Consider the following 144179-nt stretch of genomic DNA (forward strand, 5'->3'; position numbering starts at 1 on the left):
TGTCACAGCAGAGAGCAAAAAGATCAATGACAAGCACTCGGATCAGATGCTACTGGATTAGTTGAAATACGACATCAAAGGTGAAAATAGTTGCTTAGTTGGGGATAGTATTAAACCAGGGATTGTCAGCAGGTTTGACTTTTTGAAGTGGACTGCGTGTGGGTCGCAGGTATATTATCTAACAAAGTGGCAAAATACTTTCCAAATTGTAATGTTTCTGATTCTTTCCATCTTAACTCATCCCAGGTAATTTTTTTTTTTTAAAGAAACAACATCAAGGCTGTTCTTCATTTATCCCAGACCAGTCCTTTTTTTGCCATACAGCTGCATATGGGAATTTTGACTGTGTTATGCCAGAAGGAGTGCCAGGACAAGTCATAGCACTGATGCTGAAAGGAGGCCTAAACTTCAAGGAGAAAATGGGCTTATCACCACATGAGCCAGGGTGCCTTACTGTATGCATTAAGGAGATAAAGTGTTTATTTCCTTGTACTCCCAAGAGCAGTGGGAGAACTTAGACTTCTAGAAATCAATATTCTGGTTTTGACTGGCACATTTTTAACTGTTGCTGGTCTCCTTAGGATCATGATCTTACTGGGTGCTGGCAGCCTCTCCTGAGAAAGGACACCTTGTCCCACCTTTTGTCAGTCGCTCTGAGCTGTGCCGGAGCACGAGGGGAATTTGGTCTAAATGGTTTCCTTATGTTTGAAGTATTGCCAGGATACTCCCTCCTGTACAGTTTACTAGAGGTCCTTCTGATTTCTTGGCTTGGAGAGTTGTTTTAGTGTCTTGAGTTAAGGCTTTCTCACTGCTTGTTTCTAGAGTCCAAGTACCCTTTTCACATGGCTTTATTTCTTTCTTCTTAATGAAATTGTTCCCTTTTTTTTCCTCTTGTGTTTTAGAGTTGTGCCTTCAGTGCTATTGGAGGGCAGACTCTTGTTTTCTTACCATGCTGTGAACTGTGGCTTACAACATCCCCTGGCATCCCAAATTTTCTGTTCTGATAGATGTGTCAATTGCATTAAAGCTTTAAAGGCAGAGGGAAGAGAGGCTAAAATGGATTTATGCTTTACTTGCTTATTCATGATGTAAGGAAGTTGGGATTTTTTTGCTTCCTTTTTGCATTAAAGATTAAGGTCCCCTTTGAAAACCTGGACTATGAAATAATTTACAAGGGAAGCACCAACTGGCAAAGTTATTCTTTTTCCCACCATGTAACTGCTCTGTGTGCTGTTTAATTTTTACTGCTTGTTCACCCAAGCAGTAATGCTTATCTGAAAGCAGACATTTGTGCTGGGGAGCAGGAGGAGCGTGGCTGCCCCAGGAGGGAGCCAGCGGCTGAGGCGAGCCCAGCCTTGGCAGGGCAGTGCCCTCACAGTCAGGGCATCATCCCCCACATCCAAACAGGGCCGGGGTGGCGACAGGACCTGCAGATGGTTGTCGGAGGAGACGAGGTGGCAAGGAGCTCTGGCCCCTGGGCAGCAGGTGGGGGTCCCGGGCGAGGGTCATCAGGGCACCGCAGCCTGCCCGTGCGCTCGGAGCCCTGATGGTTTGGATGAGGGAGGTTCTTCCAGCGAGACAACACCTAATGTAATTGGTTTTGGAAGTGTACCTCCTGCATTCTTCCAAGCTGAAATTCATGCTATTTAATTGCACTGTTGTAATATAACTCGTCTGTATTTCAGTGGTGAGGCTTGGGACGTGATGGGTTAAGGAGCAAGTGCAGCTTTGTCCTGGCAGCCCAGGTTGGTACGTGCCTTTTGTCAGGTGGTGGTGCTTTTTCACACCGGCACTTCCATTTTAGCTTGTTGTGGAATGATGTATTGCCAGAGGCAGCCAAAGGAGGCAACTGTGACAAATGCATGTAAATACTCTGAAAACAATCTCCTTTCGGGAACAGATAAAGCAAACAAGACGAGGAAAGCAGAGGACTCCCTGGATCCCTGTTTGGCTGACCCAGGCCAGTGGGTGGGATGAAGTTAATTCTGCCACAGGAGGCGTTGCACAAAGTCATTAACATCTGCTGTAGGCTGAATATGTCTCCTGGGTTTTGGTAATGTTTGGAACTAATTCCAGACCTTTTCCTTCATTTAGCTTTTCCGCTCTGAAGAGCAATAAATTGCTTAAAGTTACTGGGCATCAACCTGATGAAGACTTAAGCGTGCATTCTTTTTAGTGAGTTTAAAATACCATAACCTAAAAGCGCCAACATACAATAGGATATTCCCTGTCTTCTTCCAGCACGTTCTGCCCTTCTGCACATTTTAGCAACCAGGCCCCCACCAAGGGCTGTCCTCTTCTCTAGAGAACTAGTCTTTTCTTGGGAGAAGCCTAGCAGAAAAACAATTACCTACACCTAAATAGCGCCTATTAACGATGGCTCTTGGTGTTAATAAATTTACTTACTAAGTAGGGGAATTCAGGCAATGTATGTTTAAGTGTCTGAACTCACAGTAGGTTAGCTTCCAAACTGGAAACAGGATCAGGTAGTAGTAGAGCTGTTTGTGCAAAAGTCCAAATCAATAGGTAAAAATGCTGCCTTGTGTGCCAGAGTGTCAGTCTCTCCACAGCTAAGGTTTCAGCAGTTCAGAGATTTATTTTCAACCAAATAATAAACATTATCCAACCTTCCAGTAAAAATCTGTATTTGAACTCTTTGAGTGTGACTATTTTCAGCATGAGTTTGTAACTTAGTAGCTCTAAATTTCTTTTTTTTTTTAAAGTAGGAACATGTAAGACAATGTAGGAACAGTGAAGCCAGGGACTGAGTTTATCTGAATCACCTTTGTCTCTGTGAGCTTTACCCACAGCTACCCTACTGAGGTACAGAAAAGGAGCATAACAATAACAGTTGAGCAAAGTTTATGCCATCTCACCTACCAATGAAGGCTCACAAATGTTGGATTTCATCAACAGAAAAAGTTAGTATCAGCAGTTCCGATTCACAGCTTTATACCGATTTCCCAGGGTGAACAAGGGATATTACTGAGACCCTGCTACTTCAATGAGCTGATGAATTGCTTCTTGTTCAAAGACCAAAAAAAGGAGAAGAAAGGATTGCTTTCATGTAGGGAAAACCCTTAGGGGGGCACAATTTTAAATTTTTTGTGGCAGCACACTAGGAAATAGCTGAACTCTCTGCATAGTGATGTTGGATTCTATCCCCATTTAAAGGAACTCGCAGCCTCTACTCCCCACCAATACACATGCTGATAGTTCTATATATACATTTTTAAACAAACTATATTTTTCCATTCCAAATGCTGCCTGGAATGGGATGCCTTCAAGGAAACAACGTGTGAGTCATCCTCAAGAGATGTGCAATTGAGGCGCGTCCTTTGGAACAAAGTCATATATATCCAGCTAAAATATCCAATTATAAACAGTATTATGTTACTCACATAATTGCCCAATGGCCCTAGAAGCAATGTGGGTTTTTTATGACAGTAAGAATGAATGTTGATTTGTTGATGCTAAAAGTTACAATAACATCACATGAAGATTAAAATGCTATTTCAGTGATAGTTTGTTCTGGATTATGTTAAGAAAAGAAGTATGAGCCTGTGATGATTTAAGACTCATAAAACTTTTACTCCTTATTAAACACTTGTTTGAACGTCTGAATGTAAAAGGTACTTTCTGAGGGTTAATTCTTGTGGGAACCTTAGTGTGGATGGAGAAGTCACTATGGATTTTGGTGGGTAAGATAGCAGCACTCACAAACTTGTGTGGATTGTTTTTTTCTGTGTACCTTTCTGTATTATGAAAATACTATTATAGAATAGATTTTCACAGATTTCCAGTTGTACACAGGCTTAATGCTGGCTTTGTTTCTCACCCCCTTGGCTCTAGTTTTTAGTTTTCCCACTCTGAGAGGTATGGGAGAACTAATGCAAGGAGAGAAAGGTTTGAGAAGAGGTAAGTATGTGTTAGAGCCTGCTTGTTGCAGGTGTGGGATGGAGTGTCTCACAAATTAGAAAGAGATGGTATGGTTTATTTAGGAGGAGCAAAATAATTTTATGTGGCCTGATGCATGAAATTCAGGGAGTATGGAATCCATACATCCAGCCAGCGGGCCCCCTGCTCGGCTGTAATACTTTCCTGTTACTGCTGCTGTTCCATCCTGTTACTAGAGTAGGTCCTGTTGCTCTCTTCATTCCTGGGATAGCATGCATGTGGCATATGGAACTAGCGCAAGAGTAAATGATAAGCTGAACTTCACTCACTCTGCAGAGAATTGACAGGACCTAGGGTGAATAATAAGGGCTGTAGAAGGGAACCAGAAAACACTGGTTAGTTAGCAAAGTAAAGGGACTACACAGACAAGCTGTCATTTTGGCATTTAGTTGAAGAATATAAAATACCTAGCCCCTCCAACTCTTCTCTCCCCAGTCACCCACCAGACTGAGTTTTTTGGATGGTTTTATAGCACAGAGGTGGGAGACCTTGAGAGCCTGGGAGCAGCCTGGACTCTGAACGACTACTGAAGGAGTAGTGATCCTCGGTGTTAGTAATGCATGTGCTATTGGGAGTAACTAGCTTTGAGGAATCGGCTTGGAATGACACCGATGTGTTTGTCATGTTCATTTGATTGCATATTTGTTTTGTGGGTAGGAGAAGCTGGTTTTGAAGCAATTAATGATGATTAAAGGAAGCTGTTCTGTAGTTGATTGTAACTGCTTTCTGTAGCAGATCATGAGGGTTGCTGGACTGCCATCTTTCACTGAGTCCTCCAGTGACATTCATATCTCCCTGTTTCCCTACCTGTAATATTTTATGGCTTTCCTTTTTAGTGTTCTTCCCCTTGGATCCTCTTGGAGCTCTTAACTACCCCTATTCAACAATCCTTCCTCTGTAATTTTCCCTTCCTTTATTTTGCCTGGACTTTCTCACAGATTTTAGTCACAACCTAGCAATTGTCTCAGAAGCGTGAGCCAAGGTTATGCAGCTAGGCCATACTGGATTGGATCCTTGGCACAGATAGCTGAACCCCTGGGGGGTGACAGAAGAGGTGACAAAGAGAGGTTTGAAAGCTGCACTTGGTAGGAGATTACAAGGTGCAGTAGATCTGTCTGGATTCAAGCCCAGGCAGTGCTAAGTGAGTACATGTTGTAGGGATGCTGGGAATAGCATGGCTGCTTTCAACAGCATATCATGTTATCCCTTTAGAAAATAATCTGAAATTCAAACAAATTAATAAAAGTCTTTATGAGTATGTAAAGGTCATACAGTGCCTGTTACACACTGACCTACGATACTTCTCCAGTCGTGGCAATGTATGGTTATCTCCCCAATAATACATGTGCAACTGGGATATAATAGGGGCTTTACTGGTTTCCACTGGGCAGTGAGCAGGACAAATTGCCTACGACACAATCACTGACCCACTTTTATCTGAAACAAACAACCCTTTTCTCTCCCCCCCTGCAAACAATAAGATTGTTAGATTGAAGGCTAAATTCATGTTGTTGTGAACAGCTGCAAATCCACTGACGTCAACAGAGCTGTAACCACTTAGTAAAACAGTGATTCCAGCTTGTGGTGTTTTTTTGGATGAAGTTCAGTGGAACAATTGCATTCTATCTATCTAAAATTCTCCTGAGTTTTTCTTTAGATGGATATGTTTTTCCCTGTCCTGTGTAGCACTGAAGCGTGCTGTCAAGCAGCTGCTTGTGCTATGTAAATGATTCTTGCAGCTGTCTACTTTATGAAGCAGATTGGAGTCTGGCTGGATGAACTAGCTATATCATGGAATTGTATGAGATTGTGAAAGGAGAAATAAAGCTTAGTATCTCAAGGGCCCAAAACCCACAATATCCCACAATACAGGAACTCTGAAGTATACTAGAGAGGTGCAGACCCTACATGGCCAGCAAGAAGCATGACTGTAATGTTCAAAGGGCTGCTCAAAATAGTCTTCATCTTACAACATGCAGTCCACTCTGGCTTGATCTTTCAAAGTGTCTAAAAACATTAGTCCCGTTGACATAGACCTTGAGTTACACAAATCTAAGTGAAGCAGAGAAGCAGTACTGCAGAAATTCAAGCTTAAGAACAGTCACTGCTGACTGCAAGAACTTATTCTTTTCTGTTCTCCTGAGAAGAAGGGAAACTAAATGGGAATGGAGAAAGTGCTGGGAGGGCATAATGATCTCCAGTGCCTTCAGCACCAGCTTCCAGACCAACACTGCTGTGCCTGAAGTATGGTGGAGTAAGTTGTTTGACCTTTGGCACAAGAAATTACTGCAAGAGACTATATCTACATTAGGTTAGATTGTGCTGATCCTACTCCCTAATCAGGGCAGCTGCATGGAAGTTGCACTCTGGTTCTTCCCATTGAAGTTGCATCTGTCTCGGGAGTTTGCATTCTCTGTTTTGAAATGGTAGATAAGTAAACAGTGTCTTTCAGGGGAAAGAAAAGTATTGCATCTTTTAATTTAGTCAAAATGAGTTTCTGTATGGACATTTGTATAAGTAAGAAATTCTGATAGTGTAAGAATGTTCACAGGTCTAATCTTCATTTAAGTTATACAATGAAGTATTTACAGGTTACTTAGGTGGACTTTCTAAGGCTGACATGAGCATAATACAACATCAGCAATCAGGGGCTATTGATGATGTTCTTTGTGCAGGGTCACATTTAGGCTGACCTTTGATCCAAGCAATGTGGATGACAGTGGTTTGGGATGCTTACAATGGGTAACTGACAAAAATGAGGAGATGTAGTAAAATTCTTAGCACTGAGATGCAACAATTTGATGAAAGATACATGTCTGAATTACCGAGGGAAAACACTATGTACAGGATGAATTCTAAGTGTCCCATCTTCGTGTTGCTTAGCCTGAGGCTGTGGGAAGAGCAAACAAAGAACATGTAATTGTTCCCACACAAGAACAGACAAGCCTACACTGAAAAGAATGAGTGAAACTAGCAGGATTCAGGGACATTACATGCAGTCTCCAAGGAGAAACAAACTTCAGTCTGAGACCTTGAAGATCAAAAGGAGTCAAAACACTTACAAACCCTTTGAGAGAAGACACAGGAGGGGTAGATCACCTTTCAGAAGCTCCCTGTGGAGACAAACTGACAGAGACAGAAGGAGAGAGATTGCAAAAAGAATTTAAATACATCCAGCCTTCCTAGACCAGGAGGATGGCAAGCCTAACCATTGTACGTGTGGAAATTTTCATGGTTTTAGAGATATCTTTATCTTTCACATGCAAGTAACAAATAACAGGATTTAAGCTGTCCATTCATTACTTCTGTCATTGATACTAGAGAAAACAGAAGTGCAGTTATGTATGAAGGACTAGGGGAGTCAATAGTCTGGAAAGTGCAGACAGGGCCCCAGCAGAAAGCAGAAGCATCATGATATTTCATCACACACAAAAAAAGATGATAGCTAGAGGCTTGGGATGAAGGAAAAAAACCTGCTCAGACTGACGTCAGAGGTATTTTTCAAGTATAGCAATGCTAATAAGCAACTTTCCCCCTTTTTAAAAAAAAGGGAGTATGTTCTTCCCTTCGTGTCTTCTTCCTACTCCATATGTGTGACTTTACCTTTTTCTGTCTCCTCCTTTTTGATACATCTAATCCTCCTGAGGGTAGTATTTTATGTATGGGGGTGTTAAATAGTTGCATGTACTAGTAGTTCTTGTAAGTACTATTCCAGCTATGTGGAGGATGTCTGTCAAAGAAAAAGCACTAGTGTTTTCTGAAAGTGTGATTTAACTTAATTGTTGGCTGAGTTGTTTGAAGATGCCTTTTGTAAAATCCTTTTGAAGCATCTTTTTTTCTTTTTAATAGATGTACGTTATTTATTGGGGGTGTGGTGCTTTTCTTTCAGCCATGACTAGTACCTTTCAGCACGATTCCAAGCTGCCAAGCATTGACAGCACATTTCTAGCCTGCCAACCCTAATACCTTGGACAGTAGACGGCTGCTTTTAGCAGCAGTCAACTGCTGCCAAATTACTTTGCCAATGCCCTTCTGATTTCTAGACAGCTTGAAATCCAGGACAGGCGTTCTCAGGAAGTTTGACAAAGGGCACATCAGGCTTCCTACCCATTTGTAGACCGAGCAACTGCTCAGCATGTGTCATACATGCTGCTCTTCCTTGTTGGCCTCCCAGTCACAGACATTGCTTCTTTCCAGTTTGTCCTGCATTATCTCCCATTGCTGTCAGTAGCAAGAGCTGTTTTTGCAGTTTAAATCCTCCAGTGTATCTTTGCCTGTTGCCAAGTTTAAGATCCAGGGCCTTGCCGTCAAAGCCCCCTGTGATACCCACACTAGTCTCATTTCCTCTCCTTTTGCTTTCCACCACATTTCTCTCACCACTAATGCCAATTGCAACAATTCCTTCATCTTATTCTTCTGTCCTCACCCCTCTCCATTATTCCAGTGAATTTCCTTTATGTGGAAAAATTTCCTGACGTTGTATATTGTGATTTTTCTGAAGAATTCATTAATTTCAGACCACCCACTCATCTGCAGGCACCTGTTACTGTTTTTCTTCCTGCACGAGAAGGAAAGGGGACTCCAGGAGGCAAACCACCTTCTTTTGTTAAATTAAAGCCTTTTTTGTTATTTTTTTCCGGTGAGTCTGGGGTTTTTGCGGTGTTAGGCTGCAAGTTTATTTGGCCAGGACTGGTTTTGTTTGGTTTGGTTTCATGGCAAATCTGGCCTGGCGTGTGCACTTCTTTCCCAGGAAATTCTTCTATAAACTTACTCAGAAGCAACAGCCAGAATCCACATGCACCCTCTCCATCCCAGATACAGACTGAGCCTGCAGATATTACCTGCTAGCACACAGTATTTTTCCCACATCATTATTCTCTGCTCCTCTCCATTGAAAAGGAACAGAATAGAGTGAACAAGAGGACAATAGATAGACTTGGCACATGCCATCCTTCGTGCAGGCAGTGGACCTCCTCAGGCTAGGAGGAGGCTGCCAAGGTGCAGCCATAGTCTAGCAACGATGAATGGGCTTAAAGGAAAACATGTGTACTTCCCTGCAAAATTTTATTTTGAGAAAGCATCTTGAATGGTTGGCGACTCCAGTTTCATTTGAACAAATTGCAGAAACTCATTTCCAGCAAAGGAAGTTGGATGTGATGCTTCAGAAAACATATTCATTCTCAATTCTTCTTTTCAGTTATTGTGAAGATCTATTTGCATATGCAAATATGAAGTTAAAATGTAGCAAGACTATACGCTATTTTTTCATGCAAACATATGGTATTTTTATTGTGGAAAAAATAAAAAACCTCACATGTAAAGCATTGCATATATTTTCTTTTCAGCTTATACTGTTTTGCCTAACTGATTTCTAGCATCTCGTTAGTTTTAACAAACCTGTGTTTCAGATCTGCATATCTTTGGACTGCCACAATAATACATATTCTTCTAAGGTTAATGCTTATTTTTATCTTTCAAGAGATATTTAACAAATTTATTTCCCTTTCATGTAATAATTTTAAATTATCTGTCTGGGCCATTTTTATTTACACATATTAGATGAGGTTTGAATCATTTCCTCTAATCCTTTTTTATCATGTGTCTCTTGAGGGAGTTGCAATTTAAAATATCTAGAACACTAACATTGTCGTGTTGCTTTCTACACATTTCAATACTGTAGTAGTTCTCAGTGTGTGAATTTGCACCAACTCTGATGATGTTAGAAGTGTTAACAATTGGACAGAGAAATCTGTGCTCAACCCTATCCCTTCCAGTAGATGTCATCGTGACAATGGATTATACTGCTGGGGATACTGGTGATGAGACCTGTGCCAAGGCAGGAAAAAAGCTTTGCTGTGATAGACTTTGTTTCTGTCAAAACAAGGTAGTTCTCTCAATGCTTAGCATTTATAGAGAGCTTTTAATTTCTGTAATGCTTTGAAAAACATGGTGACTTAAAACACAGTCACCAGTCACATCACACAGGGCTGTGGTCCACGGCAGTGGTGTCTATATGCTCTGAAGGTGGACATAAATATAGATATATATGGGCAGACATGGATGTGCAATACCCAGTTTATCAGCTGCTTCCCACCCCCAACTATATAGTTTCATTTGTATGACATCCCTTGCTCAAAGCCATTGCATCCTTCCTGTTATACTTCGCCCCCCACCTCACCCCCCTCATCCCTACCCCAATCCTCTTCAGAAGTAATTTCTCCAAAGGAAAACTCAAATCCTCCTACTTTAATTTTTACCAAGAATGAATCTCTCCACACCCATCAGCACCTGAGCTGCTGGGCATCCAGTCAGTTTTAAGGTTCATTGCTGCCTGAGTGAGAAATGGTTATTGAGTGGTGAGTAAGTCCACAACCCTATATTACTGCTAGGTATAATTTTAATCTTTCAGGCAGAGAACAAATCCCCAGAAAAGGTAAGAGACAAGTCAGCCACTGGCAGTTTTACATGCACAAGGGCTGCAAGGCTACAACATATGCATCTACAAAAGAATTTGAAAAACATGTTGAAAATATGTTTAGCTATTGTTAAATAGCTGATCTGAGTTTCTCAGGCAAGATCATGAGGTTCTGGCTTAGAAAAAAAAATCAGACACCTTTTCCCACCTTGGAAGTCCCAACAGTTTTGATCAAATATGTGGTACGTATCTAGTGTGTGTTGTCCCATTTTAATTTCAGCCAGTGCTACACCTGTGTTCTTCATGACAGAATGGTAATATGTAAGATGTCATCAGACAAAACAGAGCACAAGCTGAATCAGGTGAAGTAAGAAAGCTGCCGAGCTGAAATGTAACTTTCTAAAAATCAGCAGGGTACAGCTATATCAAATAAGTCGTCCGTAATTTGAATGTTCTCTTTTGTCTAGATAATAGCCCTATGAATAATAAGTTTTTCTTCTTTAAAATGTCAGGCTTTGGGGAAGTAAATAGCAAGAAAGCAGAGCACTTAATGGCTGATTAACTTAAGAGTCTGCTTCTCCTCCTTAGTCCAGTCTTTGAGACTGAAGCAAGTCTCTGCGATCAACATTATAATTTCTAGGGAAAGTGGCCAAATCATTAGACCAAATTTGTGACCTCCCACACTAAGAGGAAAGCAATTCTTATTGGCAAGATTTTCTTCATTGTTCACATACTTAAAAAAATCGTTGGCTGGAATTTTGTCCTTGACCAAGTGGAAAGGCTCTCTGCTGGCAGGAAAACAAAATATTTAATCAAAACAAAGCAACTGATGCTCTTGACAAAGCAAGAACAAACATCTGTCTGTCTGTTCTGAGTAAGCAAAACCATCTCAGACAAAATATCAGAAAAGCCCCAGAAAATTCCGTTAAAATAGATGGGGTAATGAGAGGGGTGCAAAGAATGCACTTGTTTATGAGTGGTCATCTCATTTGGGCACTGTCAAAGTAGTATAGAACCGGGGGGGGGGGGGGGAAGCATGTCTTTATCTGCAGAAAATTTAGGGTGTTTTATCATCAAAGTTATTAGTGAAAACAAACTGTAAAAAACCCACACAGTCACAACCTTTTAAGAACTGGGAAGGTATAGCTATCAACTATAAAAGCGGGAGACAAACTTAGCTATAAACTATCAGAAAAGGTAACAAATGTAACTACTTTCTTCACATTTGCTCTGGATTTTTCTTCAGATATGTGAGTTTTGTTACACGTACATTCCTATTTAAGAATATTTATGTTCCCATTAACAGTGTTCCCACACTTACTTTAAAAGCATTTCATAACACTGCAATTTAGCATTCTGAGCTTCACTTAAGTCTTAAAATATTCAGTCTGTAACTCATTACTTCGAGAGGAGAGAGTAAGCACGGCTGATAAAAGCCCAGAAGACCAGAAGATATTAATGAAGAGGTATCACTCAGTTCTCTGTATCTGTCTTAAAGCAGTGTCAAATATACCTAAACTGTTCTTAAAAAACTGAGCTGATGGTAACCGCACGTTTTCTTCCAGTGATCTGCTCCAGCTGCAGTGCTATCTGGAGAGTTAGCGCAGGGCTTCCTAATGCCCACCTTCTGCCTCCCTTGCAGCTTAGCCCTGTAATTTGTCAGCCTATCTGCTTTAAAACAAACGCTGTCCTCTCTCAGGGTTATGAAACTTAGTAATGTAGCTGGAGCCTTAGCTTTCCCCGGGGGAATTGCTTGAAATGTGGAGTCTTCAGACCGGTGCTGGTTCCTGCGCCCTGGAAGAGCTGCAGCCGGGAGCAGGACGGGGCCGCGGCAGTCGAGTCGGGTCAGACCGTTGTACAGGCGTTGCTGTACAGACACACTGATGCTGCTTTTCAGGGCTGCTTCCACCAGTTCTGTGTGGAGCCAACCACAGTACGCCTGCTGAGGGCTTACTAACACAGGCCGGGTGTCGGGGTGTCCGAGCAGGACATCGAGCTGCTTCTCTGGGCTAGCGGAAGCCACACATCCACTTCGTAGACTTGGATCTAGGGCCCTGGTTTTGGGGGCTAGTGGGATTACACCAGAGGGGAGGGCTTCCATTTTACAAAAGCGCGTGTGCCTGCTTCTAGGTCTTGTGATTCGAAGGAAAAGCTGACAAGCACGACCCAAGCGCAAGCGGCAACGAGACGTCAGCTGGTAGCTCCGAGCCCAACCGCACCCTCTTCACCAGCTAACCGCACGCCGAGGGAGGAAGCGGTGAGCGCGGCCGGGCCAGCCTCATACGCGCCCAGCACCACCGGGGGTGCTGAGCCGCTCCGCCGCGGCCCCCGCCGTGGCCCCGGGGGGACGGGGCTTCTCGCGGGGAACCCCCCCCGTCCCTCGGGTGGGACACGGGTTGGTTTGCTCGCTGGGGGACAACTCGGGACTGCAGGCACCTCCTGAAGAGAACACGCAGCGCTTGGGCCGGTCAGGGTGTCCGACAGCCCTTGTGAACCCAGCCGTTCGTTCTCCACAGCCCAACAGCAAGGCAATAAACACGCGCGCTCAAAATACTGTCAACGCGCCCAGGCACACGTGGGCTGGGAGAGGAATTTTCTGTAGGAATAACAATTAGTGAGCACCTGATGAACGACATACATGTAAAAATCCTTGGATTGCCTCGTTTTTTTCCTCATCTTTCTCCCTTTTATTTTCACAACATCCCCACCAGCCCCGTTTGATCCTCCTTGTTTATACAGTGAGGAGAAGCCCACAGCCAGGCACCACAAACAGTGAAAATCCAGCTCAGCTGTGATAATTAAAATAGCTGTGATACTTTAATTGAGCTGCTAATACCAGCGTAGGGATGTTGCATAAAAGGCCTGGTGGTTAGTAGCATTTCTTCTGGTACTTTACTGGGTAGGGAGGGCTGTAGTGCTGCAGGGGGACGTGCTGCAGGACTTGCAGGTTGTGCGGTGCGGTGGTGGATCCTTGTCACCTTCCTCCAGCTTCCCCTGCTCAAATACTGGCTTTGCTGCTCTCGTTTCTGTCACAATGCTGTTTGTTTGGTTGTTCCTCTTATGAGAGCAGTCTCCACATAGTTCATCCTCTTTCCCTCCCTTACCTTGAGGGCTTGTTTCTGGGATTCTGGACTACATGGGCTTTGACGCAATGCTTGTGCCTTTCCACTCAAACAATTAATCTTGTGAATTGCTGTGCTGACAAACCTACATATGTGCCTTTAACCTCTGCTTTTAAAGTGTGAGGAAGAAGTAGTAGTGGATTTCTTAGCTCTCATGTAGTAAGCATAGCTTATGCATTATTTATGTTTATTATGATTTGGTTGCTATTTTTTAAAAATTTTGCCTTACATTAGTGGTACTGTAAGAAAAAGCTTCTCCTGTTATCAAATCCTCATAGTAGCGTCTCCTTAAAATTTAATCAAAGTCAGGAGCTACTACATTTTATTTTCTAGTGCTGTAAGCATCATCTCTTAGTGCAAAATACTGATATGGAACATACTGTTTAGAGAACTGGCCTTCAACAGCAAGTCAAACTTGGTTTTAAGTTTAGGTGAATTTAAACTTTTGGAAGGCCTTTGAATAATATAATAAATTAACTGTTTTGTTTTTAATTCTACTGTAGTGTTTTTCTAATAGGTATTTCTTTGCAATATTGCCAAATCAAGGCATAGTAGTGTTATGCTTTTGTGTAAGTTTTGCCAAGAAAAACTAAGTAAGGAGACCTAAGGAGAACTCCAGGTTGCCAGGAGAAATCCAGGCCAGTAAAAAGCATAAGATAAAAGCTTTCTTTAATTTAGAACAAATAAAACTTATCATAAATTGTAAAGTAAAGGAAATGGGTTTTTCACAGTTCTATGCCAATGTATGATTTTTTTAAAAATCTGAAGTTCTGTTAAAAGGACTTCATTCCATTAATTGACCAACAAAACGTTTATAGAGGCCTTCTTTCTTGAACATCTTCCTTTAAAGTGTTTTGTGATAATATGAGAAATCTGAGACTGTGGGATCTTCAGTGTTTCAGAGTCAAACAGATGTTAGTGATTTTTCACTTTCCTGGAAGCTCTGGTAAAGAGCTTTCTGCTACAGCAATTTTCTGTCAAAACATGGATTTGATAAAATGTAACTTTTTGTAGGAAGATATCAGTTTCTTTTATGTTTTCAAGAAAAAGCTATCAAAATATTTTATTCGTGGTTGACACTAGGATATTAAGAGGAAAACCATAAGTCAAAACTAAACATCTGACACTGTCAAAATATTTTATTTGTCAGTTGTTTCAGAGCTCCCAAAATAAAAACTGCAGAATTTGTGTTTTTACAGAAAGTGTTCACTTCTTATTTCTATTTGAAAGGAAATTTCAGAATATCTGGGTTTTTTCCCCTAGGTCAGCATGATTTTCTTAGGGTGGTTTTTTTTTTTTGGCTGACTTTTTACATGCTATGGTTACTGAAATTGTTTTCATGGAGGATGTCAGACCAGGAGTCTCCAGAGCCCTCTGCATTTGATAAAAAGCTCTTGGAACGCTGCTGACTTGAAGAACGACTCAATGCTTCCCAATTAGTGGAGTTATCAAAGGCTCTTTAGAAAAGCAATGTGAGTTCTGAACATCTTTGAAAATGTTAGCTGAATTTCTAATCAAGACTACAGACCGCTCTTAATTCTGCAGCGAGCGGTACTCCATCCTGACCAAACCAAAAGGGCTGCTCCACAGTGGTACTGCTGTCCATCTAGCAGCGTGTGCAGTTGTTACAGTCACAACCAGCCTGGCCTAGGCTGGCACTGGGACAGAGGGCCAACAAAATGTCACTTCTGGAGTTCTGTCTTACTCCCTAAACAGTGCCCTTCTTCATGACTTAGAGGCTATGGATTTGGTATGAGATCAGATGACTGGAAATAACTGCTATTTTTTTCCCAGGGTCCAGATGTACTATCTTTTAAAAATGGACTGTGTGTGAATTGAGCTTTAAGAACGTGGTCATATGACAGAGATTACAGTTGTTAGGTTTATTTATCAAGGATTTCTATTTTTAAAGAAGCTTACGAATCCATTATAGTTTGCAACCTAAATATAAGAACTTAAGATGAAAAGGCACAGACCAAAAATAATGAAGCAGGAAGAAGCTGTATGTTCCAAAGTATGTTCCTGAGCAATGTTTTATGAAATCCAAAGGAAACTTCTTCCTGGAAATACTGTTTCTGAAACAACAATGAGCAGCCCTGACTGCTGGGGAAGTAGAACAAAAGTTCTGATTCGTTATAGCCCTCCTCTTAGAGGGCAGTTTGAAGTGGATTGCTAATAGCAACAAACCCCTGCCATAAAGCACAAGTCTAAAAGGCAGTGAGTGATGTGCATATCTATGTACAGAAATATAAACACAGTAAAAAAAAAAGGTATTGCATATGGTTTTGTGCATTTATAATATTTAAGGCTAATGCGGTAAGAATGCCTGAAACATTAAAATAATTTAGGAGTTACTCAAATCTGTGGAAGTAATATAGGGTGAACTATTTTCTTTTGATAATGTGACCTGACATTGCAGAACTGTTAATGTATGTCATATGCTGCGTGTGAAGAATTTGCTTGCCTTTTGTTTGTGCATGATTCATTACTTTTACTAATCATTAGAGTCATAACACATTAGTAAGAGTAAAATTAATAACTAATGACAGTATGATCTCAGTACTTCTCTTCGCAATTATCGGGGTCACTTAGTATGCCATCTGTGTCACAAGCCACATCAATACCCAGTCTCCCTCCTGACACTGTACTTATACTGCATCTGAGGATGGAGGCTAACAAACTCCTCCTGCACTGCTGTATCTTTGCTCCTGTCACTTGTTCTTTGGTCTGTGCTCCTCTCAGAACCACAGGACTGAGCGGTAAACCAGCTCAGGGAACAGAATGGTGTTTAAACTTGTTTTTTCTGCTTGGTTCCCTTCAAACTGAATTGATTTGGTGTTTTGTGTAACTGTTGGGTCACAAAAACCAGAAGGGTCTCAGGGGTAGGTACAGGCAGCAGGTGGGAAAGACATTGTGATGAGAGCTGCATATGTGTGCACTGTTGTTGGCAGAAATAGTCATGGAAATGTGGAGCAACTCAGATAAAGAGCTTAAAAAAAACTCCAGACCATTAAGTATTCTGGCTGTGATTCAGATGTGTATTGCTAAGGTAGAAATTTATTATCTTGCTCATAAAGTTCCATTTGGTTGTTCCTAGGATTATGGCATTTAATTGTCCTGCTTCATCTTAGTAAAATAATAAAGCCCTTTTACACCTCTGTTAGAACTAATATCATCTTTCTTTTCCTGAAAACAGACCTGTTTTTATCCAGTGGCATAGAAACTGGTGCAAGAATGAATTTAGACCATAACTCAGTGGGAATATTCTAAAGAGAAATGGCTTAGTAAGAAAGACGTTTATATTCTAAAAGGGGAGGGGGGTGTTTATGTATTTGTATTATAAAAGATCCTTGAAAATAATGCATATATTTTATTGTCAAGAAATGAAAATGATATACTAGATACCTATGGAAATGAATGCTACAATAGCACAAGTCTGGATACGGCTCAGACAGAAAGATACTGATGTACATATGCAGGATGGCCAGGATATCTCAAAGAAATGCTTGAACCTGCCACTTTGTCAGGTTCAAGGCTCCAGGGAAGTCAGCTAACTTTTGTGCAAACACGTTATCTACCTGTACGGAGTCATTTAGGAGATTAAGACTAGTAAGGCATAGGAGAGCATGGCATTTAAATGAGTAATTGTATGGGACAACGCTTTGTGACAGTGTTGGTGGAATTAATTCGGGCTCTGTCATTACATGGTATTTGACACTGACCAAATCACAACCTCCTTGCCTCAGTTTCACCACACAGCAATTAGATTACTTGATTAATTTAATCTTTACTAATCCTGAAGATTACTGTAAGCATGTGCTTCTGAGGATTAAAACTTAATCCTCAAAGCATACTTGCAAAGAAACTCTGGTGGTAACAAAAAAATGTAAACTGAACTTCAATTAAAACAAAAAGTAGCTAATTATGCAGTATTCAGTTTTATTTCAAGATCATTCTTTGGAGTAATCCAAGGATGAAGTCAGTAGGAAAAAAAACTGCCAAAAAAAAAAAAAAAAAAGGAAAGTACTTGTAATTGAAAACGGCCTTAGAGTGCTGTGGAATGAGACTTGCCCACAATTACTCCACTTCGGGAAGGCTGATAAGGATCCAGTACCTAAATATTAAAAAAGACACGCCTGGTAAAAATTAAGAGGCATTCAATTATGAGGCATTCTCATTAAGGTGCCTGGAAACATCCCTTGCGGAGCTGTCAGCCAGTATAATCGTCTCTTTGTTAGGGCTGGGGAAGTTAAAGACTTTATTTTGCTTTGTGGTCTCATTAGTCAGCCTACCGCCAGCTCCATTTTATTTTTAAGCGGCGGTAGCCGGAGGGATGGGGGGCGGAGGGGGAGGGCGGGTGTCTTCGGGCGCCGGGTGCCGGCTCCCTCAAACCCATCCCGAGCTCTGCCGCTGCCTGTTGTGTTCTGCCTGACAGCTCCCACCGGCGCTCGCAGGGCAGTTTCGAGAGCGGGCGCTCCCCGCAGCCCCGGAGGGAGCACCACCCCTCGGGGCACGACCCTCCCCAGCGCCCCGGGGCTCCGCCTCAGCTTCCCCCGCGGCGGGGCCGGCTGCTGCCCGGCGCCGGAGCCACCTTCCCGATTCAGTCCCGGCGGGGGAAACAATGACTTGTTTTCGCCGCCTCGGGGCTGCCGCCGCCTCTCACGTTTCCGGGCCTGCGGCGCTGCCCGCTCCCCCCCGCCCCCGCCCCGGGCGCCCTCACAGACCGGCGGCCGCCCCCACCCGCCCAGCCCCGTTGCCGCCCGCCCTCGGAGCGGGGCAGCACCACCCATTGGGGGAGAGGAGGGCGCGGGCGCCCGCACGGTCCGCTCTGCTATCCTATTGGCTGGCGTGACCGCGCTTCGCTCTCTCATTGGTCGCGGCCGCCGCCAGGCAGCGGTGGGGTCGGGCGGTGTCGGCCCGCCGCTGTTGCTCCCGGCTGGGCGAGTAAGTCCGCGACGGGCCGCGGAGGCGCCGGGCGGGCGGGGTGAGTTTGACTAGCGGCCGCTCCCGCCGAGCCAACTTTTCCCGCGCGGGGCTGGGGCAGCCCTCTGCGCCGGCGGGACGGTTTGCGGCCGTTGGGCAACTAACGGCCGCTCCGAGGAGAGCGCCGCCGGGCTCCCGCTCCCGCGCGCCGACTCCGCGGCGGGCTCCCCCGCCCCGCCCTGGGGCAACCGCCGGCGCGCGGCTGGGGCGGCCGTTCCCGGCGCGCGGTGGGGAGGGGGAAGGCGGCGGTGGGCGAAGGGGGCGGCCGAGTCAGGTGAAGGGCCGGTGCCCGGGCGCGGCGGGGGTGTGTGTGGGGGGTGGTGGACCTTGACGGGCTCGGCGGGCCCCCTCCCGCCTTGTCGGGGGCAGCCGGTCTCTGCCCCCGGTGCGGGGCGGGGTGAGCGGGGCCGCGGGGTAGCGCTCCGGGGAGCGGCTGCAGCCTCCCCCGTTCCCGTGGCTCCCCCCACCCCCCCCCACCCCGCCCCGGGGCGCCGCCGGGCATCCCGGCCGCGTCTGGCCGGCCGCCTGCCGGGGTCCTCCCGCGCCCGGTCTGTCGCTCGGCTCCGGCTCCCGGGCGGCGATGGGGGAGGGCAGAAGGGGGAAGCGGCTGCCTCGCCGGGGCGGCTGGGGGCTGGCGGGGCAGCCGCGACTTGTGTCGCCTGGAGAAGGCAGCTGGGGGTGCGGGCAGCCGGCTGCGGGCGAGACAAAGGGACCGCTGCCGGTCGCCTCCCCGGAGCGGGGGGCAGGCAGCGCGGTGCCTGGCAGCAGACTTCCCGCTCCTTCTGCGGGGCGCGAGTGCCTGCTCGTGGGAAGGCTGAGGGCACGGTGTAGCGGCGTGCTGCGAAACGCGCGCATTCCAACCCGTCTCTCCGGTACGTCCGCGGGGAGGGATGCGAGCGGTGGCAGCAACAGTTACAATTGCTGAGAGTTTGCGGCTGAGGTTTGTAAGTAGGAAGTGCCGCAGACTGCAGGGGGTTGTGCCTGTGTAGGCTTCGATGTTTAACTTAACGCACGTTACACTGAAGGAGCTTTCCGTGTGCTTTTGTGTTTTAAAGGTAACAGTGAAAACAGAAGCAATGCCCGCGGACTCGTCTTGCTCCCTGTGATCCCGAAAGCCATCAGGTTTGTTTCCTGTCCAACTGTATTCTAACTCTGTCCCGATAAAGCTCCTGAAGTCTTAAATTCAGGAGGAAGAGAGTTGTGTGCTCGAGGATTATTAAGTCTTGTTAGCATTGCTCTTTCATAATTTTTAATATACGCCGCTAGTGCGTGAGAAGACGACTGCAGGCGAACAAAATATGGAGGTTTCTATTAAGTGATCGCTTTTAGGTTTGTTACCAGCAAATTCAGAGTTGGTGATTAGTTCTTCTCTAAAGGCAACTTGAACAAATGACACTGCAAAGAAGCAAAAAGCAATTTTATGTAGCAAAGTGTAGAGTGACATCGGTGATTGCTTTTCATTGCGTCTAAAAAGGCTTTTCTGCAGTTTTCCCTTCCAGTAATACAGCTAGATGCTACAGCGTCTTTTCAGAAGTTTGTGCTTTCCACAGAATGCCTTCCTCTATGACAGTGCCTTGCTTTTGTTGTCCTCTCTGCTTTCCAGGTTCTTTTATGTTGTGAAAACTAAGTAGCGTTGTAAAGCTTGGTCAAATTAACTTCCCATTTATTTTACTTTCATCAGTGAAATACTTCTGGTAAGAGTACTGTACTTTGAAGCTGAGTTTTAGATCCATCTGGCACTGTTCTTGGACGTATTTTTTTTTTTTTCTCCAGAGTAAGAAGACAGTATGAAAATACTACTCTTGAAATGCAAAACTTGGCTGTTTCTCTTCTGTGATAATCTTTGTCAGACGAGGTGCTTTTAGCAGGCCCTTTATCAAGAGGGGTGACAATTTTGAGGAAGTTCAGTAGTGCTTCAGATGATTTATTAACTGTAGCAATTCACTTCCTTTCACTGTTGAGCTGTTTTAAAGGTACAAGTTAAATTTATTCAGAGTGCTTCCTAAAATGAAAAAGACTTTCACAGGCGGAGTCATGTTGAATTTCTGCCATAGTCTCTTGAATGGGAGGGTGGGAGGGTTTGCTTTCACTTGAGAGAGTCCATGGTAGACATGTTCACAGGCATAGCTGGGTAGTTAAGTCACTTGGATTCTAATTTTGCAAGGACTTGTATCACAAACAAGTATGCGTGTGAGAGATTGCAAGGCTAGGCACTACAAATGGTATGTGTCATCTATATTTTACTTAGCACAATAGGGCTGGCTCTAAGCCGGGAGAAGAGCCCATTTACTGATGCCTATGTTGTGACTGTATCAAACCTAATAGTTGCTGAGTTAAAGTAGAATTCTTAGCACGTGTTAGTGTAAAACCCCAATATCTTGAACCTTCTCTGTATGTTCATGTCAGGAAATGCATTTTCATTAAATCCTGCCTTAAGGTAAATACTAGGTTCTCTCTTAACTCATCACTGACTTTTTCACATTGTATGTGTTAATCACCTTATTCATTCTGGAGACTTATATTATTAGTTATCAAATGTTGGCTAATGTCTGGCTATTTTAATTAGAAAATAAACATACATTTTTATGGCTCGACGTGACACTATTTTGTTTCAGGTTGTGTGGAAGATGCATAGTTTGAGAAATCCGCGTGATTTGTAAGAGAAAAGTCACAGTTTCCAGGCTGTCTTTTGGAACCAAGAGCCTGTGGAGTACTCTTTATATTCAAGGCTTTCAAATGAAGCTTTCATGAGGCTTAAATGTTGATGTTGATGAGAATATTAAAATGCAGTAGCAGCTGGACTCTTAGCAAAGATCGCCTGGGCACTCTGCAAATATACAAAACCTATACTGGGAACAGTTTAGACTTAAATCCGTTAGGTGGATCACCAAGTCCTAGGTTTCATTCCCAAGCCTTCACTTAGGCAAATACACTCTCTGTAATCTGGCATGCTTCCTCTCTTACAAATGGAAGATTGGGTACAAAGCTTATACTGAAGTCTGCCATAGGATTTGTGCGGTAAGTTTTGTTAGCATAAATGGAGATTACGTGTATGAATCGCAACACTTGGATGTTACTTACAGTGTTACCAGTTACCAAGCAGTCAGTCTTCCAGGAGTAGTATGCATGAAGTTTAAGCAGCAGATTCCATCATGCTGTATAGGAAATGAGAAGCCTTGACGATATGACCTTCACTGTGTGCATGGTTTGTCTCCTTTGAAGTTAGGAGAGCTAGATAGAGTCTGAATCTCTTACACTGTAGAAAAACTGAAGACTGCAAATTTGTATTGATCTTTTGAGGTGTAATAGCTTGATGACTGGAGTGACTCTGTGTAATCTCTAAGACTTCTTCTGTGGTAGTATGAAAATAAAATGTACTTAAAACCTGCATTTTATATGCAGCATTTTTCAGTGTGGTTTGTACTTGGTAGGGTGTACTTGAAAGTATTTGTTATTTTACTGGAACCTGATAGTTTTCCTGCTCAAAAAAATTACAGCTTTTGATTTGTTAATGCTGTTCTGTTTAATTATGCAAGTATTAAAAAAACACCCCACTTTACTTAGAATTGCAGGCATGATATCTTTTTCTTTAAAACCATGTTTTTTCTCTTTTCCAGAAAAAATGGCCCTTTTGGCATTTAGCTGTCCTCAGTTGCCAGAATTGAAATGGTGGTGTGTTAAACGCACATTTGGGAGTGGGGAATGTGTTGGAATCAAAGCATTTCTTTTTATTAGCATCAGTTAATTAGGAACTTAAATTGGATTAATTTATTTGAAATGCTTCTTGAGATAATCTTGGAAGGCAATAACAAAGTGGTATCAGGATAAGGACTGAAATCTGTGTCAGATCAGTGTCACTGAAGACAAGTACTAAAGTATGAAAATGTTTTGAATGTGTAGCAACTGCATATTGCTGCAAGGCTGTGGTTAAAACTTCTAGGTTGCTCAAGCTCTGCATGCTGTTAAAATGTTTTATTAGTTCCTGCATTGGCCAGAATCTTCACTGTGCTCTATAATGTATATTGTAAGTGTATGTGTACACTTTCGAGATGAAATACTTCTGCATGCTCTCAAAATTTTCTTTATAAATAACTTAAAATATAAGAAGCTATTTGAAAATATTGATGAAATTTGAAAAGTTTTCCATGAGGCTGAGGAGTTAAATGCTTCTGCAGTTGTTCTTATTGTGAATCATCAGACTTCTGTCAGAATTTTTGCTGGAACTTTGTTAGCATGAAAACTCAGATACTCCTGGATTAGGTTAAAAAAACCACAAACCAAACCAACATCTGAAAGATCCAACAGCTATAATATTTTTCAATTTATAGCACATCTAAAATAATGCAGGATATGAAGTGTTTTCTTCTACTTCTGGTGTAACTATTGTGAAGCCTTTGTCCTAATTAGGACCATGTTCAAGAGCAGCAGAATAAAAATAGAATGTCGGCTTAGTCTGGGAGGGCGACTTATTTACAGCGATTTCTTTAGACGCATCCCCACGTGAACTTATGTACTTTGGTAACAACTGGAAAGGTAGTGAATGAAAGCAGCATAACTTACCGCCAAAGAGAGTACTGAAATTGTCTGAATGTGACCCTTTCTTGTCATTGTAGTGCCAGAAATGGGAGGTTCTTGGTGTATTTATTTGTGTGATGAATTAAGGGCTCTGTTTATGAGGCTTCACTGTAACTTCTAAATCGTGTACAAATTTAATACAAGCGGGTTCAATAAACAGTTGTTACTAGGAGTATTATTTATTAGAACTGGAATCAATAGAGCATGTGGAGTTTGGAGAGATATTTAATAACCGTCACTATTCCATATGGAGATTGCCATGAAAAGTGAGGGGGTGTGTGAAAACATTTCTTAGTTTATTTTAAATGACCAGCATTGCTGAAGAATCATCTGATTGTTGAGAGGAAGATTGGAAATGGATTGTCTCTCCAAAACAGATGTATGTTTGTGTTCTTCCATCTCAAACCTCTGTTGATATGAAAAGCTGTGTAGCAATCAAATCATAATAAAGAAATTTAGGTAAAAAAAAATACTAGCTGAGTGGTAAAACACACCTGTTGCTGATGCAAAAGTCGCTGAGCATTTGTGTTCCATCCCGATTGGCATACTGAGCTCTCATTCTAAACTTAGTGACAGAAACTGCATGTTTTGGGTACTTTTGATGGCTATTAAAGATGTCTCTCTTAGGTAAGTGATAAGATATCCTTTACATTTTGTTACTTTCTTCTATTTGGAAGCTAACCTTTGATTAAAACAGCATAGTATGCTCTGAAGCTGCACTGGATACTAATTAACTCACTTTGGTGTTTAAAGCCATGCTGTCTCCTAAAGGTTTCCTGCTGTTAGCACTGGATAAATATTTATGTTACAGCAAGGCATTAACTTCAACCTGATGAATAGTGCATACAACTTTTAATATTTCTGTTAACACTAAACACCATGATCCAGTACTATTACTGTATTTTACTGCAGTTCCTTTTTTGGAAAGGGGGGGGGGGGGGGGGAAGGCCATTACACTTTAAATATGTGATAGACAGTTACATCTAATACTCAATAATTAAGCTGTCTAGCAGTCCGAGTATTGTACAGAAGCTAGTGCTGGATAACATAAGGTCTTCATGAATCTCTGGTTAATAGACAAGGCTGTACTATATCATTGTGGTTTGTTTTCAAGTACTTGAATCCTGTTCTCATATGTAAAGACAATTGTTTTGTATTTTTAATTTTTTTTAATCCTACAGTATTTGCTATACTAAAGAAAATGACTGGAATATGTGTAAAAGCATTAAGCTGACCTAATCTTAAAAAACCTGCATTTAAAAGGATTTTAATACCAACCACCATCTCTGAAAATTAGGATACTGTGAATATTTTCAAACAGTCTATCATGTAAGACATGTTGGGTATCCTATAGTAACATCTCTATCTGAAGAAGCAGGCTATAGGATCTTCAGTTACAAAAAAGAAAACTTTTTTCTCCAGTAACACTCCTTCTAAGTGTTTGCTGGCTGAAGGAAATTGTGTTACTTTTCCAGAGCTGAAGCAGATTGCAAAATCAGACTGCAAAGTCATATATTTTGTGTTAAGCTGATTAAGGGCTTTTTTTTTTTTTTTTTTAAAGTGTGGGGAGGAGTGATATTGGGGAATTCCTTAGCTCTTGGTACTTAGTGTTAAAGCAATAATTCTATGTTTCTTACAGTAACTTTACACTGGATTTTGCCAGTGAAATTGAGTGGTCTCCTACAGTTTGTGATTAGTAGCATGTCTGGCTAAACCAATTACTGTCTACTCAGAATAATACCTTTCTTATTTACTTTCTTTAGGTTGTGCCAAAATACCTACCTGCTTCGTGTTGTGTGCTGTGGACATGCTACTGCTTTTACTCAGTTACAGCTTTTAGGCTCGATAAGCTGTAGTCTTTCCACTCACATCTCTCACGCTCCTAATTATATTGACGCCATATGTCAGGTGTAGAAAGACTAATAAGCTCCTGCATTTTTTTCTCCTGCTTTGAACTAAATTCCCAGTGCAGCAGCCAGAGGAGCAGGCAAGAGGCTTTTGTCAGTAATTCTGCACATCCGTTTACACATGCATTCTGTAGCTTTGCCGGTGCTGGTATAGTATTTACCAATTCCTGCCTGTCTTGAGAGAACATGATTTACATTTAATTGTAAAGCTGAGGAAAAAAAATCAAGTTTCTCCCCCTCCCCCCTTTCTCAGCAGCATTTTGTGTCAGTACTGTAAATGATGGGTATTTTCACCACAGTGGTGTTGTGATGAGACACTATACTTCAGACAATCAAATTTGTCATGTTACTTCGTGAAACACAACAAAGGGAACATCTGTTTTGCAGAGCACTTAATGATACTGCTTGAAGTATCAGAATTCTGTTGTTTCAGCTAGAATTGGTTGAAGTTTTGTTGAATTTTCAGTAATGTGTGCAAATATAGCAGAACTACTCTTCTAGCACTTTTGCATTGTGTTAGAGATTGTGTAGATTAACAATCTCTGCTGCTTTTAATTTTTTTGCTGCCATAGTAACTTTTGGCATACATATTTTCAGTATTATTCTTCTTGGTTTACACTAAAGAGTGTCTGAAGCATATGTATTTGCACTGGTTACCAAGAGATCTTACTAGAATGTAATGGTTATTTGTGCAGTGATGTTTTATCCTAAACTGTTGTTATTGGCAAACTGTAGCTGTACAGGTAAAACTGATAAGGATTTTCCACCTGAAACTTAATATAATCAGAGAAGGTCTCTAAACTGTGCAGCTCCTTTGCATACATAATGCATACAGTAATTCATTCCTTAAGGAAGTAATGAAAATCTTTCATTCATTCGTTCATTCCCATTTTAATGGTATTTTAAAGTGTCTTAGATATTTTGTCCTATTCTGGCAAAGAAGTGGATGGTAGTTCACCTGTGTTCAGAAAGTTGCAGCAATTCAGTGAAATAGTGACAAGGACTAACTCGCTTAACTGTTTATAACTGCTTTTTAGTGTGTTAAAATAAAAGTCCTGTATAAATTCAGTAGCAGCAGTAGGATGTGTGTATACTTGATGTCAAGGGAAGAACGAACACCGAAAATAAGGTCCCTGCTTGTACAGTAAACTGAGGAACTGACAAAAGTGTGAATAGGAAGTTAACTGAGTGATGAAACGGGAACCAAATGATGCCACATTTACCCTTCAAGAGGTTCCTTAAATGTGTCTGTTGAACTTAAATAAGTGTATGATCCTTTTGTATTGTGCAGTTATTAACCCCCACCGTCTGAATGTCATACTGTTTGAAAAGTAGCCGTTCACTGAAATTATTTGTTATTTCCTCTCACGTAATATAGCTTGCTTGGCTGTTGGTTCATTGCAACTCCTCTTTCCTATAGGTATGATAGTTTTTATGAACGTAACGTGTTGTTTCCTAGGGTTGTTAAGCTGTATTGATGTTGTTCGGCTCTGGTTCATTTGAGTCCATTGTGTCCCAAATGCATGTGTAGTCAGTGACCAATTTCCATGTATTGTCATAATTGCATCTACCATTCAAGTGACTTTTCAGTTGTCGTTTATAAGTAGAATACACTAAATCAAGTTCCAAGTTCATAGACTTCAGATTATTATAGAAACAAATTTTGACTACTTTGTTGTTAGGTTACAGAAATATTTGTCAGGCTCTAAATCATGAAGCCTGTGCTCCAAACCAGGGCTCTAAATATGTAACTGAATATTGAAGTACTGCTCCCTTCTTCTGGAAATACTAGATATGTAGGTCTTAAAGAATGCACTTAGAAATCAGGCATGTCTTGAGATTTTATGAAAATGCAAATAGAAGAAACAGGAAAAGAAAATGAATGCATGCTCTGGTATTTTTAATCTTAAACTGTTTTCTGCTATTTAAGTGATATTAATATAAATTCATTAGAAACTTTCTGTTGTTATGGCTTTGGAACAATGGCAGATAACTTGGTGATACCATTTACCCTGGAAATCTGTATATGAGTTGCTCTAATAAGAGTCCTTCTAGAACCTGTGTAACTTGAGTTTCATTAGATTTATATTTCTTTCTTGGAATAATTAATATTCTAAGTTTTAGATGCTGTCATGAAGTGGGAACTTCTTACTTGAAGAGCTTTTTCATCTGATATGAATCCAACCTAAATTAACATGCCCTACAATGTAAGACATTTAACACCTTTTTTTCTGCTTTGCCACTATTATGCTTTGGGGATTTGACTTTTTTTTTTGGAATTACAATACAAAACAAGACATACAGGATAGTAAATTGTCTGAGACTTCAAGTTGTACTCTTTATTTGTACTACAGCTTTGAAATTATATGTGTTAATAGAGCATTTCATGTGTTAAATGTATTTTTTCTGAATGAGACAGAAGAGTGGGTCCTGCTGTTACTTTTTTAAAATTTCAGTTAAAGAAGTAATGTTTTTCTGTTGCTTATAGAGTACATAAAATACACAATGCTTAGATGCTCTGAAATGTTTTTCAAATTAATGTGTCCAGTCTTGTGAGTATTACAGGCTTGTGCAGGAGGGCTGTTGGGGGGAGGGAAGGAATGAGGAAGAATGAGAAAACTGCCATGGAGAGATAAAGCATATTTTTCCTGAAGCTGCTTAACACAGCATTATGTGCATTTATTGATAGATCATTTTAATTCTGTAACTTAACAGGAAGCAACCATCAACCACTCAAAGCAAACTAAATCCTAAGATTATTTTCAGTATTGATACACCCCTCCTCTGGAAAATGCATGTTTGTTTAGCCTTTTTTTTCTGTCAAAATGAGCTGCTAAAACACATATCAATAGACCACCATAAACATCTTTTTGCTGTAAAATCTGTGGTGTATTCCTGGTAGCAAGGTTCCTGCTTTTCTCCCATGATCTTTGGGGAAATTGTAGAATGGTATACTGGAGATAATATTTTGCAAATATTAAGTTATCAAGAATGCTAATGCTGTTGCATTGGTAGAGTTAGGGTGATGGGACATATAACACTCGCTTAAAATAAATGCTCTGGAGTGAAAGTAAAATCAAACGCTTCTACTGCAGTCATATTTGATCATGTCTGATGTTATTACACTATATTGTAGATCTACCCAGGGTAAACACACCATAAAGTTATTCTTGCAGTGGATGAAGTTCTTAAAGCCTGTTTCAGGGACATCCAAATCACTGACCTATCCCAGGTTTTATGTCAAGCATAGTTTGTGCTTGTTTCAAATATGGTGTGTTGGACTTCCTCAGCTACAAGTGGAAATGGTTGAAAGGATAGTTCATATTTCTGGGTACATGAAAACTTATTAATGCTTGCAGAGTAGGAGGCCAAGTTGTAGAGGTAATTTTTAACTGGACACACGTGACTGTCTGGCAAAGGAGGGTATGATTTCAAAGCAGGCAGAATTTTCTTTAAATGGTTTTCGTGCTAGTAATACTATTTTTAGACCTTTTTAGAACTTTGAACTTAACTAATTTTTGGCAAATAAAAATAAGTCACTTTTGAAGTACCTGTAACTCTTGCAACCTAAATCTCAGTTTGTTGAGCTCCCTGTGTTTTGTGGAGGCAGAAGGAAGATTCAGTTTAAATGAAGTCCTAAGAGCTGCTACAAAATTTCTTCCTCATGGGGCTCATGTAATATCTTCTAAAGTCAGTTTCTGGCTTGCAGGTTGGCATCCCTGCCTTTCAAATTAAATGAGGTGTGGATACCTAGAATGGGGTTGGAAATAGGCAGAATCTCTCGAAATCTCATTCTCAGCAGTGTAGTTGGGAAGTTTTGGCCAGAAGTGTTGCATTCTTAATGTTGCTACTAAAACGTAGAAGGTGAACAGTATTAAAAATGGAAGGTGAAAAGCCTGCTCATACTCCTGTCCCTACTTTGTGAGCTGAGTCTTTTTCCTTCTGATAAGTCACTGCTGAGCTACTTGGCAGATGAATGCTTCTCCACTTGCTCTAGCTGAAACTACATGCTGTAATGGTAGAAGGTGTTGAAATTGCACCTTTAACAGTTGATGCTGAGAGGTGAAGTACAGCCTCTGCTCAATTCTCCATGTGCTTTTTAAGTCATACTCAAGCTATTGTGCAGCATCTGCTTATGCATGTTTTACACTGAGAGTCTTTCCAACAGCTGAATTACCTGACACCTTTCTTTTTGATATGTGGCTGAAAGTTCTGAACAAACTCTAATTGGAGATGACTTGCAATTTTCACTTAGAAAGGAAAACTTGTTTTTAAAAGTAGCTTGCAGCAAACAGACTTCACAAACAGCTAGATTAAATGAATAACTAATAGTAAAGGTATACTATAGTAGCACTGAAGTTTGAGGAAGCAAGGAACTAGATGTCACAGCATTGCTACCAAAATAATGCTTTGTGCTCTTGAAAAGACCATTGTTTGGTTCAAGACTTGTATGCAACACTGAAACGAGAGCTGCAACATAATTATTCTCTCTGCATGGTTTATTCTATTTCACTATTTTAAATTTGTCTTTGGGTTTCAGGGAAACTTCCTGACTTCAGAGGGATGTAGCATACTTTGGGCTTAGGGAAACTAGGGTGCATGAGAACAGTAACTTTACTTTGCTTGGAGTTCTATAAGGAATGTTTCTTCTAAGTGGATAATTTCTGCAGCACTGCTTTCCCTTACAGAAGCAGTAAGAGCACTGTGTCACATACTGTGGTATTGCCTACTCATAGACACTCTTGACACAAGTTACAGGAATGCTGATACATAGAAACCAAACAAAATTTCTAAAGCTTTCTAGTTCTTATCAGCATAAAGAAGATACCTTTATTTTAATACTATGCAATTTTGTGGCTAAAGCAAAGACTAGAAAACCTGTGTGGATTAGGTCACTTTTGTAGTATTAGCATACTGTTCCCTTTTACACATTTCTTTTTGTTGTTTCAGTTATGTTTGGTTAAGCTTGCGGCTGTACTCACTTTAATGTTACTTTAAATTCTATTTCCTTATGATGCATATAGCTATTACCTTGATATTTCTTTGTGTATGCTGAACTGTTAACTATATTAATCCAGAATAAGTAAGAACATATGCTAGACAAGATTTTTCAACTACAGTGTTTTATCTAAGACTAGGCTGTTCATACCTGTTCTTTCTTAAAAGATTTAATAAGCTGTAAACAATAGTGTTTGCATGGAGTAAAAGAAAAGAAAAGCAAGCATATGTCAACTGCTAAGAAAAACTGTTTTGAAAGTAATAGCTCTTATTTTATTTTTCTATAATGAATGTAACTATTACAGATGATGGAAAAGATAACACTTGAGGATATATTGCAAATGAAATAGCTTGAAAGAGAGTAAGGCTTCTGCAAACTGGAGAATGGGATGTAGCTGGAGTAAGTTGGCTTACAGGTGGTCAGTTTTGACTGACTCTGCATTTACCAGTATGGCAGTTGTACTTGCAGTGTGATTTTGTGCAGAAGGCAGCAAGGAAGAAATAGTAAAGTAGGATTAGGAAAAAAAACCCCACAAACCCAAACCCAAAAACCTCAAGCTGTGGAAGTTACTTCATCTTACTTCAGTTTGGCACTGTATTGCTAGGGCTGCTTTTGTACTGTTTTAACGATATAAATCTGACTTACTATGACTTGTATAAATTCAAGTGAATATATCAACATGTAATCTCGTATCTCTATCTTGGCAAGTTGTTTGGCTGGCATGAGTCATTTGGTTGTCTTGAAAGAGTTATCTCCTTGCTGGTAAAGGGCAAGTACAAAGTTAGTTGCGTACAAAGGCGGTTTGTAGTTGTTGTTTGCTAATCTGAGGTTGAGCAAATATAATTGTCGGGAGTCAAAGATCAGGATTAAAATCTTCAAAATCCTGCGCTTACAAGGATCCTACCTTCTGCTCAAGACTTTTTAGAAAGCTTTCATCATGAATGTTTTGGGTCGCGTGTGCCTATATGACTATTTCCCAGCATTGCAAGTAGTGTTATGACCTCAACTCTAGGTGGTTTTGGCGCTTAGTGGTGGTTGGTTTTTGTTTTCCTGTTGATTGAATTGAAAGGTTATAGAAGGCTGTGTTATAGTTTGATATGCCAAGTAGTTTTGTGTAGGTTTCTGGGCTGCAAAGTGTCAGTATTCTATGGTGCTGGATCCTTTGCACAAGACAACTGCATTTAAGGCAGTCATTTATAGTTTCTATACAGTCTAGTTAACGTATGCTTTCTTTCTTTAGAGCAACTAATTTTTTCCTTATTTGCTGTCATCAAAACTGAAATGAGGTCTGTCATCTGTGGCTGAATATTATTAGGCCTATGATTTTAAAAATTTCTAATGGATATTATTCAGGAGGACTTTTTCATTTGATGGGCAAATATCTATCACTTTGTCATATCCCAAGTGTATGTCAACTGTTCAAGAAGCATATGTGCACAAGATCAGGAAATCTTATTTAAATCTATATAATAAAGTCCATTGATCCCTGATTCTTCAAGGCTGATGTTCCACATTGTGATCTAAAGTGTAAGCTGCAAGGTGGTTGTTTCTAGCACTGATGGGGGGGGAGGGGGAGCAGCAAAACAAAAACGCCCTCGGCAATATGGAAGTCACTGTGTTTTCAGTTCCTAAGGTTCAGTAACCTTTGCAAACCACTGGGAACAGACAGGTTCAAAACAGTTACTTTTGTGTAGGTTCACTACCGTATTGTGAAGAAGACTGCAGTAATGACCATACTGAATCAGACCAGAATTTCTGAAACCTCATTGTCTAACAGTGGCTCTTAATAGAGGCCTAGAAAGGAACTGATAGGGGAAGCTGGAAGAGTGTTCTGGGGGAGCAACTTCTGACTTCCACTTTCTGACCTGGAAGAAGTGCTTGTGTATTTAGTGGCTGTGGATGGATTCCTCTGTGAATGTGTCCAGGCTTCTTTTTTCTGTGCATTTGTGAAGTTCATCTACTTGAACTTGGGACTCAACACATACTTCCTTCGCATTGGTTTTGGTAACTACTTCTGTTTGTTTTGAGCCTGTCAACTATAGTTTCACCTAAAGCTTGTTAGTTCTCCTGTTCCCTGGTTTTGGCTGGGATAGAGCTAACTTTCTTCCTAGTAGCTGATACAGTGTGTTTTGGATTTAGTGTGAGAATAATATTGGTAACACACTGATGTTTTAGTTGTTGCCAAGTAGCACTTATCCAAAGTTAAGGATTTTTCAGTTTCCCATTCTCTGCCAGCCAGCTGGTGTACCAGAAGCTGGGAGGGAACATGGCCAGGACAGCTGACCTGAACTAGTCAAAGGGATATTCCATACCACAGAATGTCATGCTCAGTATATAAACTGAGGGGAGTTGGCTGGGAGGGGCTGCTTGCTGCTTGGGCATTGGTCAGCAGGTAGTGAGCAATTGTATTGTGCATAATTTTTCTTGGGTCTAATTTCTTTTTTGTTGTATTCCTTTTCATTACAATTATTATTGGTTTTGTTATAATTTATTATTATACTTTAGTTATTAAACTATTTTTATCTCAACTCATGAGTTTTACTTTTCCCCAATTCTCCTCCCCGTCCCACTGGGAGGGGGGAGGAGTGAGCGAGTGCTGCCTTGTGCTTAGTTGCTGGGTGGGGTTAAACTATGACATCCTGTTAGAAGATACTGAACAGCCATCTCTTGTCATTTTAAGAATTTGCTTGAGCCTGAATCAGAGATGCTTGGTGCTCCATAGCTATCTTGTTGACACTGCCTGATTTTTATACTAAAGATAGCAATTATCAGAGAGTGCTTGATACTGAGTCTTTGAGCAGTGCTTGCACTGTGTATTTGAATAGAGCACGTGACTGTTTCAGGCTTAGCACAATGGGGTTTCTTCTTTGTGCAAGACTGAAAAATGTCAAGAAGTCAGACCTGGCCTTTGTGGTTTCTGAAACTTGCCAGAGTGGTTTTTGAAGTCCACAGTAGCATTGGTTTCTTTTCTCAAGAGGCTTTGAATGATTTGCTAGCCATTACTGCACCTACAGGTACCTGTTTGAACAGGATAGCTTGACTATACTCAAAATCGTATAGTAAATGAACATATCACTATCACTAGAATGAGTTATGCATTAACATCAGGAAAATACATTCTTTTCCTTGGCAATTTATTCAAGAATACACTTGCCTGAGTGCTGCTTCCTGTTCTGAGGCTTACAAGGATTATGTCTTTGTCTCTGAAACAAGCTGGGAGAGAAAAAGTGTCAGCAATGTGAATTTTAAGTATCGGCTGTAGTACTTAAGTGAACTTGATGTATGATGTAGAGCTGATTAAAAACTTTTTAATACTACTTGTACCACTTCAAAGGATAAGAAAAGTTGAGTCCTAATTGGCCCTTCCCTACTTTTGTACACAAACTATTATAGAATAGAAGATTAACGCATACCGGGGACTTGATCTCTTATGGGTCTGATATGTTCTACCAGAATGCTCACAAGTTTACTTCATTCCTCTTTCGGGATGAGTTGACAAATTTGGCTGATGGTTCATAAAAATCTCAACTTTCTGTTCCATGTTTCCCTTGGGCTAAAAAAATTTTTCTTAGCAAATAGTACAAACTTCCAAGCAGATACCTTTCAGATTAGATAAGAACACAGTATATGCCTTCCCTCTTCTTCCAGCAGTTCCCAGAGGATGGGACTTGAGCAATTTTTGGCTTCTGGTTTTGTTCATTCCAGCTCTGTGACTTCCACTACTGTGGTTCCAGAAGGTCAGTTCTGCAGAACTCAGGAGTTCATTCTTCATCCACGTCCAGCCTCCTTGTATTTAATCCAGTTTTCATTCACACATGTGCACTCTGTGGATTAATTCTACAAAGGCTGGGTAGATTTAAAGAATAAGAAAGCCACTTATTGAGGGAATTTACTTTTTAAAGAACAACCTGTACGTGTATTGTTGGTGATTCCATTCAAGGCTATGATTTGATACTATTGTATTAAAAAGTCTTGAGTGATAGGTATGAAAAACTGAAGCCATTTAAGTAGATGTATCCATTAGTAAGCTTGCCAGAGAATACATCTTAATTCATCTTGGTTTGCTCACCACCAGCTTAGTGCATAGCAACTTTTTCTCCCTTCTCTATTAAAAACAGCAAGTTTGTTAGTTCCTGTTGTATTTGTGCTGTAATGGAAAAAGGAATGGTCTTTGTAGAGAAAGGCCCTTCCAAACAAGACTTGCTTTTGTCAGATAAACTTGTTATTGCAGTTGTACTACTCATCTTGAAACAAAGCAAAAATTGATATCTCCTATGTAAGGAGAGTTTTATTATAGTATTAGAATAGAGCAAGATCAATTTACAGCTCTCAGAGGCTGCTTATTACTTGGGAACAGATCCAGAGAACAGTCTTACCTCAAGCTATATCAAAATGGATTGCAGACTTTGAGTGGAATGTAAGTTAGATGTATTCTCTTGTTAATATTAGAGCTCAAGTTGCATATGTCCTAGGGTTCCAGTGTTAGATATTAGTAAGGGCTGTATGGCTTTATGTATGCTTGCTTTAAATAGATGTTCTACTAGGAAAGCTAGTCTGTTAATTATTGCTTAGTATAAATCATATTTCTTGCTGCTAATCAAAGTTGAGAGTTGTGGAAAATACTCCAAAGTGCTTTTAACTCACAAGGCATAAACACACAGATAAATTTGCCATTTGTTAGCTGGGCTGCAGTAGCTATGCATGCTTTCATCCCGTGGCAAACATGAAGTAATGTGAATAAGACCTGCAATGAAAGTGTGTCAACTAAAGTTGCCTTCATGTATGATATAAGCTAAGAATATGTGTCTAATAAAAGTTCAACAGAGATGTGACAACCTGACTGTTAACTGAGATCCATCACAAATAATTTTGTGGTATCATTTGAATCTTCGAGACGTCTTCCTCTTTCCTGCAACTGTCTTCCATCAGGACATCCCAATGACTCTGCCTCTTAATCTCTTGGAATGAGGAGCATGAGGACATTTGAAGCTGCTCTTCAATTTTAGTCAAAGTATTGTTAGATTTGTAGGGACAAAAGCAATTTGTGTTTAAAGAAATTCTCAAACTCCACTCATCTGAACTCTTTGCAGGGACTTAAGAGGAAGAGATCAAGGAAAAAAGTCTATTCAAAGGGAATTACATGCTGATGTACCTTAAAACAAGACTTTTTGGGGGGGGAAATGCTGTGTAGTGCTTGCTGTATTGTTTGAATTTTCATTACGGTTTTGGTATTTATAAAGTACATTCCTAATATCATTTTACAGCTTTTTTTCCAAGGTAGCATGTATTTACTTCATGTTGCTTTAATTCCATAGTGGCTGAGGTATCTAATGATTACAGCAGCCTCTATCTTGCAGATGAATCCACTTTGGAGCTGTAATTAAGGCATGCTTTTGTAATCCTTTTGGGATTTTTTTCTGTAAAAGGTTAACAGATGCTATAAGTTAGGCTTTATTTTGGCCTACTTTGTGTTAAAAAATCCATTTTAGAGTTACTTTTTGTAAACATTCTATGGGCTGTAACAAATTTCAGTTAACAATACAATTTTTTCTAATCCTTCCTTTAGAACAGTTTTGGGTTTGCTAACCTTGTCCATACCTTGTTGCAGTCCAACTTGATCTATTATTTAACTACACAAAGTTTGGCAATCCTCAGCAAAACAGTAGGTTGTGTGCCTGTTTTAATAGACCCCATACACCTGATGTGTGAAATTGAGGCTTTTTTTCCTTCTAGGGAGAGATCAGTCTAACAGATAATCTTAATCTTTGTCTTCAATGAAAATAATTACAAATTGGATTTCTTATTTGTGACACTCAAATGTGTATTGCTGTGAATGCATATGTGCTTGAGGTTAAACAGTGTATTCAGAAGGGTGTATGCATTTTTAATGCATGGAGGTAAAGTAAGGATAGTCTATCTTCTGTATCTCAACTGCCTTAACTCTTAATGGAATGCCTCTGCTACTTTAAAAGTCAAAGACCCAATCAGTGAAAACTGTCCTGTTTCTTTTAGTTCAGCTTTTTATAGATTTAATTTCAAAAGTTCATGCTTTAGCCAAAAAAAGACTTGCCTTCAAATACACAGTCATAAAAGCTTGAAGTATTGTCCTTAGTCCAATGGGTAATGCCAGCCAAGGATGCTCTTATTGTTTTTACTGTTCAAATGAATCCTGTGTTCCCCGAGAGCCTTTAATCTGAAAATAATGCTTGATGGATCAGTAGAAATAGGTGGGGAAAAAAATGCATCTCTTCAATAAATGTGGTATCCATGACTCCTCTGGACACTTCTAAATCATGGGTTTCTTCCTTTGAACAGTCAATATTAGCACAGGCGTTTGTGCTATTAATGGGGCTCAGTAGGGAGTGGTTACTATTGTCAACCCTGCTGAAGCATGAGACCGTTGCAAAAGCCTTAGTCTGCCTTCACAGGAATGAAAGTAGGGCAAGTAGATTGTGTGATTCTGTAGGAACTGATGAGGTCGTTGCTTCCATAATTGTAGTAGAACTAGCCTTTGTGTTTGTTAGCACACACTATTATTCTTAAAAGCCTCACTTCACAGCAGGGTTTGACACACAACCTGTACCATTCAGAGGCTGCTATCCATGTTGCTGTCATTATACCTCTAGAGACCATCAGTGCTGGTCAGAAAGCGTTCGTATTTAGCTAGATGAGTTTTCTTCATGACAATCCTTCCTGTTTCTTTGTTGATACAGGATAACAGAATGGATGAGGTTTGCATGGACCTCTGGAGATCATCAAGTCCAAAATCCTTTGCTCAAAGGAGTGAAAACTGGACAGGTTGCTCACGATCTTGTCCAACTGGGTTTTGAATTTCTCCAAGGTTGGAGATTTCAGCCACTCTGGTCAACCTGTTGCAGTGTTCAATAACCCTTACATGAAATTACATTTAAACCCTTTTTAATGTATTTCAATTTGTGCCTGTTGCCTCTTGTCTTATGACAGAACACCAATGAGAAGAGCCTGACCCTATCTTCTTTATTCTCTTCCCCTCAGGTAATTATCTACATTCATAAAATCCCTGTGAGTATTTCTTTTCCAGGTTTAACAGTCCTGGCTCTCTCAGCCTCTCCTTATATGAGAGATGCTCCAGTTCGTCCATCAGCTTTGTGGCCCTTTCCCAGACTCTCTCCAGTATGTCCATGGGTCTGTTGTGCTGGGGAGCCCAGTGCTCCAAATGTCTTATGAGGGCCAAAGATCGCCTCCCTTGGCCTGCTGGTGATCTGGGGGCTGTTTGGCCATCATTGCCACAGGGGTGTGTGTGGGCTGGCTCACGTTCCCCTTTTTCCTGAAGACGCCCAGGGCTTCTTCTGCAAAGCTGCTTTGCAGCTGTCTGGCCCCTGTGTGTGCTGGTGCTTGGGGTGGTTTGTCCCCAGGGCCAGGACTTGGCGTTGCCCTTTAAACTTCCTGAGATTCGTGTGTTGGCTCATGTGTCCTGCCTGTTGATGTCCCTGTGAATGGTAGCACCCCTCTGGGGTACCAGGCTGTCCTCCTGGTTTTGTGTTATCTGCAAATATGCTGAGGGTGAGCTCTGTCCCATCACCCATCTTCGTTAATGAAGATGTTAAACAGTGCTGGCCAAGGTATTGACCCCTGGTGTACAGCAGTAATGCCAGGTCTCCAGCTGGGCTTTGTGCCACTGGTCACAGCCCTTTGAGCCTGGCAATGGAGGCAATTTTCTGTGCTCAGAATTCTGGGATTCCTGAGGGCTGCTCTTGCTGGTAACAACAGAAGCAAAGGTGGCAGTGAGTACCTCGGCCTTCTCCGTATCTCCTGTCAGCAGGTCCTCTGCCCCATTCATCCATAGAGCCCTAGTCTTCCTGTTGCTGATGATATTTTTGCAAAAGCCAGTGAACCATCCTTGAACGTTCTTGATCCTCCTTCCTCTTGGGATCCTGTGGTCTATTACGTCATGGTCACAGCAGCTATGATTGCCCTGACCTTTGCATCGCTGCCCAGTTTTTCCATGTTTGTAATTATGATGTTCAGCAGAGTGCCTGCCCTTGTTGGCTCCTCAGTAACCTCTTTCAGGAAGTTATAATCAGTGCACTCCAAAAACCTTCTGGGTTGCTCGTTCCCTGTTGTGTTGCCTTTGCAGGAGATAACAGGGTAGTTCATGTTCTATGTGAGGACCAGGTGCCTGTAAATGTGAGGCTTCTTTAGTTGTATGAACAAGGTCTCACATATTTCATCTTGATCAGGTGATGAGTAGCAGACACCCACCACAATGTCACCCATGTTGGTCTGCCCTATTATCCATAAGGTCTCGGGTGTTTCATCGTCCATTGCAGGGTAGAGCTCCATGCATCCCTGCTGCTCTCCCAAATAAAGGGCAGCTTTCCTTCCTCACCATCCCAGACTGTCCGTAAGGAGCACATATCCAGCCATGGTAGTAGTCTTGTCGTGTGAGCTATGCTGCTTTGTCTCAGTGATCCCACTGAGATCATAGCCCTGCAACTGCATGTTGACCACTAATTCTTCCTGCTTGTTTGCCGTGCTGCGTGTTTGTTGGTGTATGGGCACTTCAGAGGCACCCAGTCATGCTGATTTGCTAGAGCTTCCCCCATCATGCTGTCCTGCAGGCAGCACTTTATATATGTGCTTACATTTGAAGTGGGGTCCTGGTTAGCTCTTTTTTGTTTTTGTTTATGAGGTCTCTCTTCCCTACATCACTCTGTACCCTTTGCTTGCCAACCTGGTCTGCCCCTTCCTCACTTGGCTGTGGATCGTCAACTACCTCACCTGATGTTGCTGGTATCCTTCTTGTGGATCTGCCCCAACCCTCTACCTGCCAGGAGAAGCCTTTTAGTGGAGCTGCTGCTGCATTGTACATCCTAGGTGTTTACAGCCACTGCTGCTATTTTCTCCAGAAATTAAATCTAGCCCTGTGTAGCTTATAGTTCCTTAGGCCTTCCTTGTTTCCCTTTCATCTGCAGAAAGCACTGTTCTTGTATGCTTTGCGCAGACTTGCAAATCTTTCTGGGGTTGTAAGAGGAGATTGCCCTACCTGGTTCCCCGTGGTTTTACCTGACCAGGTCATCTATTTTATGATAGTGCTAGTGTGGGACGGTGGAAATCTCTGGCTGTTTACTCTCTTATTGTGTATTAAAATGATTCAAGAATTTGCTGGACAGCCTGTTCACTTTTGTTCCTTTTGCCATGCATGTCTGAATAGTCAAATCCTTACAGCCACGTCTTATGCACTGAAAGATTTTGATTGCTTTCTCTAAGTAAAGCCTTACTCAAGTATTTGTTTTTTTCACCTTGCTTTGGAAGCTTATAGTGAGCTCTCACTGTTATCATGTCTGGTTCTTCTCCCTTTAGGCTTCTTAAAATTCTCTGGATATATTCCACTATAGTCCGGATTTCAGAACAAAATATTTGTATTTGTGTTATACAAGGCAATTCTTCCTTTCCCCTCTTTTCCTTGCTTGTCATTTGTCAGCAAGCCTATACTTGGGTATCAGTACTTCATAACTGATTTTAAACTGGCAAAGCAAAACTTGATGGGATATCTCACATGACTGAACATTTCACCAAGTAAGTTTAAATTTTTTCCTCAGATGAGTTTTTAATTTTGTTGTTGTTGGAAATCCATGGTCACAATTTGGATAAGGTAATGTGTATTGTTTAATAGTTTACCTATGCCTAGGGTATCCCTCACAGCATGCTTTTTTAACTTTTAATAGTTTTGTATCTTAATGGTATGTTGCTCTTTGTTTCAGAGTAAGCCATTCCAAAGGAGAGTTGTTTTTAAGTGTTTTCTCAAAAATTAAGAGAAATCAGAAATGAGTTTCAAAAGCCACTCTGCATCTCTTGTGTTCAAGTCTTAGTACTGATGATCTTGCTCTGTCTGAGAATTGTGCGGGTTGTTGGACAGGAGAGTCCATCTTAGGCTACATGCTGAGCCTTGTTGTTTTGCAGTTGCCATAGTGGGAGAGGATTGAAAGGTTTCCCATCAGTATTTATTTCAGGGACCTTTTCCAAGTTAGGAATAGCAGTTGACTAGGAAAAACCTAAACAGTCATTTCTCTTCAGTGAGTCCATACAGTTTTCTCTCAAGTTCTGTAAGCTGAAAAATAAATTGAAATTAAGAAGGTAATATTTTCTGTTTTCAAAATGCCATTTCTGCAAATCTTTGACTTATGGAGCTTCCCACGCAATACATATTTGGAATTTATTGAACTGCTGTACGTGAAGACTCCCATGCTTAATGCTTCCAGCAGCTTGCATAAGTGAGGTAGAATAAAAGTTCAAAGTAATGTCAGCATGTGAAATGTTAACAAGTAAAAGCATGATAAAATTCTTTAAATATTCACAGGGACTTAATTTTCATCATCTGTTTAATGCAGTGACTACAGAGTTTTCACAAACTGGGTTTGCTTATCCTTTCAGGCTGAAGGTTTTGGAACGGATGTTGGAAGATGTTAGCTGTGGATACTGGGGTTGTGGAGGAGTGGTTATCAGAGTTCAAGGTAATACACTCTCAGATACTCAGCCAGTAGTGTTTGAATTGCTGCTGGAGTAATATACAAGAGTGCTTGATTACTGTAGAAGATGAAAAAAAATAGTAACCTTGGATTTTGCTGAGATAATGTGATATATGCAAATGTATGCTTGAAAGGATTTTTTTTCTTGTCCTCTTTGGGATTAATACTTCCTGATACAGAGCAATGAAAATGTATATCATAGATGAATAGTCTTGTTTGTTTGAGTACAGACTAGACTTGACTATAGGTTTTGCTCCTGGCCTGCTTAGATACACTGGGAATGTGTTTTCCCATTTGTATAATGGAGTATGAGCTCCTTTGAAGGACTGCAGATAAGAAGTATTGTAAGAGCTATGAATAGTAAGTTTAAATGTACAGTTTCCAAAGTGTTGTTAAAAAGATTAGATTTTTACCCTCCTAAGTACTGGCAGAAAATCTGTTTAGTGTTACAAAAGAGCTGTTCATGTAAGCTGAAATTTGCGTTCTTTCAGAGTAATACTATATTCTGTAATAACGTTCATTAGCTGTGTACAGTCAGTCTTGAGAAAACTCCTTAAAGTATGGATCTGCAAACTGCTAAGTTTCACAGGGAAATTTCACCTGGGATTGCACCTGTGAAACTCCTGGTTTTTATCTATTTCCCATCCAATGTCACTACATCCTGTATGAAACTGTCTGCAAAATGATAAAATGCAGTGTGTCTTCTGGCAATTTTGTTGTCCTGAAAACATGGTGATTTCTGCAGTAAAGATTTCATTGTGAAACAGGTTTTAGTTTATAGTAAACTCTGATAAATAGTAACTTGTAATAGAAAATTGTTGTTGAAATAGCTATTGTATTTTAATGATAAAAACTGCTTTTTCTAGCAGTTATACTATTTTTATTTCAGACACTGCCAGAAGCATCCATATCCAGCTATGCTACAAACTTGAAAGACAAGAGTGCTTTGATTTCATCTCTTTACAAAGTAATTCAGGAGCCACAGAATGAAGTGAGTATATTGGATCTCTCACATAAAATGTCTGACATAACACCAGCAGAATAAAACAAGACCTTGTGTGCTAGTTAATTCTGTTCTAACTGTTAATTCTGGTCTAACTATGTGATCTACAGGACTACTTGAAGAGCCTGCGTCAAAATGTTTGTTCTTACCAATGACATACTACCATGGGAGCAACTGATCATACAGGCTTCAGGACTTGGGTATAGAATTGAGAAATAGGTTAAGGAATTGAAAAGATGTTTGAGACAGACAGAATTCTTTCTGTAATTCAGTATCAATTGAATGTGAATCTATAGCTATCAGAAGCTTGTGTGTTACAATCCAAGAGAAAAATGTTAATAGGTTTGCAATTCTTTGAAGTTATTGCTTAGGTTTTAGGTTTGTTGTTGTCGTCTTAAATGCATACAGTATAAATATATGCATTTATACAGTGGATGTACCCTTGCTGAAATGATGGCAAAAAAAAAAAAAAAGAAAAAAACTCGGGGGAAGGGGTCAGGTTTGCTCTGTACCTGTGCCAGGAATGGTTCCATACCCCATAACTGCACTTGTTTTAAAGTGTCCAGGTGAGTTCAGAACATACTGAGCTGGTTTTAGTTGTGTCTTGTTAACTGTATTGTCTCACTTTCTACCACCCGGTAAACCTTTGTGTATTATTTTAAAATTGCACCAAGTCCTTAATTCCTCTTCTGAAAAGACCCAGTATAAGGAACCTTTCTAAAGTTTGAGATGATGCCAGTAGTGGTCAGTGAACAAAATGTTTTCAGTACATACATTTTTAGAAAGAATGCTGGCAGAGAAACTCCCAGGTTGTCCAGCAAAGAAGAAATGTAATTTTACTTGCTGCTCAGAAAGGCATTCTGAGTCATTCCAACTACTGAGTCAAGCCTGTCTGGTCTTCAGAATGCATATTAACATGTAAATTAATCTGATGAGTCTCCCTGTTCATAGCCAAATTGATACTGCCATATGTTCTTTGATGTCTTACTACTTCTGCCTGTCCCTGGGTTTCTCAGGGACCTTAGTAGCGGGGTGGTCAAGGCCCTGCAAATTCTGCTCAAAAAAGTTGTTGGGATAATTCTGGGGGCAAGATATCGAAGATTTCACTGTTAGTGAGACTTTGAATTGAAATGAAAAGCCAGTGCTGACACTGAGGGTTGTGCTGCCTTGGGAAAACAGTCCCAAAAATCTTTATTTGGACTGTTCTCAGAGTACCTGTCACTTTGTGGAAAGGGCTACTTCCAGCTTTCCACATTGTGAAAATACTTATAAACAGTTAAAAAGACAAGTAATTGCTTTCAACTGTTATTTGAGATCTGTTAGCTGCATTGTGTAATGACAACTTGCTTTACAGTGTAGGATATGTTGCTGTCCTTTCTTACCTCATGTATGTAATGCAAAGGGGACAGATTGATGCGTGAACACTACAAATACTGCTAATATTAAAACCAGACAAACAATCCCATCTGTATACCTTTGAATATATGTACTTCTAATATAATAATTATCTGTACCTTAAAATTGTGATTAATCTCGTTTTGGGGGATGGATGTGTTTTTTTAAAGCATTTGAAAAGCAACCATGTATGTTTTGCATCTGTGACTGTATTTTCCTGCTGGTTCATGTTTGTTTTTCATATGGGGTTTTTTGGTTTGCTTCTCCAAGAATTTAATAATCAATTTGTGAGATAAATGAACTACTACTTTGCTGTAACAAAGAAATACCCAATTCATAGTAGCTTTGCTAGTTACTTTTGAGGTTCCTGGGCCACTGATAGGTGAAAAATGTAATTCAGTACAAGGGGAGTCTTCAGTAGATATGAAGATTTAAAGGACTTTTAATTGACTCAAGAGTCCAACAGTTTAAAAAAAAATAATTCTGAGGTTTGTTTCTTCACAAATTCAAGATTTTTTGTTTTTTACCCAAAATGCTATTGCTGTCCTTTTAGATAGTAGCTGTGCAGGCATTTGCATTAGGAAATAGAAAGTGTTTGGAGTGTCTAACACATTTGGATGCAGCTTAAAAGAAACAGGGATGAAACTGCTTGGACATTCTTCTGTTCCAGCATTAAAAATTGTTTCAGTTTGTATACCTTTTGGAACTGTTTTAGTTTAAAACAATATCTTGAAACAGCAACAATCATTAGTGTGTTTTGATATTAGGTTGTAGCATGTGGTGGCATTTTCAGGAAGAAAATCTGTTTTTTTTCTGATTAAGCATTTAAATGTGCTGGTATAAAGCTGTCTCAACTGAGATAATGATGTGAACATGGATACCTGTCATAGCTATTTATGTGCCTTTTAAAGTTCAAGCGCATCATTCTGAACAGATACTTCATTAAAGAAAGCATGCAAATTGTGTGAAATATGTAAGCTGAAGATGGAAAGCACTTGTGCTGGTAAAGTTTTCTAGAAGGATCTTTGATATTCTGCTTGTAAAACTGGCAACTAGTTTAGCTTGGCATGGCTTTTCTGCCGTTATTGTACATTTTTCACAAACGATTTTTCCAAAGAGCTGTATTTGTCAGAAACTAAAAGTTCCTCTTTTTCTGAATGGATCAGATTGTCCCAAATTACTGCTAAAAAAGAATCAAAGCCTGCTAAGAGTCTCTGGTTTCAGAAGTGACTTTGGGAGGTAAGAAACGTTGACTCAATTTTCATTGTAGTCAAGAGGAAAAACTTAGGAGAGAGAGCAGGTTTTTCTTCTAGCGTGCTTCTCTGGTGGTGATGCTTCCTTTCCTGCAATAAAGGGATGAAAATATAGAAGAATGGGTTTCTTACCTTTTGAAAGCTTGCTCCATTGAAAAACTGAAGGTGAGACCTAGACAAATAGAAGAACTGAGTGTTGTAGTTAGAATAAAATGGAAAAACTGATCAGCATGTTACCAGCAGTAAAGTACATATGTATATTCCAGTTTTTAAGGATTTTCAGAAAGGTGTTGAGTAATATGCTTTCTGAACTGAAGTGCAGTGGCAATTCTAGTGATTATAGTATTTTTTCTCAGTGCAATCTCTAAAATACTCTAAAATGCATGTCTGCTTTGGATTCCATCATTTTCAGGTTGAAATTTTTGGGTTTTTTTGCACGAATACGTTTTAGTGAAGGTCTATTACTAGCCTAAACGTTCCTGGTGAATTTAGAATCTATTTCTGTGAGTCCTGTAGATGAACTGTTAAAACATTAAATCTTGGAGGTAAGAAACAAGGTAGCAAAACTAGTCCTTTAGCTATGCTACATTTGAATCTGGTCTTTCAGAGATTTGCAATTGGAGAATGTCACATTTTATGTAATGCTTTTTTTTTATATACTAGCTGGAGGTGATAAAATGAATTCTAAATAGCCGGAATCTCACATTTCATTTTGTAAAGTTTGCTAATATAAATGCATCAACTGCCTAGATTCTTTTTCAGGGAGTAGTTTCTTAGATGTTAGGGTCCTCCTATTTGTTATTATTTGCAAACAAATGATTTAGAAGATTGAATTAAAAATCCCACTTTTCCTGTCTCTACCCCACTTTTTTTTTTTTAGAAGAAATCCTTTTACAGTTCCAAACTCTTATCGATGGTTTGCTGTGTTTGCTGTGAAAAAGTATTTTTGAGTATGTACTTTTGAGATTTTGCTTGAGACTTCAGTGTCCGGTTCAGCTGGCTTTGAAATTGCCTGCTGGTTTTGACAGTATTTTCCACACAGGTTAGGAACTCTCCTATCTCGGTGTCAAAATGAAAATATAACTTCCATACTTTGACACATGAGGGTTAACACAATGTTTCATCCTCTAGCAGAGGTAGGTGGGAGCACAAGAATGTACATTAAACCCAGAAACACGGTGCAAGCTGATTGCTTAATTGTTTTTAAGTCTTTTTCTAACTTGTTCTAGCTCAATGTATTACTTCCAATTCAATGTATTACTTCCATTTATATCAGCTTAACAAATTTGATTGTAAAATTACACTTGAAGCTTCCCATTTCTGTCTCAAACCTATAAATACATTGATGTTTCTAGAAAATTTTAATGAGAATGGAAAAGTGATCTAATTCTACTGTATACTAAGTTATTGTAATAGTTTGAGTGTTATGCAGCTCTTCTCACTTCGTGGGTAAAAGTGTTTAGCAATCTGTGTGTACACTGCTGGAGCTCTAAAATAGCAAGACCTTTTGTTCAGGTACTTTTCCTGTATATTAGAGATATTGAGGGCGTGGTATGAAGTGTGGTGATAACAAATATCCTCTATATGCCTTTGTGGCTGAGCCAAAACTGAGAGAAAGGAGCCATTGGAATTCTTTCTTCACATGGGATGGAAGGCTCTACTTTTACTATCTGAAAGTATGTTATAAGGGATGAAAAGTGTGTAAGGTGACTTAGGCAGTTATTTCATCAGTCACTCCCTAATAGCTAAAATACAACATTTATCAGTTTACAGTTTTGTCCATAGGATTGATCCACACAGAGTTTCAGTTTCTTGTAATGTTTTATTCATTTACAATTGTAACTTATATTTCAGCTTCTGGAACCAGTTTGTCATCAGCTCTTTGAGTTCTATCGCAGTGGTGAGAAACAATTGCTACGATTCACGCTGCAGTTTCTACCGGAATTGATGTGGTGCTATCTTGCTGTCTCAGCCAGCAGAGATTTGCAGAGCAGTGGATGTATAGAGGCTCTTCTCCTAGGAATTTATAACTTGGTTTGTATTCGCATGTAATTATTCAGACCTAAAATTATTGGTGTGCTTTTGGGGGATAATATAGAGTATTGTACTGGGAAATAATTAACAATTTTGTTTCAGAATTGAATTGAGTATCTCAGTTTTGACTCTTCAAATTGGTGTCTTTATCAGAAATCTGCAACATAACTTTAATTCTGGTGAATATTTTCTCTGCTCTTTTTGTGGTACCTGGAAAGTATTAATGCACTAATGGCTGAAGGAGCCAAAGGAGTGCTCTTAATTTTTTTTGTTACATAATTCTTGGTACGGTGATTAAACTGAAATTCTGCTTGAGAACTTCAAGGTGCTACTTTTGAAGTGGTTGTCAATATTTTCTGGGGTATTTTGACTGTCTTGACTAGAAAACACAAAAAATCACTTTCAACAGGTTCTTAGTACTTGACCGCTGAAGAGATTGCTTAGCTTTGAGAAATTAAAAGTGTGTTTTCATTTTGTGATAACCTTGACTTCTTTTTCATATTTGTATGAGAAGATACTGTTTGTTACTAAATTACTGCTTTATAGAACAGAATTATGAAGGAACCTTTAAGAGCACAATATTTTAGTTATGCATTTAGTCTTTTTATGGCTATTATAAAACCCTTAGTGTTATGTTCATTGGGATTCTCTTCAGTGCAGTTTGTATGTTCTGGATGTTTCAGGAAGGCTTTCTGGGAAGTGAAACAGTGATGAACTGCAAGTCTCCTCTTCCCGTTCTGAAAATCTGGAGAAAACAGCTCCCATCCTTCTTCTAAAAATAATCTCAAGTGTCTTTACCAAGCAAGTGAAAACATTTTTTCACCCAGGAGTCTACCTAAAAACCTGAGCCCTTATACTCAACTCCTCTTTAGGCAGAGTGCAGGCTTCATGTGCTTTCTGTATGCTTAGTTATATCTGAGAAGAAAACCATTCCTGGAAAGCGTTTGGTATATCTTAAGCCTTAAGTCAATTAACTCCTTTATTTCCATGATGAAGTAATCTAAAATAGTTGACGGACACAGCTATAATTGCTTGTCTTTCTCCTAGAAGAGAGTATACAAGGTTGAAGAGGTAATAGGTGACCTGCTTGGATACTCATTTTCTCTTTAAACAGCTACTTTATGTTTTCAAAAGCAAGAGGGAAGATGTAGCCTAATACAAATAGTAATCCTTCTGTAAATATGTACAGTGGTCTCTTGGAACTTGAGGGAATTAATATGCTCAGCAGAGTCCTGCGTTTTCTTACTGAAGGAAATCGAAAAATTAAGTATTGCTTAGAATAATTTTAAATTCACTATGTTGTCAGGGGTATGGAATTATTGTGGCTGAACCTTGAGATCATGAACTGGTTTGTTCTACCTTCATCTTGGAGACTTATAGTGGTACTGCACGCAGTTGATATTTTTGGCTTTCCTGGCTGTATGTATCAGTTTTTTTCTAATGTGCTTCTGATCTTGAAGTGCACTCCTAAAACTTAATTACAAATCTGATTAGAATGAAGAGTCAAAATATTGATATTTTTAGATTTTAAAAGGTTGGATGTACCCAATTTCTCTTCCCTTCTCCCATATATTGGGGAAACTGTTTTCCACGTGGAGGCAGCAGCAATACTGAAAATTTAAGGTGTCAGTGGTGTATGTGGAGAGTGGAGGAGCTGTATAACTCTTCAGACAGAACAGCTCTGTATGACTTTTTGATACTTCTCAGTCTTTTTTTTACTGCTTCATAGTTTACTTTAAGACATGAGTTTTAATAATTACTATGTGAAGTTAGTCCTTCAGCCTTCCAAGGCGTGGGTGTTAAGAGACACTGAAGCTCCTCTCTAATCTCTACCTTTGGCTATATGAAATCTGTTGCTGAAATATAGCAGAAAAAAATAAAAAGTTCTTTTCTGTGTGGTGTTGATTATTAGTCAGGTCTGCTTTGGAACTTCTGAAGTTTTTTGTTTGAAGTACTTCAGTGTTTTTCTGTGATTCGTAGGCACCTGTTTTTTTTCCTTCCCCTTACCCATTAGTCTTCTACTAACTTACAGGAGTCAGAAGTCTATCAACATACTGCTATGGTGGTATCTTGCAAGAAAGTAGCTTCTCTAGAGCTTTGCATCCATGCTTCTTTTAACTCTATAAGTATGGAGTTATCAAACTTGGGCCTTTGCAAATACTATAATGTCTGCTACTATCAAATCATATGAGGCTGCAGTCATTCTAGATCTATAATATTTCCAAAACAAATTACTTGTAGCATCATTACTTGATGGGTAAATAGTTTTCAGAACAGAATTATTGAGAGTTAACCTTTACAATTAGCAAATAGTGTATAATTAAAGACAACACTGTTTAAACATACCGAGATTTCCAGTTAGTGTTTTTAAGGTGGACTATATATGTAAATGCGTGTGCCCTTTGCAAAATCATTTGAATAGTTTTCAGAAACAAAGCAAATGCACTGTGATAGGAAGCAAATACAGAGATAATTTCTAGCTCGTAGCTCGGATTGTTACAGTATCCCTATATGTCCCTATAATAATTTGTTGGCTTTCTTTAACCATTCACCCCCACCTAGCATTTGACATTTTTGAATGTCTAGTTTCTGTAGTACAGTGTAACCATTGGTATCTTCTTTTTCAGGAGATAGTTGACAAAGAGGGACATAGCAAAGTGCTGAGTTTCACGATTCCATCTTTGTCCAAACCTTCAGTCTATCATGAAGTAAGTGACATCTACAACATAAAGTTCTTACTGATTGAGAAAGGCAATATGCTTTGGAGACCTGTTTGTTAAGAATAAAAGTGAGAAGTAGCTTTAACGTGTTACATGGTGACATAGGAACGTATTTCTCGGTCTTCTGAGTACTAACTGGTCTCTGAGGCCTCTTCAGGACTGAATAGTCATAACTCCATAATATCCATGCACCAACTATGTCTTTTTTTTTTTTCCTTGTTCTGAAGCCATGTACCTTATCTGGTGTAAAAATAACTTCCCAAGTCTAAGATAGCTAAGCAGTCAGACAACCTTAAATCTGTTGAAAATTTATGTACAAATATGGTGATGCTGATTGTTGTGTATTTTCACTTGTGTTGTAGTAAGACTTCAGGCAGATGTGTTTTGAATGACCCTTTTTCCTTTAGCCTTCCAGCATTGGCTCCATGGCTCTCACTGAAGGAGCTTTATCGCAGCATGGTTTGTCCAGGGTTGTATACAGTGGACCTCATCCTCAGAGGGAGATGTTAACAGCACAGAACAGGTGAAATTGTGTAATAGGATTTTGCTTGAGAATCACTAATGAATCTTAACTTCTAATTTGTAATATAGTTATAGACTGAAGGTAGATAGGTGTATGCTGTGTTTTGTGGTGGGTTTTTTGTTTTTAAACACATGTAAATGTAGATGCAGAAAGATTAGCACTGTATATTACTACATGAAGAGGAAAAGCTTACAGAACGAAACTACTCAATTGTCAATTTTAGTAAAACGAAATACCAGATCTGTTCAAATAACTCTTATGAATTTCTTGTTTTCTCTTCAAAAATAAAATTGGTAATGTAATTCTAATGTTTCTTGTAAATCCCAGGTTTGAAGTGCTGACTTTTCTTCTGCTCTGTTACAATGCTGCCTTAAGCTACATGCCTGCAGTTTCTCTTCAGTCGTTGTGTCAAATTTGTTCAAGGTAATTTCTGTAGGCTGACTATACTTTAAGTGGCATTTTCAACTTGAAATGCAACTGGTTTGAAATTTAAAAGGGAAAAAAAAAATAATTCAGGTTCCAAAAGCTGCTTGTAAACTTGACTTGTTTTTTTCATAAGTGTTTACAGCTCCGTTATTTGCTTTTAAAGTATCTCTTACATAACTTTGGGTTGAGATCTCAAAATGGGGAAGCAATGACCTGGCTCATATGCAGTGCTGTTAAGTGGAGAAGTCCTATTGAGGGAACTGTTTGTTTTTAATCAAAGTAGTTGTAGGTGTGTTAACCAAATGAAATCAGGAACGTCTTCTAAAATCTTGGTACATTTTGCATTGGAAGCTTACTAAATATGCTGTGCAAGTTGAAACTTCTTGAAATTATAGAAGATCTTGAAACTAGAAATACATCCATTCTAACAGATACTTTGGCTATTTCCAAAATCTGCTGTTACTTCAAAAAACACCACACACCCCCCAACCCACCTCAGCTTTAATTACAGTGTCTATTTTTGATCCATTTCTTTTTCAAAGAGGAAGAACTGGTAGTAAACATGTCTATCTCTAGATTTCTGAAAGTGGACTTTGGGTTAAGGAAAAAATTAGAATGCTCTTGTTAACTCAGGAAACCCAAGAGAGACCTAGAAGTCAACTACACCAACTTTCTACCAGTTTCCAGGTTCCTCACACAAACAAAACATGGTAATGGATGCCTGTAAGATCCTCTCCTCCTTGGAGGAGGTGGGAGAGCATTGGAGCACTTGGCAATATTTACAAGAGTCTTTACAAGATCTTTGTTAGATATGCTGGTCTAAAATTTAAGGTGGAAAATATTTAAAAACTAAGGATTGTGGACAGGAGACCGATGTTGCTTATTCTGTTTGATTAGGTTTTGATTGTATTTGGGACAAATAATTCTTTAAAAGCCTCCAAAAAAACCCAAGCAAATTACCAGTAGATGCAAGCAAGTCCTTCTACTTCAAAGTGTTGCATCTTTGGATACTGAATTATTTGATACTACACAATTTGACTTTTATCTTAGTTCTTCATTCCCTACTGGTTTTGGCATCCATATTTCTCTGCTTACTGAAAATGTCATCCTGACAGCATTTTAGGGATTCAAGGGAACATGTGTCAGACCAGAATAATGGCTAAATACTGATGCTTAGAGCAGCAGTTGACCAACTCTATAAAGTGTCAGCATAAGCCTAGGGTTTATGGAATTACCTTCAATACCAGATGAGTGCATAGAGGGTAGGTATTCTATACCCATAGGTATCTTAACCTCATGAAGTGTGACAAGGCCAAGTGCAAGGCCCTGCACCCGTGTTGGGGCAATCCCCAGTATCAGTACAGCCTGAGGGATGAATGGATTGAGAGCAGCACTGTGGAGAAGGGACTGGGGATATGGTGCAATATGCACTTGTAGCCCAGAAAGCCAATCGTATCTTAGACTGCATAAAAAGTGTAGATTGAGGGAGGTGATTCTCCCCTTCCCATCAGCTCTCGTGAGACCCCACTTGGAGTACTGCATTCAGCTCTGGGGTCCCCAGTAAAAAAAAGACATAGACCTGTTTTGTGGACCTTTGGGTCCAGAGGAGGGCCACAAAAATGATCAGAGGGTTGGAACACCTCTCCTATGAAGAAAGGCTGAGGGTTGGGGTTGTTCAGCCTGGAGAACAGAAGACTCCAGGAACACCTTATTGCAGCCCTTCAATATATATAAGGGAGGCTTATAAGAAAGATGAGAGAGGCTTTTTACCAGGACCCGTAGTGACAGGACAAGGGACAACAGTTGTAAACTGAACGAGGGTCAACTTAAATTGGACATAAGGAAGAAATTTTTTACGATGAGAGTGGTGAGGCACTGGACCAAGTTGCCCAGTGAGGTTGTGGATGCCCCATCACTGGAAGTGTTCAAGGTCAGGTTGGACAGGGCTTTGAACAACCTGGTCTAGTAGAAGATGTCCTGGCCCATGGTGGGGGTTGGTGTGTGGAAATTGATGATCTTTAAAGGTACCTGCTGACCCAAACCATTTGATGATTTTTCCTTTATAAACATCTCATGATGTTTTCATTTCCTTGCATGTTCTTACTGGTGTGGCTTCCTGTCTTTGCTAATGAAGTGTTTAAAATCTTTTTTGTTGTTGTTTTTATTTGGAGATACTGTGATATCAGCATGAAGAGTCAAATTTAGATCACACTAGGTACAAAGTACATACTAGGAGGGTTGCTGAGCCATAGAGATCTTGGGGGCACTGTCTGCTTTTTGTGTGTGGGGGGGGTTGGGGGTTTTGTGGGTTGTTTTTGTTTGGGGTTTCTTTTGGTTTTTTAAGTACCCAAAGCAGAAGATGAGCTGCAGGATAGAGGAGGAGAGGAAAAAAGTGCAGTAGGTTAGTGGCAAAGTTAGCAGTAATAAAAAAAGGCTCCTGAAATCTCTATTACAGATGTAATTTGAAAGGTACTACAAAACAATCTTAATTCAATATTTTTTTTCTGGAAAAAATATATTTGAGGAGTTTTACAATCTCTCTGGTATTGAAGCTGAAGAACTGAAGCTTTCCGAGACTAAACCTTCTAGTCTATGGTTTGGAGAAGGAAATACTTCGATTAATGTCATTAAAGGTCATTCCAGAAGTCCAGTAATAGCCAGTGAACTAAATATTTAACTACCATTTATCTTTGATTTCCAAAATATTTTGACTACAGAGCCTGATGTGTAATTTAGTTCAGAATTAAATTCTAAAGCTGACTTTTACTGGATTTTAGAATAATTTTACGAATGTGGTGCTTCTGGTTTCTTTGTTTGAAAACTTGTATGAAGCTTCCATGTTATATGCAATGACGTTTATGTTTCTGTCAAATATTAATAGTGGCTATGCTGATTTATTTCCTTAAATACCATTAACTTTTTTTTTTGTCAGTTCTGCAGCAAATGTGTGGATTTAGAATGGCTTTTACTGGCAGTTTTCTTCCATGTTCCACTATAGTATAAATGTAACAGGAGTGTCTAGGATGTCTCTGTTTTGAAGCATTTGAATACTGCCGGTAGAGGGCATACCCTTCTTTCATAACAAGAAATAGTCTGCTTCAGCACAGGGTTGTTGATGAATGCCTTCCTGTGGGTCTATTGTAATTAAAATGCATACTAAACACCTTGCTGTGTAGTGTTCTATACAAAGGTGGTTCTACATTATTTGCTAATGACAAATGCATGATTTCTTTAGAATTTGTGTCTGTGGATATCCTCGCCAACAAGTGAGAAAGTACAAGGGAGTCAACAGTAGGATTCCAGTTTCATCTGAATTCATGGTGCAAATGCTAACAGGGATTTATTATGCCTTGTAAGTTGTGTGGGTTTTTTTTTATGCTTACAAAATAAAGAAATATCAGCTTACTTTCTACACTCATTTAGGCATGCTACCTTTGAAATGTTTTATTTTCTAGTGGACAGATGCTGTGTCTAGCAATAAGGTCCTCAGGAAGATAACATAGCTCTCCAACTAGTTGGCTGAAGTTACCTATGTCATATTGGGGAAAGAGGGCTAGAACAGCATTTAATAGGTATAACTGCTGATGTGAAGGTGTCTCTTAAAAAAACCTTTTCCAACTGTTCTCTGCTGTCCACATTTTTGCATGCTTAGTTTTGACATCAGTCTAGTTAAGGAAAAAAGGTCTTATTTTTTTCTCTAAAATGCTTATGTCATCTACCCTTTGACAGTCATGTTAATGTGTGAAGCTCCTATTAACTGAAATAATTACAGACTAGTAACACAGGAATACTAAAAAGGTGGAGTAATATTAAAATAATCCTGTTTGAATTTCAGAATATTTCATGACTAGCTGATCAATAACTAATTATGTCATTTTAAAACTGCTCAGGGTGGCCAATGAAAATAAAACTTTGTCTCCGTAGGCGCTACTTCAGAACAAGTTCTTTAAATAGCAGGCTTACTGCTAATGAACACAAGTAGATCAACTCCTCTAAATTGAGCTCTTAAGGAACACTAAACCTCTGAAGCTTATGTGACCAGGAAGGTTCATCTGTTGATATAGATGTTTATTATGATGTATATATTTACCTTTGTAGTTATAATGGAGAATGGGACCTGGCTCGTAAAGCTATGGATGACATTTTGTATAGAGCACAGCTGGAACTGTATCCAGAACCTCTGCTGGTAGGTGTTGTATTTCAACATTTTTTGAATAGACTTTTTAGTCTAGGAAATCTGTCTTGTGAACACACATGATGCAACATCATACCAGGAACCTAAATCCCACAAGGTCTGTGGGGCTGTGCTCATGTGAATAGTTACATCTGTAAGTATGCACACACACCCACAAGTGTTTTCAATGTACTTAGTTACTTTGTCATCTTCCCTAGTGAACAAGCTATTTTCAGGAGAACATTTCTAAGTCTTGAAAGCTTAGATGATAGTGCAGAAGCACTCTGAAGTAATAGCCACATGTTTAAACTGGAAACTTTGTTTTAAAAAGTGGCAAGTATTGGTTCCTAGAGCTAATTTTAACCAGCATTCCTTTATAACCTGTGCAAAAAGTTAGTGTGTTTTTTTGATCTTAAACTGGAATTGTACACAGTATTCTTCTTGGAGTAATAAGAATCCTCTGACAGAATTCTTCTAAAATTTGGATCTTCATGTTAAGAAATTAACTGCATCTTTTGTGTTCCAGGTTGCTAATGCAATAAAAGCTTCACTGCCTCAGGGTGCCATGAAATCTAGCAAAGAAGGTACAAGATGTATTCAGGTTGAAATTACACCTACTTCATCCAGGATATCAAGAAATGCTGTGACTAGCATGTCTATCCGAGGGCATAGATGGAAAAGGCATGGTAAGAAACACATTTTGCAATGAATTATCAACTTTCTACAGATGTTTAAAATAATATTGAGAATTTTGTTATTGCACATCTTCATTGCTAGTAAGCAAGCAGCAGTTTGCAGGTTTTTATTTTCTTGACTGGTGAACAGGAATCTTAATGCAGTTCAGATGAAGTGTATTCTTTATTTCCTTAATCGTGTTTTTTTAAGAAAAAACAACCCCCAAAAAAACCCAAAAAACCAAAACCCACCAAACCCACACAAAACCCCTTTTTGTTAAAGGGAGCTGTACAAAATTATTGATTCTTTAAAGAGGCTGATGTCCTGGTTTTCTTCTGAAAAGTAGTCTATAGTAACCTGAAGCAAAGTAAATATTTAACAGCTTTACCACAGAACCTCCTCTGTCTTAAATTATTTAAATAAAAATATTATTTAAGGGTAGAGGGATGAATCATTATGTTTGGGTCCTGTGGTTTAACCCCAGCCAGCAACTAAGCACCACACAGCCACTCGCTCACTCCCCCCACAGCAGGATAGGGGAGAGGATCAGAAGGGTAAAAGTGGGAAAATTCATGGGTTGAGGTACAGACAGTTAATTAGATAAAGCAAAAGCCGTGCATACAAGCAAAGCAAAACAAGGAATTTATTCACCACTTCCCATGGGCAGGCAGGTGTTCAGCCATCTCCAGGAAAGCAGGGCTCCATTACGCATAATGGTTACTTGGAGGAGACAAACACCATCACTCTGAACATCCCCCTCCTTTCTTTTTTCCCCAGCTTTGTGCTGAGCATGACACCATATGTTCTGGGATATCCCTGTGGTCAGTTTGGGTCAGCTGTCCTGTCTGTGTCCCCTCCCAACTTCTTGTGCCCCCCCAGCCTCCTCGCTGGTGGGGTGGGGTGAGGAGCAGAAAAGGCCTTCAACTCTGTGGGAGCACTGCTCAGCAGTAACGAAAACATCCCTGTGTTATCAATGCTGTTTCCAGCACAAATCCAAAACATAGCCCCATATTAGCTACTATGAAGAAAACTAACTCCCAGCCAAAACCAGCACATTTGGGCAAACTAATATAAGGTCTTCCACGAAGTAGAACACAGGTCTGGGCTGAGAAGTATAAAAAATGGTGCTGAATGTACTGCAAAAGGAGAAACATTAGATTCCACTTCTACCATCTTCAGATGAGGGAAGAGCCACTGGACCAGCGATTGAAATTGGCAACAGCTGCTTCTGCTGGGCTTGTAATTCTGACGACAGGCTAAGTGAGTGAGTGTAGATAAGAATGCTCTTTGAGTAGGTTCAATAAAGATTCTGAAGTAGTATCATTAAAATTTCTGTATTATGTGCACAGTATGAGCTTTTGTAGTATGTGGACAGTTCGGTTAGAAAAGTGTTGCCAAGTTACTTGTCATAAATGACTGAGAGGTAATTCATGTAAGTATTGAGGAAATTACTTACAAATATGCTGGTAGAAGATGACTTTAAAATAATGATAGAGTTTTCTGAGCAGTACTGGTACACATTGGTGGTAGTGGTACCAATAGTAAGCTGCCAGAGGGGGTGAGGGGCAAAGAAAGGTAAAATAACCAAACTTCTTTTCAATTGATTAAAAACTGCTTAAAACTATTGGACAGAGCTGAGGAGCAAAATATTAGTGTCTTAACTTGAGTGAGGTCCAACAGCAAGTCATTACGGAAATCCCAAGACTCCCAAGGACCATTTTAGTCTTTATTATTTATTTTCTTTTCTTCAGGCTTACAGTTGTTAAGCAGGGATTATTGACCAGGTGCAAGAAAACTGTATGATAGCTCAGCTTTTAAATGGACAAATGCCCTATGAAGCTTGGCAATTTTGTCAGCTATTATTTTTGAGTGGTTCTGATGCTTGTTCAAATGAGGTGGTGAAGGGGAACATGGATTAAGGATACTGAGTGCTAGTTCATTCAGAGGAATTAAAAGTGTATTAAAATAAACATTCCCTTTGTCTTTTCATTTACAGAAAAAATGAAATAAAAATGTTAGAGAATCAATATTGGAACCATCCTTCCAAGAATGCAAATTTTTCAGCAAATACAGTAATCTAGAAGTTTTTACAATTGTTGCCTTCTTGCAGGGGGTGATGCTTGATGAAGTTCAAGGAAAAATGTGTGGGACAAGTGTGCTCTGCAGCAGATAACAGTAAGGTGAAAGGGAAATGAGAATAATAGTAGGACTCAGAAATGGGGTGCAATGCTGTGTTTTATGGGAGTCTTGTACAACAGGACAATTTGAGAGAAATGGTGATAATCTAGGTAGTATGACCCCAGTGAGGAATAGTCAGTGTTTAGGAATGAGGATTGAAAGATTAAGGACTTGTTTAAAAAAAAAAAAAAAAAAAAAGCTCATCAACATTTTGTTTGGGTTATTGGGAAAACTTTGGATTTGCCTCAATGGTACAGCATTTAATGAAGAATAAGAAAATTACCTGGTGTAGGGTGGGGGTGGAGGGGAATTTGTATAGCAGGGTGTGGAAGTAGTTGTAAAGTTTAGGCTAGTTTAAAGGCCAAAACTGAGTCTATGGTATCTTTGACTAAGTGTCCGATTGCTTTGTTTTAAATGGTAAATGTTCCATGCATATACCACTTCAGCTAATCTCCTCAAAATTTTCATTATAAAGTACTCACAAAATTGTTGTTTGTGACTTGAAAAGCCTTTTCAAAAGTCAGAGTGGATGGTCTCCTGATTTCAAAATTCCTAATAACATAATTCAGTGCCCCACAATGCCTGATGAAAGAAAGATAGAGAATGGATCTTCACAGTCAGCATGCAGAAAGACTAACAAGGCTTGTGCTTACAGATGCTTGTTTAATTAAAATAAATACTGGAATTGGTAGAAATCTGATGACAAACCATGTACCTCCTGACCATTTTCCTCTCTCCCACGGTGTAATGGGAAAAAATGTATTTGGGGATTTTATTTTTGTTCTTCAGTATAATAAAAATGAGTTGTAAAAATGGATTAGGAAGCTAGAGGAGACAGCTGAGAGGTAGTTTGATCTTGTACATTATGTGGACCAGAAGACCTGATGAAGCAAAGTATCTCTTGGGGAAGCAAGTGCAGCAATTTTCAATCACTAGCTATTTGTGTAAAACAAATAAAATGTCAGCTGCAAATGTGATTGGCTGTAAAGCACAGGCTTTATTTTTTTATCTTTTAAAAGATTCAGTTTACTATGAAAGTTTTCAGACATTAGGTCTTGCTAGCCTTTGCTAGAAGTCTAGATTGAAGTCAGTTTTGAAAAAAGGTTGACTTAACATTTAATCTTGTTGTAATACTCAACCCTTTAACTTGTTCATTAGAGCTGTTACTTAGGACTTTTTTTAAAATCAAGTAAGTATTGTGAATTTGGACTTCCAAGGTAGGTACTCTAGAGGTACTAAAAGTGAAGGTCACTTGCAAAATGGATTCACCTAATCACAAATGGATAGTATTTATAGAGTCAGTTGATACTAGCCACCTCTTAGCAACCAATTTTTTAGTGCTATTGAATTGGATTGCCTATCAATCATAAAGTTTAAAAAAGAGGAGCATTAGCTCCTTTATCTAGCCTTAGTTTTTTGTAGTGTTCATGTTTTAAAAACAAGCCTTGAGTGGCATCTCCATTTCTGTTCACAAATAGAGGAGAACCAGAAGAATCATACAGTGTGTGAGGGACATAAACACCTAAATGGATAGTTATTTATGGAAGCTAGGAAAAAAACCAAAGCAAGCACTAGCAATGCTTTCCTTACTAATGTAAAATCTGCCAAACTGCCCTATAGAAGCATTGCTTGGGAAAAACTTCTGTGTGTAGAGGTAATGCATGTGAGAGAAATATTCTGATGTAACAGACTGAGTAAGAAGAGCTAAGCAGATGTTGGTAATGTACATAACACAAACCCAAAGACATCAACTAGAGAAGAAGGGCAAGATGTTAATTTTTTTCCCCATTGCAGAAATTGACTTTCATGTAGTATACAAGGTTTAGAAACATTAGTCTTTGAATCTCTGTGGAGAGAATTTTCTTACTTTTTTTGAAACAGTATTAATTCCTGAAATAGTTATAACTTTTAGGAATCTGGAATGAATGTTAATTTGGGGATATAAGCTTGGTGCTTTTGTGAATGATTAAAATGCTAACATTGTTGTGCAGGAAATGTAGCTTGAGCTTGTGGCGGTTAAAATTGAATTACAATCCAAATGGACAAGTTGCCTGTGCAATCTGAAGTAAATGATGTAGGCAACCATAATGATAAAGTGGAGTATGATTGAAATATCTTTTAAATTAATTCTTAGCAGCTAGTAATCATGAAATGTATTTATCAAGGTTGGCTGTATCACTTGAAGCATTCGGAAATGTGACTCCAAATGCATTTTCAGTCAACTGCTATGGGCATATTTATATTAACTTTCAAACTAACATAATTATTCAGTTTTGTCTACGCTATTTAGCAGTGTTTTTCATTTTCCCTTTTGCTATATTGCCTTGTGCACTAGCTATTAATATCTCTTTCTCAAAGATAGACCCCCAGAGTCGTCCAACTTGAAGCAGTATTATCTTCAAAACCAAGCACTATGAAGCCGAAGGTTTGGTTTAGGTGTTCTTAAAAGTTTTAAAATAAGGAGGGGATGCTACTATGAATGACATGGATTGTGTAGTCTTATCCCTGCCACAAGACTGTAGATGCTATGGTAGACAGTGTTAATAGGAGTTGAGATACCCAGTATCCCATTTTTTCATTAATTTCCTCCTGTAGCTCAGTGTTAAACTCAGAGAAAGGTATATTCCCTTTCATTAGAAGTAGTTAATAGCACTTAACTAAAAGATTAGGCATAATTATGCTGAGTAAAACTCTTGGGTTAAAAGCTCTTAAGTTATTTGGGTTTTTTCCCTAGTTCATTGTGGTAATGGTTACACAGCTGTGGGACTGCATCAGTGATGGGTAAAGTGCTGATAACACAGTAGGATATTACATTTAGAAATGCACACCACCAAACAACAATAACTAAGTAGCGCTGTTATACAAAAATCTCTAACAAAAGAATTATTCCTCTGATTTCTGCTGTGCGCTCAGTCTCCTTTCTTTGGAGCTGGATGCTGTTAATTAGTGCTTTTCTGCCTTTGGCGGGGAAGGGACTGACAGTAAGCTCTGTTCTGCCCTCTGTGCTTTCTGGTGTCCTGGCTCTAAATGAAGTTTCTAGCAGAATCAACTGCATATGAAAACCAGTGGATCAGTTCTGCTGAAATAAGGCACCTGTAGCTGCACTGATGAGGTAGCAGGAAGGAGTTTGAAGATTGCCATAGGAAAGTCACAGGTACCTCACTCCAGTAAAATTAGACCAATGAGGCTAATGAGACCGTTGATGATCTCTCCTCACTAACCTTTCTGCTCCTATGTTTTTAGACAAAAGGCTATATTTGATGATGGTGGTATTATCATTGTAATTATTATTTATTTTTTATTATTACTATTGCAGCTCAAGGTGCTTTGTTGTTACCTTTGTTGCTGATGATGGAAGACTTCTGCAGGAAGTGCTGTTAGGAGTTACACTTGGAAACAGTTTTAACTTGAGTTTCCTGCCAAATATCAGGAAGTTAGTGGCTAATAGCAGTAATTATCAATGCTGTTTCCTTTGGATAGTACAACTTGTTAAACAGATACTTTCATTAGTAGTTGACTAGTTAGAAGGAATCATGATACTTAGCATTTGCAGGTAAGATCAGGGATAGCTCTTATACCAGGAGACAGTGATGTCCATCCCTGCCAGAATAACCTTCTAGCTCTGAGACTTACTTCATTGTTGTGATAAGTACAGACAGCACAAATGCTAGTGAAAAGCCCAGTGCTGTAGCCCTCTTGACTTAGAAGTACACTGTGCCTGCACAAGAGTCCTCAGTGTGGGGACAGGGGGAAGAGAGAATGCCCTCCAGCTAAAAAAGCATTACAGCTGCTGCTGTGAAAAAACATGTCCTCATAAATTCCTCTGGTTTTGGACTTCATATTGTCAGTTCAATGTCTGCACTGCCAAATTCTGTTATGTGCAGTAACAAACTGGCAGTAAAGTCTGGGCGGCCCTTACTTAATCCTCAGGTCTGAAAGAGCTGTGTTATGAATAAAACAGGGATTCAGTTGAGCTTTATTCTGAGCTGTGCTTTTAGTGCATTTGTAGTCTTGTCAAGTTTGTGGCCATAGTGTTTGTATATAGTATATGTATATAACACAAATAGAATATATAACTATATAGCACATAGTGTAGTTTTTTCTTCTCTTCACTTGTATTTCCCTGGTATACATCTTCATGGAGGATGTGCCGTGACTATCTGTAACTGACAGCTTCTCTTTTTTCTCTTCTCCAGGTCATCTAATTGCAGTTTTGTGGTTGTAGAACTAGTGCTGATAAAGCAATTCTGAATACTTTTAAAAGGCCTTCAGATACTGAGAATACTTCAAACACTGTCGAGCTGACAGGTCGCTAGGATTGTAACTTGTTACTTGCATATACTTGGAATTTCTATATAGTTTCAACTCCCATTTTTATTTTCACTTTTTTCGTCTCAAGAGTTCATCCTTCTCAAACCTATCTTCATCTAATGTAGACAGGCATCTCTGAGATGGGATTTGTTTTACCAGGAACTTGTAGGAACTATAGCATTCTTATCATTAAATATCATTATTAAATCTCTTGTGCTTACACATAACCATCATTCTCACACTTTGGGTAGCAGTTGAGTTTCCTGTTTGCTTGGGGATTTTTGGCTATGTCTGTAGGAATCTTTGACTGCCTTGAATAATTTTTTGGCCAAGCTGAGCACGTGTATATCTGCTGTTGATGACTTATCCAGATGAGAAGTAATCTTGGAACTAAGCTGCATTGGGTTTTGCCTTGATTTCTTTTTTTGTTTTTTTCCCCCCAGTGCTGCAGAAAGTTGTAGTGCTTTCCCTCCCTGCAGCTTAATCCCTGTTTTCTCAACTGTACTTAGTAACTGACTTTGTGTAGCACAAATAAGTTTATTGCGAACTAATTTAGTTGTGAGCTCATATAAGAAGCTTAAAAAGGCTGAGTAGATCAACATTTATGTTATTTCATTAGTGGGTGGCAAAAAGTGCAGTAAAAATCCATAGATTTTTATCTGAATAAGTTGATTTTAATAACTGGAGAATTTTCCTACTTGTAAATATCTTTCTGGTTGAAAATCGGGGGTTTTTTTGAAATGAAGAAACAAAATGGAAGTCAAAGGGTGCTTGTGTTGGCTTAGTAGTTTCACTGTTAGTTGACCACTGTGCAGCATCATGATATTGTATGTGTAGAATTTCCAGTCTTCATGATAACACATGAAGTTGATATGCCATTTCATTGTAAAAATAAGTTTAATTTTAGCATGGTGATACAGAGAATATAATCATAAAAGTGAATTATGGAGAGTTCTTTGATTTCTGATAATCTCTGAATGTTTGTTTCGTGATCCTCAGAAATTTCAATTTTTAAAGATCAAGCATGGAGCTTTCCAGTATGTGGATGCAGGCCAGTAATTGGAAGATTGAAGCCTGCAATTTAGAAATAAAGCAAAATTCCATACTAACTAATTTTGCTAATTAACAAGAGGTTAATATGTGAACATCTGCTTTAATTTATAATGCTTTAGTCATCTGTATCTACTGGCTTTTGTTTCATGTTTTGTTTCAGACATCTTTTGTTGTTTTTTTTTCTTATCCATCTTTAATTCTAGAACAACCAGAGAATGGTAATGATGCTACTGAATTGGGCAACTTTATCATACCTGAGATTAGTGTCACAAGTGTGGCTGGAGAGAGGACCGGGAATGGGGAAAAAAGCAGAGCACTAGCAGAGAATGATGTTCAGCATTTACAGGGAGTACAGGAAACAGCTACAGATCCTAGAACTGACAGCAAAGGCATGCCAGAAATCAGGAGGCAAAAATCTGTAAGAAAAATGATGGAGGATGGAATAAACTCATCTGGCAGAGTGCAGTTTTAGCAGAGCACTTGTAGCTGCACTCTAAGGTACCACTGTTGATTGAAAGGGTCACTGCTGCATGTTTGGAGAATTAAAGTATGCAGTTAATATATTTGCATGTGTAATAACACAAATGCATGTATTGCACACAGCTTCGTCTGTGCCACAGACAATGATGACATACTTATAAGTAGATTTATTTAATCTGCAGAAAATACGCTGTGAGACTCAACATACCTTTGAGTTTATTAAGCATATTTATTGGGTTTACAAAATCTGGTGATCAATGGTATGAAGAATCCATCAAAATGGATGTGAAAGGTATCTCGCTGTGTACCTCAGATTTTCCAAATTCCACCTTTCACAGTATACTGGAGATCTCATGTTGTGCTTGAGTTTCCTGCTCATACCACCAGACCTATGATGCAGAAGGTGACCTTTCAGTCCTAAGGCATTCTTGGGTTGCTAAACGTGCAGGTGCCGTATTGGGTGTCCTGGGGCATTGATCACATACCTTTATAATTAATGAGCTTTGCAAAATCATGTATTGGATCACTCGCTCAAAATAAGATTTACGCTTTTTTGTTCTGTGTGGTACCTTCTAATCTGTAAATTGCTAATCTGCATGAATTAACAAGACTGCATTTTTTTTCCCCAAAAAATTACTGCAAAATGAGATTGTGGGCATGCTTTTTAATCTAGTTAATGCAGCATTATTTGCTGTAACTTTGTATCCTAATGACCCTTAATTCCAAAATGTAATGGAATAGGTAAGTGTTTTGTCTTCTGTTCTCTGTTCTGTTGCTGTATGGCTTCATGCTTGTAAATATCAAAATCTAGCAATATATAAAATCAATAAATGTGAGAAAGGAAATTACTAATTCTTTATTTCTTTCTACCATGCAGGTAATACTGATTTAGGAATTCAAGAAGAACTGATAGAAGTATCTGAAACTGATGAAGGTTTTTACTCTAGGGCTACCTCTAGTACAAGTCAGTCTGCCCTATCTAACAGCAGCAACATGAGCAGTAAGAACCTTTTAGGGAAGAGCCAACGAAGGTCTGGAGGAACCAAAGCTGGAGGAAAAGAAAAAGAAGGAGAAACCTGCAGAGAGCACTTGTCACGAAAACAAACTCAGAGAGCCATGAGTGAGAATCTAGAGCTTGTCTCTCTGAAGAGACTAACTCTGACAACTAGCCAGTCCCTGCCTAAGCCAGGCAGCCATGGTCTGGCCAGAACAACCACTACTGTGTTTAGTAAATCCTTTGAACAGGTCAGTGGTGTCACAGTTCCAAATAATCGTGGTGGTATATCAGGTACAGAGGCAAACAGGTTTTCAGCTTGCAGTCTTCAGGAAGAAAAACTGATATATGGAACAGAAAGAACAGATCTTCCAATTTTAAGCAAACAACCTAATCAGCAGCGACCTCCTAGTATTAGCATAACTTTGTCAACAGATTGATATTAAATTGGCAAGTATGAAAAATAAAATATTGAGGGTTTATGCTGATATTTGTACATTGGTACATTAAGCTCCTTGATATGTTATACATTACTTTTGTAAACCTCAAGCCCATAAATTCTTATTTGGCTCACGTTTGACAGTAACAGTAAATAGACAACAGTTGTAATTATTTTGCATCAACTTCTAATAGCTTGGGAAGTTCCTCCTTGACTTGCTGTATTTATACACCTGATTGCTTACAGCTTCATGTGAAGTTTACAGCTTCACCAATTTAACAAGCATTGATAGGTTGTTTAGCCACTGACCCAGATGTGTGGCTTTTTACAAAAGCACAGTACAGGAACAAGTAAAGCCTCTTTCCTAGACTCTGCTTTTTGACTACCACTTGGCATAGGCAAAACTGCAAGTATTTGTTTTACTTTATAAGAGGAGTCTCGCACTATGGGCATGAAATCCTGGAACGGCTTTGTTAGAACAAACGTTCTTTTATGTTAGTCATGAGAAAGCTGTGCTTACATGTAAGGTTAAAACTAGAAACATCAGTTCAGTGTTTGCTGTATGGCGGTTTTGTAATGTTAGTACACATTGCAATGTTCATACTTCTTTATGGCTATATGAGTCTGAATTACAGATGCATTTTGGTTTTTCTATATGTCTTTTGAAACTGGGCCAAAAGTCATACAGCAGCAGTACTTGTGGATGGGAGTTCTTGTCAGTTGCTGTAATAGTCACTCTTTAGACTTACAAATTGTGTGACAGACTCTGTCTGTCTTTCAGATTCTTAAATATCAGGCACAAAACTACTCACTGAAAAGTCGCTGTCATCAGTATTTTTATTATTTATGGGGAAGAGATGTGCTTCTGTAACAATGTTATGTAGGAGATAAGGTATGAGCCCTTTGCACTGACTCAAGCAAATCAGGAGTGTGAATGTGTTTAACATGAACTTCTTATCTTGAGAATACTACCAAAGGATGCATACTTTCAGTAACTTGCAAGCACAAAGGGAAATTATAATGTAAATATAACTAGCACTGTAATTCCTAGTCTTTTATATCTCTTATTTTTCTAGTGCGAAATTCTAGAACAGCAGCCTGTTCAAAGTTACCTAACCTTAAACCTTCAGTTAGTTTGGTGACTTTGTTTGATACCAACTTCTATAACATTAAGATTTTAATTAAAAATGGACATTAAAACTTCTTTTGCAGAAATTTGGAGAAGCATAGCTGACAAAACCAATCCAGTACAGTGAATTGTTGATAAACGGGCAATATATTATTACGAGTGGATAAATAGGATGAAGTTCTAAGGCACGGTCGTTCCCAACTGTCCACGTTTCTGCACCTAGTGATCCCTTATTTTCAAGAACCTTTGTAAAAAAACAAACACTAAAATTCTGGTAGGCTTTCCTGTTTGCCAGGAGATAAGTTTAGCTATCCCTTTTTGACTTAAACTGAAGCACAGGTAACTTGTAAGCAGCTAATGTTATTCAGGTGTATAGCAATTAATAAGCTGGTTAATGAAAAGAGATGGGGAGACATAGTTGATAGGGTCAAGTAAGTTGTATAGTTCTACTTCTAAGACTGCAGACTAGATGTGTATGGTTTTTGATATTTACCAAAGTCTGTGGAATAGATGCATCTGTCTATAGATATTTGTCTTCACCCAAGAGCCTGAGTTTAAATGAATGTGCCACACTTTCTCATTCTTCAGTTTGTTGTGTGACACTGTTCTATTCCAGTAATGAGTATTTCACCTTTTTACAGTGAAGTGTTTTCTTAACTGTACATGAAAACTCACATTCCTAATGTATAAACTACAAGTTTGTCCTGTTTAGTGTTTAATACTTTGGCCAGTGAAATAAACTAGTTCTTTGAAGTTGTACATTTTTGTAAATACTTTGTACAGCAGAAAATTTTGCCTCTTTTTTACAGGTTTTTCTGCAGTACACGTTAGTCAGCACAGTTGTCTCAGATTGACTAATACATATGGCTGCTGGAGCATGCATAACCACAAGCAGTAGAAGGGTTTTAGGCAGCTGATAGCAGACACTGGCTAGCACTACAGATACTTGAATGTAAATGTTTTCCTATCCTTGAAATTTGTTCTACATGTTACGAAGAAATAACCTGCAGAACTTAGAGCTGCCTCCTGATCTGCTCATGCAATGTAGCATTTAAGAATACTTTGGAAAACTTTACAGTAATTTAAATTGAAACATAAACTAGAATAGATAAATTGCGAGTGACAAATGTTTGTTGTGATGGTATTACTTGTGAGTTAGTGTTAAGGGACTAGAATTTTTAAGTAATTCTACTGGTTTTGTTTTGTTTCATTTAGTTTGATTGTTTGTTATTTCCACAGTAGACACTCTTTCAAGCCGGATGTTGGTATAGAAGATGTTTATTATACTGGGAAGATTTAGTCACTTTAGCTATAAATAATTAGAATTTCAAAGGATCTAAAATGCCATAAAATATACATATGTAACGTAGCTACCAGTATTGTAAACATTATAAGTCAAACAGTGTTAAAGTAAAGTTAGTTTATCCTTTTATTTTATCCAGCTAATTATTCTAACTGTGCTCTGGCTTGAACCCAAGACATAGGCTTATATTGGTACAACTGAAATTACATAAAGTTTCATACCTTTTTGAGAAAATGATAGAAGGAAAGGTTTTTGGTACTAAAGGCTGCTGTTTCCATACGTATGGGGCTTTATATAAATGCATATGTATTTGTCTCTGGAGCAACTTACACAATGAGCATGGTTTTTGTGAACTGACATCATACCTTGATACTGATTGAGTCTAAAGAATTTCTTTCCTCATGTGAGTAATAAAACTTTCAGTTGTTCTTCTTTCTTTTCTTAAAAATGTGGGGAGAGGAAAAAAGGCAGGATAGGGGAGAGGGAGAGCAGAATTATTTGTTGTCCAAATATCCACGGTGCAGGATTGGGGGGCAGAGGGGGAGGAAGTAGGGCAGGAAGCAGATATATTAATTCTTCCATAGTATTTCTAAAATTGTCAAGATCTTGGGTTTTGAGCATTATCTGATCACTTTAGGCTGATGAATGAAAAATGTATATTGAAGAAATAGATGTCTTTTATTAGTGTAAGGAAAACCTATTAAGCCATCCCATACTGCAGTCTGCCCAGGAGTGGGTAGTTCTGATGAATACACTCCAAACTTCATACATGGCTGCACCATTCTGCAGGAAAAAATGTTACGTATGAGTGAAACATCTCAAATTATAATAAGAGAAGTTGTTTTAATGCTGATGTTTGTAACTGACCTTACATCAAAGGGCACTGTTTCCAGTGATGGCTTTGAGCAGCAACACTTTCAAAACTGTTGAAGCTGAGAAGAATTATTTTTGTTGTAAGAATCTGTAACATTTGTGCAAAAAGCATATGGCATCTAACCACTTGCTGTAGAGCTGCAATGACTTTTCTGAAGGGAGTGAAATGTCCTTGAATTGCCTTGAATACCTGACAGATTTGACAGGTAGGGAAATATATAGCTATTTTAGCTACACTTCTCTCTATGGAGGTCTCTGATTTCTGTGAGGATTCTAGAAATTTCTAACTTAATTATTATGTCTGATATCTTTTGTCAATGAGGCTTACAGTGTTGTATATAGGTGTGTAATATATTACCTTTTGTATTTGTATAATTCTACTTCTAAGACTAGATGTGTACATTTCTTAATATTTACCAAAGTCCGTGGAATAGGTGCATCTGTCTATAGATGTTTGTTTTCACCTGAGAGCCTGAGTTTAAATGAATGTGCCACACTTTCTCATTCTTCAGTTTGTTGTGTGACACTGTTCTATTCCAGTGATGCAGTATTTCGCCTTTTTACAGTGAAGTGTTTTCTTAACTGTACATGAAAACTCACATTCCTAATGTATAAACTACAAGTTTGTCTTGTTTAGTGTTTAATAATTTGGGCAGTAAAATAAACTGGTTTGGTTTTTTGAAGTTGTATGCTTTTGTAAATACTTTGTACAGCAGAAAATTCTGCCTCTTCTTCACAGGCTTTGCTGAAATGCACATTAGACAGCAACATATTTCAGTTTTCATTATATACATCTAGAAGTCATAGTAAGGTTGACTGTATTACTTAAAATATGCTGAATACCCATTTTACAGAGCATAGGCTCTGCAAATGCAGCCCTGTCAGGTAAGACACCATGCATAAACCACTTGGCTGAGAAACACTGACTGACAGGTGAAAGGTAGGTTCAAGCAGATGAGTTGTAAACTGGTTGGTGGCAGAAGTAGATAACTGTCCTGTCAGTGATGTAGCACAACTTGGGCAACTTGGTAGTTTTGATGGTCTTAATACGTTGTTTGATACACAGCCATTATCTGCAATGTGACTTTATTATTAGATATTCTATCCAGCAATCTTCACAGTGTTTCTGTGATGCGCTGGTGATCTGGGGGCTGTTTGGCCATCATTGCCACAGGGGTGCGTGTGGGCTGGCTCACGTTCCCCTTTTTCCTGAAGACGCCCAGGGCTTCTTCTGCAAAGCTGCTTTCCAGCTGTCTGGCCCCTGTGTGTGCTGGTGCTTGGGGTGGTTTGTCCCCAGGGCCAGGACTTGGCGTTGCCCTTTAAACTTCCTGAGATTCGTGTGTTGGCTCATGTGTCCTGCCTGTTGATGTCCCTGTGAATGGCAGCACCCCTCTGGGGTACCAGGCTGTCCTCCTGGTTTTGTGTTATCTGCAAATATGCTGAGGGTGAGCTCTGTCCCATCACCCATCTTCGTTAATGAAGATGTTAAACAGTGCTGGCCAAGGTATTGACCCCTGGTGTACAGCAGTAATGCCAGGTCTCCAGCTGGGCTTTGTGCCACTGGTCACAGCCCTTTGAGTCTGGCAATGGAGGCAATTTTCTGTGCTCAGAATTCTGGGATTCCTGAGGGCTGCTCTTGCTGGTAACAACAGAAGCAAAGGTGGCAGTGAGTACCTCGGCCTTCTCCGTATCTCCTGTCAGCAGGTCCTCTGCCCCATTCATCCATAGAGCCCTAGTCTTCCTGTTGCTGATGATATTTCTGCTAAAGCTTTTCTTGTTGCCCTTCACCTGCCTTGGCAGATTCCACTTTGTTTGGGCTTTGGTTTTCCTAACTCCATCTGTGCATGCTTGGGTAGTGCATCTATAATCCCCCTAGGTCCCCTGCTCTTGCTTCCACCTCTTGTACACTTTTTTCATGTCTAAGTTTAGTGGAGAGCTCCTTGTTCATGCATCCAGCTCTCCTGCCACCTCTGCTTGACTTTGTGTGTTGGGATGGACCATTTTTGAGCCTGGAGGAAATGGTTCTTGAACATCAACCAGATCTCCAGGTCCCTTCTTCCTTGTAGGATGATCTCCCATTGGCGTCTACTGAGCAGATTCCCTGTGCAAGGCAAATTCTGTTGTTCTGTAGGTCCAGGGTTGTGATCCTGCATTTTGTTCAAGGTTTCTTTCCTGCCCCCTTACAAATGTAGTGTCTGGTGCAATGCTGTAGAGAAACCTGGATGAATGGAAGAGCTGTGGTAGATGGCAGCAGTGAGAGATCGCACTGTGTTTTTTCACTGTTTTTCAAATGTCAGTCTTTAACCTGTTCTTTTGAATGGGCGAAACGCAATTTGCCTTCATACAACTGGGTGGGAAATGTTAGGAATCTGAGATTTCCTTTTACTTGAATGAGTTAAAACCTTTCTTTTGGAAAAGGTACAAATTAGACTTGATGCTGTGATTGTCCTGTAAGTGTTAAGATTTGCTATTTCAATTACAGTGGGTGAAAGGAGGTGCTTAGAACAGGATCTTCTGTGGTTTCATGTCAGAATTCTTATTAATTAGTGAAAGACATTAGTTGAATTTGAATACCTCCTCTCTTCCCGAAACGTGGTAGGGAGTACAAAAGAAAGTAATGGTACCCCAAAATACGGCCTTTAATGGAGGATAAGAGTACCTTAGAGCCTGCTGGACAATTTACGGGTGAGGGATGTTTGAAGGTAATACAAGCAATTAGTAACCAGTTACAGAAATTACATTTTTTTCTACAGACTTTACAGCTAGTTGCCTGCATTGAGCTTGTAACAATTATTTTTCGTGTTTTATGTTAATCAAGCTCTGTATTAAAGATGACTTCAGTATGGGGGTTTTCTCCCACAGCCCACAGCTGCCAGGTAATAAACACATCTGCTAATTCAAGATAGTGGGAAAAATGTCATTGTGACTCCAGAAACCTTTGTGAAACAACCCTTTACGTTGGATGGTGCTTGCTTCGTTAACTTGATTCCTAAAATGAGGTTGTGTTTAATCATCTGGTACTGCAAATGTGCTGGGACAATACTGAAATTTAATGTTGCAGAAAGACTTGTGGAAGCTAGTCTGAGTCACACCATACTTCTGACCTAGTAGTTGTTCTCATCATTAACACTGACTAATGCTGTCAGTCCTCTGTGTAGATTTTCTTGGTCTGGACTATGGTGGTAGATTTTTCTAGTGCAAGAGGATACATTTCAGAGGAGGTGAGAAGAAATACGAGTTTTTACCTCCACAACACAACAAAGTGAGTGAAGGAGTGTCAGGTATTGGCACAAGAAGTCCTAAGTGTGGATATGATTTTTTTCAATGTTTCTGCAATAGAAGTAGTGAACCGAAATAATGAACAAACATTCAGTGCTTTCTCTGAAGACATACTTCGCTCGTGCCTAAAACTTGAATATTGTCTTTGATTCCTATCAAAGTAGGAACAGAACAGCAACTCATATAAAACACATAAAAACATATATATATTATATGTGTGTGTATATACATTTATGCATATATACAGGTATATATGGCTGCTTCTTCAGCTAGTCAAGGTACAGGGATTGTAGAACTGTTGGGGAGACTATTGGAGCTGGCAAAGACTTGGACCAGCACTGATGTCAATGACCTGTGGTACTATCTAAAATAAAGGTAGCTAGGCACTAAAAAGCTGTTCTGTCACTGGTGTATTTTTCTTGTGCTATTACCTGCCAAGAGTAAATTGATTTGAATAAAAATGGTGAAGGATCTTGCACTTATTCCTTATATATGTTTAAAAAAAAGATAATCACAATATTCATATTTTTCTTTTGATTTTTTTTGTTCTTAAAATGCATTGTGGTTTCATTATTGTTAATAACCTGCAGTTCAGGCTTTGCTAATAATTCGGACTGAATAATTGAATTGGGATAATGTTATGTATGATAACATTTGGAATCAAGTGCGAGCCAACTGTCATACCAAATGTCAGCTTTCAGCAGACTGTCCTGCCCCTAAAATGTTGGTGTTTGAGAAATCTTCCGTAGTAAATCACAAAATGGAAAGACTTTTGCAAGGTAACGGTGTTGCTATTCCCCAGAAGATTGTTTACTTGTTAGCTCATTGGGATTTATATTCCTAATTTCAGCCACTAAAGAAAACCAATCTGACTGCTCTTTAGCTAAGCTACCAGCTTCAGCTCTCCCAGTATCGACTGGAGAAAGATACAGGCGCTGTCAAACTGATTCAGCACATCCCGAGATAGGGAGATCCTCTCTGACACCTGAGAAGTGTTCATCCCATCTCTCAATTCCTTCTCATCCTGAACAACCGGCTGAGCATTGCTGTCTCATTACTGCTTCCCACCAAACTGAATCCGTACATCCCCTTTTCTGCGGCATAAAGCCAAAATAAGCTTTAGCGTAGCACCAGTCACTTCAGCAGAGCTCCGAATGTCAGCAGCTGTCCTACTTTTACTGAAGGCCTTACAAGCAGGCAGATGTCTGGGAAGAACAGATCTGGTTCAGTAGTTCTGCTGGCCAGGGTGTAAAGATCAGCTTGGAACAATGTGGGCAGGTGCTGGGAGTTAAGATTCAAACTGCATCTGTTTGGATTATTGGACTAATCAGGAAGTTGCATTTCTAAATGTCTAAAGCAGGGAAGAAGGAAAGAACTGGAGCACAAATCTCTGTATACCATTCCTGTTTCTGCCATTCTTGCTTCAGGATCCCGCTTAGAAGTATGTAATCACTTTATCAGCTTTTGAATTTAAAGGCAGAATAGCAGCACGGCTGTTCTGTTGTTCTTACAGCTGAATGAGACCTGTTTGGCTCTAGATGAATCCTCTGACAAATCTGACGCTTGGTTCTTAACTGTTCAGCCTGAAAAGTTTATCAACTGCCTTGCATACTGCATCAAGTTCATAACTTTAAGCTTCTTTGGTTATCCACGAGAACTTACTTTTTCCTGCTACCAGCATAGGAAGCCATGCTACAAAAGCATTGCCCTTGAATACAGCGTGAACCTGAATGTGTTTCAGGTGTTCAAGTCTTCCCCAGCTCAGTGAAGGGCTGAGGAGAGATTTTCATCACTTCTTCAATCTTTGCCCAAGACAGGCTTCCTGACCGACGCCAGGTGTGTTATAAAGCCACCAGCCTTGTACGGAGGCGTTTATATGGCAGCCAGTTCTACATGTGGCCACGGGGGTGAGGAGAGAGGTCAGCGTGGTGGCCAGCTGGAGGGCTTTTCCAATACTCGGCCTTTGCGTGGGCAGACCTCTGTGGTGTGGAATGGCAGGAGTCTGGGTGCACCTCCCAAACGACCAGCTGGAGACGCAATTTCAGAAGTCTCAGACTGGACACTGCCTCGAGCCCAAGCAGCGCTTCAGTTGCCAATGTCCTGAAATGGGTTAGTTCACTGCCTTGGCATCATTACCCAAAACAAAATGTTCTTGTGGACAAATAACTTGAGGAAGAAATTACTGACGGATGGATTTCTCCAAGATCACATGCTGCGTGATCCATCTTTTTCATAAAGCCTGGCATGCATGATCCATACTGCAGCACGATATGCATGCTCCGTTCTTGATGAATGACACAGTGGTTTTGTACCTTAGGAGCAGTGCTGGATAAAAACCTCTGTGATCCTTGTAAGCACAAAGAGTTTTGACGTATTCTGGTAATGGTGAGATGAGTAACTTCTTAAATAGGCCAACAAAATTAGTTACTAGGTAGATCTACTTACAAGGAATTTGGTGCCATAATTTAATTTCAGGCAGAAAAGCAGTGCCTTGGAAGAATCTTTATTCGATCTTGAGATATTGAGCAGCTTTAATATGCCTTGACATTCAGTGCCACGTTCATAATCCCTGTAATTATTCCTTCCTACTCCAGTAAGAGCAGGCACTGTACAGCACTAGTACTGAGGGATAGTTTTGTTTCATGCTTGAAAGGAGGAACACGTCTTATAAAGCACACTTTGTACTGAGCTGTGGGAAAAGAGGTGAATGGGAGGCTAAACCAGAAGCTTTAAAAGCAGTTCAAAATGTCTCCTATGCTTCCTCTCTGCCTGTCTCTGTAGGCAGTTTTGAACGAATGAAGAATCTGCAGAAAATGAGAGAGGCATAAAGCTGAGAGCTTACTGGAGAGGGGAGAGCTTTTGGAGGAAACCTCTTCTCTCAAGGTTCCTACCTGACTGCAAGGGCAGGCACCTTCCCATCAGTCAGGCCTTGTGCTATGGTGTTCTGCCCCTTCCCTCCCTCTGCCTAAAACTTGTGCCTCTGTCTCCTTGGAGAGGAACCTGAGCGCTTGTACTCCTGTAGTCACACGTACAGGAAATTAATGCTGAAACAACCTAATATGGGACTAGGAAGAGCATCTGTGGGCAGTACTGCTGGCTGCGCTCTGCTACGTAGGTTTAAGCATCGATGATTTTCTTGTCATGCTTTGGTGTCGAGAAATGCATGACTGGTACCTGAAGCCAAAATGTCAGGAACTTCTGGACTGTTTCAGGCAGAGGGCTAAAGAAAAGGAGGAGATATAATGAGTGGGTGTGAGTGTGGGTTGTTTTGCTTTCTTAAAGGAGCTGGCCACTAGGCTGGCTATCAAGGTGCACCTTAAACTGGAGGAGACAACAGAATTAAAAAGCCATGGTGAATGTACTAGCTATCAGCTGGATACCTTGAGGGAGTTTATGGAAGAGACAGTGCAAAGGCTACAGCCTTTGGTCAGATCTGACCTTACAAGGTGTGAAGGAGGCATCAATAGGGATGGAGCATTGGAAGTTGGACATGTCAAGGTTTGCAGTTATCAACCAGAGGAGAATGAGGAGCCTGTAGTTCACAAGGTACACGGAAATGGAAAGTCTGGTGTGATGGAGGAACAAAGCTGTCCACGTGGCATGGCATAGCTGATCTATCCACCCAGAGCAAGAATGAGGTGCAGATCTGACTCTACAAGAGATCCCAATAAAAAAAAAAAGTCAATCGTCTCACTGATTTGGCCAATGTGATGCAGCTTAGAAGGTTTTTTTTTAATAATGCAAGGAGTTTGTATAACAGGACTAATGGAGATCACTCATGCAGTGGTATGTGAAAATGTTTACTATAGAAATAATACACTAGAATTGCTTTTGTAAGTGGAGTATGAGCATGGAGAGATCCACAGGACTGAGAAAAGGCACAAGTAAAGGTAAGGTTGGTGGACTAGTGCAGCACACAACGTGGCAGACTTTTAAAAATATGAAATGACTATAGGGTCTTTGAGCTAAAATCTCTTGGGGAAAAAAGTAGTAAAAACATTTTAGTGGGATAGTGTTATAGGTCTGCTATAATCCTTTGGGGAGACATTTGCAATCTTTGCAGAGGAATATTAACGGAAACTGTCAATAAAAGAGACATAAATTGTCTTGCTACAGATTGGATGACAAATTCTATCAATAATTGCAGGTCCTTATTGTTTTTGGAAGTTGTAACTGAAAAGCTTGTTCAACAAAATGTTCCTGAACCAAGAATAGGGTGTGCTGCTTCAGGCTTTGAGCATCTTTATGTTGCATACTGCTGTGCAGTGGATTCCAGAAACTGGGCAAAGAAGTAAATCAGCCCTAGTTCTGGTGCAGAAACCACCTTGTTCAGCTGGGGCTTTGGTACTTGTACGCGAGACTTCATTGTACCACTGTGCAAGGCTTAGAGTGAAGTAAGAGAGAGTTATATAAAATAACTTTGTTATTGTTGTTTTAGACAAACAAAAAACAGATCTTGAATGAAAGGACTTTTTATTTCAAAAGAGTGAACTTTGAGAAATGAAAATGGCTGGACAGTGAAGTTTATTGGCTTGAGAGAAAGCAAAAAAAATATCCCCCAAAGTTCAAAGAAACCTTAGTCAAAGGACACAGTCTTTAGTGTTTGAACTTTAAGAAGGGGAGAAGTCTTGTATGGAAAGCTGGCATTGAAATATAATTCCCTTTAAAAGTGTACTTGAGCACCTGTAAGGAACAGAATGAAGGGGTAGCAGGAGAAAGCGTACAGTCTAGTGGGATCAGAAAGTCTTTGTGATAGACTGAATTACCAGAAGACAAAACTGAGTTTAACTTTTGCAAAGGAAGTTAAAATACATGTACAGATTCCTTAACTCTCAGAACAGAACAAGGGAAAAAGCACAAAGGAGGAGAAGTGGGAACAGGGGCTGAGACCAGCAAGCGTAAGAAAACGTTTTCAAGAAGATTGACATTGCCACCCCATGGCCAGTCAGTACAAGGACATAGCGATGCACATCCAAAGGCTAAAGCAAAATGTATGGTAAGGTTATGTTATGTTCCTACAGTCAGTGTCACGACGGCTTCCCTGACTTGTCAGTGAAGGGTCAGGCATCCTGGGTAGTGCAGAGCCCGAGCTGGTCATCACTGCCATCGCAGACACCAGGGTAACCCCCACAGGTTCATTTACACGCCACGGTACGTGGTCTGCATAGAGTGGACTCCTCATGCCAAAAAGAACAATCCAGTGACTCACAAGGTCAGTGGCTGATCTCCTTTAAGCTTTTAGTAATCGCAGCAGATCACATTTCTTTGAGGCTTTAAGTAAACGTGATAGAAGCCTCAGTATGGTTTGTTGTGCTGTGCTCTACAGAAATACTTGCATTAAACTTTTTCTTTGCAGCTTTCATTACCTGGACAGAAGATAGGAAGCATGGCAGGGTTACAATCCTGAAGTCACTCAGTGGGTCCTTCTAGCAGTCAGAAGGAAGATGTCCCAAAGTGATCTTGATTTGACCACATTTGCTCAAATTTCTCAATATCTACTCAGTGGCCAAGTTATTGTCTAGTGTGAACTGCCCTGACCTTGCCAGTCACCTCTTCTAACCTCCATGCTGTTCTGACAGGCAAATCAAGGTGTCAGGTCAAATAAAACACTGAGCGTCTATGACAGAAGGCTGTCACATGGAAAATAGAAGAAAGTAAAAAAGCAGGTTCAGGGTGCTCACGCAGCCTTTTTCCTATGGACTACTATAAAGCAAATGCTCTTAGAAACAGCATGACAGAAAATACTGGCTCTCATTCAACAGCGAACACAGAGCAGCTGTATCACTTTTCATATATCACTTTACCTCTTAGGTGTGCACAAGACTGTCATCAACTGAACTCATCCCAATTCATATTTCTTTGGAAAATTTTCTTCTTCTGTAAAGTTATATAGAAGCTGACTGAATTATCTGAAAACGCTACACGGAACTATATGAGAATGTTTGATAAAAGAGAAACGCTGGTTAGCTACTTAATATAACTGCTAAATCCTAACTCTTTGAAAGCTACTGCATTGTACAGATGAAATGAAAGTTTTGCTGTCATAGTTGATCTGTGCTAATTACAGCAATTATAATGCTTGTGGAGAAGGAAAATTGCAAAAAGTATATTAAGTGCTCAGCACTCAGCTGCCTGTCAGCTGAAAGGAAGGCGAGTTAATTGAATGTAACAGTCTATCTTCTTTCTGTTTTAAATCAGTCATTAATTATAATGTGCAGCTACGTGGCCATATGTCACTTGCTCTGGCATAACAGTAACATGTCACGTTATTGATCACTGCACTGGTGGAGCTGAAAGCTGTTATACCCCTGCGCTAAATGCCTTACAGAAGCGTGATTGGTTTCAGCGTTGCATAAAACTAATCTTCATTCAAAGTGTAGCAATTAAAATTAGGCCAAATATCCTACCAGAATCTAACATACATTTAATGTGTTGTATTAGCATGTGATTTTTAAAAATTATTATTAATCCTGTTTATTGTAAATAGACTTAAATACAAAAGAAAACAGATGAAGTGGCAGAAATATCCCCTAGGAGCAGACACAGAATTACTGAGAAAAGAGCTGTTGCCAAGTGCAATTTTTCTGTAGACTTCTTGAAGGTAAGCAGAGCTGTTCCAAACTGATTTAATGTCTCCAGGTATCTGGAAATTGGCTACTTATGACAGCTTTGGTTGCTCACCAAAAAAAGCAGAGTTGTCTAAAGGACTGCTTTTCTCAAATGTTTGTTTTCTATTTGATACTATGCTTGTGCCTAATTTAAAATACTGCTTAGAAACGGAGGGTGGTTTTCAAATTAGTGTCCCATAGAAATCGTTCCTCTACCTTGCCTCTCCTGACAGATTTTCAGGCCAGAGGGCTGGTCTGTGTGGGTGCAGATACCACAAATGAGTGGTAGGATGAAGACAAAGCCTTAAACTTGAGAAGCCAGTTGTTTGGTGCAATAGAGCCCGGGGCCACAACCTGCAGCCACTGGGCACTGGAGATAATGGCGTAGTTGCTGGAATATTTAAAAAGGATAATAAGGAATATTCACTAGAACATATTGCCAGACATTCCTCTAACTTTTCCCCATGTAAGCCCTTTTTGTCTGTGAAGATAAACTAGAATGTAATGGTATGTATTTGGCATGAAGGGCAATATGGTGTGGTAGAGAAGTAAGCTTAGTGAAGCTAGCTAGGCTAATTGTGAAAGGGAGGCACTTTCCAACACAGATCATTTGTGTCTTCTGTTCTGCTTCAGATAGCTCAGTATTGGACATCATGCAAAAACGTGATGTTTTGTGGTGCCAGGAAAACCATTATTAGTCCAGTTTATTAGACTGTGCATACTGTAGCCAGTGTATTTAATATTTTTTTATTCCCTATTAATGAAATAAAACCTGGTGAGTAACAGGAGGTATTTTGCTGAAATGGGGAGTTGAGCCTTCACAACATTTGGTTGCTTGAAGGTGAGAAAGCATCCCGCTACCTTCAATTGAAGAAGAAAGCACACCACTTAAACATTCATTTATCCACCTGTGTCTGGAAAACAGGGAGTTAGGTACCTGTCTAAATGTTTGCACTAGCTTATACTGAGGACTTGAAAGCATGGATGGAAAATTAAATGCTTTGCCCGTTTAGACCAGAGCCCTTGATGCCACCTTGTCCTGATGATAGCTGCAGCCAGAAAGGTATGCTCTGAAAAGACAGCACAGCATTGATCTCATTTCAATAGATCAGAATCTCACTGAAGATGTTGCAGCCTGTGCAGTGTAAGGCAGGAAACCCACATTTTATTAACTTAGTCACTTCAGCACAGCACAGATACAGTATTGCTTTCTTCTGTCACTGTTTACGCCACTTAATGGGAGGCTCCAGTATCTTTTCACAATATTTCTACTTACCTGAAATGAAGGTGGATGTTCTGTTTTCTAACAGCAAACATCTTGACTTCTGAATTCAGGAAGAGTGGTGATGCTGATGCCTATTGAGACCAGCATCTTAGACTGTGTTTTTATTGCACCTACCTTACCCTTCCTTCTTTGGGTATGTAATTTCATAAATAAGCATCTCTTGCATGCAGATTAATTGAAAGTCAATCGCTTTCAGATTTGTTTTTTTCAGGCCAGCATTGAGATACCTTGTGAACCAGAGCTTTCTGTAGTGGCTTGCTCTGCTTGGTCCTACGTTTTTGGTGCTGTGGCTCTGGTTTTGGAGTATCCCTGGACCTCGCCTTTCAGTCATATGGTGGCTGCTCAAAAGGTGTATCAGTCATGTATGCCCTCTATACCATAAAAGCCCTCTCCAGTTTGGCTGCTGTTGGCTTTGGGTTGCTCCCCCTCACCTCGGCCCTCATAGGAAGCCAGGAGCAGAAAAGCAGAGGCCTGGTAGATATCGGTCTGGGGTTCTCTGCTGCAAAAGCCAAGATGAATATCATTTCAGAGAGGTGTTTTTCCTTCTGAAAGTACAGAAATCTATCCAAGAGCTGAAATCTACTCAAACACCAGACTGTTTGGGGCAGCATGCCCAGAAATGTTGGTATTTGAGCTGAAAATGTAAATGTTCGTACATCCCACCTCCTGTGTTTGTCTTTATGTAGTTATGGTATGGGTCTGCTTTGTCAAGTGGAAACAAAAATACCATTCTGCCTTTTCCATTTTACTCAGATGATATTTTGCAATGTATGTATCTTCACAGGATTACACTAGTATAAGCTCTTCCTGATAGCTGTTCTTGGGTTAGTGGTGGCTGCCTCCATCTAGTTGTTTGTAGACTTTCTTGGAAGTTGCGGTGACAGCCAACAAAGAAATAAGGAGTCCTTCTGCATAAGGAACAACTACTACTTATGATTCCTGTGAGGGAGGGAAATGGAATATCCCAGGTGAAGAGGTTAAAAAAAAAAAGCAAGACACGACAGCACTAATATCACTGAGAGCCTACACAGATGTCACAGTGTTATGCCTTGAGGTAAAAGGAATTGATTTCTTCTTGTTGCGTGATGAACTGCATGCTTTCAGATAACATAGAGTCTTTTAGCAGTGTTTATCAAACTTTCTGCTTTCCCACTGTGTTAACAGAAACTCAGAAGCCCTGAGGCGGGTGAGAACAAACCGCAGTTTCTGACTGTAGTGCGAACCTGGCTCGGGAGGAAGGGAACCAATCCCACTGATTGAAGGTATTTTACAGTCACTGTGTCGCAACATTGATTCCATAATTGCAGTTTCTTCTCACTGGCCTAGCCAGGAAAAAGGGTTGCTGAGCAGCGTTGTGTTTTTCTGATGTTTTGTATTTAACTTGCCAGACCTAGTCGTGACCTTGCAATCTGAGAAACACTTGCCATCTATACAGGGCTGGGTGGGAGCATGAACTTCTCTTACACAGAAACGCCAGCATTTTGAAATGCTTTGCTCCTAAATGGGACTTTTACAAGGAAAAATTTGTCAGAAACACTAGGATGTGTCTTATCCATTGTCCCTCTAGGTGTTCTATATAAAATATATAAAAGATAATAATCTACCATTCCATCTCTTGGCCACTCTTGCCAGCTCCCAAAGATGTCTGTGCATGTAGCTGAATTCTGGCCCTCGTGGTCAAAGATCTGCCCATGACTTTTTTTGTATTACTGCTTCACATAAACTTCGCAAGACAATTGCTAGAGATGCCCATCTTTTGGTTAGCTTCCCTCAATTTATCCCTTGCAATTAGTTAACCAAAACTGTATATAACACATACCTATCAGCAGATGATAGAGCACCCCTTCCCTCTGTAGGTAGAGTAACACCGCAAACCTTTTTCTCAGCATGTGCCTCAATTTTTGGAGATTTGATAGTTTCAACTTCATTTGCAAGTGATGCCTGGGCTGGCCTCTGCGTCGTACTTCTCTGCTGGCAGGTTCGTGAGGCTTTTCGGGATGGTGATAGGGTTTGTCCAATGAGCTTGTTTATTTTCTAATGTAAACACTTCTGTGATGGCTTCAAAACAGAGCAGTTACACAGCTGGAGGAGAGCTTCTTTGCATTTTGGCAGTGGCTCACGCACCTCTTCCTTCCAGCTCCTGGTTATTGCCTTGCTGCCTACTACGGATGCTGCAGTCTTTCACAGAACTGAGACTGAGTGCATGTGGCATGGTTGAATTACTGTCAGTACCTTGTGCTTGGCTGCTTTCGCAGCTTAATTAAATTTCAACAGTGTAATTTTGGGGCTCTGAAACTTAGTAATGCCTGAATTAAGACTCTTTATCCTTGCAGACAATCTAGAAAGTGGATTGATTATTCTTTGTGCTGGGCTGCTATGATGTGTCTTGCCTGGCAAGGCAAAAGTTGTTGTGGTCAGCTGTGAGGGATCAGACGTAGCACGGGAGGTCCTGAGCACTGCTGGTAGAGCAGCTTTTGTAGTCACCACACAGTAGGTTGGACCTCCTGCAGTCCTTGTAGCCAGGTCATCTCCTGCCTCTAGCAGCTCTTGGTAGCTAGCATGACTGAGAGTATCCCTCAGGTCACCTACCCTGGTGACAAGTGGCCCAGCTGTGTGTGAGGGGGCAAATGAGGTTTAAACCTATTTTTGCACATCACTTTTTCCCCCCAAATACATACTGGTTTCTGTTTGGCAGATATGGCTCTTAGCAAACCAGGCTTTCCTCCTCCCCAGTGCTCATCGTTTGATTTAAGATGAAGTATGTGCCAAATACGTATCAAGGCAGCAGCTTTGCAAGCCTTCCAACATCAATTGTAAAAGAACAAATACAGAGTGAAACTCTGCTCTTGTGCTCTGTACATCTAGAGGCATTCCAGAGAAGATAATTTTGAGATTGCTTTGGATTTAAGACGTTTTCCTTGGGTAGAAAATCCAGTTTATGATGTCAGTAGTAAAACGTTTGAGTGTTTGGAAACAAATTTAGTTTCTGAAAGCTTTCACACTTATCAGGCCTATCTCTAAGTAGTATCAATTTCTTATAGCACCTGCCCTCTTTTCCTTCACTTGCTGTGAAAGAGTCTGTTACATAGCGGTGAGCATGTTACCATGGCTAAACTAACAAGTGTAATATTGTCAATAAACATTTAGAAAGACCAACTCATGGTTATCTCCGGGGTCAGCAGAAATGAACTGGCCGGCGAGCTACCAGTAGACATTCTGCTTTCTGCAAATGCCCAAACTAAATTTGAAAGAATGAATGTATGATTGCGTCAGAACAAATGTCTAAGCTCTTTTTGTGATAAGAGTCTAAGACCAAATACAGCGGGCTCCCAGGTAACATCTAATGTCTAGTCCTCTGAGAGAAAGGCTCTTGCAGTACTTAATACAAGGACGTTGAGCCTCTCTGACATCTGGGTGACCAGCTAAATGGATGTACATACTGCAGCTTCTTGTAATGCTACTTTGGTGAGAGAGAAGGACAAGGATAGTTATTTCTCCACCAGATTTTTGCAGGGGAGTGCAAAAGGCAGTGTAGTCTGTTGCCCTAATCTTGTCATTTAGAGGACTTGATATGTGAAGCCTACCAAAGCTTGTGAAAGAAACACCACCTCCAAATCTCCATTACTGCAGGCTACAGCCCAGCCTCGTAGTACCTGGGCCCTTCTAGCAGTCTCCTCTAGCACTACGGACCCAGATGAGTGTGGGGTGTTGGAAGGCATTATTCAAGCATCCTCCCAGCTTTGAGTCATACTGTGACTTTGGCCAAGTCCATATTGTCCTTGCCTCAGGCCAATATGTTATTTCCCCATTTTTATTGTTTAAGGACTTTAAAGCAGACTTTTTCACCCTTCCTTCTCCACTTTCTCTCCAACCCTTTATTTTTCATATGGCTTTCCAAGGAGTAACTGTTCTTTAGCAGTAACTACTCAACTATGATTTATGATTATTTTACTCCAGTAGTGAATGGGTGTCCTCAGAGAAGATTAAATTCCACGGCATGAAAAGCTGTACAAAATTCCTCTTTGTTAAGCAAACCAGGCATTTAGAAAAGAAATGAGAGGAAATTATCATTTATATACTTGTAGATAAACTGACATGCAGTTTGTTATTATGCCACAACTAGGAATGAATACCAGAGTTAGATCAAGTCATGAATATCTCTGTCCCTCTGCCTGTGGGGGAGTTATGATATGGTCCTCAACCTGAATGACTGCTCATTCATATAACAATGGGAAACTGCTGTAACAGAGAAATTAGTGTGAGAAAGTTCAGTGTGAGATCTTACGAAAGGGGAAGTGGTTATTTATTCACAAAATCCTTAAGCAAGTTGATTTCATCCACCCACACTCATTCTCCTATAGATTTAATTCATTCACACTCCGACACTCCTATATTCATGAGCACGAGGACACATAAGCCCAAGTGGCCTGGCCAGGATCACTTGTGTTTGACACAAAGGAGCAGGGATGACAACTGCCAAGCCCTCACCACATGCCCAGGGCTCCCCTTGACTGGGGACAACAAAGTGGTTTCTGGACAGATCTTTCATATCCCTTAGGATGCATCAGCTGGTATGTGGTCATCTTTTACCTCAGAACCCTGCTTACTTTGTTCTCCATAAATGATAGGCTAGGTTGCTGCTCACTGCCTGTTTTTCCTTGTTTTCAACGTGTGTTTTCCTGGCGGGCCAGCAGGAAAGGCAAGGTGTATCTGATGCTGCAGCCTTATTACCATCCTCTGGGAGTGAGGATGATGGGTCTTGCGTTGACAGGTCATCTGTGGTGTGGGTGTTTTCAAAGTGCAGGTCTTTGGCTGTGACATAAACAGACAGATTCCTTAATTTTTCTGCTGGGAATGGTTTTCTGTGTTAACAAAACAGTCCATTCTTTTAACCCTCTACTCTGCTGTTCCTGCTGGGGCTTCCACACATTTCCATTCATACTTCATTCCTAGCAGCCCTCATTTTTCTGTTGCAAATCTCTACAGCTGCTGTAGATATTCCTGATCCCTTTTTATTAGGATTTATAATCTAAAATGAATAATTTAATGCCACACACAGTCTTTGATGAGCACGCAGATGAATGCTGTTGAAATGTAAACGAAGCTTGTAAACGTTAAGGTATCATATGCAGTGAAAGAAAACCCTAAAATCTAGGGGGACTCCATCCCCTACGTCTGCTGAAGCACACACTTATTAAAATGTCAAAGTACGTGTGAAATAATTAAAACACTGAGGTGGCCAATAAAACAGCTTGAAAAATAACAAAATTATGCCTGCCAAAACAGTAACTGGAAAACTGACAGTGTGTATTTCCCATGACGTGTGCTGGGGGATTTGAACACACCGCTCCCACTGGTGTCGTGAAGTTACTACTCTAAATTTACTGTTAGTGGGAGAAAAGCAAACCATTCAGGGTTTAATACCTTCTTGCTTGTGCCCAGCAATGGAAGGTGTATGTTATCGCTGACAGGAGGCGAAATCCTGACTTTACCTTAAATGGTGAAGCTGAGGCTTGCTAGTCCTAATCAGTGCTGGGTACGGAGTCAAGAGGGGCGAGCCTGCATCTAGCAGCCAGTGTTAGAGCATGCTACTACATGATAGCATTAGACACTTTGAAATGTAGGATAGCACAGTAAAGTCACTTGTCTTCTGCAGCTAGTTATCAAAACCCAACGTTGATCAACTGAAAACTGACCGGTGGGAGCCTGCACGCTCCTGGCCTTCAGCCCTGTTTTGTAACTCGCTGTTACTTGGAAGTGGCATCTTAAAAATCTGTTCTCTTAATAACAGTGTTCTTCTTTCTGTAACTGGATTCATTTGTAGCACTAGGGCTAAAATGTGTTTCCTACCTCAGTGACTTCCAACTCAGACACAGTTAAACAGGACAACTTGAAAGCTCCAGTTGCCTTAAGGGGAGAAAAAAATTGCAAGTGTGTGATACAACACCTTAAACAGAAAAAAAACTTCACTGATCTAACAGTTTACTCCATGGGAGCAAGAGTTGATTCCATGCAGAGTAATGTCTTCTTGGAACAGGTATTTGGACACCCCAGAGGACTGGAAGCCACAAGGTTGGATTTATTGGAGTTGGAGATAAACCAAATTTTGCACAAGCTAGAATTTGCATTTTTTTTCTAATGTTGAGATCTAAATAAAAATGGAAGTTAAATGTGTTTAAGATCCTATGGAAGAATGTAGTAAGAGATGCCACACGCTGTCCTATGCACAATCTTAATGTAGAATCCTTGTTCTTGACCAAGTATACAATCATAGAGACATGGTCCTTGACTCTTTTGGTCATCACACACTTCCTGGCTTTTTCAAAGTTTGGACTGGACTCTGGTATAGCATTCACCACAATTGTAAGGTAAGTGCATGGATTTTTTTTTAATTTTTTTTTTAATTTGTTGTGGAAAGTGGAATCAGAAAATTCAGGATGACTACCTGTTCCTGTCTCTACTACAGAACTCCTATGTATCAGCCTAATGATTCCAATCAAAATGTTCCTAATTTTCTAATGTCACATATTTCCAGTTACCTAGGACCATATATGTAACATTAAGCACTTCCAAGGTGCAGCTGAGGTTTGCTATATCTGTATATACATACAGACACGCATGTATAAACATATATACTCAGTAATGGTGCTGGTATTGATATCCAAGCTGGCTCATTTTAAATTAATTCTGATAAACCTACAGTTCTGTACTGTATATGTATGTTTATGTATGCATAATGCATGCAAAGGTGTCTGTATACATACATGTGTGTGAGCTGCAGGCTTTTCAGAATTAACTTAAGACAAGCTAGTTTGGATACCAATATCATTCCTGTGGCAAGCACAACTTCCCTATGTTACAAACCAGTTTCTTGATGTCAGGGACACTGCAACTTGCCAAGCAGCTGGTGAGAAATGTTTGCACCTTAATGTTTTTCCAGCCTTCAAAGTGCTGGTTACTCTGCACCCCTCCTCTATGAACTGGGTTTTATGCCCTATTGAGTAGGAAGAATACAACCTTATCAGAAAGCTGATTAATGTGTTAATGTTTAGGACTCCTATGTTACAGTAAGATCCCCATAAAATGACAATGGAGAAGTAAGTTTATTCAGTGCACTTGAAGCGAAACAAACAGTAGTTTAGAAAATTCATGGTAACCACTGGGTTTTTTATACAGAAAACTCCACAAGTACTAAATTTACTATAAAAGCATGCAACAACCAGAGAAGCAGAAAGAAAGAAAGAAAGTGAAAAAACCCAGTGTGAACAAAGTAAAGAAGCATTTGTGCAAATGGCTGTATTTCTGGCTTGGAGCCAACTGGGGAGAAAAAGAAATTGCTATACATACATTCCCAGAAGGTGCAAGAGAAGTTGCAGCAGGCTGCTGGAGGCTGAAATATATCAAGAATGAGATCAGCGATTAGTAGTTTCAGATAATTTAAGCAGAGTCTGCTCACAGGTAGTAGAGTCCACAAAGTTCTAAACGTGGAAGCAATCATCGGTGTTTTTCTGCTACTTGTGACAGTAAGTATAAACATGCTTAACTTACTAAAAGGGAAAAGGACACTTCAGCACATGTTTAAGGGTCCTGGCAACTTGACAGCAGCAGGCTTTAACTTCCATAGAGGTAGAAGTATCTTTTCACTGTCATTAAAAATGCCCTCTCTGAAAGTACATTACTAGAGTAACTGATTTTGATCGAGTATGATTGTACAAGCTTTATACATGGCATATTCAAATTTGTGTTTGTTTTTTTTTAATCCAAAACTAAGTATACTTTGCCACTATATATATATATACTATTTTATTTTTTGTCACAGGCATACAATGTCAGTATATACCTATTCATTTGTTTCCATGTAAAGAAATATAGCAACAGGTTTTTGGTCAACCTGCCTATAGCAACAGCTGTTGCTCTAAGACAGTTATTTTGCATTATCTGCAACTCCCTCTATAATTGAGTTGGGCCTGCTCAGCAGAACACACACAACTGTGCATAATAACATTGACATGCTTCTGAGGTAGTAACATCTCAACTGCTCTTAAATCATTAATTTTTTGAACATTTCATGTATGTATTGCAAGTAAAAGGGAAAGCGGGTACAAACAAAAGAGAATATACACCATCTAAGATTAGTGTAAGAAAAGATCATCACATAGGTAGAGCTGTAAACCTGTGAAGCTTACAGCCGGAACAGCATGCCGTGCCCCCAATAGCTCAGGCTTATTTCCCCTTAATAATGGCTAACGGTTTTAACTGAAAGATGTAATCAGTTACACAGGTAACAATCAGAAGGTGAAACTCCCCTTTAACTCCCTGTATTGAAGAGATATAACTGCTGCCGTGGAACTTTCATTTTTCCCCATATTCAGGACGTTTTTGACATTAAATTTTCATATACACTTTATTTTACATAATTGCTTTATCAACGCTTTTTCTATTTATACATGATTTTTATGTTCATAGCTTACAAGTTGTCTGTCAAAAAAACTTAAAAAATGTAGAGTGGATTTATCTGTGGTTTTGATATAAAGGGAATTTTACCACCCAAAGTTTTGGGTTTTACCATGGAGCAAAAGGTACAAAAAGCTACCTAACAGCTGGGAAGATGGGCTTAGATTTATCTGGGGGGGCAGATGGATGTTGTCCTTCCCATGAACCCACACCTTTGCTCTCTTGCCAGAGAATGCACTACCTTTTCCAGTATATTGTACTTCTGCACTGAGAATGAAGAACATGTTAGCACTGTTGCAAGAGACTGAGGGGTGATTAAACAAGAGAGCTAAAGCCTCCTCACGCTGAAATACAGCAAATCTAAAAAATTCTGGAAGGCATTGGTGCTACACTGGAATCAAGGTTTAATTTTAGACTCAAAATATGGTCTATTATATGTATCCTTCCCAAAATCATAGCATTTGCCCTGGGAGTATGAAATATTTTTTTTATTTTTTTTTTTTTTAATTTATAGGTAGTAATGTGTAATTAGGGATGAATTAAAGGAGTTTGTCACTGGGAACCACATTTCTCAAAGCAGTAGTTTTAGTTAATTGACTCATTATCTTTCTTGCTGCTTCTTGAGCTAAGGGATACAGTAGTTTACTATAAAATTAGTCTGTAAATAACTATCTTCAATTAGTGATTATTTTGAAAAGAGGAGAGCTTACCTTCTGCAGAAGAGAAAATTAATCTTTTCCCTTATGAGATAATTGCATTTTCAGGCCTCCATGAGTTATGAAAAGTGATGACTACTTGGAGATGTTAGCTCTTTATGAGGTGTAAGACTATAAAGTACAAAGAGAAATCATCAAGAATCTTAAAGGAATTCAAAGTGGACCCTTCTGTAATGTATTTTTACAAACCTTCACACAGTACTTAGAAAATCTTGAAGATAGAGTAGAAAAGTCAGTAACAGGTTATCATAAAGGCTGTCTGAAAGCCCTCCCTGCACATCTGTCTCTGGACTTACTTCTCTGAAGGTTAATCTGAAATTCATTGCTTGAATTTACAGTAATAAATTTTGGAATAATTCCCACATTGTTTTAATTTACTTTAAATCACTGCCAGATATTTCTGACTCCTATGTTAACATGACTTGTCTGGGAATATACCAAAAATGAGTAACACAGTAATAGGTTACAGTAATACAGTATTTGAGTCCAAACTCTAAGTGCCCACTCTTTCACACTCTAATTTATCATTTTCAATGTGGTCCTTTTCATTGGAGTCATATAAACCAATGACTAATTCCCACCATCAACAAATGTCCACTGCAAACTAGCAGTAAGACAAAAAAAAAAAAAAAAAAAAGGAAAAAATGCATTCTGCAATGTGCTTATTCATTCTACAAATGGAGCTTTCACTATGCAGCATCAAATGTTCTGTGTTCTATCTTAGACAAGTCTTAGAAATGACAGGCTTTGTAACAGCGTGCCTCCAGTCTTCTCTAGAAACGGAAAGAACAGTTTTTACACTAAAGCTTATAAATAATAATAAAAAATCAGCTTATTTTTACAATTTAAAAAGCTGTTACAATGGGTAATGACCTTCTAAGCATACAAAGAAAATGGAATAGATAGTCACATTAATCCCATGAATGTTACTGACCACAGGTACAGTAAATAGCATGGGCTTAGTGACTTAATAGGAAGCCTGTTGTAGCACTCATAATTTGAAACCCTTGTAATTGAAGATGAAGGGAAGTGAGGAACACTGCTAATAGTGAGACTATTAGCATCTTAATCCTTCACCTGTATGCAAATTGACTTTTTAACCACACATTTCCTAGTACTGAGACTGGAATGGCTTTAAAGGTCTACATAGAGAGGATTCCTTCATTCCTCAGAGTACAACCTAACTTAGAGAATGACAAATATACATAAAAATGCAGACTACTTGTTTTAATAATAAAATACTATTCTTAAAGCAGATCTTTAGCCATCTGATCTGATCTGATCACCACCCATCATCTTGAGAATATTCTTCTCAAGACCCACAATCTGTCTGTCAGGTTACCTGCCTATTTCATCAGTGTAAGCTCCTCAGCCTCAGCAATTTGGGCTGCTAGCAACCATTTCCATAATGTTTGCAAGAGTTAGACATGTCATAGTTTATATGGGCAAAAGATATGCTTGAGCACTGGACTAGATCTCAGAAATCTGGATTTTTGTTCTTACTTCTGTAGGTCACGTAGATGGGTAACTTGCAAGGCTACCACTCTATTCCTTAGTTTCCTCATCTGTAAAATGGGGATAATGATATTCACTAGCTTTTAAAAACCATTTTAAGATATGCATGGTTAATTACTAAGCAGTGTGGATTCTCCCATGTGAGTAATACACATCTGCTAATACACTGACTTATCTACTTTCATATTAGCATCTTTATTTAAACATTCGCTATTCTTACTGTGACATAGCAAAACACTCATTTTGTCAAAGAGCAATTGTAAAGAAGCTTTTATCGAGCACAGGTGTAATTAGAATAGTAGAGAAGTGATGAGATTGCCATCAGCTTTGAGCCCGAGGGACTGTCTTGTATTTTAAGTTCAAGCAACTGAAGTAGCAAAGATAGTTTCCAATTCAAGTCTGCCCTCCGCTGGCTTTCGTGAAACACTGCTAATAAATTTTGGATCAATAGTGTCTTTCTGTAATGAAGTGGATGAACTAAATTAATAGAAGCTGATGCAATTTATTAATGGAGACCTGTAGTCAGCACTTCTTTTTTAAATTTGTAATAGTAGGTAAATAATTGGTCAATTTCTTTTAAAAGTCCCATTTAGGCTCCCTCACAGATTCTTGATTTTCAGAAGCGCACCAATGTATAATTCGTATCACAGTTGCTGGAACTAATAATATACAACATGGGAAGTAACATTCTGCACATGGTTTTAAAGACATTTAATAGAAAAAATCTACAGAAAAAATACTTTGCTCTGACACAATTAACGATTCTAATAAATTCTAACTGTTAATGAACAATCAAGATAAATTAATACCTACATTCAGTTTAACTAATTTTTTCAACATTTAGATACACTGAGAAAGATTCAGTTTATACATACACATGACATTTATTTTGTTGACTCGGTAATCTTATTCAAGATCTGAAAATATATGTAATTTTTACTTTTCCTATTATGCTCTGAACTCTGTAATTTGCATTACAAGTTGTTAAAAACTATTATAATGACAACACTATCTTTGAAGTAAGAATTAAAGCTATGCTTTAAATTCTATTTAAATTAAAGATATGCTAAATTAAAATTTAATTTATACTTAAAAAAAATAATCTTAGTTTCAACAAACATCCTTCCTGTTTTGGAGGCGCCAAAGGAAAAGAATATTAGGGACATACACGGTAACTGAAACTATTTATTTCTTTTTAACAATGACTTAAGATAAAAACCAGAACAAACTCATATTCTAGCAGAAAATCCACACAGACCTGTTCCACATCCACCTCACACATTTCAACTCAGAGGTCCTTCTTTTTGCTTTACTACTTCTTTTCTCTTTGCTTATAACCAGGAGATAATTAGTAGCTTGTTGTTGTTGTATGCATTTATCTTGTAAAATCTGAAAGAGTGCATCCAAAAGCGCCATTGTAAATCAGTGAAGCGAATGCTGTGCATCAGTTATGGTTTTCAAATATTTCACTGTTAGAAAATGTTGTTTCAGCAGCATGTGTATTTCCTGTAGATGGATGCTAAGAAAGACTATTACAACAAATGCTCGCTGAAGAGAAGCAGCAGAATACGACTTTTAATTACAATTCTTATGTTTCAAATGCTCCAATTATATGTTCTGTGTCAAAGATAAATACTTCATTTTCATGTGCAATGCTGTCAACTGATTGCAAAGACTTACATTCTCAGTTTCATGGCTGCCTCACCTTAATACAATATACTAAGGTCAGAATTGGTATAAAAAACAAGTATACCGAGAGCAAAGACTGTTTTGGAAATCAGAATAGATTCACTCTTTTCCTCATCTTGTTTCAATCACTGTAAAAATCTGCCCAAACCAAGCATCTTTTAAGAAGTCCTTTAAAATCTTTATAGATGTGTGCTGCTGTAACAACAAATTCTTCAGCAACAAAAATCTAGCTGAGGTCTGTTGACAAATAAAAGGTTTACATTCAAATATCTTCAGAGGAAATCCTCCTAGACCTACTGAAACCTTCACTGCTCAGATGCTAAAAAAAAAGAGCTTAATTTAAAAACAAAGAATGAGTAAACATGGATATTAGTTTTGGCCTCAGAAAATCCTTTAATCCATCAGATTTTTGCGTATCACTGAAAGTATGCAAGGAATCAGATTATTGTTTTCATCCTCGGCCAAGCAGTGCAATCATAAAAACATGCATTTAAGAACTGTTGTGTTTTTAGAGGTACTACCTATGGCAAAAGGTAGCAGTATCCTTAAATATAACGCTTCATTTTCATTATTAAATGAAGATGAGGAGAATGGGAAAGTCAAGTTCCAAACCACAGTAAAGTTTTGCAGCAGGTAATATTCAATTTCAAGCACAACAGAAATTCTTCTTAGAGGTCTCTAAAAACATTTGATGAGGCTGTCTCACCCCAGACTGCTGTTTCTCCTTCGCTGGCCTTGGGAGCTGTAATGAAAAATAATGAAATTATTACTGTGTTTGCACTCAACCCCATATTACAACTCAGTTTTATTTTTAAATACATAAATTGTATCGTTATTGTATTGAATATACAAAATTACTACACTTTGCTTTTTGTTCCTACCACTCTGATCATTTTACTAATTTTCTAGATAGGCATTGGACAATACCACTTTTCTTGGAAATATCCCGTATCAGACAGTGCCCAGAGTACAGCCAGTGAGTATCACACAGAAATCAATATGAAAGAGACTCTAATCTGGACAGAATTTTTTTATATGCATTACTGCTCTGTATTCCAAGTATGTTTTGAAAATATGCTAGATGCAAAAAATCAAACATATTCACCCCCAAGTAATCTAGGTCTTAACAAGATTCAGGAAAGAAACATTTTAGAATTCTGACATTTTCCACATGACATAATCGGACAGCCTTAGTCTTTTTTAACTGTAGTACTTTTGATTTCTATTTGTCTCTTTGTGAAATGACAAGGAACATTTCCCAGACCCGCAGTACTGCAGAGTAGCTGGTATTTATTAGACTAAATGAATGGGAATACTAAAATGGAATGGAAAAAAAGGACCATCATTACTAGGGCACAATAAAAATAGAAAATTTAATCGTAATAATAAAGTGAAATAGAATGTCTAGTCATAATATACTACCATTTTTACTGACATCGTAAAGATTGAGCCTGTAACAGAAACCTGTTAAGTACCTCTTGCTTATGTTCTTTTATTATTTATGCTTATTCCCTATAATCCTCAAGTATGAAATATCTACTTTAGTATCTTTGAAATGTAAGTTCCTCCTAAACAGAGGCAAACTCGAACTTTGTTCCCAAGCAGATGAATTTAATGCAGTTTCTTGACAGTAAATTGAAGGTGAAATCTGAAAAGTGAGAGTGGTAAGTGCATAATGGAGGTCTGCAGGGATTTCCTATGTAGAGTTTACAGTGATTTTTCACAAACTTTAATGTGTCACTTCACTTTGTCTCCTTCTTCAGCCTTCTGAGTTGCATGGCTTTACTTTGTTGTGTGTTGAGATGAAGCTTTAGAGGTCTGGAATTCTTTAACCTGAAATGTACCCTTTGCGCCAAAAACCAAAGACAAGCTAAAGCCATCAGACAGAGTGAGTGACACTTAAGTGATTCAGTCATGTCTATAAGAATCTCAGTTCTCTCCTTTACCCATAAAAACTGAAACATTTGGCCAGTCTACAAGGAGTGTTAGTGGTATTTATTTGCTATGAAAACACAGCACTTGTGGAATTACTGCTAATCAAGTTAATAAAACAGTAGGGATTCACATTCTTGTTGTTCCAGTTAAAACTCTGCAATTTTACTTCTGATTTTATTGTTGTTGCTGATCGCATGAACTACGAGGCAAAAGAAATTCAAAGATGTTTTTTGTAACAAAAAACTTTCAACACATATAGTATTATTAATTTTCTTTTGTCACTCCAGCAATTGGGGCTTTTGTTTTTCTTATTTAATGGATACACCATTCCAAGTGGTTTTGTCTCCATTATCAGCCACAAGAAAAACCAATAAGTAAACCATAAGTAAAAATCAATATCCTTCATGGAAGTGTTACCACAATAAATTAGAAACATGAACTAGTACTCACAGCACGCCCACATCATCCTACTTCTGTCTTCTCCAGGCAAAGCTGCCTCCATCAATTTATTTAAAGTACTCATTTCTCTGGGTATTACTTCTTCTCCCTTCAAAACAGCTTGTTTCATGCCTAATCATAGGCATTTTTTGTTTTAGGGGCCAATTTTAATATTCCAATTATTTGAATAGTGCTGTCCCACCAGCTTGAACTTGCAGGGAAAATGATTGATGCTCTCTTTTACCCTTTGGCCAAGTCAATAGCCCACCAAATGACTGTTGAGGTCTTAGACCCTCTAATATCCTAGGTGCAAAAGGTGCCAAATAAAGGCACAGAAAACTTCTGGAGTCAGTACAAACCTTTACTGTTGGCATGCTTTGGTTTTTTTGTGTTGTTTGGGGTTTTGTTTGTTTGTGTGTTTGTTTTTTGTTTTGTTGGGGGGGTTGTTGGGTTTTGCTTTTGTTTTTGGTTTTTTTTTTTTACTGCAAATATGATACTTTGGACAGTATGAGACTATGGATATGTGTTATGATGGAAGAAATGCCGTTCTCCATTCACTTTTCTTTGTTTACAGATGTCCTTTCTCAGCTTCAGTCTGTAACACTATATAAATTTAGACCATTAGCTATTAAGAATCAACTTTGGTTTATTTGCATAAAAACCACATGCACTTGTGCTCTTTTAGGCCACAGCACTGATTTTGTTTGCAAGAGAACTGTGGCAAAGAAATATTAACTTTCTTGCTATTAATTTCCTGGCTTCTATAGTTAAATAAAGGAAATAATAACCTACAAGCTTTTAGTCAAACATTAGAATTAGCAGACATGAGAAATGAGACCTGTCAAGGAAAGTTTCTGTGCTCCGAAAATTATTCCTTGACTTGATGTGTGAAGAAAAGAAGAGAAGCAGCTTGTAAACATAGGACACTTTTGAGAATACCCTTTCTCAAGAACATCGACAGTAAGAATATACTGTATCACACGTGACACTGTTAAACCAATTTATACTCAAAGGAAACAGCTGTTTAACCATTTGGATCTGTTATTTATTACATTTGACCTTCTGAATCCCACTTCCACTAAAATTACAAGAAGTTTAAGGAAAATATCTTTTGAATTTAATTCCAATGCAGCAGGCCACGTTTTATTGTAATATTTTGTAAGCGGTTATTAACAAGCTGTGTGCTGTAATAAACAATTGGTTTTGTATGTTTAGGAAGAACAAGCTGTAACAGTAACTACATTGTGGAAACAGATCTGATTTAGTCTCATCTACAAAGGAAAATCAGTTTAATAAAAACTGCTGAAAAATAGGTTCCTGCAGCAACCACTTAACTTCCTGTTACCTCAATTTCAAGTTAGAATTCCCAGCTTGAATAGAAGACTATCCCTAAAATAATTTAACAATAGTTATATAGTACTCAGTTGCAGGAGCAGAAATACAGCAATCCACTGATGTACAAGTACCGGGCCAGATATGACAAAGTAGGAATGACCACGTTGGTAAGTACAACCTCACCTTTAATACCACCCAGAAAAAAGCAACAGACAAACAGCATTTCAGAGGCAGCTCTGTCTTTTATGGATAAATTATTTGTATTACTAGTTGCCTAAGACCGCCACAGAAAAGCCTTCATTAGTATGTTCCGTAAATTCTGGACTTGTTACTGAAAGTATTCTATTAATCTGGAGGTACTATTTTGAAGTAACACCACCTTGGTTGCTAAACAAGGAAGTGGAAAAAGCCCTACCTGCAAGATGATTATTTTTTAAAGTGAAATGAAAATATCTAGCCAGTATTTTTCTACCTATCCCTGCAGCAGAAAGAGGAGTAAGCCAAAACTGTTTGTTCGAAAACTTCATCAAGCAAAACTAACTCTTACAAAGTCAATGGACACATGTGCTTCCTTACGTGTGTCCTTATTTGGAGCACACTTGCCCCTAATGGCTGAGAATGTGTAAAGAAAATATGACATATGATCACATCCTGTGCTGTTTGTCATGAAGGCATATTCTTTTGGGAAAGGGGTAGGCTCACAGTCCAAGGTTCATACTGATGTTCATCTGCTGATGAACTACAGCACTGGTGCTTAACCTTTCTTTAGAGATAAGCTATTCAGTTTATAAAGCAGCCACTCACGAACTCTAAGCCTCTGCTTTACTTGTTAGATATCATTAAATATGTGTCAGTCACGTGACTAGGAATACTGATGTATCCCATCAATGTGTTTAATGCACATGAAAGCACAGTGTACATACACTGATTTACGTGAAAAGAGGCTATTTGTGTGTTCTGTACCATGACAGCACGTTTGTGCCACCACATCACCAGAATACTCTTTTATCCCCCACATGTTGATTATTGGTAGACTGTGGCAAAAGCGAGCTGTGGGCTGCCAGAATCCCTCACGTGGGTTGCAGTTTGCTACCTGTCCCTAGCTGGAAAGCAAGGAGCAAGCTATAAGCTCACATCTTCATCACGTTGGAATGGCAGAGCAGACATCCACACATTGGAAGAGGAAATGAGGTATCTGTGTAAGTGATATGTATCATAGCCCTGCATTCTTTTTTGGATCTAAAAGCGCTGACCTGTTGTCATTCTTAATGCGACAAAATGGCTACAGAACTTCAAGCAATTGCCTTAGGCAAACCAATGCATAACACGCAGAAGTTTAACTGTGTCTGGTCAGTAAATCATGACTATGAACAAAACTGAGTAGGTTTCTGCACTGTAACAAGGCGCGATATCTAGAAACTGTTTTCAGAATTTCCATATACAGTTAAATTCCCTCCGAACTATGACAGGAGTTTGATACGGTTAGCAGACGTGATAGACTGCCAATGTTAAATACTGCAGCCATTCAGGAACCTGAAGACCTGGACCTGGCGTTACAGCAAAAGGCAGCAGACTACCTGAGAAAGAATGGAAACATGGTACAGCTATGACATAACTGGTGGAGTCCACGGCACAGACATCATGCAGCAAAATGTCTCATAAGTAGTGGTGTGAAACGGGCAATAGCTTGGTGGTTACGGCACTGCAAGGGGTTCTTGCAGAGACGGCTCACTTATTCGTTAGAAAAGGAAGTGACTCAGGACCTATCCGGGCTCTGACTCCGTAAGGACAACAAGCCCTAAGTGCCGTAGTGGCATTCTTTAGACATTTGGCGTAAAACCAGAACGCCTCTCCCTGTATTTCTTCTGCCAAGCTTCCACTCCCGGAACTCCGCGCTTCTACGGACTGAACACACGGCACAGCCCGGTATCAAAGACGAAGAGGCACTTCCGATTTCAACCAGAAACATTTCTCTTATCACTCCGTCTCTACCTTTCACTTACCAAAAGGCACTTCCCAGCCTCCAGAGGCGGCGTGCAAAGCGTGCGCATACCTTGAGAGCTCCGGGAAAGAAACCCAAACACATAAATGCAGGGCCTACAGGCAGAGGAGGAGGGCCCACAGCTGTTCTAACCCCCTCACCCTCGAACAAACGCCCCCATTCCGGCTCGCTTGCCCTCGGCCCGCCGCCTTTGCCTCGCCGGGCGCGGAACGGGCCCCTCCTCCCGGGCTGCGGCCGGCCGCGGCAGCCCGCCGCCGCGCTGCGCCTGCCCGCCGAGGGCCGACGAGCGGAAGCAGCTCGGCGGCCGCCATTTCCTCGCCCTTCTCGCGGAAGGACCGCCCCTCCGCCGCCGCAGCCGAGGCGGGGGGGTGTCGCGCCGCCGCCGCCGCCATGGGGTCCCGCCCACCGCCGCCGGCGCAGCGTTACAAGGGCGGCTGGGCTCCTCCTCCTCCTCCTCCTCCTCCTCTCTCTCCCGCCGCCGGCATGCCGAAGCTGAGCAAGGAGGCCAAGCAGCGGCTGCAGCAGCTCTTCAAGGGCGGCCAGTTCGCCATCCGCTGGGGCTTCATCCCCGTCGTGCTCTACCTAGGTCAGCGGCGGGGCTGGCGCTCGGCGGCCGTTGGGGAGGCCGAGGGCGCGGGCGGGGGGGGGGGGGGGGGGGGGTTGGAGGAAGGGCATGTGCGTGGGGGAGGGGCGCCCCGGCGCGACACGGGCGCTGCGCCTTCACCGCGCATGCGCCGGGGGAGGGGGGGGGGGGGGCGCGAGGCGGGCGAGCGCTGAGGGCCCGGCGGTGTCCTGGGGGGCGGGGGGCTTGCCCTTGAGTGAACGGCGAGGCAGTAGGTTTATGTTTGTTGTGTTTTGGGTTTTTTTGTGTGTGTGTGTTTTGTTGTGGTTTTTTTTTTCTTTAAAAAGGATTTCCAGCCCCTTTCCGTTCCTGGAGGCTGTTCCCGCGCTGGGAGCGCGCCTTGAGCCTGCGTGCCCTGTGAGGGGAGGGCCGCGGCAGGCCGGCGGAGCGGGCCCCGCTGGGGAGCGGGCCGGAGCAGCTTAACAGCACACGGAGCCGCGACTTAATCGTGCCTCAGTGACTGGCTGCTTTAGTAGGCTAGCCTCGGTGTTTGTTGCGGTAGGGAGTCAGGGTGTGAGGAGAGAGCTGCCTGCGGCTGGGAGCTCTGCTTCGTGGCACCAAGGGGGTTGCCAGCCCCTGGTTGAGGCTGAATTTGCACCTAGGTGCAGGCTACAGTCTCTCCCAAAATGGCGTGGCTCCCGTTTCCGAAACTGCTGTGGGGCACTCGGGGATGCCTTGATGTCATGCCTGGCACCCAGGATGTATCTTGCTTTCTCCTGTCATGGGGCTGGGTAGACATCGCTACCACATGGTAGTTCTCCCGCTGAGCTTGGGCTGTATGCCATCAGCTGTCTTCGTTAAAGAGCCTGACCTACATAAGATATGCAGGCGTGCAATAGGCCTGACGCTTTTGTTCACTTCTTCTGTGGCAAGGGGGCCCAGGAAGGCTGATCCCCGCAGTTCGTCTGGCTTACTCTCTGCCCCAGCTCTCTAGAGCCTTTTGGGAAAGGCATCTAAAACGGGCAGGCACCTTGGCCTCAAATGCAAACATGAAGGAGGGTTGGGAGTGTGATGTGTTTACAGTCAAAGCTGATAGGTTGTTTTGATTAATTGAGGGGAATGCAGTGTCCAATTTGAAGGGCTTTGATTGTTCACATAATAGATAACAATCGGGAAAAAGTTGGTCTCTTCAACAATTACATATAAGCTTTAACAACTACAAACAGTATGGAAAAACTAATTGGCAGTATTAGGCTTCAAGTTAAATTACATTTCAATTTTTAGTTTGTCAGTTATTTTAAGTTCATAATTTGGGAGTGGGAATTTCAGCAGGGTTTTGTGAACTAATTTTGTTCTTGCTGAAGTCTGGTTTTGATTTTCCTTTTACAGCAGTATCTAGGAATATGGGAAAGATGCAACTAGTTCTGAGGGATACCAGAGGAAATTAAATAAGTTGCTTCACATCATATAAAGCCATCTTACTGTGTTTACAGTTGCACTAATATCAGGGTGCGTAGTATATTTCTGTTGTGTAGCAGTGATAAACTAAATTGTAGTAGTTTAACTTCATACCTCCAGAAAATAAGTGTGCTGTTCCACATCTACATTGTCTTCTTATACATTTGTCTGCTGTAATGAAAGGACATTAAGTGTAAGCAGATGGGAAGAGGATGTGCAGGTGCCACCTTTCCTTGCCATAGACACTTGGAGGTGGCATGCACTCAAAGTCTGTAGAATTGGAAGAACCTCTTTTGTACTGGGATTACATTTGAATCTGGGAGGGAAGGTGTGATACAGTGGAAGGGCAAGAGGCTACGCAGCCCTTGGTTTCACTGATTCAAGGTAAATTTTATATTGACACCTGTGTAGATGAAATACACTTTAAACTAAAAATGGACAAGGAAACTTTCAGAAATTTGAGCTTCTAATTTTCTCTGAAAGGCTTTCTAGGTTAGGATGGGATGCTTAGGGGATGTACAAGGGACCTGGTATGTGAATTTGCAATTATAGGCCATTGGTCTGGGTTTTTTTGTTGTATTTTTCTTAAACTCGGTTTGAAGCAGATGCCTCTGTTTTAAGTAGGTAAATTAGACCACTGCAGTTTTGTTAAACCTGGGTTGCTTATTTAAAAGTACTAGGGGGTGGGGGTGGGGAAGCCAGAAGCATTCACATAGAGTGTGACTCCTAATACAACTTCATAAATTTTTAAGCAATTTTGATGGACAGTGTGGCAGCCAAAGAAAGTGGGTCAGGATGTTTAACAGTCTCAAATCACACAAGGTTACCTTCAAAGAGCTAACCCAGTGCCCATGAAGTTAATGGAAGTTTTTGCATTAACCTTCATGGCCTATGTTTCAGGCAAGCTGACATTAATTATTTATTTTCTGTAAATGAGGGGAATGATATATTTTTCATATAACATCCATTTCTAGCTAGCGAGTGTAGGAGAGGATGTGTTGAACAGTGTATGAATTGTGTGATTCTGCTTCAAGACTTTTAATTTATAATCCAGCAGGCAAAGATACTCATACACTGAACCTTCAATTGCTTCTCTAGCATACATTTGCTTTAGTGAATTAGCATTTGAGTCATTAGCTGGGGATGAGCTTTTTGTAATTAACTTTCTCTTCATTTTCCTGGGTGTTAGTAGATTGACAAACATCTTGTTTCTTTGCAAGCTTTAGAACTAGGTAGTTTTTCAAAAAGTGCCAGTAAAAATAGAAGATTTTGGGTTCGATTGATTTAACATTTAGAATTCTGTCATCCTGTATTGAGTGAACTGTTACTGAAATATTACTTTTAAGTTTTGCATCAGATGTCGTTGCAGAACATTGCCTGTTAGGACTCGAGGTGCTCACTTATACCAGTTGTAGGTGTCACTGTGTGCACTGCCTTACTAGGTTGCTTTCTGAACAACATTTAAAATCTGCATGTTTGCGTGTGTGTGTAGGTATGTATGTCTTAATCTTTGGGGTAGATAACTTCCTCCATCTCATGTAGCTAGTTGTCCCTGAATCTTAAGTCAGATAAAGATGCAGGTAAGAATTAAAAAAAATAAATAATAAAACTGTACATGTGTATTTATTTTATCTGCTTTCTAACCCTGACAAGAATGTGCAATTTTTATTCAGATTAGTACACAACTTCATGAATCACAGTTCTCTGCTCAGTAGGTTTTCTTTTTTATTGCAATTTAATGGGCTGGAATAATTTGATAGTTATTTAACTATGTCGGAGTCTGCACATACATATTTTTATATATATATGTAATGTATGTTTCGCTTCAGGTTTTAAGAGAGGTGCAGATCCTGGAATGCCTGAGCCAACTATCTGGAGGTATGTATGGGTTCCAGATGCACATGCAAACCCGCTGCAGATAGTTACTGTTTGGGGTGTTATCTCTGGACAGCAACAGTTGTGACGGTTGCTTTCATCCATTGTTTTTATTTGTTTAGGGTGAAAGCATAGCTGGTTGTGGTTCTTGTTTCTTTAGAAATCTAAAAGAGAAGACAGCAAAATACAAGTTCTTAGGAGGGCCTTTCTCTTAATCTTTCATGGCTTTTAATATATGGGACTTCCTGTACCTTTTGAGTGGCACCTGCCCTTCTAATCTGTTGTAGAGCCAGTTTCTGCAAGTTTCTCAGCTTTCTAGCATGAATTTGAAACAAAACCCCGTTTCCTTCTGCCTTTGCAAATACAGTAGTAACACTGCATAAAAGCTATATGAAATAAAGGGCTCTATCCTTCAGTATCGGTCACAGTCATGAAGCAAAGTGCATTTGCTCATGTTGCCTCTTTCTTGTGGGACTGTTTGTTAATGTCATGGCATTAATAATACTTGAATGCTTGTGGCATTTGAGTTTTATTGGAGGGTTTCCATGGGTCAAACTAATTAAAGTTTTGAAGAAAGTGTGACTCTCTTATTGTTCTTGAAATAACTTTGGTTACCATGCAGAACCAGGTATTCCTAAGACGAATAATTGATGGACTGTATGTATTGTTTGCAAAGTCATATATTAACTCTTCTAGCTTCACATGGTTAGAATGTGTAGAAATCCCATTTTTAGGATTCAGCGATTCAAGGGAGCTACTTTTAATATGAAAAAAAGTGTCAAGATCATGTTACAATTTCAGTAAAATCTTCTGGTATCTTAAAAACTAACTTGCTGGAGTTGTTTGTTTGCTGACAGTGTTTCTATGTTTAGCTTCACTAGAAGTTTGAGACTTTTTCTTGGTCCACTGAGTGTGTGTCTGCACAACGTAAAGTATGTATTTCACACCAGAGTGGATGTACATAGATACCAGAAGCATGTGTTTGGTCTAATCTGAAGCTTACAGATGCTCTTTTTTCTGAGCACATGTTCATGTTCTGTAGGCTTAAATTTTATTTTAAAGGTGGCATTATTTCAGTATGTTGGGGGCTAGCATTTATTCTATACATTTACAGGGCTGTTCCTCCATACTTGTGTTTTACAAATATCCATTTAAAAACAACTACATGCTGCAAATCTGACTTTCATTTCCTCCCCCCTCCCCTTTCAGTCTACTTTGGGGATGAAGGATGTGGCGGTCCTGTTCTAGAACCAGCTGATGGACAGAGAAAGTGTCTGAAGATACATACATTCCAGAGGATGAGGCGGACACTTGCACCAGGTGGCTCAATCGGCTTGCTAATGACATAGGTTGTACATACAACAAAATGGGGTTTATATGGACCTAACTTATTTGCATTACAGTGTAATTAAATAAATATTATTTGAATGGATACACATTGTTTTTAAGTCTTTACATAAGTATAATGTAGTAATTTCTTTATTACAGAAAGGATGACCCATTGTGTGGGTTTTTGTTTTGTTGTGCTTTTTTTTCCAAAATATGGTGACATTCAGCCCCCATATTTATCCCTGTTATGAAGGTCTTTTGGATTAAGATTCTTCTTTATCTTCACAGTAACCAGAAAACTGAACTAATGTTTTAAATACTTCAGATTCTTCAAAGATTTCTTGCCCAAATATTGGTCCATAACCTCTGCAGCTGGTCACTATGCTGACCTGGTGTGGTGTGGTGGTGGTTTGTTTTTTTTTTTTTTTTTGTCCCCCTTCCTCTTGAATTTGTTCATGTCTGGATACACTAAGGATTGAAAGACGTATATGTTTTTTCCTAGCACAGTCAGATAGTAAAATGTATACTTTTCTGCCAAATTTACCTTTTAAACACTATGTACATTTTCCATAATTTGGGATGGGGTAAGAGGACACAACAAAAGTGCTGTGTGTGTATATGCGGTTACAAGTGGTGTTCCCCAGGTCTCAGTTTTGGGGCCAGTTCTCTTTAATGTCTTTGTCAATGATCTGGATAAGGGGATCGAGTGCATGCTCAGTAAGTTTGCTGATGACACCAAGTTGGGAGGGAGGGTTGATCTGCTCGAGGGTAGGAAGGCTCTACAGAGGGATGTGGACAGGCTGGATCGATGGGCTGAGACCAATTGTATGAGGTTCAATAAGGCTAAGTGGTGGGTCCTGCACTTGGGTCACAACGACCCCATGCAGCGCTACAGGCTTGGGGAAGAGTGGCTGGAAAGCTGCCCAGCAGAAAAAGACCTGGGGGTGTTGGTCGACAGCCGGCTGGATATGAGCCACCAGTGTGCCCAGGTGGCCAAGAAGGCCAATGGCATCCTGGCTTGCATCAGACATAGTGTGGCCAGCAGGAGCAGGGAAGTGATTGTCCCCCTGTAGTCGGCACTGGTGAGGCTGCACCTCGACTACTGTGTTCAGTTTTGGGCCCCTCACTACAAGAAAGACATTGGGTTGCTGGAGTGTGTCCAGAGAAGGGCAACAAAGCTGGTGAAGGCTCTAGAGAACAAGTCTTGAGAGAAGTGGCTGAGGGAACTGGGGTTGCTTAGCCTGGAGAAAAGGAGGCTGAGGGGAGATCTTATCGCTCTCTACAACTACCTGAAAGGAGGTTGTAGTGAGGTGGGTACTGGTCTATCAAGTAACTAGGGATAGGATGAGAGAAAATGGCTTCAAGTTGCACCAGGGGAGGTTTAGATTGGATATTAGAAAAAATTTGTTTCCTGAAGGGGTTGTCAAGGATTGGAACAGGCTGCCCAGGGAAGTGGTGGAGTCACAGTCCCTGGAGGTGTTCAAAAAACATGTAGATGTGGTGCTTAGGGGCATGGTTTAGTGGGCATGGTGGTGTTAGGTTGATGGTTGGACTTGATGTCTTAAAGGGCTTTTCCAACCTAAATGATTCTATGATTCTATATAGTGCTCTTATAATAAGAAGAAGTTACTAATGTGTAACTGAAGGAAGAAAACCAGTACATTAAACAAGGTGGATGCTTTATTTTTCCTCCAAAGTCTTGCTCTTTGGAATATTGTTGGTTTGGCTTCAGTTGGTTTTCTCGCTTTTAACACTGAGATTCGAGTACTGAAACGGCAGCTGCTTGGTTTCTGTTAAATAGAAGCTGCATTGGGTAGATTACTCTCTCTCTCTAGAACTGTACAGGATAGTTTGTATCTATGCAGTAATTTAAAAAAAATGTTTATTGGCTCCAAATTATCATTGCAACAAGAGTATTGTAGATTTCAGATTGGCTTTTTTTTTTGTAACCCCATAGATTTTCAGACTGTTTTTACATTAATTAAATTTTTAAGGAACAGGAGACTCCTCAGCTTCTCATCTGCTATGAAGATTCATGGTAAAATGTTACTGTGTTTAAGGGCAGATGTGACTGGAAAGAAAATGAGAAATGAGCCAAGAGAAAGAAATTAAATTGAAAGGCAAGAATTGGGAAGAAAAAAAATAAGTGGGAAACATTTATGAGAGCTAATGCAAACCAGCATGTTCCTTAAAATTCCACTAATCATGGTAATTAAATCAAATGTCATGAAATAGTGGAATAGCTAATGATAATAGACTGCTGACAGGGGAATAGAGCAAGGACTGAATGCAGAACACTTCTTGTGACCCTATATCCTGTGCTAGTGCAGCTTTTCTGGTGCCTTTTTTCTTATGGTAACTTGAGATTAATGTAACCGCTCATATGTCTTAAATTATGAAAGGACTTCAAATTCTGATCCTTTTTCTTGACTCCTAATTACAATAATCTGTTGGTACTTGATAGTGGTTTTAATCATGATCAGGAACATTTTTCTTCTGTTGAATCTAGCAGAATAACCTGAGATAGTCAATACTAACAGATATGGTATTCAGTGTGAAGTAACTCAGATTTCTCAAAATCAGATTTTGCATTTCACGAGGGTATACAATACCCAAAATGCAGCAGTGGGTGGGTGGACCCAAACACCTGCAGAAGTGTATTTCATATGCTCTATTGTGTGTCAGACATTTGGGGATGTGGTTTGTGGGTCTTAACTACCACATGGTTGCTCTGGCTGCTTTCCAGGAATAATAGTATTTGGCAAGAGGTAGAGAAATAGGGAAGTGTTTTTGTCTCTTTCATTAAGTTTTACATAAGCGTGGATGTGTCAAGCACAGGCCAGATTCTGTGATGTCAACATGCTGAAAATTTCCCTTAAAAGCAGTTGTAGCTCTGTTTTTTTGAGACTTGGAATTACTGGATAAATACTACTTGTGCATTTTTACTTTTAAAATTTCACTGTAAGCACATTGGATAGCAAATTTTTGGTAATTCACTGCTATTGTGGAAATAAGTGAAATTCTTGTTCTCTTAAAAATAATCAAGTATGGTTCAGGAAAGTCGTTAGTATAGTACCTCTGGGTTTTGAAATTGAGGAAAAAAGAATGTCTTTCATAGTACATTCAAGTCAAGTTAAATTAAATGCCAGTATTATGTAGTATAACATTTTTCTTTTGTACAGCCAGACAGTGTTTCATTCAGTATAGTTCTGTCCTGGTTTCAGCTGGGATAGAGTTAATTGTCTTCCTAGTAGCTGGTATAGTGCTATGTTTTTGAGTTAGGTGGGAGGGGACACAGGCAAAAGACAGCTGACCCAAACTGGCCAAAGGGGTATTCCATACCATGTGATGTCTAATATATAAACTGGGGGGAGTTGGCCTGGGGGGGATTGCCACTTGGGGACTAACTGGGCGTAAATCGGTGGGTGGTGATCAATTGCAATGTGCATCATTCATATATTCAAATCCTTTTATTGTTACTATTGTCACTTTATTAGTATTATCATTATTAGTTTCTTCTTTTCTGTTCTATTAAACTGTTCTTATCTCAACCCACGAGTTTTACTTCTCTTCCCAATTTTCTCCCCCATTCCAGTGGGTGGGGGGAGGAAGTGAGTGAGCAGCTGTGTGATTTTTAGTTGCTGGCTGGGGTTAAACAATGACAAGCTTTCTCTAACTAGAAGGTGAGTAGAACTCCTTAAATAAACACTCTTTTTTTTATCCCCTGGAAAAAATAGAATAAGCATTAATCATAAGTCTTGGTAATTAATTGGAAGGTAGCAAAAAATGGAATTGGAGAAAATTTTTTTCAAGTTTAAAAAATGAAGGAATCTTTGGTAGCAATGTCTTGAAATTACTTCGCAGTTGCTGTCATTTTCACAAAATTCAGATGTGCTTGTAAGAGCAGATCAGTGCTGTGTGAAGTTGTATGTGAAACAGAGTCCTATGAAGATTCTTAATTTCCCTAAGTAACTTCAGCAAATATGCTAGTTTTATCAAGACTTTTTTTTGGTGGTGTTCAGTAGAAGATGGCAGGTGTCTGGAGTAAAGTGGAGGGACTCTCATGTTTGTCAAGGCTGTGGGCTAGGGACTTGAAGTTAGGTGTTACTTGTTCAAAGTGTTTTAATCTCTAATTTTTGCTTTTCCATCTTTCAGTGAAACCTGAGAAAGTTTTACTTTACTGTTGGATGGGAGACACTTAAAAAAGAACAAACATGAGCTCCCCTGCTTGACTTTGATCTCTGTCAAGTGGATTGGTGGCTTCTGCAGCCAAGTATGGATTCTTCCCTGTAGTGGGGTTTGTAAACCTGTCCTGCAAGACCACTTAGGGACTCTTGGTGTTGGAATAAAGTCGATGAGTGTAGTTTACTGAAGATTGAGCTGTGACTTTCACAGCTGAGCTCAAGGCTACAGTCTGAGATGCGGGAAGCAAAATCATTGATGCCTTTCTGTGTGCTTTGAAGATTGTACTAACTTCCAGGTATCCAGCTGATCTTACCTGGAGATAGATAGGAATTGTTTGCTGTGTGCCTTGTGCCTCTGAAGTGGAGGTGGAGTGTGCTTGTGGTTGCCTTCGTGTCAGGGGAATACCTCAGGTCAGGAGGCTGTTGCTGGAGCCGGCTGTACCTGGTGACAAACAATTGCGCAAGGGGCCGGGAGAATGTTTCCGCCTGGATCCATCTTAGGAAGATGAAAGGTTGCCATGCTCACTATGCTGCTTGCCAAATATGAAGCCATCTTGAGGATTTTAATGCAAGAAGAATGCGCTGTTCTCCATTTTGAGTGACCTGCAGTCCCATGCCCGTGGTCCTTTCATGTCAGGAAGACAACGTTTCTCCTTGTCAGAAGTTGCTGCTCTGCCTTTCAGCCTCCTCCTACAGGAGTGACAGTGGCAGCAGTGGCTTTTGTTTGGTCTCCAAGGAGGGTATCTGTGAACAAGTGATTGTCCTTAACCCAGGACTGAAGAAATGGGCTGTTTCTCCTCTTCCAGCCAGACTGTTTGTGAAATGCTAGCGAAGTGTCGGGAGGTTATGATGGGCAAGGAGCAATGTGGTATCCCGTCTTCTGAATATCTTGTTCACTGGCACACTGACCACAACAGCTGGTGGTGGTTTTGCCATGCAGGAACAATTTCTGTATTTTTCTATCATTTCTATATTTTCTTAAAACTGCCTCTCCCCTCATTGTATTCAGCTGGAGTCAGAAGATCTGTTATGACCTGGTACTATCGAGTGATCATGGTGGGCAGCAACTCTTCAGCCCTCAGTTGTGACAGCCCCTTTAGCAAAGCATCTCCTGCATGCTCAGCTTTGAGGAGCTGCCCTTGGCTGTGGGCATAGCAAACAGTGCAGAGGGAGACAGACATTGGGCTAAGACGGGGAGGAAGGAGGGAGGGAGAAAGTTAGGGTACTGAAAAGACAGTAAAGACAAGAAGGTCATTCAGAAGAAGAATAAAGAGTAGGAAAAATGGACAAGGTTTTTAAAGGTGAAAAGGAAGTAAGAAATGAGAAAAAGGCGTGCACATCAGAGAAGGAGCCACGGAGTCCTGGTGTGTGATGCTGAGGGAGTCTTGTAAGTTTGGTGGTTTTCTTGGTCTTGGTGTGTGGACTGGGGGTCTCCTGGTAGTAGGGTGTGAAAAATTGGTCTGTTTAGTGCCATCACTAAAGAAGGGGGAAAATAAAAGATATTTGGCTTTCAGTATAAATTTGTTCTTAATAAGTTAATCTACAAAGGAACCTACTTGTTTGCTCCAAAAACTTTTCGAGGCCTGGCCAGCTGTGAGGTAAAAATGAAGCTGACAGGAAATTTGGAACAAGTATTTAATTCTGCTACAAATTCTTGGTGTAGACATGGCTGGTATAAAGTCACTGCACTGTATCTCATCAGAGTTACAAACAGAGGGTACGTGCTTTTTTTTCTTGAATTAATTCATCAGCAAAAGTCACATTAACTTAAACCTACAGCCTTCAAATGTGAATTCTGCAAATCAAAGCAATGTTCATAGTTTTGTCACAACGGGCCCCTGTGTTGGCAATGTATAAAACCTGTCCTTCGCTTCTTTGTACAGCTGTCTTCCAAAATGCCCTTAGGTGGCAAAGTGCTTCTTAATTTGTATTTTTATTGCATTGTGTTGTAAGTGAAACAGGGATCTAACCCTGGATATTTTTTGAATTATTTCATTACAGTCTTGGAATTCAAGCTATGATGATACTGATGGTATATTTGGAAATAAAAGCTCATTACATCTATCCTCACCATGGGAATAGAGACCACATCCTGGTTAAATGTCAAATGACTAATTTAATTTTTACAAGTGACTACTTAATTGCAATTTTTAAGTACTTTTCCATGATGGTGTACAATGCAAGAGCTGTTTCTTGGTTAAGCTTGTGGGTTATGTGCATTGTTTCTTGGTTATGCTTATGTTAATTCAGGATTAGGGGCTGGGTAAGACAGAGGGGATGCTTATCTGCTAAGTGGAAAAGGGTATTTACTCTCTGATTATTTCTTCTGATTAAGAAATCAATTCCAAGTTCCTATTGAAAATAAGAAGTTCGAGCAAGTGCAAAGCAGGGAGCAGTTACTAGACTGGGAAGTGAGATAAGCCCAGATTTCCAGTTGTGTTCCAATTCTGTTTTTCAGGCTCCAGTTTAGTCTCATAGAGATCCCTGAAATGGTGCAATTTGTGACAGTGCAACCTGAAAGCAGTCCCTTTCCAGCCAGACTGGAAGATTGGCTGTACATCTGCCTTCATTGCAAATGGTCTCTCTTCTAACAAATTAATTTTCTGTTGTAGTCCTGTCCCAGGTCACTGAGCTATGTGATTAGGAGGGGTATTGGTCTTGCAATTTGAGGGACATTCTAGAACTTCACTGCATTTGTTAACACATTCTAATGTGGGATCCACAGGCATAGTCAATATATGGTCCCTTTTCCCTTTACATCTCTTCCCAGGTTGTTAGAAGTGGAAGAGGAGACAAAGACTATTTCTGTACTGTAGTGATGGCATAGTAGGTAATTTTTCTCGTTTGAGCTAAGGATGGGACTTTGAGCTTTCCCTAGGTGATTTTACTTTTGTGTGTAGGTGTGTAATGGCTCTGAGTGATTATCTCGGGTAATAAAACTGTTAATATAATTTGCTTATACATCATATTGTCCCTATTTATATGGTACAGAATGTAGAACTTTCTCTTTTAATACCTAAGTTTGAAGGGATAAAGAAACAACTAATCATAAATACATTGGCTGTTACTGAAACCAGTCAGAATTTTCCCCTTGTTACAGTTGAAATGGAATAAAATCTTGAAAATACTTTGTTGGGTAAGCACTGTCTGGTAGAAGTAAGTATGGCAGGGCAAATCAAATCTCAGTTTTCTGAATTTGAAGATGAATGCTTATTTTTTAAAAAAATATCTTTTCTCATGAAAGATTGAATCTTCTTAGATTCTGATCACTGAATAGAAATTCAGATTGCAAAATTTCTGTAGTGTGTTTTCTGATGACCACCAAGGTCAGTCTTGAAAGTATACCAAGATTTGGTTAAATATGTTTATATAGAAATTAGTTGATTTTGTTAAGAGTTCAGGGAGGAAATGGTATTTCAGTGTTGGAGCCTGCAGAGATTGAATTTTCTGGGGGTGAGGGGATGGGTTTTGGTTTTCCTCTTATCAAGAAGAAAAAAGAAATTAACTGAGAGATCAGAAATTGTTACCTAATCATTTGACTGGAGAAGCAATGGTTTACAGAAAGCTTCCCACCCAATATCACAAGGTTTGTAGTAATATATATACATTTGGCCGCACTTCTTGACCACTAGGATCTGACTCATATATACTATTGTATATTTAACCTTTCCACCATTTTGTCTTTTAAATTGAATGTGGAAAAGATGATTAGTCACAAATAACAGTGGCAAACTTAAGGGAAAGTTTCCCATCGAGCTAAGCCAACCTAACAGCTCGTTACTGCTGAAAAGTGATCCTGCTCCCCTTGTTTCACTAGTGGCGTAATACTTCCACCTCTTATAGCATCAGCTCTGTCTTGCTAACCTCACTTGCCATCAGCTGTAAATAAAATCTGTGAAGGTACTAGAGATGCAGACAGTCTCTTTCAAGTAGCTGTTCTTTCTGCCAAAATTTAGTGTTTATATCAGTACATAGGTTTACTGGGCAGGGGGTGGTGCTGCAACCTGGGAAGTGGATCAGGCTGAAATGTTTGGGTTTTTTATTTTCTTACACATCTGAGGAAAAAGTATGGTTAAAAAATAGAAAAATGATACCTCGGAGACTGTCATTGCAAAAATAATTAAGTAATTTTGCATTACAGTTTAGTATTAGGTTGCATTTTGTCTTTTTAGTTTTTTTCTTCTCTCTTATCTAGCATTTTCGTGTCATGTCCACAGCACTGAGGAATATTTTGTTTCTCATCTTTAACACTGTCTCTTAATACCGTTGGCTTTTTCTTGCATACTGTAGAGTGTATGCATGCTTTTTAACATAGCTTTACCCTCTTCCTGAATTGGGAAAGCGAATTCAGAATGAAGGGAGTTAGTAATCTGTTGAGCATTCTGAAATCTCTGTGTGAAGTTAACAAGTAGGGGTGGCAATGGGAACATGGGAAGAGGCTAGCAGGATCTGGGGGGAGAGGCTGGTCTTGTACAGCAGCAGCCAAAATGCTTCTTTGCCGGATACTTTCCTAGTTTTTATAGGCAACTATTAGCAGGTCTTTGGGTTTGGTTTTTTTTGTTGTTGTTAGGGGTTTTTTGCTCAGTGAGTTAGCTGTCAGTTAGGAAGAGCTCTCTTCAATAGAAGCATTGAGGTATTTCATTGTTACTAAAAGTAGCACAGTTATTTTTGAGGATTGATTTGTAAGAGTTAGGAACGCTCATTTTTAGTACTGTTCTGGTTTTTTATGTGTTTGCGCTGGTCTGCCAACTAAAATAAATGTCCATGTGCGTCTATTGATTGTTGTAAAATACTTTCTACACAGCAAACTGGAAAAAGGACGGTAAGTTGGTTAGTTTGAGAGGCCCCGTAACATGCTCAACAGTGTTTAGTTCTCTGACTTCCATATGAATTCCCCACGGCAGGTCTTTATGTGCCACAAGTATCAATGAGTGTAGATTTCAGCAAGTGGTGCTTATCCTTGGCGCAGTCCCCAAAGTTGGCACAGTGACAGCAAAACAATAGCCAGCAAGGCAGCTGCTGTGTGGAAGTACCCTGAGAATTGCGGGTGGCTGTGGAGGAGCCAGAGGTAAAATGATGGCAGCTCAGCATCAGCTCTCAGCATCACTCCAGGAAGGACTTGAAAGTTGACCTACCCACCCAGCAAGTGGTAGTCTTTGCTCATCTTCTGCATCCTAAAATGTAGAAGCATTTACATCTTTACTAGAATTGCAGACAACCTGGCCAACAGCTGAAGGGTGCCGGTGGGAAGTGTGGACGCTTGTCTATCAATCGCATGAGATTTCATTACCCCGTATCTTGAATGCTTCCTGGCATTCAAGGAGGAAATTGGTGTGAATTTGCTTAGCTGCAGTGTACATAGTAACTAATGGTGATCTCAGGCAGCCATCCGCTACTGGGAGAGATGAGACCGGGAGATGCCTTTCTTTTTAGTCTGTTTTGTGGGTTTTTTTTCTTTCCCTCTCGGTTCTCACATAGTAATAATAAAGTCCTTAAAAGGTCCAATATGGGATCCACATTTGGGTCTCATAGCTATTCTGGATGTAATAAGGGCCAGGATGGTCTCTAACCAAATGGTCACTAAGAAAATCTTTGTGAAGGTAAGCTGCAAAAAAGTCAAACTAGGCTTTTCTATGTCTCCTAGAGCACATGCCAGGACAGCTAAAGCAGGATCTTCTGTGACGTGAGAAAAACTTAATTCACCACAGACATCTTGAAAGTGACCACCTTGAGGTCTCCTCATTCCTTCTTGAGTTGTTGCACAACTCAACATTGTTTTTACCATATTGGGCAAAGCTGTGGTTTGTTTTGGTTTGAGCCTCTTGAGATGTGGGCTCTGGGTGGACTGGTCACTGTTTTGGCATCCCAAGGGATGGAATGTATGTGTGGACAATCAGATCACTCAGAGGAAGAGGAGAATTTACTGACATCCACATTCCAGGGCTTGCCTTTCATCTCCTCATCTGCACCACTGTCCTGCAAGAGAGAGGGTAATTAATGTTCCACCACTTGTAGGGACAAAGCTCGAGGGGCTACTGCTGCTTGCATCCCTTGTGTGTGCTGTGAATTCCTCCGAATCTGGGTATACGAGGTACCTGCACAGCCACAATGAAGCAGATGATACAGCTAAGGAACTTTTCAGTGGTTTGGTACTTGGGCTAAGGACCTGTGTGTTTTTTCTCTACGGTATTCAAGAATATGCATTCATATTATGTGGTCTGTCCATGCTAGTGGAATATAAATGACAAAAGACAAATGTATTAGATCGTCAGTGGTCATTGATATCTGAGCAGCAATATGTTGATTTATATCACTTAAGGAAAGAACCTAAGGGTTTTTTTGTTTGTTTGTTTGTTTCTGCTTCATGGGGGAGAGGGGAGAGATGTTTAATCAAACTTGGAAAATTCCCTTGGATGACAGCAATAAGTCTAATCAGATGATAGTATTCATGTCAAAGCTATTAATGTGGTATCTTACCATTTCATTTGTTTGAACGAGATTGCTTGACTTGTAAGCAGATGCTTAGAAACAATTACAGTTTTATGGAGCATTCTTATTAAATATAGGGGACTCATTGTTCATTTGTTTCTCAAGAGCAATGATGCTTTATTGTGTTCATTCTTAAGTGCAATGTTCAGTAGATCTGGTTCCTTTATCCCATTTTAAGAATTATGTGTTGATCAAGGTGTCTGTGTATGTGTGTATATGTACGCGCTATGTAGATAACTGACCTATTCATAAAGATGAAATCTAAATTCTTGAAAGTGGTTATTTTGATAATTGCAGGTATTAAAAATTGAATATGTTAAGAGTTCCTTAGTCTTATTTAAAGTTCAAACCATTATACAGTTTTGTTTTTTAAAAAATCAGCTTTTATTTGCTTTAAAAATATAAATAAGTCATAAATACCATCTCAAATACTTTAAAAACATAAGTTACACAACAATTTTTCTGGCTTCTGAAAATATTTTTTTGTTGAATACATATTCAGTAAGTTGATATTTTGAATAGTACCGTTAGAAATGAAATAAAATACGTCCTTTGTTTAAATTATTTCTAAATATTGAAAATATAAATAGGAAACATTAGAAACTAATAAATACTTTAAATACAATAAATAGGTTCCTAGAAGGAAATGAGAATGTATATAAATGCAAACCATTGTTACTATCTCTGGTTCTTAAAACAGAACAACACTGTCATCTGCCACATGACAGATTGTAACGAAGGATTGTGCCTGAATTAAAACATTCAGACACTGAAACTCCTGGTATTTTTCAAGTAGCGAATGGCCCTCACTGTTTTCTCCATAAATGAAGTAAAGTCTCGGAGGATGAGGTGGGTGGTGATTTTCTCTATCCAGTTCTTATTGGACTTTAGCTTTGCACGGAGGGATTCCTGGGTAGCAGAGTCTGGGATGATCACTTCATCAGGATTGACCACCTGTGAAAAAGGCAATATTGGGGTGCCCTGGTTAAAACATTGTAATTGAGCTTGTTGGAGAGCATCGGTTTATAATATGTTCCCGACCAGCAGTGTATCCACCCTTTCTGTGCTGTGGACGACAGACCCCCCTGGGACCTGTGCTTCCTTACAGCCCTGCTTCTGCAGTGGGGTTTCAGGTATGTTGATGCCTGCTGCAATTGCTGTGGAAGAATCAGAGGGTGTCGTCTGATCTATACTGTTTGTTCTGGTTTGAATGCAATGTCTGGTGTCGCGGTCCAACATGCTGCACTGAACAGATCGATACCTCTCCTGCTGTCTGCCAACCGTGTGGTCAGTGGGAAGATGCTGATCATGATTTGTTGGTGGTGATTACCTGTACTGGCCGCTCCAATGTGAGTGATAAGTTAATTGGATGACATTGGAGTATTCTCACATTTTGTAGTAGATTAACAGTTTCCAAAGATGTCAAACTTGTTTAGCTGCTTAATTATTACTTTCCAGGCAATTAGGCATGTGGGAGACCAAATGTCACCAACTTTCACTGATGCGTGGGATCCTAACTGCAAGATGAGTAAAAGAAGTTATGTACCTAATGCTGACTGACAGCACTGGGCACTTGGTACCCAAATGCCTTTTAAAAACTTGTCCTATGAAGTGGGTAAGTGACTTCTGAAAATGGGAGTTACACAAATTATGGAGCTGTTTGAGATGATTTGGGGTCTAGAAGTCTAATAGTAAATATCTGTTTCATGCTGGTTTTTAAGATCTCTCCTACCCTTTAAAAAGTGGCAAAAACATGCACATCTCCTTCTGGAACATCTTTTTTTTTTTTTTTTTGTGAAATTCAGTAAGAGAAGAATATTCTTTCTGTCCAGACTACTTGGAAATGGATTCTGATCACACATCCAGTTACTGGTATATCCAGCTCCTTGTTGCATGCTGTAAAAGTTTGTATCTGGGTATCCAGACAGGTATCGTGCTGATGGATCTACCTGACCACAAGTGACAGATTCTGGCCTTGCTCTCGTTGCCCAAAATAGCAGGTAGACTTCTCTCATAAAGAAAAATTTCTAACCTGGAAATCAAGATTCCTCTCTTTCTCAAAAACTCTGTAGTTTCCACAAGTACGGATTTTGCTTTTGATAACTGTGTTTACTTCTGCCTGTTCCAACTACCTCGATCCTACTAATTTTCCGAAAAGGCTAGTCTCTCCCAGTTAGGAAATGAACTTTCTGCAAACTAATATATCAAGTTGGAAGCCAGTAGTCAGTTGCCTGTCTTATGACGGGACTATTGTTCTTAGGTAGCACAGTGTGAAAAAAGCAGTTCAGCTCCCTTTCAGTTAAAGAATGATGGACATAAATAAATATGTCAGGAAAGGTACGGCAAACACACAATGGGCTTTTCAGATGCCAAAAAACAGATGCCTTGAAGGAAATAATGCTTTGAGATTTCTGCAGTCCTTACTCACCTGGGTTGGTTCTTACTCAGGCAAATAGTTGCCCTGATGACAAAAGGAGGTAAATATTCATGTTGAGGGTTATTCACGTGAGTAAGAACTGCAGGAATGAAGTGAATTTTTGAAGTGTGATCTTTCAGAGCTCTCCAAAACATAGAACATGACTGTCAGAAATGAATAGCATTTATTTTACCAAATCAAAAGAGAATTGGGTATTTGAAAAGAAGGAACAGTTATTTTTTTTTTTTTTTTTGTGATGACTACAAGCAAAATGTGTGCTTTTCAATAGGCGGCACCTTTTATTTAGTCAAGTTGTTAACTTGACTAAAACTAACTTGACTAAATTCAAAATTCGAGTTCAGTTTAGTAAAAATTGAATTTAACGGTCTTCCTTGATTTTTGAGCTACTGATCGATCTCTCAATATACCATACAGCTTGGCTTAAAAGTTTGGTTTGGAGAGTTGTAATGATTAATAATATTGTAAAAATGTATTTCTTTTATTATTTATATGGGTTTTTAAAAAAGGTTACTTAGTTCTACTTGTCAGGGGGTTGCAACATTAAAAGGCTTGGACTGAACTGTAGTTCTACAATTACGAACAAGCTCCCCGAGAAATCTTATTTCTGTCAGCCAGGCAGCATTAGTATATTTATTCTTAAAACAATGACACATTTAATTGCTGGTTTGGAAATTAGAAATAACAACAGAAAGTAGGAAGAGGAGTTGTTTCTTTAAGAAAAGAAAGCAAAGCCTTGTAAAACCTGTAAGTTAGTCGTAAGGGTAAGTATCTGAGCATTAAGGAACCGTCACCCGTTTCCGCTGAGAGAAATGAAAGTGGGAGATGTTCAGCTTCACATAGCATCCTATTTCTCCGAGTACACATCAGTGCTAAGCCGTAACAATTATTGGAGTGAACGTAAAACGAACTCACCATCTGTCTTATGGTATTTGCCAGGTGCTCTGTACTATAGCACAGCGATTCAACGTTTTGCTTTTCACTAGTAAAAGTTTCTTGTATGTATTGAAGGTACGTCTGAAACGTAAAAAGCCCGCTGGAGATTTTCCTCAAGCATTTATCCTGAAACGAGAGAAGGGTGAGAAAGTTACGTGCAGCTCAGAAATGCCTCGGCCGCGATATTGCGGGTGCGGCGCAGGTAAGCGGGTGACGCTTATGCAGAGCGAGCGTGGGCCAGCTGGAGCCGGCACAGATCTCCAGGTCGACTTCCACGGTTTTTTGGAGCAGGTGAAAAGCGCCCCAGGCAGGCAGGGTTGGAGCAGGAGGGAGAGGGGTTCCTTGCCTCATCGAAGCCGGCGAGCAGGCACCCGTCTTCCTCCGTCACCTTGGGGAGGTTGAGGTTGTTCTGGGCGAGCATTTCCATGCTGTTCTTGCAGACGGTGAACTTCTCGCACATCTGGGGAGAGACACCGAGAACTTTCGTCGCACCTCGGCCGGGAGGCGGCCGCCCCCGGGCCGGCTGTGTGCGACCCCCCGTGCCGCCCCGAACCCACCTCCTCCTGCAGCTGGGCCGCCCGGGCGTGCAGCAGCCGGGCCAGCCGCACGCAGTCGGGCAGCGCCGCCCGCCGCCCCGCCGCCTCCTCCGGCTCGGCCTCCCCCGAGGAGTCGGCGGCCAGCGGGGCGGCGGCGGCCCGCGGCAGCAGCAGGAGGAGCAGCAGCGGCGGCAGGGCGGCGGCGGCGGCGGCGGCGCGGAGGGCGGGCGGGCGGCGGCGGCGGCCGGCGCGGTCGCAGTCACGGTCGCGGTCGCAGTCGCAGTCCTGGGGAAACTTCATGGTGCGGCTGCTCGGCTCCGGCTCCGGCCCCGGCCCCTTCTCGTCGGCGAGGCTGGCGGGTTGAATGAGCTCCGGGCATCCCTGAACGTGTATTTATCGAGGGGGCTTCGAGATTATTCATGGCCCGGGAAAATCCGGCATGAGAACACGGGGGTGTGTAGGGCAGCGGGCTTGCCACAGAGCCTTCGCCCCACCGGAGCGCGGCGGGATTGTGAAACGGGGCCGGGGGGGGGCAGCCGGGAGCGTGAGCTCATCGCTCTCCTGTACCCGACGTAGTAACTCCTTGAGGGCCGTGCTGCCCCGCCGCCGCCGCCAGCGGCTCACCTGTCCCCGCCGGGCCGGGGCCGGCGCCGGCGCCGGCCGCGCCGAAACTCTCGGAAACCTTACGGACCGACATACCCGTGTACATACGCGCTTTACGTACCGTGCGCGTTTTCACGCGTTTGTCTTAATGTTTCATAAACTTTGTGTTGCGCGCGTTTATCGCTGCGGTTCAGCTCTTTTTAGTGTCCGTATACGGGCAACTACACGCGCCTGTCGAGGTGCCGAGTACGCGTTAAGTCCTAAGTTGCCTCTCTCCCTGCGAGCTACGGATGGGAAGGATGAAATACATCACGTTCGTACCCTTGAAATGCACAGAGAATGGGGCCGAAGCCAGCTCCTACAGCTCGGGCGGGAGGGTGGCTGCAGGAAGTGCCGCGCAGTTCCCTCTTATCTGCCGCCTTATCTCTTTCTGCCTACCTGGGAGGTGCGTTGGGAATTTTGACCTTTCGCAGAGGGACTCTTCACCCAGGGCAAGTGTGCCCATTTGGGTTAATCTTGCAGAGTGGGGACTGAGTCAAACTGCGCAAGGCATGCTGACATTGAACTTCGGGAATGTCTTGACCCGATTTTGGGCAAACTGACCTTTTTAATTATTTTTTATTTTTTTTAAAATGAAATCGGTGCTGTTTTCTCATGTAAGAAAGACCAGAGAAAGAGCTGATTCAGCTTTGTGGGGGGAGGGGGGGGGGGGCACTAACAGGAGGGCGCAGAGCAGGGAGAACAGAACGTGGGCCATAAGAGAGACGAGGGAGAGGATACAGTGACTGAACTTGGGTGTCCTCATTTGGACTCTCCCTTTTAAAAAAAACAGATGCTGCTAATTCAACAGACTGCGGAGCTGTCATGGTGAAAACTTGCCACCCCTCTTCTGTCAGCTGTCAGGCACGTGTCTGCAAGGAGCCCCGCCATGGGCTACGGTAAAAGCCAGTGCTACCGGCAGCAGCAGGAGACCTTGCTTGCTGAATGCTGTGAGTCAACTAAATGGCTATATAAATGGCATTCCTAGATGGAAAAATAAGGCCTTTCAGTAAAGTTGGAGAATTACTAGGGCTGCGGTATGTTCCACTGCGGTTTACTTGTGTTTGGTTTGACTGTTTTTTCTTTCTAATAATCCCTACTCTTCTACAGTAGTAATACAACCACTAATGCTTATTTGGAGATTATGACTTCAGATTGTCCTGTTGATAATAAGACAAGGAATACAGCTACAAAGACGGTGGTGTTCCGTAAAAGTGTTAGTCTGTATGTGGAAGAAAATGCCAATTGTTGGTACACTGTTCACGAGTGGAATCGTGACGATGACTAAAGGACTAACTTCCAAATGTCTTGAATGAGGTGGAAAGCTCATGTCCAGTTCCCCTGACGTATTTCCAGTTGAATCCCTCAAAGCTTGGAATGAGGGATCATGAGTTCCTACAGAACTTGTAAAAAGTGCAGATGAGTTCTTTGTAGTCCAGCAAGATGTGAACACTTTACTCATTCTAGAGCTCACTTCTTTTAAGGATCTTTATATTGAGCATTAACTGACATTACAGGGTCTGTAAATGCTTACGTGCCTCTCCTCTACATGTTTCTGGAGTTTTCATGGTACAAAGCATTAGTAGTATCATCTTCAACAGTCTTCATCAAAATTCCCAAGCTTCAAAAACTAGATTTTTTTTTTTTTTCCCCACTCATTTTCAAATAAATGATCACCACTGGCTCCACTGAGAGCTTGAAGGTGCGAGTGTTAAACCAAGCTGCCCTGTGCTGTATTTGAAGTGAATAGGTTGAACAGGTCATTAAGATCCTGTGTTCATGTTTCTCATAAGCAAACATTGCTTTCAGAAGCTGCATGTCACCAAAGAGTGCTGGTGCACTTGACTGACGGCCCTTTGCTTTTGTGGCTTTGCAAGTTCTTCAGTTCTCTGTTGGTTGTTTGCTAGAGAACTGCAGAGTTGTTTGGGGATTTTTTGATGAAAAGCTCTGGGGATTGCTCATTTTTTTTTTCCCTAAAGGCAGACTTGCATCATTTTTAAACAAGGCTAGGATGTGTAGTAATAGGCTTAATTTTTTTTTCTTGAGTGTATCATATGCAAATACCATGAATTTCCATGCCTTTAGGTTTAGAGGAAAAAATCTCAGTTAGCTGAAAGCTGAAAATCTCGATAAGAGAAATCATGCCAGTCTTCTCTAGCCAGCTTCCAGGCTGGCAGGTACGCAGTGCTAGGTGAAAGAGGTCCTGGAGATAACTGTTCTTGGGGAATATCCAAATGCCACAGGTCACTTTAAATAGACGCATCTCCTTCAAGTCAAAATGATCGCAAGCATTTTCACTCCCGATGGGAATATTGTAACACTCGCCAGTGAACCTAGATTTGCATTAGGAGCACTTGCTGCTGTGGCTGCACTGAGAAACGGCATCAGGAAGTGATTCCACAAACTCTTCTCGTGGAAGGAAGGTAGCTCTTGCTTTGTCTCCATCGCGGCGCCGTGTGCCTGGTGTGGTGGTCATGCCTCTTCACGGGGCTGCATGAGGCATCAGAGCAGAGAACTGGCCGAGCTAGAACTACCTCGGTGGCATTTTGTCTTTCACAAGCACAATACCTGCACTTTAACTGTTATCTGGCTTGTTTGCGTTCATTGCCCACTATGGCAACATGCTGTTTTGACAAGGATCCCATTTTATGAGTATTGTGTTTTAAATTATTGTTGGGCTGTGCTTCTATAGAAAATCTCTCTCCCCCTTTAAAAATAAATTGGCTGTAAATTCCACTTCTGTTTAAGGAACTTCTTGGTTCCCTTTGAGCTCTCTTCTAAGCATGAAGGATGAAAATTCGAAGAAGTTGTATGACAAAGGAGAAGAGTGAGGTTTTTCAGTCACTGGGGAAGATGATAAAGCTGAAAAGAGAATGCAGCGAGGACCCTGAGTGTATGGGAGGTACTGAATGGTATAAGTATTTGCTATCTTTATTGTTTGCTATTTTTAATGTAGTCCCTTAGATGTAGATTGTGTTTTACAAAGCATTCAAAAGGCAAGTTCTCTCTCCGAAGAGCTTGCTCAATGCCAAAGGAAACCGAAGGGTTGTCAGTGTTTATCCATAAAGTAATCACACTCGTGAATGCATACTAAGTCTAGTTCAGTTTGGTAACCATAGGATCTGTTTCTCTCTTACATAAAAGTTTGATGTGTTTCTCAATGAGGCATCTGTAGATCTAAATGTGTTTACCCTCATTCATGCCTAATTTTTTTGGTGCCCGTAATCCCTTTATCAGACTCACTCATATTGACATTTAGCTGTACATCCTCGTTCTGCTTTTCCTGGTGATTGCCTTTCTGTGACATTGTAAATTACCTACAGATAACCCAAGTTATATAACGATGTTTTTGTTTTTCCTGGATAGCAGCAATGTCTTTCTGCATTGGGAACAGAAGTTGGGTGGTATCAGTGGTTATTTTTGCCACTGTATGCAAAATGATGCAAGAGATAGTACTTCTCATGCTTTGGAGAGCTTTATTTCTGCATCAGAGCTTAGAGCTTAGAATAGGGAAATAGACCTGAATGTGGGTAGATGTAATTTATATCCCATCTGAGTATAACAAGATATGTAGACTGTCGGGCTGGAGGCCTATCTTTCACATATGCTATAACGTGGTAATGCTGCTTAACAGGGCCACTGACAAAATTATTGTAACTCCATTGCCAGAATCGGATGCAAGGCTTCCGTACGTTCCTTTCAGGAGATGACATTTCATTAGCAGTTTGTATGTGTTGGAAATTTTTCTTAGGAGATGGGTAACTAGAAAACCAAAATGCACTATGCACCTGCAATAACTGTTGTACGACTTCATGAAGGCTTTCTAGCTCAAGGATCCTGTAGTGACACGGTGGAGCTGCTGTGGGGTTTGCCACTTTGGTCACACATTTGGCCTTACAAACTTGATGAGAAACCTGAATATCACTACTCAGAAAGTGCCTTACACATTGGGGTTTTTGGGTCTTTCTTCCTTTCTGGGTGAGTTCTAGCAAACTCCTTTATTGTTCTAAATGGAATTTGTGAAAGGAAACCTACTGATTATAGCGGGAGCCCTTTCTAATTACATGCCAACACACTATAATAGGACTAATAGGTTGTGCCGGATCTGTAATCTTCACTCTTCCCACATGGCTGTTATTGAAGCAAAAGCATCCTCGGGGCCAAGCTGACTATAAGGACTTTGATCCCATGACCAGAGGATTCAGGTGGTCTAGGTCCAACTAGCTTTCTCCTTCAGATGGCCAATTAGATGGGCTGGTGCTTTCTATTTATATTGCTCAACCAGGATGTGGATGTTGAATCATATCCCTTCTCTATCTTAAGGGATTATAAATCCAGGTTTGCTACTTTATAGGAAAGTCCCCCAACTCCTAAGAATAATCTTGGCCAAGACGTTTTCCAGTCCCTCCTCTTAAAGTGAACCATTTTTTGTCAGAAAGAGGAGGTCAGGAGTCCGCATGCCACCTCGGTGGGCTGACCTGGCTTCCAGGCGATGTTTGCTCAAATACGTAATACAAGAAAATCCAGCCCTCGGGCAGAAATAGAAAGTGGTTCCAGGGCTCGCTCTGACCTCAGAGCTGTTGGGTAAGCCTGGGCAGGGGTGAGGGCCTCGCTTCCTCCGTGGGCTGCCTTGTGGGAGGCAGCTGGTCTGGACAGTGAAAACTAGGAGGGTTGGGTGTTGGATCCTCCCCGGAAAAGGTTCCAGGCTGCCTGGGACATATGCCTGCTTTCTGAGGGGGAAAATCTCCTCTCCCTGGCGTTTCTTATGGGCTGGTGCAAGAGCTCCACACGCAACAAACCAGCTCTTGCTTACCCCTTCCTTGGCAGGGGGCTCTGCCCACGCCTGGCAGGGGAACACCGCGGCTCTGCCAGGCGCTGCTCGCTGTAAAGTCCCCTGGTATCGCTCATCCCAAACGCAGGATGTACTCCATTTCCCCCGCTGATGTTAAAAATACACACAAAACCAAAAGTTAAAAAGTAAAAACCAGAAGCGGTCTAGTTGAACCGCTCTGATCTGAAAGCCCCTGGCGCTTCCCTACGCCTGAACCTATACGCGACAGCGGCAGTTCTGGTGCGGAGAGGGAACACGTTGGGTATCTCCCTTTGTACTTCAGCTCTGCAGCATCACGCCTCACTCCCTGCTGCTCTTGCTTTCATCTTCTTCATTGTTATTTATAAATGCTCAAATCCTGGGATTTCTATGGTCTACTTTTTTCTGATACTGCTGGTCTGGACTTGTCAGGATGAAGTGCTTAGACTTTCAAAACGTGTCTGCGTGAATGCAGCAAAGTATATTCTCTTTATTCCCTGTGAATACAGTAACCCTTGGCGAACATGAACAGAGAGCAAAGGCTTTGGTCAGAATTACACGCACTTTTAAGAAAGGATAAGTTAAACTTTTGTGTTTCATTTCACAGTATTTTCATTATGCGTTTGTAATGGTCTATGCAAAATTTCTGGTGTGAAGTTGCATATTTTATACATTTTGTAAAATCGCTACTTTCTAAAATTTTATTTTCTACTACTTTGTTTTTTTAAAAAAGCGTTTTTTAAAAGTCACATAGAAGACGTTCCTTGGAGACTGCTATGCAGTTATCAGCTATGTGCTATGTCTCCTGTTTAGCCTGGGTGCCACATGTCTATTTAGTGAAATCTACTGCTTTCTGCCTGACATTTAGCCTGTGGTTCCACAACTGTTATGAGCTGATATCAATGTGGGAAAGACACTACCAAAAGGAGCGTCACTGCCAGTCCATAGTCTGACTTCTGCCACGAGTCACTTTTTCTCAGCACCTCCCATGTGTGTCAGCTCTGGCATTTGGGCAGCTGTGTCAGACTGGCGAGAGGATCTAGCTGGAAACTAAGCCACCAAAGGAATTTAATAAAAAACAGTTTTCATCGGGATCTGTTCTGTGATCTAAGTCACTGTGTGTCTGCCTGAATGCTTGTGTCAGTATGATGGAGCCAGCTGCAATACCTCACTCCTAGGACGGTACCAATAACAAATAATAAAAATCACTGTGGCTTTGTGTTGAATATTAAAAATGTTTTACCTCACCTCAAAATACCATTCACCTCTCATCTCCAAAGCAGCACATACTCTTGAAACCAGACAAAAAGAAGAGAAAGTTTTAAGACATTGACTTGTTCATCATTTTTTATTAACAGACAAAGCTAGTAGTTAAATTCAATTTCAATTCATGAAGACTTTTGTCTCCCCACCTGCTTTCAGCTCCAGATTATGTTTTTGGACATACTTGCTGTTCCCTGAATGGTCTTTTTGGCCAGCCCTACCCCCTTGCCCATGGAAAGCCATTGCACATGTCTTATATGCTGTTGTAACGCCACTGATTTTGACTGGACTCCACTTGCCTGATGAAAGAGCCAAGAGATTTAAGCTGAAGAGTTTTGCAGCTGCTGAGCACTGTCAGTGCATGCTTTGCCATCCGAATAGGTAAGTTCGCAGCTGACAATTTTTTTTCTACTAAGCCACGTGGTGGGTTTGCAAGACCCTCTAGACTGCAAATTTCATGAGCTCCTAACCTCTGGAAAGCAGAGCTTTTGAAAGGAGCATTGGTGTGTGGACAGGTGGTGAAGCCAGAGCTTCTGGTGCTCTTGGCTCTACCGAGAACCTCTGCAGAATCAAAAGCCTGCAAACAGTCAGCAAAACAAAGCTAATGTTTTCTGGCTTCTGATGATGATAAGAAATGCATGGGAGGTCCCCTAACATTTCTAGAATTCCATTACTTTTTGTTTCATGTTTCATAGCTTTCTTAATGTGTCCGTATTGAACAAATTTTTTGTATATTTTTCAGAGAACGGGTCACAGGGGTAATGAAAATAACTGTTTCTCAAAAGGGAAAGGTCATTGTCACACAAAGGGAAAGCTGTTTTAAAACTTTCTCAATAGTGTGGTAAAATTACTGTAAAAGGATGAACTCAATGGCAACCTTTCTATTGAATTCATTAAGAACCTGGCACTGTCTTATATGTAAAAGGAAAGACACACAAATGGATAAAGCGGGAAATGGCTTCTACCATCCCTCCTACTTTCTGTACAATTTCTTCACTCTCTTCTGAGCCTCAGCTCCTTCTCATCATGCTTTGAGAAAACTTTTCTAAAAGTAGTACCATTAGAACAAAGGCTAGCACAGTAAGAAATATATCTAATTTTTTGAGATCCCACGATGGGCCAAAATGAGACAGATAATCTCAGAAAAGGAAGAGCTACTGGTCCCAAACATTAGATGACATCTGCTTGAAATTCTTTGCTTGCCATTGACGCAGGACACTCCATTGCCAGCGTATGAAGTCACTCTGCCTGTTCTGCCACTTATTCCTCTGAGTTAGCCCCTTAAGCACTAGCAATCTTGACGTAGACTGGACTAACAAGAAGAGTGTAATGATTAAATATCACAAAGTACGTGAAGGGACCATGACATTTCATAGTTCCAAAATGAAGTCCCAAGTTTTCTGTAGTGACAGGCCTTTTGTTTTGAAATAAATTTTCTGTGGCTGCTTGCCAGAAGCGATACCTTTTTTGAAAGACTTTGAAATATATGATTTTTTTCTTTTTAGTTTGAAAAAATTTAATTGGTTCAATAAGGGCCTTTTCCTGAATAGCTCCTCCTGACATCTGCAGGAGTCTGTAATTCCACAGTGCAATGTCTCTTGATACTCCTGAAGTTTGCTATTAATTCCCTACTGATACGTATATTTTTTGAATCCTCAGCTCCCCCCCCCATGTACTTAGGTTCTTTTTCACCAAAATGCCTTTTCCCCCAAATCAGCTTTTGCCCAGGATGTTCCTTTGTGCGCGTGTGGTAGGCTCCCTTTCAGTGTTTATACAGCATCACACTATAAAGTATAGACAATTTCAGGTAGCCCTGACTTTGAACTGGACTGAAAAAGCCATGGGATGACATTCCCTCAGTTAGCATCAGAGATTCCCCCCCCGGTAAAGCAATGGCAAAGTCCTTTGGAGCAGCTTGTGCAGGTATTTATTCTACTTCTGCTCTTTCCTATTTTCTTTTTCTCTTTTGCTTCTTGCTTTAGCACTTATAACCTGCCATTTTCAAGCAAGAGTTTATCAGGAAGAAAAAAAGTCACTTGAAAACCATCCTTATGCTACACTACAGCAAGCCACTGCTACTGTGCAGCCTTGCAAAAGAAATGTTAGTGGTGGTTTTATATCACCTTTATTTTCTTCCCTTCAGTGATCTGGAATGGTTTTAGTAAATCAGAAGTAATTTACATGAAGTAGAAAATATTCCTTTTCAGCTGTGAATGCTCTAAAAAATCAGGACTGGCTCCTAGTGTCTCCAAATTGCAGGACAGCTGCAATAGTCACTCAGCTTTCTTGTCTTGATCAGAAACTGAATTAGAAACGAGAGTCTAGAAAGTTTTCCTGCTAAAACTGGGCACATTCGAAGAGGTGGCTATTTAGAAAATTACTGTATATTAGGCAACATGTAACAGATCGTTATAGGGGACCATCGGCTCATGATGTCCCTTGCTCTGGAGCTTGGCAGCAATGCTGGGTGGATGACAGAAATGCCCTGGGGCCAGGGACCACCGGCACCGAGCGCTGCCACAAAGCAGATAATTAAGAAGCCGCAGTGACAGACTTTCTGAACCACAGCTCCCGTCATCTTGAACGTCATTCTCAGTGACGTAGCTGTCCTCTTCCTGATGCAGAAAAGGAGAGTAATTTCTTCAGCTACTCTATCTGCGCCTATAGCATTAGTCAGCTGTACGGTACGTCGGCTACACTGACAGTGACAGGAGCCGGGGGGACCGGAGCCGTCCGGGGGCATTCACACCCCTCGGGTTCAAGCTCCCTCGAGCTGATTCCCAGCAGAGCTGCTGAAACCTCAACACAGTCAGTGTTTTTCGGAGCGAGGAGGACTCGGCTCTTCTCCCTGCCGTGGGACAGACGGCAGCTATGGTCACGCTCCGCTTCGTTGTGGAGAATCTCTGGCAGAGGGATGGTCTGTAATGTAAATTTTAGCCTTAGCTCTGAAAGGAGCCAAGTGACGGCCTTGGGCACTTCACACGGTCTGGAATTGTTCTTGAATGTTCACCAAAGGGTCACGTTGTGAATGGTAGCTTGAGATATTTAAGTGTCTCTGTTTGCATTTCCGTTTCTCCAGCTCCTTTCACAGTGTTGTCTTAAATGTGGAAGACCTGCAAACAGGTGCTTAGCCCTGTGTTTCCGAGTCATCCTCTTGACACTGATGGCGACGCTAGGCCCCTTCACAGCAGTGAAACAGATGAGGATGTCCGCTGGACCGGGGCTCTGCTACGACAGAGCTTTTTTTAAGGTAAGTTGTCTGAAGCCTTTAGCTTTGGCGCACATTTCTCAGCACACACGGAGCTGGCAGATGTAGTTGCCTTTCTCTCAGGCAAAGTCTTATGCAACATGGCAGGAATATGTTAAATGTTTCCTGAAAATATGTGGAAGTTTTATAGACTGAGCAAGAGAGCGCCAGGAGGAAAAGATGTGATATCCTAGCATAAAGCGTCATACTTAGACATAGTAAATAGCAGGTTTTACGTAAATAATGTGGTCTTAGCCTATTACAAATAACCATTCACATTCACATGGTTTGTGTCATTTCTCTCTGCTGACTTCTAACTTTCCAGCATTCTGCATTTTATTCATTACAGTTAGTTTACAGTACTGATAAATCTAATTTTTGACAATTCATACCATGAAGGTACCATTTTTCCTAACTAAATAGCAGTGTCCACAAGATTTAGCTTTTAAGCTTAGTGTTCTTTCCATTGAGCTGCAGCAAAAGGTTGGGGTTATTGTTGTTGGCAGTTCTTTCTTGTGTGATGTTTTGGGGTTTTTTTTAATGATGGTTTTGTAAGTGATTGCACTGATGAAAGAGTTAGGTCTGGTTTAAATTGCTAGGATGAAATTTCAGAATTTCCACTTGACGTGCGGTAGGAGGTTTATGGTATGTTTTGAGCAGAGGATCAGGGATTTTATTCACAACTGTATTTGAACTTAGAAAGTAAGACATTTAAATGTGGTGTATCACATTAAAAATGGTTTTAAAATCTTTTTCTACGTGTAGATTTTTTAAAGATTACAGGAGAAAAGATTTTCTTTTATAGGCATCTCTTGCACCGAGGGACTTATGCTACTTCAAGAAGTGTTCAAGAAGAGTTCAAGAAAATTGGGAGGAGGCCAGCAAAATCCATCTTCTTGATATTCCCCATATTGCAAAACTATTTTAGCTATGGGTACCATAATAGCAATGCTGGTAACTGTTTTGCTGGGAATGCTGTTTGAAAAGGATAACACAACTGTGATAAACAGGCATGTCTCAACAAAGAAAGAGATTAGAAGGAAATTGAAATCTCGCCTATTGATAGCTAACTCCTCATCCATGATTTCACCTCTTCTCCTCACTGTTTTTCCAGCTAGTAACTCCAGAAATGAAACTGCAGAGCTATGGCAGTGTTTTGGATCCCCATGGCTAACAGATAAGCTCTGACAATAGAGATATAGTTGAAGAAATTACTGCCTCCACAGCCATGAACACACTGCCAGCTGTTGCTCAGTTTGTCTCTTTTTGCACACTTTTGGCATGATCGTACGTCATTTTGGATCTCGAGTGTGTCATCATGTTTCTGCCCCTTCTGCTCTTCAAGATACAGGGAGTCTGGCATTTTTCCGGAGAACTCCTGGATTATTGTGGAGCAAAGTGTGCCTATGAATTTTGGAGGTACTGGTACATGGAAGCACAGCCCTGGTAGCAAGTATTCTTAGTTTCAAACCTCTCAGATGAGGACAATAACATACTTATGAAGAAAAGCAAACCTGGGCACTTTAGTTAAGAAGATGGGGAGAGGAGGTGACCCAGGCAGTCTTGTGTAGTTGGCTGCAATAGTATGCAAAGCTCTCAAGAAAATTTTAAATGAAAGGACGAATAGTGGTTGAGAGGTGAACAAGATAAAATGAAACATGACTTTACAATGTTGGATTGTGTCAGCCCAATAGAGTCTTTGAGAAGCTATTTCCTACTCAGAGGAAACATGTGTTTCCTTCCTGGGAATTTCAGTTAAGCCTTTTTGTGGAGTCTTGTGGGATGCAGTGATGAGGAAGCTGTGAGACAACAGGTATTAGGTGTGCACAGAGCTGGCGAAAAGGGAGAGAGCACCGCTGAGCGTTAGTAAGTATGCGGTGAGGAAGGAATTCATGAGCTGGGTGCTGCGATGGCAGTGAATATGCTGGAGGGAAATAACTGTGGAAGGGAAGGGCCCTGGTGTATGTGGTGGATGTGCTGCTAATGTGATCTTAGAGTGGTCTGACGAGGTATATCCAGCAGAAAAGAGGGAAGCTTACTGCCCTGATTCAAAGATGTTTTTGAGATTTTGTTTAAATTTAGCTCATGCTTCTGATTGCCTATATTAAACAAAGATGGACTGAAACTGAAGGGTGCCCCGATTGGTCAGTGATGGAGAGCTTTGTGCTGGAAAGGAGCTGGGAAGTGGACACTGTGTTTAGTCTAACAAAACAAAGCCTCAGAGGGGACCAAGACTGCTTCCTATTAGCAGTGTAAATACCAGAGAGGACACCAATCAACACATGGGTCTAACCTAGCTGTGAATTGAAATGCGTGTTTCAAACAAGAAAGTGCTTCCTAACCGTGGAACAAATTTCCTAACCAGAAGAAAGTTTCACAGTGGGATTGGTCACGCGCTGGCACAGGTGCCCAGAGGCTGTTGAATCTCCATCCTTGGAGGTGTGCAAAGCTTGACTGAAAGAGACACTGAGCAACTCGATCTCACTTTGAACTGGATGTTTAAATAAGGGGGTGGTCTAGATGACCTCCAGAGGTACCTTCCATCTGAATGATCCCATGCTCCATTAGAACAAAGAAACTCCTAGACACCTTTCACAGCATATTAGAAGCAAAAGGAAAGAAAGGAAAAGTCCTCAAACCCCAAAATGCTGTTAAGGCAGACCTTTACAACAGGATTATTTTGTACATGTAGGTGGCAGGCAGGAAAGAGACCTGAGGACCAACCAGGGTGTTCTTTCCAGGCTATGAACCTTACAGGGAAGACATGCAGGAACAAGACAGAACGTGTCTTGCCATCTCTTTTAGTATTTGGGTCTCACAGCTTAGCAGCAGCAATGATGCCTTCTCAGCATTTTTTGATACAGAGGAACTTGGCAAATTATTTATTGGTTGTCTTTATCACTCATTTCCTCAATATAGTTTTCACAAGATTGAGGGTAATTTGCAGGAGAGTTGAGAATGGCCAAGTAATGAACAAAAAGAGGTTCTGATGGTTGGGAAAAACCTTACTTTTCAATGAAAAAGAATACAGCTGAGGCAGAATGAGGATGTAGAAAAGGAGTGGGGGGAAAGGAAAGAATCAAAAGAGAATTAAAGGGAAGAACGAGAAAGAAGAGGTCAGGAGAAGTCCAGATTTGCTAAAGAGATTCACAAAACTGAATTTCTTTGGGAGGTCCAAGGGCACAGCCTCTCCTAAATAATTTAGAAAGTGAAATGAAGTGGGGAAGCAAAATTGACCTGGCTTTTCTTTTTGAATCGTGGAATTATAGAGCTTGCAAAAGACGGGGCACTACCCTGGGCAGTCAGCAACAACAATTTGACTTGGCCCTCTCTCCCTAACTCCTCATCTTCCCCAGTGAGCCTGTGCGAGTTGGTAGGACCGTCTCTAGGGGAAAGAGGCAATTGATTCATCAGGCCCATCCATCCCTGAGACTAGCAAGAAACATCCCTTTCTTGTTTGTAACTCAGTTTTCTGCCAATGTCATTCCACTGAAATAAATGCAGGCAATTTGGCTTCTAGTGCAGTAGACCTACTATTAACACAGAAACACATGTGTGAGGACTGGGCTGATACTTTACTGAGCTCAATAGAAATATTTTAATTGGATGCCCTGAAAAATATCATTTTTAAAACAGTATATTTTTTTTTTTAACATTGAAGTAGCAGGCAATAAATAAACATACAAGGGAAAACCTGAGTAGTTGAAAAGATGTTTTCATGTGAAAGGATACGTTATTCACTGCTTTTGTATCTGAAAGGAAAAATTTCATATGCTTTTGGTAATCTGTAGATTGAGCGACAATTCTTGTTTTTGATGCTAAAGAGGTACGCAGTGGGTTGCGTGATTTCCAGTGACTAAGGCTCAGCTTGCCCTAAGCTACGTATCTAAACGTTCACTGAGTCATGACGCAATTCTCCTGGTATGGCCAATGGGGTGTACCCTAAAAAGCTGCAAGTCTTGGCATCTATATACCTGTGAGGTGCAAGACAGCTCTGCGTGCAAGATGTGTATAATTCTGCATCCTCTCCCTGCAGCTTTTTTCTGATTTTGCACGTAGAAGCACTGCTTCAGCCTTGCACTGAGAGCCAGGGTACGTCTTTCTCTCTCCTGGTACCCTGCAATCTGCTGCCTCTCAGGTGACAGTCCCCATCGCATGGGTGCCTCAGCGTGACCCAGGTCACTTGCAGCACGCACACCAGCATCGCTGCTCTCAGCCTGCGTTGTGAGCTCTGCGCGCGTAACGCGCGTGTGCGGCAGGCCACGTACAGGGCGCTGCTTGCTGAGGTGACGGATGCCCTGGTCTCCCAGCACAGCCGTGGGCAGGGACACAGGTCTGAGCATTGAAACAAAAACCTCCCCAGGAAAAAAATCATTTGGAAATGCCCTGTGTTCATACCCCAGAGGCAGATAAAGGCGCATAGGCTGGCATCTCTCCAGCGGCTCAAAGACCCAGGGCAGTTACGCATATGCTGAAAGAAGACACGTCATTCTGGGGAAGGCATCAAGCACTTTCGGTTGGAGTGCCTGACACCAGAGGACACAGCAATAGAGAAGTATGCTAGCTTGGCAGCTGGACGCTGCAAGAGAGGCCAAGTGAAAACTGAAATGTGTCCGTGCTTGTACAAAAGAGGAATTCTCAAATGCTTTCTTCCACTTCTCTCACATGCTTGTTTCCTTTTTCTACTATGGTCAACACAGAGTAGCTGTCTCATCAGCAATAACCTCAATCAGCTGCAGATGTTTGCCTCTGATAATATCTTTATGTTGCACACATTTCCTGTCAGGACATGTCGTCTTTCTCACCACAGTTATAGTTATTAGGATTGATACTCTGAGTGACTAAAAATTTGCTTTGCATCCTCTTCTGAACCCTCCAGTCTTTGAGGATCACCTCTTGAATATATCCTTGCTACTACCCCTTCCAATATATCCTCTCAGCTTTAGGAGCACCTAGTCACAAGTGGTGTCTGGATCTATCTCCTACTTTGGATCCAGAAGATCTTCCCCTATCTAATCCACCTTTCCCAGGTGGACTGGCTGTCCTTCTTCACTCCTGAGCCCTCTGGCTGTGGCTTGTCTGTCTTAGTGGAGGATGCAATGTAGCATGAAGACAGCGCTGCTGCAGTGCACCCAAAAACCAGTAAAAGGAAAACTGTACTAGCTCCGACTTGCCAAGAACTCCTGTGCAGGGGCTTGAATCCAGTGCTGGACCTGACTACCACTGCCTTGCAAAGACCAGTGCTACCTCTGGAGGTAAGGGTAACGGCAGGTGGGTGGTCCTTTGTAGAGAGGGAGGTGTTTGGTCTGAACTCGATATGCATGGAGGCAGCAAAGGAGAGGGAGTGCCTGGGGATGGGGTTGGAAGTGAGCCCACAGGGACGGGGAGAGGGGGGCTCATCCAAACATTATGTGAAGAGCCAGCCATTGGCAGCGTCACCAGCCTCATGGGCTGCACGGTGGATGGATCTCGGGGACCTCAGACACATCTAACAAGCAGGAATATTTACTACAGATAGCAGTTGTGTTCCTGGCATGCATTCAGTGTTGGGAGAGGCCAGCATTGCTTCAGGAGAAGATGTTTGAATACTGAAGAAAAGAGAAGAATGAATGAAATGACTCAATGGCAGGCTGTGTCTCTACTAGTGAAGATGCTAGAGGCTGCCAGAGGGTGTCCCTGGGCAAGGAGACTCGAGCCTCTATGTCATTCAGTTACCAGAATATACCTGACCCCACTTCAGGCTAAGGCAAATATCAATTACCAAAACAGTTTTTGGGCATGGTTTGGGGCTTAGGACCAATCAATAACCACTCCTAATGGGCAGTTTGGGAGCACCCATCCTGTTTTAGAAGGTGAGATGGTTTAATAATGTGAATATGGGCTTCAGTGCCTGAGAATGGTTTTAGTCACATTTAATTCACTAGCAAAGTTGTAGCATTAGATGGTTGATAAAGTTTCTGGCATCTAAATTAGAGCAAGCAAATCCTGGGCAAACTGCCTAAGAAATGGGAAAGCCTGGGCATGAAGTTAATTGAGCCACTCTACTGCATTGAGCGATAACTTGACTTGTTTGGCTCCTACCTTGTAAACACCCCAAGCCAGACCTGTATTTACCAACTTTGCCATGCACTGCCACAGCCTTTCTTTGTTTTTCTGACCAGTTGTGCCAAATACAGCTGTGGCACTTCATAGCAGCCAAAGGGTGCAGTGTAGCGAGGACCCAAAGCCTAGGCATACCACCAGAAGGCACAGCCCATGTTTGCAACCCGGCACTGGGACCTGCCCTTCTCATGCGACCCAGCAGAGACCTGGTTGCATCACCTAAAGTGCCAGGTGCATCCTCCATTATGATGTCCCATGCTTACACTGGAGAAGTCAAAGTCTTCATTAGCATTTTTGGAGAAACACCAGCGGACTGCAGTAGGTTGGTCCCTTCTTCTCCCTGACCAGATCTCAGGTGAAGGACGGTCCATGATGATGGACACAGGACAGTCCCCCTGCACAAGAAGGCAGGGGACAGTGTGGAGCTTGAAACGTTGGGAACATCTGGCTGCACAGGGCCTTCTCAGGAGAGTCTGGTCTGAGATGACACGTAATGAACAAGGTCTTTGCCAAAATCCCCTTCTAAAAGGGGGCCAGTCAAGGATACGCTGCCAGGTGTGGAAGTTTGAACGGGTGTTGCAGCTTCTCGGTCAGATATTGTTGTGCTGATTTCTGGATGACAGGTGTTATAATAGAAGGACCAGTTACTTCAGTATAATTACCTGGGTGGTAAGCATAGGCTGCAGTAAGCACAGACTCCTTAGGCTCCAGGTCAGGGAAGACTGTGCTTCAGTTAGCCTTCATTCAAGACACCAATTAAATGCACACAGAAGTTAAAACGTATGTCTGAGATCCATTGAAATTGAATCCATGGTTTAAATGTTTTCTTGATGCTGCTTAGTCCAGTCTCCATTTCATTTATTACCTCATGAAATCATTCTCTCCAGACTAAGCTAGAATTACAGCCCTGTAATTTAGGGACCAGACTTTACACCTGAATGCCTAAAAATGTCAAAATAGCTATTATAAACGCAAGTTATACAACTTTACTTTGTACCTCTGCTACAGACAGGAACAGCAGGAAAAAAAAAAAAGAAAGAAAAATTATTAGGAGTGATGTTTACCCTCCAGCTGGACTATGTTCTTGTAAAAGCAATAATCTGCGTCAAAGTGATCTAAACGGAGCAATCAGGAAAGGAAATTAAAACTGTCAGTATTTGACATAGAATACCGCTTGATAAGAAAGCAGAACAGCTGTAAGCTAAACGAGCCACCTAATACTTAATTTTTCATGTTGTCCTTTTTACAGACTCCACAATAATGTAACTAGCCTATGGCTCTTGTCTGGCAATTAAATGGTTAGTGCTGGTAAATTACTTCTGCCATTTAAAAATGTATTTTTCATATTCTCTTGAAAAACAAACAGGATAAACTGTTACTGGTAACTGTTTTTGGAATGTGAATTGCTTTCTAAGTCTTCTGAGAAAAGAAGATGCAATTTCCAGACCTCAGTCCTAGAAAAGCAAAAACCGAAACAAACTTACTCACATTTTACATGCGTGTTTTTAGAGAACAAGTTTTGCTTATTATTCTTTCCACTTCGTCTAGAAATATAAGTTAATGCATACTTTAAAAATTAAATGGAAAAAAAAAAAAAAAAAAAAAAGACAAAACCCCTCCAAACAATTCAACCAAACCCTATTCTCATTTTGGCCTAGCTGCTTGCTTAGTTTTAGAAAAGAAGATCCTGGCAAGTGAAGAAGCTGAAGTTTTCCCATTTTAAAGCACTTCATCTTTCTTCCATTTTTGCTATCATTTCAGGCAAGTTCACAAGAACTATTTCCTGGACTTTCTTAGAGTTGCTAGGACGTGTCCCTCTACCCCTCACGCTGCAAAAAAGACCCACTTCACGCCCTGCATTGAATGGATCTTACCTTGACAAACATTTTCATTTCTTCCTTCTTTGGACTCAAAGATGCAAATAACATACAGGAGCCATGGTGAAAAGTCAGCTAAGTAAATGTGTGCTTTACTACTGCTCCAAAATGGAAAGAAAAATACCCTCCCCATCCCTTAGGACAAATGGTAGTGAGATTGCAGGCTGCTGCACCAGCCTGGGTGCTGGGGCACGGGGTGCTGCCAAAGGGGCTGTCAGGAGGATTCTCTCTAGAGATGGGAAGTGAGAGAGGATCCTCACCTCTTTTCTCCCCCCATCCACTTGTCTGAGCCTCCTCAGACAAACTCACCACCTTTCTACTCTATTTCCCAGCCCCTGAAGAGGGGAACTCAATTAGCTAATTCCATTTGTCCACTGCTGTTCTGCACTGCAGGTGGTTTCACAGCATGAATCCTATCAGAGGGATACAATAGCAGCATTGCCACCTTCAGACCATGCATTAAACAAGCATCCCAGAGAGCAAGAGGCTAATTATAAATATTTGTTTCTTCCTACATTTGCTTTACTGGGTTTGAGATTCTGGGACTTATTAGCTGTTTTTCAAACTCCTATCTATCAACACAAGGCTTGACAATTGCTTTATTATTATTATTGTCATTATTAATATTATTATATGTGAAAGTCCAGTCCCCCTTAAGGACTCTGAGATCCTTAATAACAGGGGAATTAATAACAGTAATAACAGTACCACCCATACTGGAACTCTTAATAAAGTAGTGGGAGCTCGTGAGGCTCTAAAGTGAACAAGACTGCAAAGAAAAGCTTGCCTTCAGCGTGCTTGTAGGCATTCTCCCTGAAGATAGATTGCCTAAGGAGGAAAATACAAGGTAGCTGGATGTGCTATTTTATTTCAATATAAAATATGCAGGCAACATTACTGGCACAGCTAAGTTAAACACCCTGTCAAGCAAGCATAAGGACCTCAGGCCACCTTTCAGATGGGGAAACATCTTTGCTGGCATCAGTCTAGTATAGCTGGGTTTTGCTCCATAAGATCTCAAATGTTTCTTTTCTCTTTCTGCCATTCACGGTACTGAAGCAGGGTAAGGATTAATGAAAGTCATATAACTTTCAGGAATTGACAATTCCTCAAGAAAAGTATGATTCTGCTTCTCAGCTGCTTTCTGCTGTGTGAGGGAGTCTGGGATTCTCCATTCAGTAATGAACCTAGTGTATTTGGGAATTAGTAAATGAGTAAGGAGAGATTTTCAAAAGCATAAACAGCAGCAATGGGGCCATCTCCCATGGGTGTTACAACTGCTCTTGATCGAATTTCTGAAGCCGGGGTGCTTCCTTTGCTCTTCTCTGGGCTGCTGCCCCACCTGATGTGGTGATCCTGGCAGAAAGAGCCCTGGTCTCCTTAGGGCCCTCTCCTTGGCACAACCCCATAAACCTCACAGATGAGGAGGTGAGAGACTTGCCCAAGAGTGTGGGTGACCTGCCCTCAGGTGGAGACCAGGAGCTGACTGGGAGCCTAAACTCACCAGGGTTTGTCCTTTTTACACCTGAACATTATGGCTTGCTGCTTTGCTGTTGTGCCCTTCTGCTTGTGTCCTTCCCCCGCTGGACCACAAACTCATTCTCGGGGTGCCTCTACCATGCTTAGGAAAGCCCTCAAAGGATTGACCTTCACATCAAATTGTGAAATAAAAGATTAGAGCTGTTTGGGACATCTGGTATAAATTTCAGCTCCTTGTCACCCTGTTACAGCCCAGAAGCCTCTGAGGTGGTTTTTCAGTCTTTTCTTCCAGCCTAGCAGGTTTTTCAGAATTTGTGAATAGCAACTCGCATCAGTGAGCCTGTGATGATATACTACATACTCCAGCCTTGCGTGACAGAGAGGAGCTACACAGGGATGTGAATTTCAAACTACTTAACAAACAAAAGTATGTGTAGACGTGTTCCAGGTTTTTTATGTCTCCTTGGTATTTCCTTGCAGTTCGTTTTGAGGTTTTGGAGAGCAGTGTTGTACCTTTGGACCAAAACAAAGGAATGGCAATGCGAGTCAGTAGACTGGTGAACAGCCTTGTGAGTTTTTTCTTAGACTGAATTTTGATGTGCATTCAACCTAACAGAAAGCCCTCAACAAACAGAAACACATGGTGAGATATGGATTTCAGCTGAAACAGTTTCCAGATCTGGTTCATGCCTGTGCTGCTGATGGAGAGGGGGCAAAAGAGAGTGGGGAAGACAACGAACAGGGACGGGAATAAGCAATGTGGGACTGGAGGGATTATTGCTATCTTTTTGTTTTGGCATAGACCCTTCCTCAACACGTGGTAAGCTATATAGCCTGTGTTTCGGTTTAGTGCTGAAGAGAGGGCTACTTTTCAGACAGGAATCCAAAGAGGAGAAGATACAGGCAGCTTTGAGCTCATGTGCACAGCTGTCCCCAGGAGAGACACCAGTGAAGTCACGGTGGTCCTTGGATGACCTCTGGCAGTCTGGGTTGGAAACTGTGCTGCTCAGGCAGGACAGAAACCAGGGCCTGAGCCAGGAGCCTGACCTAGCTACATCTGCGAGTATGCAGTCATGCTTAATGACTGCAAAGTTGAATTTAACTCACTCCTATCATTTCAGTTGTTAGGACTGGTGACGCTTCCTGCAGCCCGTTTCTTGGCTCATCCTCTGGCAGTGGCCCAACACCAACAGTGTATTCTAACATGTCACCGGGGTTTGTCAGCAGAAATTTAGGGAGAAAAACCCACCAGCATTGCTCATTTTAATCTTCCAGAAGATGTCAAGAGTGCTGAGCAACAAGGCTTAAAAGAGAACAGCAACAAGGAAAGAGTGATTGTTCACCATTACTGATGAAAATAACGTTGCAGATCCCAGCTTGAGTTTCATGGACTTGTAGTAATCCATGAATCCATCTAGTAAATAAAAAACCTCACAGTTTTGCATGTTGCACTATTTCAAATTCATGAGAGCATCATTTTCTCTTCACCAAATCTTACCTTTTCATAGTGTCTGCCACAAAAACTATCCAGAAACATCTTGTAATTGCCCAGGTCTCTGTGGTGACTTGCTCATGAATCACACCTGCCTTCACTGTCACCATGTATCACCTTTCCCTTGTTTGCTATTTAATTTTATTTAGGTTTTTATTTAGGCTTTTTATTTTACTTATGTTCCTTTTCCTATTTACCTGTTGCATATTGTTTGTACCTTGGGTTATAAAATCTGGAGGGGGAATTCAGCTCCCCAGTGAGTTATAGACTGCCACTGACCATGGGATTTACTTCTGGCTGGGGTGTCCAGACTGTTGTGTAACATCAAACACTGAAAAGAAAAACACTGTGTAGGTGTTTAGAGAAAATTAACATTTTCTAAAAGATGAGTGAGCAGGACAGCCTAAAAGTCTGAAAAATTCCTCAAACTCATGTTCCGAGTTAGTACTCGGGTACCATTCATTGCTCTGCAGCACCACTTAAGTAAATCAGACAGGAGAGAACAATTGGATAGCATCCTACCCTCGCAATGTCTTTCTTGGGGATGAGACTGATTCCTATCTTCTTTTGACCACATGAGATGAAAGATCAAGTTAGGGGACCATCTTGGAAACACACTTCATTGCTCCAGTGCCCTTGTGGTGGTTCTCAGAAAAGCTAACACATGATTTCTTAGAAGGTACATCCTCTTTTCTGAGGGATCTTCCCCTAAAAACACCACAGAGTATAGGGCTGCAGCGATACGATGTTTTCTTCCTCACAATTTTTTTTTTTCCTGTGGAAAAGCTGGCGATCCAGGGCTGTGCCACTATGAATTTAGACTACTGTATATGTTGGAGGGCTCACCTGTGGTTCACCATCCTGTTTTGCTAGGACCATGCCACAGGAGCTGCCATAGAAAGGTCAGTGCCAAAAGGCACTTCACAAGAAGGGGAATAATGTCATCTGTACTTCTATTTCTGCTGTGCAGTCTAAATCCATACCGGCTACACAAGACAGCATGAGGTATCTTTAAGTGATCACTTTATTCCCAGATGCTCAGATTGTTAAATGAAGGCTGGAGAGAAGGGTGAAGGCAGCAGCCGAAATCCCAGGTTTCCCTGACTCACTGCTGTGTTCTGGCCGTGTCCTCCAGATGCTTCCAAGCAAGTAACGGTTTCTGCTGAGTCACAGTATTACAAGGCATTTTCCCCTTGTGATTAATCCCTTCTTTAACCCAGAAAAGAAACAGCAAACCTGCTTCTGATTGCTGCTCTGTCCTTCCCTGGGGAAAGTGCCTGGGTCATGGAAAATGTGGATTCTTCTCCTTTTTATATCACCTCCCCCTTTTTCCTGGCTCCTGCTCGCACCCAGCCTCATCTCTGGGGTATGGGAACCGCCACAGCTGCCTTAGGTAACCCTCAGTTATCCCAATTACTATCCATCTTCTTAACCGACCTCTGCCAGGGGATGGCTGTAAGTGCTTTTTATGGGGATTTTCTTTGGCGTGAACTGCTGTGGTAGCAAAGTGCTTGTAGTACTTCTGCTGCCTTTGCTGCTCCTGCTGTATGTTGCAACAGCTTGCACAGCCAGTTTCCATGCACTGTCACATGTTAAATCACTCTTGACATCAGCGGATAAGCTTTCCAGAGCCTGCAGCCCAGCCCGACCAAGCTGGGACAGGAATCCGGGTCCTGAGCTGTGTTTTCTCACTCGAGTGTTATGAAACACTTTGGACTCGTAACAATTCTGGGCTGACCTCACTTCATCTGCAGAGCAAGGCCACCGAGGAGCACGCTGACTTTCAGAGGCATAGAACTAGAGGCACCTATTTTCAGCAATAGCAAACAGTATGTGCTGAAGCAGGTTGGATTCAAAAGCAAACCATGAGGATCACATCATGCTTTTAATAAACCAAGTGCCAATATGGGGCAGTGATTTTTTTTTCTATTTATCACACGTTTCAGAGAGAAAAGTGTTGAGTTTTTATTTTTGGGGGGGTAAGATTCTGCAGAAAGCCTATCCAGTGAAGTCTGTGAGCTCACCCGTAATAAGATAACATAGCTAATATTGCGGGTTATCAGCACACATCAGGCACCTGAAGGCACCACAGCTTGGCCAAACCTTGCAATCTGGAGGCCTGTGTTTGTGGAAGGTGTTGTCATTTCTGACACCGGAGGGGGAAGGCAAAGTTACTTTCAGTTAGAGACTTGTAGCCAGGGCTTGATTAGAAGTTAAAAAAACGCAGAGCAGTACAAGTAGAAAATCATAGTTACTGAAAAATGGGTGTTCATATACACGTTGGAGAGCTGTCACAATTTAGCTGTACTTGAAACACAATCCCTAATTTCCTTTGTAAAAAGCTGGTGTCACAACAGCCCTTTTATCATATTTATCTCATTCCCCTGCTCTCACAGCCAGCCAGTCCTGATACAGGAACAGCTGTCACAACACTGCTGCAAGTAAGTTTAGGATGAATGGATGTCTGGAGGTAAACTGAAGCTACTTTATCTGAGTTCTGGAGTAAAGTTAGCTGGTCAGGAAGGTGGGGGGAATGCGAATGAAATTTGGCAATTGTTGTGAAATTTCCAATATCCTAAACATGGACAGAAGAGAAACAGATTTGATATTTTAAACGTTAGGGGTTTGGGGTTTTTGTTTGTTTGTTTGTTTTTCAGATGAGACCTCCCTTGCCAAACATTGGACATCATAGAATCAAAGAATCATAGCATCATTTAGGTTGGAAAAGACCTTTAAGATCATCAAGTACAACCATTGACCTAGCATTGCTGAGTCCACCACTAAACCATGTCCCTAAGCACCACATCTACACATCTTTTAAATGGTGGCTGAAGCACTTCCCTGGGCAGCGTGTTCCCATGCTTGACAATCCTTTTTGGTGAAGAAATTTTTCCCAATATCCAGTCTAAACCTCCCCTAGCATAACTTGAGGCCATTTCCTCTTGTTCTACCACTTGTTACTTGGGAAAAGAGACCAACACCCACCTCACTACAACCCCCCTTCAGGTAGTTGTAGAGAGCGATAAGGTCTCCCCTCAGCCTCCTTTTCTCCAGGCTAAACAGCCCCAGTTCCCTCAGCCGCTCCTAAGACTTGTTCTCTAGACCCTTCACCAGCTTTGTTGCCCTTCTCTGGACACACTCCAGCACCTCAATGTCTTTCTTGTAGAGAGGGGCCCAAAACCGAACACAGGATTCGAGCTGTGACCAGTGCCAAGTGCAGGAGGATGATCACTTCCCTAGTCCTGCTGGCCACGCTATGTCTGATGCAAACCAGGATGCCGTTGGCCTTCTTGGCCACCTGCGCACACTGCTGGCTCATATTTGGCTGACTGTCAACCAACACCCCCACGTCTTTTTCTGCTGGGCAGCTTTCCACCCATTCTTCCCCAAGCCTGTAGCACTGCATGGGGTTGCTGTGACCCAAGAGCAGGACCCGGCACTGAGCCTTGTGGAACTTCACACAACTGGCCTCAGCCCATCGATCCAGCCTGTCCACATCCCTCTGTAGAGCCTTCCTACCCTCGAGCAGATCAACACTCCTGCCCAACTTGGTGTCTTCTGCAAACTTACTGAGGGTGCACTCGATCCCCTTGTCCAGATCATTGATAAAGACGTTAAAGAGAACTGGCCCCAGTACTGACCCCTGGGGGAACACCACTTGTGACCGGACACCAATACCTTCAAGAGGCAATACCTTCAAAGCAATGAACTGGTGTAAGGTGTCACTGGAAGCAGTATGTTGAATAAACAGAAGTTCCCTGGGCAGCCCGATGTTGCAGCAAGATGTGCTGCTGCTGCAGAGGCTGGCGGAGCTCTGCTCAAAGTGCTGCTGCTTTCACATCCTGTTACATTTCAGGAAACCTCGCTCAGTCTCCCTGAAAGTGAATGAAGTGGTTTCATTCTCATTACATTGCAGATGTGCATGTTTTGTTTCATTTCAGAGGAAAAAGGGAAGGTGAAGAGCCATCCCTTGACCAGAAAACAGATGTACCTGCTGAAAACGAAACAGAGAAGCCACAAGCCTTGCAGCTGGCTGAAACGCTGGAGGCATTTACCATATTTTCAGGGAAGCCAGTGAAGAGGAAAAAGGGAATGATATCCCCTTATCTCCCTTCCCAACTTCCTAAGCTCTATGGTCTGATTTTTCACAGGCTAAAGAAGACTCGCTGAATAACTGGCCCAGAGGTGTTCAGTACCTCTTGAGAGCCGTGGCTAGTCAGTATAACAGCAAGCCTGCTGAAGGGAGAATGCAAGAGAACGCAGCGGTGACTTCTCCCAGAGTGAGGGCAAGAGCTATTGTTCAAAGGTTCCCAGAAATGTGCAGGGTTCTCTCCCACTTACTTTTTCTGTGAAGGAGACTGTGGTGAACTGGGGTGCCTCCTGTGTGTGAAGAAACAGCAATGCCTGGCTGACTCTGTGGCTGCTAGCTGTAGCGATATTACAATAATTAATCAAATCGGCAGTCCCTAGTAGGTTAACTACAGTCATTCCCTTCATTGTACAGGCAGAGAATTCAAAATGCAAGCTGTCTTGCCCAAAGACACCTAATGAACTAGTGTCAAAGCCCACATGAAAATCCTTAAGGCCAAATGCTAATTTCAAATGCCCACATTACCAGTTATATACATCTTCAGAAGTATTTAACTGATGTTTTGCATGCACATGTCTTTACTGGCAATTCAAGACATGTGACAATTTGAATTTATAAGTCTAACGTTAGAATTAAAGGTAAGAAAACATCAGGCCTGGAGGTTAATCATAGAATGCAATGAACCTGAACCCAAGGGTAATAAGCTGCTGGTTTTCTAGAGATGGTGTTTCAATGACCAGGGTTTCTTAAAGAAATAACCATACTCTTGATGCTTCATCTGCTGAATGTGAATGTGCAGATTTTGCCCTGGTAGCACAGGCTGAGAGAGATCCCAGCCAGCTCTAATCAGAAAAGCAACAGAGAACATAGCAGTTTTTGGTCAGCATCTCCCACAGCAAGACTCATTACAATTGGACTCTTTACTAAACCGCTCTTCTTAATATTCACAGCACTCTATTATAATTGACTGACAGGTGTTTGGAGTTTAAACACATATTCATTAGGATTGTGAAAGTCATTTTATCATAGCACTAATGTTATGCTCCATTCTTCCAGCTTCAGGGTTTGCTACGAGCCACACTTACTCCCTACAGCTTTTAAAAGATACTGAGCTTTGTGAATTTTCTCTGTTGACACAGACTGTATCTCAGACAAGTGGGGTTTTAATAAGTTTCCAGGTCTTGCAGGCTAGAACAGAAGTGGAGATGGCACTCTCTGAAAAGAGTTATAGGAGTTACATTTGGAAGATATTTAGCTTATACTGCAGCTCGTAAGCACCATCACATTCCGCTCTACAGTTGTGTATTTAGAAGTCCATCAGTGCAAGTCTAATCTTTCTTTTTTTTTTTTTTTTTTAATTATTTTTTTGCAACAGTGTAACAGGGTCATAGGCACCAGCCCAAACTGGACAAGACCCTACAAGTGGTTTGGGTTTGTTTGGAAGAACATGGCCTTTTCCTATGAGTGTGGCTGATTATCTCATCCCAGTACACTTCCTCCAGCCTCCCTCTTATCTCCTTACTATGTACCACGCCATGTAACTACAGCTTTTCAGACTGGCTTTGGGGCTTTGGGCCTTTCAGCAAGGAAAATTGTTCTATTTTGTTATCTTCATCTTCATTTCCCTGAAGTGGTCATCTTTCCAAATTTCCTTGTATATCCAGGAGGGCCTCCCATTAGCACTGGCTGACCTCGTGTCACACTGCTGGTCTTTGGTGCTGAAACATTAACATATCTGTCCTTATGGGTAATTGTCACTGAGAAAATCTGGCTGCTTCTTCTTCTTGGTCAACAGCAAGGGTTAATTGAAAAATAAATTCAGTAAAGCATATTCTGGAGTGAGAGGGCTGGGAAGGTGCTGGTTCCCCAGCACTGGGCAGTGGTGTGAAACTCCCCTAGTTCTCATGTTGGCTCGGTGCCACTCACCAGGGTTTTGACAGCTTTGCATACACCAGCAGCAGAAATTTCTGAGTAAAACTGGCCTGGCTCACTGCCATCTCTTTGGCTCTTGATGCTGTTGCTGGATTTCTTTGGAGTCAGTGAGATCACAGCCTCTAAACACTGCAGCTTCCCAGCAGTATGCTGGAGGAAAGGACCCAGTCACTAAGTCTTTTATGTTTGTCTTAATATCGGTTGAAATAAAAAACAAATTGCATACACCAACATCCCCTCTGAAATAGGATGACCTTTTCCTGCAATGGTCTGAAAGCTGTGTGCTCTTGTCACGTCTCCCTGTTTGACTACTGTGTTTGTTTTTCAGTAGCGATGGGTACTGTGTCTCAGTGTCCTTAAGAGTATCCTGTACACACAGCTTTGGTACAGCTCTGTTCTGAGCTGACCTGTTCTGTTCTGACTCTGAAACAGAATTGTGGAGAATTCAATGCACAGGAAATGGTAACCGTCCCCTAGGGATCTAGGTTTTGTATTAGATTAATTATGTCAAAGAACACAACTCTGGTAATCTGGACTTCAGTTTTGAAAATCTCATGGTGTTTCTTCCAGTGAATCCTACCCCTCAGAAATCATATTTTCAATAGCCCCCTAAATTATTTTGGAGTCACCCTCTTAGGAAAGACTTTCTCACTCCACTCCTCTGGAAATGTTGCCTTTGAATACTATTCTGGAAACGGTCATCTAGTGAAAGTGTTACATTATTGGGTCACCGACTGCCCCCCAACAAGCAAGTCTT

General features: G+C 40.8%; 3 protein-coding genes, 1 long non-coding RNA gene and 1 other non-coding gene across 10 annotated transcripts; 3 read left to right on the top strand and 2 right to left on the bottom strand.

Annotated features, from left to right (window-relative positions):
- The first annotated feature begins 18390 nt into the window (after positions 1-18390).
- Positions 18391-68112, top strand: HYCC1 (hyccin PI4KA lipid kinase complex subunit 1). 5 transcript variants are annotated; one of them, XM_049798435.1, is made up of 13 exons: positions 18406-18438; positions 19533-19599; positions 40372-40451; positions 41356-41457; positions 45972-46151; positions 48779-48859; positions 49279-49394; positions 49722-49817; positions 53056-53172; positions 53919-54006; positions 54521-54680; positions 62415-62629; positions 63569-63705. In XM_049798435.1, exons 3-13 carry the CDS (start codon positions 40401-40403, stop codon positions 63581-63583), a joined length of 1221 nt encoding a protein of 406 aa, XP_049654392.1. In that variant the 5' UTR covers positions 18406-18438; positions 19533-19599; positions 40372-40400; the 3' UTR covers positions 63584-63705. The 5 variants fall into 5 exon arrangements, with proteins under 5 accessions (XP_049654388.1, XP_049654392.1, XP_049654391.1 ...); XM_049798434.1 differs by having other exon boundaries at positions 62415-62709; positions 63569-63689; XM_049798431.1 differs by lacking the exon at positions 62415-62629 and having other exon boundaries at positions 18391-18478; positions 63569-68112.
- A 23239-nt stretch (positions 68113-91351) lies between these two features.
- On the bottom strand, positions 91352-91439 carry LOC126038100 (small nucleolar RNA SNORD93). The gene has a single exon (XR_007505908.1). It is a non-coding gene; the product is annotated as a small nucleolar RNA SNORD93 (small nucleolar RNA).
- Positions 91440-97065: 5626 nt separating this feature from the next.
- TOMM7 (translocase of outer mitochondrial membrane 7) lies at positions 97066-108183 on the top strand. Its single transcript, XM_049798553.1, has 3 exons — positions 97066-97271; positions 100535-100583; positions 101790-108183. Exons 1-3 carry the CDS (start codon positions 97076-97078, stop codon positions 101803-101805), a joined length of 261 nt encoding a protein of 86 aa, XP_049654510.1. The 5' UTR covers positions 97066-97075; the 3' UTR covers positions 101806-108183.
- A 4896-nt stretch (positions 108184-113079) lies between these two features.
- Positions 113080-117185, bottom strand: IL6 (interleukin 6). Its single transcript, XM_049798916.1, has 5 exons — positions 117069-117185; positions 116510-116680; positions 116299-116412; positions 115932-116078; positions 113080-113536 (listed from the first exon to the last, which is right to left on the bottom strand). The coding sequence occupies exons 1-5, from the start codon at positions 117183-117185 to the stop codon at positions 113345-113347; spliced, it is 741 nt and encodes a 246-aa protein (XP_049654873.1). The 3' UTR covers positions 113080-113344.
- Positions 117186-123602: 6417 nt separating this feature from the next.
- On the top strand, positions 123603-141100 carry LOC126037997 (uncharacterized). Of its 2 annotated transcripts, XR_007505854.1 has the most exons (4): positions 123603-126453; positions 127256-127464; positions 127569-131705; positions 134314-141100. It is a non-coding gene; the product is annotated as an uncharacterized LOC126037997 (long non-coding RNA). The 2 variants fall into 2 exon arrangements; XR_007505853.1 differs by having other exon boundaries at positions 127256-131705.
- The last annotated feature ends 3079 nt before the right edge of the window (positions 141101-144179 follow it).

The sequence above is a fragment of the Accipiter gentilis genome, chromosome 4, assembly GCF_929443795.1.
Source record: "Accipiter gentilis chromosome 4, bAccGen1.1, whole genome shotgun sequence".
Lineage (NCBI taxonomy): Eukaryota > Metazoa > Chordata > Aves > Accipitriformes > Accipitridae > Astur > Astur gentilis.

What these genes read in the sequence shown, in the direction of transcription:
- HYCC1 (XM_049798431.1), top strand. Translation starts at nt 40,401, where the DNA reads ATGTTAGCTGTGGATACTGGGGTTGTGGAGGAGTGGTTATCAGAGTTC. An exon ending in AGTGGTTATCAGAGTTCAAG is followed by an intron (nt 40,452 to 41,355) that starts GTAATACACTCT and finishes TTTTTATTTCAG; the next exon opens with ACACTGCCAGAAGCATCCAT. An exon ending in TCCTAGGAATTTATAACTTG is followed by an intron (nt 46,152 to 48,778) that starts GTTTGTATTCGC and finishes CTTCTTTTTCAG; the next exon opens with GAGATAGTTGACAAAGAGGG.
- TOMM7 (XM_049798553.1), top strand. Translation starts at nt 97,076, where the DNA reads ATGGGGTCCCGCCCACCGCCGCCGGCGCAGCGTTACAAGGGCGGCTGG. An exon ending in CCCCGTCGTGCTCTACCTAG is followed by an intron (nt 97,272 to 100,534) that starts GTCAGCGGCGGG and finishes GTTTCGCTTCAG; the next exon opens with GTTTTAAGAGAGGTGCAGAT.
- IL6 (XM_049798916.1), bottom strand. Translation starts at nt 117,185, where the DNA reads ATGTCGGTCCGTAAGGTTTCCGAGAGTTTCGGCGCGGCCGGCGCCGGC. An exon ending in GGCAGCACGGCCCTCAAGGA is followed by an intron (nt 116,681 to 117,068) that starts GTTACTACGTCG and finishes GCCGCCGCCCTG; the next exon opens with CCGCCGCTGCTGCTCCTCCT. An exon ending in CGGCCCAGCTGCAGGAGGAG is followed by an intron (nt 116,413 to 116,509) that starts GTGGGTTCGGGG and finishes GTCTCTCCCCAG; the next exon opens with ATGTGCGAGAAGTTCACCGT.